This window comes from Odocoileus virginianus, chromosome 5, assembly GCF_023699985.2.
Source record: "Odocoileus virginianus isolate 20LAN1187 ecotype Illinois chromosome 5, Ovbor_1.2, whole genome shotgun sequence".
In the NCBI taxonomy this organism is placed as follows: domain Eukaryota; kingdom Metazoa; phylum Chordata; class Mammalia; order Artiodactyla; family Cervidae; genus Odocoileus; species Odocoileus virginianus.
This window is the reverse complement of record NC_069678.1, coordinates 80113841-80253063: the sequence shown is the minus strand read 5'-3', so window position 1 is coordinate 80253063 and position 139223 is coordinate 80113841. Positions and strand designations below refer to the sequence as shown.

Here is a 139223-nt window from a genome sequence, read left to right as displayed (position 1 = left end):
CCATCTGGGGGAGGCAAGGAGTAAAGGGTCTCCCCTTGGCCCCCTTAAGAGCTCCCCCTTCTCACCCACAGGCAGTGTCCTTCCTCCACTGGACTCCCGAGTCAGCAGAGGAGGTCACACACCCAAAGCCAAGCCCGAGGGACCAGGCCGGAGGCCCCCACAGAGGAGGGGAAGGTTGGGCCTTCCCTGTGTGACAGTGTGACCGTGTCTGTAACACACTAATAAAAGGTGAATGCATGTATATGCACAGCTGTGTGTATGTGAGAGAGAGAGGGAGAGAGAGAAGATGGAAACAAGGCTTGCTGTGTTCTTTTATCAGCAAATCTGAGATAAGTGCTACAGGGCATCCCCCCCCCCCCCCCCCACCCAACATACACACACACACTTCGGGAAGGGGTTGAGTCTGGGTGTGAGGTCAAAGCAAGTGTGTGTGACATTGACTCCAATTAGGTGGCGCAGCGCCGTGGGGCCTGCCACCTCCCTCCTAGCCCTCAGTGCCCAAAAGCTCACCACTCAAGTTTCTACCTTTAGGAAGGAAGGCACTGCCCCAGGCTTGCATAGCACCACAATAGTCTTGGTTCTGGGATGGGACAGCGTGAGGGACCCAGACTTGACTTGGAGACAGACAGTGTCAGGGGACACTTGCTGAAGAAGATTAAACTTGATGGGGGGGAGGGTCTCAGATAGCACTGTGACCTCAGGCAGGCAGGAGGGAGGGCCTGGTACAGTCATTGCAAGCCCACAAACACCTTTCTGGGCCTCCCGTTTTGCTGGGAACTGGGACTGAGATTCTCAGTGTAACAACTGCCCCCCCCCGCCCAAGCTTGGCCCCAAGCAGGCCATGGGAGGTTGGTAAATATCGTAATCAGATTAGTGAGTGGAGACGGCAGAGGCTATGGTGGGAAAATGCTCTGGGCTAGCCTGGCCCCCACCCCTCTCCTGGGAACCCAACCTTCGTTCCCTGCCCGAGCCCTCCCCTGTGGGCCCCAAAGCCATCTTGGCTCTGCAGCGGCCTCTGCTGGCCTGAGTGATCCCACCTTTCACCTGGCTTTCTGCGGTCTGGTGGAGATTTCTGCATCCTGGGTCTCCTCACCCTGGGGGGCGGAGACGGGACAGCAGAAAGCCCAGCCCTGCTGACACCCCTTCCCCTCCTCTGGGCTTCTTTTCTCAGCCAAGTGAGCCCAGCAGGACTCCGGCCCATTCCTCTGGACATGATGATGTGCTTACCTGTGAGGCTGGGATGAAGCATCAGATTCCAGGGTGATCACAGCTGGTGGGAGGCGTGGGTTTAACAGGGTTGTCAGAATCACTCCCCTCCTCAGTCTTATTCATGAGGAGCTGAGTACAGGTTTGGGCACAAGGGGTGCAGGAAGCCTGGTCAGGTGGGATGGAAAGGGGCAGTGATAGCCAGGTGTACCCCAGGAACAGTAGGAATGTCAGGTCAGACGGGGAGGAGAGGGGCTGGGAGAACAGGGGTTGGTGTGCTATGGAGGTTGGAGGCAGGACAGGATATGAGAGCTGGAGGGCTAGAAGATTGGAGAATTAAGGATTGGAGGCTGAGAATCTAGAAGAGAGGAGACTGAGAAGCTGAGAGGCTAGGTGTCAGGTGTTGGAACTGGGGTTGAGAAATGAGGAGACAGAAGCCTGGGAGCGAAAGGATTGGGGTCTGAGATATTGAGGATCAGGGTATTGGGGGGCTGAGGACTTGAGTTATTGGAGAATTTAGGGACTAAATGTTAAGAGCTGGGGTGTTGGGGAGACTAGAGGATCAGAGTCTCAAAGACATTGAGACGGTCAGGGTTGAGGCACCAGGGGGCCGTGGAGAGGAAGGCAATAAACATCCTCTCTGAGGCAGGGAGAGGACTCCGTGGCTGGGTGGGAGGACATGCTGCAGGTCCCAGGCCAGGCCCCCTCAGCCTCTAAGTCCAAGCTGGGGCCACTGGGGTGGGCAGTGGGCCTCTCCTTTTCGGGCTGTCAGAGCGGGTTAGGCTCCAGGAATTGGTTCTCTGGATCATCTCCTGGGAGCCAGCCCCTCCTGGCAGCTTTGTTTGGCGAAAGCGCGCAGGGATTAGCGGGGCTGCCCCCACACCACCTCCCGGCCGCCAGCTCCTGGCTCTTTCATCCCTGAAGGTCGCTAAAGCCGCAGTGCTTTGAGATTAGGCCCCACAAAGGGGCCCCTTGTGCTCCAGCCAAGCCTTGGGGGCAGGGACAGGAGGGGTTCCCGAGAACTCAGCGCAAACCGAGCCCCTGAGACAAATCCTTCTCTCCCTCCCTGGTGCATCACGAAAGTCTCCCTGGCCAAAGGCCGAAGACCCCTCCCGTCTCCCTGCCCCCAGCTCAGAGAATGAGTCCAGTGGACCAGTCACTGTGAAGGGCATTTCAGGGCAGTTAGAGGTGACTTCCAGGCCTTGCTTGCGTCCCCCAGTACATCAGCATCCATCTGTGGTTGTCTCAGGGTGAGAGGGCTGGGGGCGTGCAGGGTAGAGGCCAGAGCTGGTCTAGACCACCTGTCCAACCGGCTCATTGAATAGATGAGGAGACCAACCAGGGCTGGAGAGAGGAAGGGGCGTGTCCTGGGTCACACCACTTTGCTGGTCCAGCTGGGTCAGGAATGTGGAGAGTGCCCCTTTTCACCCAAGCTAGCGGTCAGCAGGCCTTCTTGATGAGGTGGGGGACAGTTTTGTGCTTCCTGCAGGGAAGAGAGAAACATGTTAAAAACTGTAGGTTCAAAAAAAAAAAAAATGTAGGTTCTAGCATAAAGTTGCCAGCTACTAATTTGTCCATGTAAGGACACAGAAAAACTACCAACTGCTGTCAGAATCATTTCATAAAAGAAAGGATACTTTAGTGTCAAAAGTTGAAAAGATATAATCCCAAATAGAGAGGATAGAGCCTCATATTGAAAAGATGTAGCTTTAGGAACAATGTCCTACAAAATCCTTATTTTCTCTCTTCTTGATGTTTGGGTGAAATGTCTTGGGATTCTTAGACCAGGTGACCCTGCAGGGAGTGCCTGCCACAAGGGGGTGAGATCTTATGCATCCAGGTCCCCAAGATCTGGGTCTTCCCACCCCCCATGCCAGGGGTTGGAGGGCATAGTTGTTTCAGGTCTGGCCCTGGGGTGACTGGGGGAAGAAGCCCTGAGATTGGGCTGCTCCTCAGGGACTCTGCTGAAAGGGCCATCTTGGCCTTGTCCCCCTCATGGCCAAGGAGACACATTAAGAGGAGGGGGAGGGAGCAGGCCTGACTCTGGGTCGATAGAGGAAAATTTCTTCCTGTCCTCTTGCTCATAAAATGTTTGTGGCCAACATATTGCACAACATTCCCAGAGAGGCCACAAAAGGCAGTGCTGGGCTGGCGGGGTCAAATGGCGCTCACGGAGCCCAGCCCCCTGCCCAGCCTCCCTCTGGGCCAGCCTGTGGGGCTGGGGCTACGGAGGGGCCCAGGGTAATTGGGGTCATGGTGGACAGGTGGACGGGCTCAGTCTGAGGAACACTCAAGGTGCTCAATAAATCCCTTGTGAGAAAGGCTGCCAGGGAGGCAGGAACTGACAGTATTAGCCAATGCTTGTGTGCTATTTACCACTTGTCAGGTACTACACCAAATGTTAACTCATTTAATACTCACAACAGCCCAAGGGGTAAGTGTTAGTATTTTCCTCATTTTATAATTACGAAGAGAGGCATGGAGTTAAGTGACTTGCTGAAGGTCACAGAGCTTGTCAGTGGCTGAGGCTGGATTTGAACCCAGATGGCCTGGCTTCAGGGTCCATGCATTTCATTACTGCTCTACTGTGGTCCTGAGCAAGGGTTACCTCTGAGTCCCCACCACCACCTGGCCATGCCCTCCCCATGTCAGGACGCCCCACAGTTTTTCTAGGGTTTGGAGCCGTCAAGAGGTGCTTGTCATTTTGCAGATGCTGGGTAGAATGCAAGTGTCCCCTGGCCTAGTCGTGGTAGTTTAAAAAATATGTCCACAAATTCTTTGATAACTTCCTCCTTTGAGTGCATGTTGCCTGCTTAGTCTTTCAGTTGTGTCTGACTCTCTGTGACCCTAAGGACTGTAACCTGCCAGGCTCTTCAGTTCATGGAATTTTTCAGGAAAGAGTACTGGAGTGGGTTGCTATTTCCTACTCCAGGGGCATCTTTCCAACCCGGGATCGAATCATGTCTCTTGCGGCTCCTGTATTGGCAGGCAGATTCTTTACTACTGCACCACCTGGGAAGTGGTGGAGCTTAATTCTATTCTCTTTGAGTATGGGTTGGACATAGTGATGTGTTTATAATGACTAGAATTTAGCAGAAGTGATGAGATGTCACTTATAAGGTTAGGTTACAAAAGACTACAGCTTCTACAAATACTTCGACCCTTCTCTCTCCCTCTCTTTTGGATACCAGCCACTATATAAAGAAGTCTAGGCTCTCCTGCTGAAGAGACCACAGGGGGGAGAACTGAGACACCCTATCAGACAGCCAGAACCAACTGCCAGCCCTATGAATGAGCCATTTTGGAAGGGGACCCTCCAGCCCTAATAAGACCTCAGATGATGTAGCCCTAACCAGTGTAACTGCAACCCATGAGAGATCCCAGGCCAGATCCCACTCAGCTAAGTTGCTCCTGGATTCCTGATGCTTAGAAACTATGATATAATCAACATTTGTTTTAAGCCACTTAAGTTTAGGGTAATTTGTTTCTCTTCCATTTGTTTTTTTTTTTTTTTGCCATGCCATTTGGTTCGTGGGATCTTAAATCCCTGATCAAGGATTGAATCTGGGCCCTGGCACTGAAAGTGCTGAGTCCTAACCTTGGACTGCCAGGGAATTTCCAAGGGGTAATTAGTTATGCAGCCAAAAATAATTGATACACTTGGGCATCCTCATGGTCTCGAATCTCACCATCAGAGCTTCACCTATGAATGGCTAAGTCACTATCTCCTCCATGTATCTCCCCAACCCTGAGATGAAAAATAACTGGCTGATGATGATTTGCTGATGCAGGTAACAAGCTAAAGGACACCTCCAGTCTGGTTAGGGGATACCATTCTGGGAATGGTATGTGGCCACTTCACCATTCTGAACCCACCCAGGCCAGGGGTGGTTACCAATGAGCAGTTTTGACACAATTGATTGACTTCACAGCTTTCCTATACAGTGACTTCCAGAAAAACCACCCCCTGCTTTGTATGTGAGTGTGTGTGTGTGTGTGTGTGTGTGTGTGTGTGTGTTTGTGTGAGTTGCTTAGTCATGTTCAGCTCTTTGTGACCCCAAGGACTGTAGCCTGCCAGTCTCCACTGTTCATGGGATTCTCCAGGCAAGAATACTGGAGTGGGTTGCCATTTTCTTCTCCAGGGATCATCCTGACAGAGGGATCAAACTCAGGTCCTCTGTATTGGCAGGCAGATTCTTTACTACCAGGGAAGCCCACCCCAGGCTTTAATTGACAACACAGGTGCAGGGCTGTCAGGGGATGAGGACTTGAGGAGAGCTGGGCTCTGACAGGAACAAGGCCCTGGTTCCACAGATCCCTGACATTCCTGGGCTGTCTCCATCCCTTGCCCAGGAGTTCCCAGAGGTGCATTCATGAGGCTCCCCCTGAGCATCTTCCAACTCCTGTTTCAGAATCTCCATCCTTGGCTGGCCGCTGGTCAGAAGTTAGCACAACGTGACTGCACATCTTAGTGTCATGGTGTGTATGTGTGAGTGTGTGAGGGCATGAGGTGGGAGATTTGTGTGTGTGTGTGTAGAAGCATTTGTTGGTGACTTTCTTGTAGCATACATTTGTGCATGTGTGCATGTGTGCATTTGATTTGTGGGTTTCTGGGTGGGAAGGTGTGTGTATGCTGCTATATTTTTGTGTGTACCTGGGACACACATGTATGAGAATCAGTGTATCTGCAAGACAGCTTTACGGGAGTGGGGGCCTATGCCCTTCAGTCTGTGTGCCTGTGTTTGCTACAATTGGGGTGTGTATTTGTGTCTGGCTTTCCACAGGCAGGTACCAGTGCTAGAAGTGCCTGGGCTGCGGTCCTTCAAGGGTTAAGAGAAACAGGCGCCGCCATAACTCTTAATCATAGCTTTGCAAGCTTAGCCAGTGCCCCTGTTGAAAAATGTTTCAAAAAGCAAAATAAATGATCTTTTAGTTACAGAAGTATTGATTTTGCCCACATCTAGTAATAAAGAGCAAGTCACCTGTAGCTAAAACTCTTGTAAAATATATTTTATACTCTAATAGTCTGCAGATAGAGTTACCCGCTGAGCACAGATGACAAATCTCCCCAGTGCGGCCTGCGCCCCCCATATTTCACATCAGGGACGCAGTGGTGGTGCAGGCAGCGACAGAGCTGGGCCTCCCCTTGGGTGAAGGCTTGGTAGCCTGGTTGGCCAAAGAGAAAGAAAAAAGCCAGGTTCCGGACACAGGGTCCATTCCCCTGCCCCCACTTACATGCTAAGCACCAACCTGGCTCATGGTGGAGGTTCCCAACTACCTGACCTAAAGAAAGAGCACCCCTCCTAGATCCAGAACCTGCAGAAGCAGCTCCTCCAGGCTCATAAAACAGGGCTCTGTCTCTCCTCATTGCCCAGCTGCAGAGGCTGACAGTTTGGGAGCACTGAGGCTGTATCTAAGAGAAGAGGGAGCAAGGGGCTGGTTTGAAGCCCAGTTACCCTAAGTGTGCACAGACACATTCGCACATTCACACAGCTGCCACACACTGGCACACCATGTACATACAAAGGGATATACTTAGCCCCCCGTGTACACATACATAGAGATACCCTCCATACATTCAGAGAGACACACTTAACAGATCCGCACCCGTGCAAGCACACACGTGGATACTTGGTTTTACCCATGTACCCAGACACACACCCAGGAGCTCATCCAGTGTACGTTCAGTCTCCCCACGCAAATCCACCACGTATCTAAAGAACCAGGCTACCTAGTTCTCTCTACCTAGAGAATTCTTTTAAGAAATAGACTTGTCTGAAATGACCACATAGTTACTTCACTTTGGCGATCTGAATGTGTGATTCGGTCCTCTCCCATGTTATCTATGTTATCCACTGATAATTCTGGTCCAACACACACACCCACTCACACATATAGCTCTCCTCACCCCTCTCTGCAGGTGGGAGGAGAGTTGCTTAGTGAGGGGACCCTGGTCTCTTGGCCTCTATTACTTCCCAGAGCTGTGCAGCCAGGAATGCAGCCCAGGCCTGGGAGGCCACACACTCTGGTTCCAGTCCCTCTTCTGCTCTGACCTGCTGTGTGACTCTCAGCAAGTTTCTGCATCGCTGAGCCTCTGTTTGGATGGGGCCCAAACTGTTCCCCCCAGCATTCATGGCCTCCCCTCAGAGCACTTCCACCAGACTTGTCCCTGGTCAGGGGACCCTAGGAGAAGCCCCAGTGTCCTCCCCCCTCCATAGCCACCCAACTGGTCTCGGGCCACCTCACCCCCACAGCAAGGTTACCTGGGGCAAAGTGGTCAGAGGAGACTCAAAGGCACAGTAGGAGAATCCCTCCTTGCAAAGCTGGGAATAAATAGGGTTTTCCAATCCTTGAAGGCAATGGATGGGCAGAGGAGGTGAGGAGGGTGGAGAGAAGAGGGAGCCTCGGGGAGTGAGAAGGTGAGGAGGTTTTAAGTCAGTACTGGAGGAAAGGCTGAGAGATGGTGGGAAGAGGCCAGGAGCTTGTAGGGGATTTGGGGAGCGGTTGGAGGCAGGAACTGGTGAGAGGAAGGGGGCCCCCCAGCAGGTAACTCCAGCTAGGGGGAAGGACCCGGGCGCAGGGCAAATAACTGGGTGTGTGGGGGGGGGGGGCACTTTGGGGTGGTCAGGGATGGCCAGGAATACACAAGGGTATCTTTAGGCCGTGAGGGGGCAGTAGCCGGTCGTAGGGACGGAACAGAGCAGGTAGCTGCCCCGCGCTGGGGTAGGGGCGGGGGGCAGGGCTCTTTAAGCGGCGGCCGCGCTAATAACCTGTCCAGGAGATGGCTCGTGGCAAATTGCTTTGTTAGTCTTGTCAGCGCGGCCGGGGCCGCCGTCAGCGCGCGCCATGGATCAAGATGATGAATCGCCGCGGACCGCGCAGATGCGGGCGGCCCGCGGCCCTGCCCGGGGCTGGGGGTGGAAGTGGGAGGGCGACGGAGGGGGCCGCGGGGGGCCGGGCCGCAGCCATTAGCTCTCGAATTAGCTCTAAGCCGCCCACCACCTAGCCACTGCCCCCGGGGAGAGCCAGCCGTGGGGGCGGTAGCGGGCCAGGATGGGGAGTGGCACCGGCGCCCCCACCCTTCCTCCCCCCTCCACCCCCCTCCAACCCCAAGCCGGGATCCGGCCTCCGACTTCCGACTCCCGGCAGGTCCGGAACATAGACAGTGAATCTCGGGAACCAGCGCGAGGCGGCGGGGTCTCCAGTCTCCCGGCCGAGCCTCCGACATCCCGGCCGGGTGTTAGCGAAACTCGAGGGTCTCCTCTGCCCGTCTGGGGCGCCCAGAGGGTGACCGCACCCGGCATCTGCCCCCTCCCCTCTGGTGCTGTGAGTGGGGGTTCTCTTTCAGAATGTGTACACTTGCGGGGGCGAGGGAGTGGGGGGCGGTTGGTTAGGTTTGGCATCGCTACTCTAAAGCGAGCCCAGAAAACGCAGGGCTGGAGTCTGACCTGGAACTTCAGGGAAACCTCGGTTCCAGATCTTTGTCCACAGACGTCTGGCACCCCGGGTGTGTCTGAGTTTCCAGGCCTCCCAGAAGCCCTGTGAGCACCCGCTTTTCCAAAGTTCTCAAGTTAACCCATCCCTGGCCTACACATCACCATAGTCCAATTTAGGAACAACTCCTGGAACACCCATGCTCAAGGCTCACAAAGGCGCAGTCTGCATCCATGTATTACATATTAATATTTAAACGTGTACACACATATGTTACACACACACATATAGGATTATGTAATGTAACCACAACACACAACTCACAGGATAATGAACACACAGAAACATACAAACCTAACCCAAAATGCCCCTGCTGCCTCCCCTCCCAAGTCCCTGCACCCCAGGAAAGTCTACTGGGGGCGGGTCCCCAGCCAGTCTGGGACGCATTCCTTTTAAGCCCTTTGAAGGTGTCAACTGCAGCCCTGGGGCGGGTGGGTGGGGAGGCTCCAGGAACAGGCTAGAAAGGGAGGCCTTGAATCATTTCCACTTCTTAGCTCCTGTCTAGACGGTGGCACCTTAGGAATCATTTTGGTAAATCAGTAAAACCCACCCACATTGTGGCATGCCGAACTCTCCATCGCCCCAGGCCTCCTCAAGGACACCTAGCCTTTAGTCCCTCTACCCTGTTTTCCTCTCTGATTTTCTGTCCCGGCACAGGCCAGCTATTTTTGTGCCCCCTCCCCCCATAAGAATCCACCATCAACCCAGAGCTCAGCACTGTGTCACAGTGTCTCTGGAAGTGCACAGGGGTGACTGAGCAGCCCAGGGTGTCCCCGTGTGGGGAGGCCCAGAGTGTATCATGAGACTCTAGGCATACTGGCCACTCCGCCACCACCTCCAGACCTCCAGGACTGGGAGAGCTGATACTGGTGAGGGTCTGGGATACGAGGCAAGCAAGGGATCCCCCCAGTAGGCTCAGAGTCAGTGTGGCAGGCAAGTCCCTTCAAAGAGCAGACACCTAGGTGAGCCCTGTGACCCACCGGCTGGAGCCTTCCACAGCCCTCAGCTCACTAGCAGAACCTGTGCTATCCTCAACAGTCTGCTCCATGAGTCTGGGCCCAGCCCTACTTCAGATCCAGGCAGGGGTGGGGTTCTCAGCCCAAAGAAAGATGATGCTCCCTCCTGCTGGAAGGGGAGCCCCAACTGAAACCAGGATTGCTTGGGGGGAGTGAGCTCAGCAACTCCCACCCGCCCTGGGACTACCAAGTCGGAATGACTAGGGGCAGGGAGGGACTCCACATCTGGGTTACCATGGGAGAGACTTTGGTGACCCCCTCCCCTTCATTTGTGTGTTTTTAAATGTGACTGTCTATGCGGGCACCTGTATCGAGGTCTGTGAGTGTAACTGAATGACTGGTGTGCATTGAGGGCGATCTGTGTGTGTGTCTGTGTGTGGAGGGCAGCCAGGTGGGGGCGCGGTGTCCTTCCCACCACTTCTCCAGCCTGAGAAGCACGCCCCTGGCCACCATCCCATTCCCGATTCCCTAAGCCAAAAAGTCAGCCTGTGGTACCCTTCCTTTCCCTTCCCTTCCCTCTTCTCTCCTCTCCCTCACAGGGCCAGATCCCAGAAGGGAAATTAAAAGGTTATTTAAAGCCCCCGCCTCCACCTTTCTTGTCCCTTTAAATGGAGCCTAAACGGTTTTGCTTTGGCAGAAGAAATCTTTTCTGGAGCTTGGGGGTGGGGGTGGGGGATCCTGGTGGGAGAGAAGGGTCTAAGCGGCCTAATCCTCTTACCGCCCCCCTCCTCTCCCCTCCGTTCAGAGGCCCACCGCTCCCCGCCCCCCTCTGAGGCGCTCAGTCCCTAACTCTGCCTGGGGATCGACCCTCAAATCAGTCTGTGGCCCCTTCTGGCCCGCCCAGGCCAAAATTCCTGACCTCTTCCACCCAGGCCAGAACTCTAAAATCTACTGGCAGCATCTACTGCCAGTCAATACCTCCTGCATCTCCATGCCTTTGCCCCTAAGGAAGCAACCAGCGCCCAGGAGCTAGACCCAGAAGTGTCACTCACAGAACAGAGGGAATACCAGAGTCAGGGTCCAGCTGCCCTGCCCTGAGCGTCAGACCCTGGGCCTGCCCTGTGTCCATCCGGCACTCAGCCACCTGGATTCACAGCCATGCTTGAACTCACGCCGCACCAGGATTGCTAGTACACACAAAAGAGCTGACAGCTGTACGAGGCTCCTCGGTTACTCCACGGTGGCCTTGTGGTCACAGGGGCAGAGGTCACAAGGACACACTCCACGTGTGACTCAGTCGCTGCCACTGTGCCCAAAGACAGGCCACACAGAATCCACTGTATGGGGGCACACACAGCATACACCACCCCCCACCCTTGGCCAAGCACCCCGACAGTCACCTCCACACACACAGTCTTAGCGCAGGTCCTTGCCACTGCAACAGCACCAGCAGTGTAGGCGTTAACCTGCCCCTCTGGCACACCTTTCAGGAGGCCGGCCTTCCTCACTGCCAGCTCCAGAACATGTCTTCCTGTGAACTGGTCCTGCCTGGAGGAAGTGAGGCACGAGTAGGCACGGGAGGATCCCAGGCCCAAGGCGTTCCCCATATAGGCCAGGCACGGGGTGTCCCTTGCCCTTGAGACAGGTAGGTGAGCTTCCTGTGAAGCTGAGTCCCAGGCCAGCAGCCTCTCTAAAAGGCCTCCAACTGACAGATAGGTGACCAGTTGCTAGGAACACAGTCCTGAGTATGGGCTGAAAGTGTGGGTGGTGAGCTCTGACCGCTGGTGGTGGGGTGGTGGCATGGCGGTGACAGGGCTGCGGGTAGTGTGGGGCTGATAGGGGGAGAGAGAAGTGTGTGTGGTGTATGCGCATGCATAGCTCGGACCGATCCTGGAGAGATGGTGGGCGTGTGAGTCAGTCAGGGCAGCCCCCAGGCCATCACTTGCTGACCCTGTCTGGTGCCAAGCGTCCAGACGCGGGTGAGGCTTTTAAAAGGGGAAGGTTTCTTAAGACCCCTTCCTCGCCCTAGGGATTGGCCTACGGCTTCTGAAGACGCGAGAGAGGCAGAGATCCGGGGACCGGGAGACGGAGATTCGGAGATTCGGAGGAGGTGACCGACGCGGCTGGAGCCCACCGACCCACGGACGGTCGGACCCCGGCAGCCTAGGCCGAGAGCCGCTCTGCCGCACCAGCCGGGCGGGGCGGGGGCGGGGGCGGGAGCGGCGCGTGATTGGCAGCTACCCGGGCCATTGGGGAGCGCGTGGGCCCGCGCGGGGCGCCCGGGAAACGCCGTTTAAAACTCCAGCCCCGACAGAGGCGCGCGTAGATGGCAGCGGCGACGGCGGCGCGGGCCGGGGAGACCAGGTGCGAGCGGGTACGGCCGGCGGGGCCGAGCTGGGAGGGGCGCCGAGACGGGGAGGACGCGGGCGGAGAACTCTGGGGACCGCCACCCCTCTAGTGGTCCTGCAGTCCCCGATCCGCCGGGAGGACCGGAAAGTTTGCTTGGGAACGGGGACTTGGAGACGGACAAACAGACTGCGAAGGGCAGAGAGGAAGGAGGGACAGGCCCGGGAGACAGAGATCGGGAGACGCGTAGGGTGAGACGGAGAGAGTGATACCTAGGGCTGACGACGGAGGCAGAGAGAGGGAACAGCCCAAGGAGCCAGACCGAAAGCAGAATTCGAAATTCCGAGGCAGAAAGAGGGAAAAGAGAGAGCCGTGGGCAGAAACGCGCGGAGGCCCAGACGGAAACCCCGGCCCGCGGAGACGCAGGCACCCGCAGAGAACGCTTCGGATCCGTCACGGTTTTGCCTCATTTGGAAGATATTACTTCGCCCCTGAAAAAAAATAAATACAAAAAAGGTTTGGATATTAAGCGGAGACAAATCCTTCTCAGTTTGGAGGGGGGCGGGGAGGAGGTGGCCGGGGGTAATGCGGAGCAGATGCGGCCTCGGGGCGTCGCAGAGCCCGGGGCCGGGACTGGGGAGGAGGCACGGCCCGCAGCCCAGGTCCCTGCCGGGGAAGCGCAGGGGTCGCCCCCACGCCTCCCCAGATTCCGCATCCACGCCGCCCAGCGAACCGCCCGATGCCCCGGGCATTACTCGGGATCCTGCATCGGTTCGGGCTGCGCGGCCCCGGTTCACACGTCACCCGCGGCGAGTGAGCCTTTTCTCTCCGGACTTCGGTTCTGCAAGAATTCTCCGGTTGGGGGTGGTTCAGCGCTCCTCCAGCTTCTGTCCTCGTAAATGCAGCCTAGGGCTGGAGTCCCCCAGGTGGGTGTTTGGGGCGCAGCGGGCCTAGTCCGCCGGAATTCGTTTTGCCTCCCGCGGCCTCGACTGGCGTGCGTCGGGTGAGCTACGTGTGGAACGGCAGGCTGGGGCCAGCACCCGCAGCCTCTTCGTGGTGCTTCGGGTGAAGCGGTCAAGGGGCCGGGGGCATTGCCAGGGACTCTCCTCCCTGGGCCTCCCATGGCGGGTGGCTGTGACCCAGTTCTGGACGGGGACAGGCGGTGTCCCGGACTCTGCCAGCTGAACTTTCTCTTCCCTCAGGAGTTTCCGGGCTCTGCGCAGGGGCCGCTGCGGCCCTGGTGGCGCGCTTAGGGGGCCGAGCGGAACCTCTCCTCCTCTAAATTCTCCCCAGATCTGGGGCCCGAACTTGCCCTGATTCTGGTGGTGTTAGTGGTGGTTGTATGTGTGTGTTCCTCAGGTTCGTTGTTCGTCCGATGAGGGAGTCCCGCATTGGGGAGTGGGAGGAGGCCAAAATCTGCGCCCTACCCACCCTTTGCTTGGGTTTCGAATCCCCCAAAGTAGGGAGCCAGTGGAGCCTCGAGCGCCGGTCCGCCCAGGGCATGGGACTATCTTTTTCGTTTTAGACAAATTCTGCAGAGGCACGGGGTCTATCGGGCTAGTAGTGCTGGTTTTCTGAGGAGGCCCTGGGTTAAGGACGTCGGGGAGAGCAGAGGGCTTTACTGCCTCTATCCGCCTTTCGAGCTGGCCGTAGAGTGGCCCGGTTGGCATGTTTGCCCTGCAGCCGCGAAATTGCATAGGTTCCCAGTTTGCAGCCCTGACGGCCGGGTCACCCGGTGTCTTTCTTACTGGAGCTCTGGAGCCTATGCGCTGCAGCCGGGTTGGCTGGACCCAGCATCTTCCTAGGTTTTGTCGCCTATTAGTTTTAGGTGGAGTGGGCTGAAGAGTTGTTTTCAATTTTGCAGGGATTTGCGTTTTACTTCTCTTCATCCTCAGTCTTCCCCAAAAGGAGAAGGCAGTCTGATCAAAGGGTCGGTGAATTTGGTTCCTACCTCCTCTCTCTGCAAACCAGCTGTGCTCATGTGCATGTAGGAGGTCAGAAAAAAAAAAATCGAATTTGCTGCCCAGTGAGAGCAAATTTTCCAAATAATTGGCTCAAATCTCTGTGGCTGGGGCAGATACAGTCTCTAGACAAGAGGCAGGGATTCACTACTCCGGATGGGGGTAAACACCTTCCGCCACCCCCTCAGACATTATGGGCACCGAATCCTGGTGGAAAGCGGGAACTGTGCAGCCGCACAGACGCTGCGGAGAAAGTGGAACAGAGGGCAGAAGTGCATAGGAGAGGAAACCCGCCCTGGGCGAAGGCGGCTTCAAAGGTGAGCACCCGGGCCTCCACATGGGCCCCACCGGACCTCGGGCTGGCCAGTCAGCTTCAAGGGTAAAGGGTGAGTTTTGGGAGAATCCCTGCACTGATGCCCACCACTTTCATACGCAGAATCCTGTGTAGTCTTGAAACTGGAGCCGTTTCTCTGATCCGATGCGAACATAACTGGCTTCAGAGACGCTTAGTCAATCTTTCAGAAACAAAAGCTTCCAGAGGAGCCTGAACTTACAGTTCTCTGGTCCTGTCAGGTCTGGAATGGAGGATCAGCCTACCACCCTTAAACAAATTGAGTTTGGTGGTTAGAGCGCTTGGACTTGCCTATAGGTTGCAGAACCTGAAGGAAGGGAAGAAACTCCGCCTCAATCTCTGAGCTAGTCCTGTACACACACTCACACATTTTGTAGCCATCCAGATGGACAGACACACAGGGACACACACACATGTATAACTGACCACCACCCAGAGTCAAAGGCATGGGTTAGTGTTACCTGAACTAGGGGTGGCTAACAAGGACACACCCAGGTGAGAAGTCACGTAGGTAGAGAAACATACACATAGGACACACAGGTAAATCTGCTGGACACACACTCACAAAACTCCTTAGACAGACAGTGCTGTGTGTATACAGGTTGACCTCACACGATCACTCAGGCATATCACACTAGACACTCCCAGGGCACCTATCTGAGGCCCAACAGCCCCCCTTCTCCCTTCAACCGTTTCAGCCCATGGGCTTCAGTCCATAACTCCCATCCTCGTTTCGGCTCCCCCCACCCCCATTCCCACCACTAGCTTGGGGCTCACCACTCACTCCGCCTCTCACCCCTTCCAGGAAGTCTCTGGTCTTGGTGGAGCCAACCCCCACTTCCCCCAAGTTCCCAGTCCTCTCCCCCTCCTTTCCCCTCCCCTTCTCACAGTCCCGCTCGGCCGCCCTGCGGTGCCCATGTAAATGACAGCAATAAATATCTAATCAAGGCCCCGGGCGACGCCGCCCGCCGCCCGCCAAAGCCCATTACTGAGTAGGCGGGCGGGTTAGGGAGGGGTACTGGAGGGACGGTGAGTGGCGAGCTGAGCGTGTGGTCCGGTCTGGACCTTTGTCCTGCAGTGAGTACCCTAATCTCTGACCTTGGGCAGGTCATTGCTCCTCCCTCCGCCTCAGTTTCCCCTTGGGTAAGACGGGTGAGTTGGGTTCTCCGTTATCCTATTCTGCACCCCCTCCATCCAGCGAGCTGTCTTTCTACTTAGTCACCCCTCTGCTCTTCCAACAACTTATTTGACTCGGCCCAGTGCTGCCGGATGGGTGGACATCACAGCTCACACAGACCCAGGATCACAGCTCTGGCCCACCTGTTCTGGCAGCGGCAGGGAAGAGTCCCCTGGATCTGCCGTCACTTGGCCAGAGTGCATTTTTCCCAGACAGAGTCACTACTTGCAACTAGTTTACTGCTGCCGCAGGCACTGCTTTGGTGTGTTGCTAGGTCATTGGAGCCCACCGGGTCTGGAGGCCCCTTCCAGCTCCCACAGCTCTATGCATCAGGGTTGTCTGAGTCCCTGTGGCTGTGTGGCCCCTTACCTACCTATCCATAGGTCTGTCTGTGCACAGAGTGGGATCCAGGGTCTCCAAGTCAGCAAGACACCCCACCAGTTGCCGGAGGCCCAGACCTGAGCTCGGAGCTGTGGCTCTGCGGAGACTCTGCAGTCTCTGTTTCCGGGCTGACCAAGCCTGGGTCTCCATGATCCTGGAGCGACCCAACTCGTCCGTGCGGGACTCCAGACCCGGGGCAAACCAGGCGAGTAGGGCCAGCTCCTCCGTGCAGGTGAGACACGGGAACGTGCTGGCGGCTGACTGGTGCGCCGCTCCACTCCGGGCCCGTCCTGGTCTCCTGGGTCTTCTCTGGCTTTCTAGCTGCATCTCTGCTGGAAAGGAAGTGGAGATTCAAGCAATTATCCTGCTAGTTCGGTTCCCAGGGCCTGTAGTCAGACCTCCCCTGAGCCAGCCTGTCCTCCAGAGCACACACTGGATGGGATTCGAGGAGAAACAAAAATTGGCCTTTTTCATCTTCCCGTCCTACCCCTGACGCATTTTGCTGCCTTAAAAAAAAAAAAAAAAAATCCAGCCGCCTGATTTCTTTGCATGGTACCCCACCCCCAACATTAAGCACCTCAGAAAATCCGAGAATAGTAGGTGGAGGGGCCTCCCTCAGTCTCGGCCCATTAGCCTGCAGGGGGCTAATTACCCCAATTAGCGGCTGATTTATAATTAATGGCTCGGACCAAGGGATAATTGGATGTTAATGGATAACAGTTTGTGTAGGGAGCTAAGCGCCTGGGCTCTTCCAGAGGGCCCCGGGGGTGGGGTCTGCCCTGAGACCCACCCAGAACTCTGGAGCTCTCCCTGACGGCGGTCTTTCCCTCCCCTCTCTGTCAACATCCCAAACCGAGAGGTTAGGTGAGCATCTCCTTTGAGAAACTGAAGAGCTCTAAGGCTTGGAGATCTGACCCTGGCAAAGCCACACAGTCTGAAGCTCACCGTCTGAGGTCCTTGGCTCTAACTTTGGGGCCACTTTGGGGTCCCTCAGCTGAACTGGAAGGAGGATGCTGGAGATTTTGGACCCCAACAGCCCGTTCCCTCAGCACATGGATCAAGCAGTGTGGGGTTAACGGTAGCAATGTGCGAGTCATGGTGCTGGTATCAAATGCCACTTGGGGAGCGGGGACATAGTCAGGATGGGAGCAATGGCCAGGGCTTGGTGTGGGACAGGATCAGGGCTCAGTCTGTGGCAAAATCAGGGCTGAAGCTATGGCCAGGAGGTGGCTTGGCTTCTGGTGGGGTCATGGGGTCGTCCATAGGAGTAGGGCAGTGTACGCAGGTGAGGAGGAGACTGGAGACCTTAGCTCACTCAGTTCTGGGTTCTGCTGGCCTTCTCACATCTCCCAGAACTGGTCTCCCCTCACCCAGGACTTTAGACCATCTGACCATTCTGCTAGAATTGGAGCCTCTGGAGCTGGTACTCCTTATATTACCCTAGAGTTTATACCTGACAAAGAGCGGCTCTATCTTTACTTGTGGGATGAATGCCTAATATTTTCCTTGCTGGGTGCTGAGTCCTGGCTCTGGAGTCAGACCCTACCTTGCAGGAGCCCCAGACTGGTGAGGTTAAGGGCTCTTGGTGAGCACGGAGTTCATGCTTTGGAGTTAGACTCCCTGGATTCCATCTTGGCTAAGCTGATTAGCTGTGTGGCTTTGGGCAAGTGACTTTATCTCTCTGGGTTCCCTGTCAGTCAAATGGGATGAGATTGTTGTGAGGAGTAAATGAGATGCTGCCTGTCAGGTCTCTCTCAGGATGACTGGTGAATAATAGTCATTATTAGATCTTGGGTGAAGGACAGGCAAATGGGCAACTACAGTTTGGTGAGATAATGCTACCATGGGAGTTCCAAGAAGTCACCTGACCCAGCCTGGCCCATCAAGGAGGGGTGTCCTGGAGAAGAGGGTACCCAAGCCTAGTATGAGGGATCAGGAATTCTCCAGATAATGCTGGTGGAGGGACAGTGTTCCCAGAGGGGAAGGCAGTCACATGGTGACTTTGGGGAGCTGTGTCTCAGCAGGTGAGAGGGTGCTGGTACAGTGGGTTAGGAGGAAGCAAGAGTCGGGGAGTGGAAATGATGAATATGTGTGTCTCTAGACTGTGTCCTTGACTGTTTTCTGTGGTCTTGCTGGCAGTATGGAATCACTGAATTGTTCGTGCCCAGGCTCACCCTCCTGGGAAGGGTGGGGCATAGCTGGGGAGTATCTGGTGCCTGGCAAGGGGAGAGAAGTTGGTTCCTGGACTTTCTGCACCTTTGTATGCCTGATACTGACAGTGGAGATTTGGGAGGTTGGGGGTTTTGACAGTGACCTGAGAAAGGATCCAAAAAATAAATAGCATCTAAGAGGGAGCAGCTGGGGGTATCCTCATCTCAGGTCTGCCCTTAGCCCTGGCACCTGCAGAGTCCCTGGTCAGAGTAAGGCCAGGGTCTCAATGCTCCCTTAGAGCATATGCTCCGATTGCTGATTCCTGGCAACTCAGAAGAGGTGTGGGAATAGGGGTGCTTTCTGGTATGGCAGCTCATCCTTTCCAGTTCCCAAATAGATAAACCAAGGGTGACTTGGCTTCTTAGAGCCTCAATTCCTCATCTGTAAAGTGGGAATAATAATAGTGCTTCCCTCACAGAATTGGGATAAGAAATTCATGAGATTATCACTATTGAGTGTCTGGCATGTTCTGGGGAGAGAGTTTCTCTTAAAATCCTGTAAACTAACATAGTATTATAAAGCAACTGTAATTAATTAGTTTTTTTTTGGCTGTGGGGTGGCTTGCAGGAACAGCTTAGTTCTCCAACCAAGGATTGAACCGGATCCTGGCAGCGAAAGCATTGAGTCCTAACCAGTAGATCACCAGGGAATTCCAAACTATACTCTAAGAAAACTTTAAAAATTATTTATTTATTTGACTGCATGGGTCTTAGTTGTGGCACACAGGATCTTCATCACAGAGCATGGACTCTCTAGTTGAGGCATGCAGGCTTAGTTGCTCCTTGGCATGTGGGATCTTAGTTTCCTGACCAGGGATCGAACCCACGTCCCCTGCATTGCCAGGCAGATTCTTAACCTCTGGACCATTAAGGAAGTCCTTAAAAAAATGTTTTGAATAAAAAAATAATCCTAGACTCACCAGCTCAGAGCTGGACAGCTTCTAGGTCATCTTCAGCTACCCCCACCCCAACACATACACATTCATGTGTGTGTGCACGTGCGCACACACACACACACACACACACACACACACGAAGGACTCTCTTCTCCTCAGTATCCTCAGATGGCTGGATGGTCTTGGATTACACACTTCCCCTGACCAAGATTTCGGTCAATGTTGTGTCAGAAGATGTCAGGGATGGCAGGTTCCTAGCCAAGGTTGCATAGCAGCCTGGGGTTGGGGTAGGAGCCCTGGTCTGGACCTCCTAAGTTTATGTATTTATGTTCTTCTACCTGCCAAGCCAAAGTCCTTTTGGTTTCTCAGCTACTGAGTAGGGGGGACGGCTGCAGGGGCCTTTTCCCCGGAGGGTCTTGGGCGAGCCTCTGGGGCTGAAGGGGAGGCAGCATTTCTCAGGGTAGAAAGTCTAGGGCAGCAGGCCCCCTGCAGCCCCTCCCACTGCCCTTGGCACCAGGGCTAGTCCTCACCAGGGCCTAGGTCTTGGCTACACTCTGGAAATCGGTACAGGTAGATCCTCTGCCACCTACCTACAGAGCCTCGGGCAGTGTCAGTTTTCTCATTCATATAGTGGTGATAAGTCCTATCTGGTAGGGTTGTGCTGAAGCTTGTTAATGTGAGCAGAAGAGGATTTAGCTCAAGGTGAATGTTCAGTAAAAGGTAGCTGTCATGAGTAGTGAGGTAATGTGTCTGACCACACTTGGAACAGAGGAGACAAGTCACTCAGAGAGTGCTGGTTCCTTCCCTCCTGCTTTCCTTCTTTTCCTTTAAACACAGTTGTTCTGCTTGGTTCTTCACTGTGTGTGGGAATGAGAAGAAATGGAGAGGGAATGAAAAGTTCAGAACAAGAGAGGAAAGGTGAAGAGAGAAGGGACAGGCCTGTGGAGTGGCTGAGCTGGGTGCTGCTGAAGGGAGGGTCCACTTTGCTTTTAATCAAAGACGCCTTACGTGTGGTTTTTTAGCAATGCTGCTGTTAATTTATAAAAAATGCCCCCTAATAAAATTCTGCTTGATTCTTCGATTGGCTGGGCATTAGGCCGCAGCCAGCAGCGACGTGGGGACATAACGGATGCATTTGCAGATTTGGAAAATTAAAGCCATCTATATGGCGCCTGTGGCGGGAGATCCGCCGATCTGCTTGCTTAATGAAATATAAAGATTCTTTTAACCAATGTAAGCACAATTCGACAGCTTGTGAAACACGGCCGCACCATGATGGATGGCTCTCCTGGCTCGCCAGGAATTGCGGGGCGGCACCTTTTAAATATATAATTGATTCTGTTTGGAGTGTGCAGTGGGCTGAGCCCACGCAGGGCCTGGCCTGGGGCCAGAGGTGCTGGGCCCCCTTTCGAGGCTCCAACTAGCCCTGCCGGACTCCAGCCTGGGCGGCTCTTGGCTTCCCCTTAGGACCCACAGCTCTCAGAACTGGGGGTGGATGGAGCTCCAGTTGCTGGGTCTGGCTGAGGGCCCCAGGGGGGCAAGTCTGGGCTGCCCTATTGCTGGAAAAGTGCCTGCTGCACAGGGCTCCTCCAGTCCCAGACTCAGAGTCCTGAGGAGAGAGGAGGTGCTGGTACCAGGACCCTGAGGACCATACTGGGTTGTGCGGGCCCTGTGTCTTGGGCTGTGTGTCTTTCTCCTCCGTGCAAGATTTATTCTTTACTAAGCATTGACTGTTTACCAGGCTCTGTGCTAGGTGCTGCAGAAACCCAAAATGGGTAAGGGAGATCTGTTTATTTTCTCTGTGTTGATCTGTCTTGCCGTCTGTCTGCATCAACTCCATCTCTGCTTTTATTTCTTTCTCTTTGTTTTTCTCTCTCGTTCAGACCCTGTCCAGGGCCACATGACTTCTGAGGGTACATTTAGAGTATGTTCCTTTGGTCACACACACACGTTCACACACACCGGCCCACAGATATGCACACCCATACGAACATGTACATAACCACAGATGCCCACCTAAACACAGATGCCTGCGGTCACATGCCCGGTCACAGTCAGGCTGTGTACAAGCATGACCAGTGAGATGAGCTGTAAGCATGTGGCCGGGTGGTCCCATGTGTGTGCAGCTCAGATGGTAAGCAGCATCGTCAGCCAAGGGCCCCTCTGTGGCCTCAGAGGAGATCTGGGGCCCTGATGTCCACCTGGAGAAGGAAGAGAGCATGAAGGTGGGGAGAGAGGAGCTCAGCTGGGAGGGTTCAGGCTGGCACGGCCTATCTTACAACATATACGCACGCTCACATGTGCACACGTGTGTGTATGAGAAACACCGGGGAGAGGTGCTTTTTCTCTGCTGTTGTCCTATTGCCTTAGACCAAACCAGAGATGCTAGAAGTCAGGGAATGGAATATGCTGGAGTAAGAGCCTGTGACTGGGGTTAGGAAATACTAGCTGGTGGGAAGAGCCTCACCTCACCTGTGGAAACCTGTTCTACCACCTCCTAGCTGCATGGCCCTTAACAAATTATCCAATCATTCTCACCTTTCGTTTCCACATCTGTGAGATGGGGGTAATAACAGCCCTTACTTCTGAGGGCATTGGGAGGGTTGATGGGGATGTCTGATGTATCTGAGGCACTTAATAAATAGTTGTTATTATTAATTCATTCATCGGATCGTCGTCTCCTGAGCTCTGCCTCTGTGCCAGACCCTGTGAGTGGGCTGAGGTGGGGAATCCAGAAAGGCATGAGTTACACTTTCTGCGCTCAAGGAGCTCAGCCTTGTGGGGGAGATAGAAGTGTCACACTACTCTGGTCCAGGGCTAGAACTGAGAAAATCCACATAAAGGCTTTGTGTGGTGCCTGTTCGGTGTGTCCAGTAAATGGCAGCTGCTGCTGCTGCTGTTACCATCCTTCCTGGGACCCGAGAGTAGTTATGTGGAGCGTGGAGAGGAGAGAGATGCCTTCTTAGGGGCAGGTGGGGAAGGCCCGGCTTCTGAAGAGTAGGTGTCACTGGGGCTTTACCAGGTCCCAGGGGAGAAAGGGCAGTGACATCTCAGTCTGGAGGCCCAGTGGGGGCAAAGGCATGGAGCTGACAAGCCGGGGAAGGGGAGGGCGTCAGGCTGGAGGGGAGAGAGAGGGGAGATGTCAGACTGGGAAGGTCCTGAAGGCCTCCAGAGGGCCCGCAGTTGAGGTCGGAGAGAGGCACTGCTCCTGGGTTCCGTTAATAAAGACTTGTCGTGCATCAAAAACTGTGGGATCAGCAATAATTAAGTCAATTAAAATGTCACTTACCACATTAACAGCAGCCAGTTTTAAGGCAACACAGCTCTTGAGTTTGGTGGGGGAGGGGCATTCCAGCCCGGCAGGGGGATGAGGGATGAATAAAATTACTTCTAAACCCTTGTTCCTCTTTCCCAGGTGGCCCTTGTGACACATTTTGGAGACCAGCTCCGTTTCCACATCCCTGGAAACACAAAGATAACCCTCCCCCATCCCCACTCTCAAAAAAAAAAAGAAAGGGGACTTCCCTAGTGGTCCAGTGGTTAGGAATCCACCTTGCAATGCAGGGGACTTGGCTTCTATCCCTGGTTGGGGAACTAACATCCCACAGGCTATGGGGCAGCTAAGTCTGAGAGCCACACCCAACGCAGTCAAATAAATAAATAATTATTTTTTTAAAAAAAGGAAAGAAGGAAAGAATATGAGTGTGAAGGTCACCTGTAATCCCATCTGCTGACTCCCAGAGATAACCTCTGTTAGCTCTGTTGCTTCCATATTTCTTTCCTCTGCATATTTATATATACATACATTACAGAAATGGGATCACCGCATGCATACTGTTACCTATTTCTTTCACTCAACAATATACTGTGAGCATCAGCACATACAGATACACATCATTGTTTTAAACCGTGGCTCCGTCTTCTGTGGCGCTCGTGACTGTTTCCTCATTTACTGAACTAATCCTCTGTATATGGACAGTGAGGATTCCAGTTGTTTGCCATCATAAGCAGAACCATCATAAATATTCTTATATCCATATCTCTGCATACTTGAAGGATAAATTTCTGGAAATGGAATTGTTGAGTCCAGAGATGCTCTCTCTAAAAGCTTTTGATGCAGGGACGAAAGAGCTCTTTTGCCAGTGAGGTAGGAGAAGGACCATTTCCCACTCCCCTCAATAACCCTGCGTAATCGTTTTTCTTTGTATTTGCTAAACTGGTAAAAATTCTTATTTTATTGTTTCTATTTTTATTTCTTTGGTCACAAGGAAGGCTGAGCTCTTTTGTCACCTATCAGACAGCTATTTTTCTTCCTTAATTAGTTGTCTCCTCATTTACTTAGCCTGTGTTTTATTTTTTATTTCGGTTGTGCTGGGTCTTTGTTGTGGTGTGTGGGCTTCTCTTATTTCAGAGAATGGGTTCCAGAGTGTATAGTCTCTGTAATTGCAGTCTAGTTGCGGTATGTGAGCTTAGTTTCCCCAAAGCATGTGGGATCTTAGTTCCCCAACCAGGGATGGAACCTGAGTCCCCTACATCGGCAGGTGTATTCTTAACCGCTGGACCGCCAGGGAAGTTCTTAGCTCGTCTTTTATTAAGGTGACCATCTTTTTGTTTCTATATAAGAGCTCTTTATATGTTATGGGTATTCTCTTTTGTTTTTAGTTGTGCTATTTATTTTTTGGTCAGATTTGCTATGTCATGTATGGCAAGTTCTCTCCCAGGTTTGTTGTTTGCCTTTTAGCTTTGCTTATGGTATATTCTGTTACACAAATGGTTAAACATTGTATTCTGTACCATAATTCTCTTCTCCCTGATCTCTGCCTTTGGGGTCATGTCTATGGTGCATGGAGTAGGATTCTGTGAGTAACTGTCATTAGTAGGTGTCTTGTGTGAGTGTCCACTCAGAAACCTATAAACCCAAACCTCAGCTCCCAACTTGTATATCCAGTTACCAATTTAACATTCTTTTTTTTTTTTTCTTTTCTAGTGGTGCTGTGCGGTTTGTGAGATCTTAGTTTCCCAACTAGAGATTGAACCATGCCCCCTGCAATGGAAGTACACAGTCTTAACCACTGGACCACCAGGGAACTGCCCCCATTCTAACACTCTTACTTGGAAGTCAGTCATATTTTATACCTATCATGTCCCCAAAAGGTTTCCCAGGTGGCTCAGTGGTAAAGAATCCACCTGCCAATGCAGGAGACATGCATTCTATCCCTGGTTCAGGAAGATTCCTCTGGAGAAGGAAACATCAACTCACTAAAGTATTCTTGCTTGGGAAATCCCATGGACAGAGGGGCCTGGCTTGCTACAGTCTATGGGGTCACAAAAGAGTTGGACATGACTTGGCGACTAAACAGCAGCAACAACGATGTCCCCCCAAGGCCTGGTTTCATTCTCCTCCACCCCTTCCCAGACCTGCTTCTCCCTGAGAGCTTGCAATTCAGGAAAAGATCCATCTTCACTCAGTTGTTGTTCAGTGGCTCAGTCGTGTCCGACTCTTTGCCACCCCATGGAGTGCAGCATACCAGGCTTCCCTGTCCTTCACCAACTCCCGGAGCTTGCTCAAACTGATGTCCATTGAGTTGGTGATGACATTCAACTGTCTCATCCTCTAGTCTCCTTGTTCTCCTGCCTTCAATCTTTCCCAGTATCAGGATCTTTTCTAGTGAGTTGGCTCTTTGCATCAGGTGGCCAAAGTATTGGAGTTTCAGCTTCAGCATCAGTCCTTCCAATGAATATTCAGGGCTTATTTCCTTTAGGATGGACTGGCTTGATCTTCTTGCAGTCCAAGGGACTCTCAGGTGTCTTCTCCAACACCACAGTTCAAAAGCATCAATTCTTTGGCACTCAGCCTTATGGTCCAACTCTCGTATCCATACATGACTACTGGAAAAACCATAGCTTTGACTTTTCAGACCTTTGTTGGCAAATTAATGCCTCTGCTTTTTAATATGCTGTCTGGGTTTGTCATAGCTTTTCCCAGGAGCAAGTATCTTAATTTCATCTTCACTCAATAGCCCAGTCCACTTGAGTCATCTTTTTGCCCTCTTTTCCTCACATCTTAAAACTAACCTTTTAGCAGTCATGTCAATTCTGCCTTCATACCATATCCTGACTCTGACCACTTCTCCCCATCTCCACCCATCCTGCCCGAGTGGAAGGCCCTTTGGTTGCTGGGCTGGATTCTGTAGTGGCCTGGACTTTCCACTTCTCTTCTTGACCCCTCTGCAGTTTGATCTCCATACAGCAGCAAAGTGAGCTTTTAACAACAAATCATGTTATTCAAGACTGTCCAGGAGCTTCCCATCATACTCAGGATAAAACTCAAACTCCTTATTTGGGCCATGAAGCCCCCTGGGATCTGGCCCCTTCTCTCCTTCACACCTCGTCTCATCCACTTGACCCCCTCACCCTCTGAGCTCCAGCTACCCTGGTTTCCTTGCTGTTCCACATACACACCAAGTTGTTCATTCCTCAGGGACTTTGTCCTTGCTGTTCCTTTTACCTGAAAAGTCTCCCCCCCACCCCAATAAGATTCATGTGGCTTATTTTGAATATCAGAGATCCCTTTCCTGACCATACGTTCTAAAATAGCCTCACCTTTCCTCTTGATATGCTCCTCCTCTGCCCTGTTTTTCTTCAGAGTACTTATTCCTGTCTGACTTTATTATATAGGTTTATTGGTTTTATAACCTTCCCTGCTTGGGAGGTAAATTCCATGAAGGCAGGACTTCCCTGGTGATCCAGTGTTAAGACTCTGCAGTTCCACTGCAGAAGACATGGATTCGATCCGTGGTCGGGGAACTAAGATCCTATATGCTTCTCAGTGTGGCCAAAAAAATTCCATGAAGGCAAGGACTTTGGTGCTTAGTAGGTGGGTGCTTAATGAGTCTCTGCTGAATGATTATGTGTAATATATGAATGTGTATGAGTGTCAGGTTTGTGTGTAGATACATCTGCTATGTGGATAGGCATCTGTGAGAATGTCTATGTGTGGAACTGTGCGAATAATGACATTGCGTTTGTGATTGTTGATGAATTTGTGTGTGAGTATGACTACTTATGTGAAGAGTGTCTGCATATGTGTATCTGTGCATGAAGTATGTGTGTGCATGTGTACATGTGTGTGTGCTATGGATGTTTGGTGATATGTCCACTTCAGTGAGTGTAGGGAGCCGAAATACCTGGACATGGTCTTTCTTTTGTCAAATGGTCCATGTTCCAAAACTGACACTTCAGGCCAATATTTGGTGGGCATAAGGACTGGGAGGGTCTGGAGGAGCCCTGGGGCTGGTGGGGCCCTGGCAGCCTCGTGCCGATCTGAGCCACCTCAGCAGAAGGGATGTACTCTCTGATGTGCATTTTTTGGCAGCCAAAGAATGAGGCTGGAAGGAGCAGCCTCATCTGTGGGGTGGAGGAGGCCCTGCATGGTCTGTGTGACCTCAACATATCACTGCTCTTTCTCCAAGCCTCAGTAGACTCATCTGTAAATGGAGTTCATTTGCTCTAGGTCTGCTTGCTTCTTGGGCATATGGTGAGAATACAGGGAGGCAATGGCTGTGTGCACATGACAGTCATAGTAACCGTGTTCTTACAGCTGTGTGGCACATGAGGGTTGTAGTCCATTATCTCACCAGAGCAAATGCCTCACTGAGTCCAGTGACTGGAGTCACTCCAGTCCAGCTCTGGACATGGCTCCCTGTGAGCCTCCTTGGCTTTTTGTTGAACAAATAATATGTGTGTGAGGTGCAAATTAGTAGGTGCCTGGGTGATTAATGAAGAGATGAAGAACGAAGATGGTGAATGAAGAATGAAGTAGCAAACAGATTGTTGAATCCCAATGATTAACGTGTTCAAGCATACCCTATATACCAAACCCTGTTTATTGTAAAGGCTTCTCTTAATCCTTGCAACAACCCCACGAAATAAGTACTATTACTCACCCCATTTTGCAGATGGAGAAACTGAAGGTCAGGGAAGTTAAGTGACTTACTCAAAGCCAGAAAGCCTGCAGGTGGCAGGGTGGAGAGTCCAGCTCAGGCAATCTGACTCCAGAGCCCAGAGCATTAAGCCCTACACAAGTCCTGCTGCATGAATCAATGAATGAGTGGCTGAATGAATAAATAAATAGAGGCAGGAGCCCTCTCGCTCTTAGCTGTGGGCAAGGTGGGCCTCTTTCCCACGAGGTGGCAGAAGCTCAGGGGTGAGGTGGGCATCCAAGGTCTGGGCGAGGGGTGGTGTCTCCCCCAGGGTAGAGTGTGACCACATGGCCTCATGTCCCCTCTCTCTCGCCCGTCTGCAGGCACATGCCGTGATGCAGCACTACGGGGTGAATGGCTACTCGCTGCATGCCATGAACTCGCTCAGCGCCATGTACAACCTGCACCAGCAGGCGGCCCAGCAGGCCCAGCACGCCCCCGACTACCGGCCTTCGGTGCATGCGCTCACACTGGCCGAGCGCCTGGCTGGTAAGGGCCGTTTGTGGGGATGGGGGCTGCAGGGTGGAGGAGAAATCTGGGGGACAAGGCTCTGTTTGGAAGGTGAAGGCAGGAGGGAGCACTGGGAATGAAATTCAGGAGGACCCAGGTCACGTATGGCACAGGGAGATGTCAATTCAAAATCTGTGTGCGTATCCAGAGCACCCATGTTTGCCAGGGCCCTGGGCCTGGCCTGTGCTTTCCTTCAGATTTCCTTAACAGTGCTCTGAGGGAGGGGCCCAATAGCCTCTCACAGGTGGAGAGACGGAGGTAGGAGGTAAGGGACTAGCCCAGAGCCTTCCAGCTGGGAAGTGGCCAGAGTGCCCCGGGAGCCACTTCTGTAACAGCGCCCACATTTTGATCACTGATTGTGTGGCCAGGCACCGCATGAGTTGCTCTTTCTCTCTGTGCATTAAACCATCCAACTCCAGTAAAGGGAGGTTATTATCTCCATTGTATGGACAAGGAAACGGAGGCTCAGTGAGGCTAAATCTAGGTAGGGCTGGGGTGGGAGATTAGAATGGGACCTTATGGCTAAAGATCTGAGCTTTGAAGTCTCAGACTTGCCATCATTGTAGGGTGTGCCTGCTCTCCTCTCTTCTCTGAGCCTCAGCTTCCCGTTCATAAACAGGGAACCTGGTGGGGCCCATTCCATAGGACGGTGTGCCTGTTACTTGAGGTAACACATGTAGGGCATTCAGCAGGGACTGGTAGGTGCTCAGAGGAAATTATTATCCAGGTCCTATGGGAAGCGCCCGTGAGGGAGCTACAGCCTTGTCCCCCCAACTCCCATTCTCCCATGGTTGCTCTGCTGTGAGAGTGCCTCAGTGAATGTGGCAAGGATTTGATGGCTTGGGTGGGGAATGTGAGTTCCTGAGAGGTGAGGCCACCCACCCCATCCTCTCCCAGGCCAAACCTCAAGCAGCAGATGAACTGCTCTGGGCCTGTGCCAGATGGTCCTGGGAGGGCTTTAGGGTACTTCCAGGGATACCAGGTGCCCATATAGCTATGAGAGGGCACAGCAGAAAGAATGTGGCCAGGATCAAGTGGTGCAGCAGACCAGATAAGCGTGATTAGCTGGTGCGGTCAGGGAGGGCTTCCTGGAGAGCATGGGGCAGGAGAACAGCCTTAAAAGGGCAAGGAAGAGGGACTAGCATGAGAAAGGCACAGAAATGCAATGAGCTGTGAGGTCTGGGTACGGGAGGGGCAGCCACTTCTACTACTTTAGACCCTGCAAGGCTCTGGGAAGGGCTCAGAGGATGAAACTGAGCCCCTGGTCACCTTCTGTGGATGAGCATCAGTCTCCAGTGTGGCAATGTGTGTGCGGGCCTGCCCGGCTATGGCTGCTTCTCTGGTTTGGAGTGAGTTCCCTGTGCCCGGCCTGGTGGTGACATTGTAGATCCTGACCATGTTCCAGGGCTCAGAGAGGAAAGGTCAGGGACAGAGGAAGTGGAGTATTCAGTGCTCCCACCAACCCTCTAATCTTAAAGAAGGAGGCACACGAGCTCCAGGCGGGCCCTCGTATGAAGGCCTTGACTTCCAGGAGGTTTTGCTGATGGTGCAGACAGCCTGGTCTCCTAGGCAGCAACCCCCTGCCCTCACCTGCAGCCCCTGGAACCAGCAGCAGGATGCTGAGCTGTTACTCCCGCACCCAGGGTTCCACTGAGAGGGGTTCTCTCCTTCCCCTTCTCCAGTGTAACCAGCATCAGCTTGGGGCTCAGCCCAGGTTGGGATTAGTGCTGGTTTGTGAGGGGTTCAGAGCTCCCTCTTTACATTGAAGAAGGAGCAGCCCAAAGCCTGAGGCTTCCTGGAGACCCAGTTGCTCCTTCTTCCTTGTTTAGAGTGTTGAGTTGACTTTCCAGTCCCTGAAGTGAAGGTGGCCCTGTGCAAAGGCTGACGCAGCTTGGGTTCCCTTCAGCATAGATAGTCCAGGGCTCGCTTATGGGTGGTGGGAGGCCGGGAAAGAGAAGTTAACTGTCCATCCTCCTGGGACTAGTCAAGCAGAAGAGCAGGAGTGTGAAAGTGAAAGTTGCTCAGTCATGTCAGACTCTTTGTGACCCCATGGACAGTAGCCCACCAGGCTCCTCTGTCCATGGGATTCTCCAGGCAAGAATACTGGAGTGGGTTGCCATTTCCTTCTCCAGGGGATCTTCCCTACCGAGGGATCGAACCCAGGTCTCCTGCGCTGCAGGCAGATACTTTACCAACTGAGCTATCAGGGAAGAGCAGGAGGGTAGACAGCAACTCCAGGCAGATATATATGCTGGGAGGTTCCGTTCTCAGCACTTGGGCAGGACCGTGGAATCTGTGGTCTATCAGGCCTGTCTCCTCTCCTAGCCTCTGGTGGTGGTTAGTACCTGCTCTCTTTGTCCTTACCTCCTGGAGAAAGCAGCTAGAAGGGCCAAGACTGCATGCAACCAGCCTTTCTAAGGCTGCCAGCCCTGCCAGAGCCAGCCTTTCTGTTGAGAAGATATAAAACCAAGGTCTCAGGTCCTACCATCAGAGACTCATAGGCCAACTGGGATGATGAAATTCATAGCCAGAGGACATAGGATCAAGAGCCAGTGAATTCCATCTACTCAATCAGACTCCTGCTAACAAGACCTTGCAGATAGGTCCCAAGCTTACAGCCTGGCTTCTCATGGTCAGGGCGGTATTCTGTTGGTATCCAGAATCTAAGGGTCATTGGCTCTAGAACCTTTGTGACATGGACTTCCAAATTGACAGCATCATGTACTCTCAGAATATTATGTCTTATTATTCTAGGACTTTATGAATTTTGGCTTCCCTGGTGGCTCATAGGTTAAAGCGTCTGCCTCCAATGCTGGAGACCTGGATTAGATCCATGGGTTCGATCCCTGGGTAGGGAAGATCCCCTGGAGAAGGAAATGGCAACCCACTCCAGTATTCATGCCTGGAGAATCCCATGGATGGAGGAGCCTGGTAGGCTACAGTTCATAGGGTCACAAAGAGTCGGACTCGACTGAGTGACTTCACTTTCACTTTCACTTATGGATTTTAGGGTAAAGCCCGCCCACCCCCCACCTCAAATAAGGAAGATCCCCCTCAGGCATATTCCTAACAGCCATTCTTAGAGATGAATTAGAGTTCAGTGGGCCTGATAGTGAAAGATAGTGTGGAGTGATCTTGAAAATCCAGCTACATGGAGAGGACATGGGTGATTTCCATGGGGAAGAGACCAGGTTCTAACTCTGGCAGGACCACAGTGGGTCAGAGCAGGGTAAGATTTAAAACCTATTTCCCATAATTAAATGGGCCCCCTCTCCTTGCCCTCCAACGGCTGTACATTTCAAGACATCATCTTGGAGGCCCGCTATGGCTCCCAGCACCGCAAACAGCGTCGCAGCCGCACAGCATTCACGGCTCAGCAGCTTGAGGCCCTGGAAAAGACCTTCCAGAAGACTCACTACCCGGACGTGGTGATGCGTGAGAGGCTGGCCATGTGCACCAACCTGCCTGAGGCCCGGGTGCAGGTAGGGCCCAGCTAGACCTTGCAGACAAGCACCAACTCATCAGTCTGGCTTCCCACTGTCCAGGAGCCAACATTTCACACTGCACCTGGTGTCTCCATGAATGACTACAGTGACAGGAGGGGAGCTGGGGAAGGGATTGTGGGTGCGTGTTTCCCAGAGGGCGGGGCGACCTTATCCTGCACATCCCCTTGGGGAGCACCCTGCTCCACAACTGTACTGCATCCCCTCCCATTCCTGCTGCTCCTCTCCCTGTCCCTAGGTGTGGTTCAAGAACCGCAGGGCCAAGTTCCGGAAGAAGCAGCGCAGCCTGCAGAAAGAGCAGCTCCAGAAGCAGAAGGAGGCTGAGGGATCCCATGGGGAAGGCAAGACTGAGGCCCCAACCCCAGACACCCAGCTGGAGACTGACCAGCCCCCCAACTTGCCCAGCAGTGACCCCCCTGCTGAGCTTCACCTGAGCCTGTCTGAGCAGTCGGCCAGTGAGTCGGCCCCTGAAGACCAGCTGGACCGGGAGGAAGACCCCCGGGCAGGGACTGAGGATCCCAAGACCGAGAAGAGCCCTGGGGCTGAGAGCAAGGGGCTGGGCTGCAAGAGGGGCAGCCCCAAGGCAGGTGAGGTTTGGCAGGGGCTATGGCTGGTCTGGGGCCCCGCCTAGGGAGAATGGCCAGGTCTAGCCGCCCAGGGGCCTGGCTCTGCCAGGGGTGTCAGAGCAGAGATAGAGTTAACCCTGGACACATGGCACTGGCCCTGACCCAGAGAAAAGACACGGCCATAGCAGGTCCGTGCCAGGTGATCCCCCGTTAGTCTCTGAATCCTGGCAAGGTCAAGGGAATTTGGTGGCGGCGGGGGTGGGGTGGGGGTGGGGGGCTGTGTGGCAGGGGAGGGATACTTGAAGAGCTTAGGGTAGAAGCTATTTATCAGTCCAGTATTTTAACAACAGTACAGATGTACCAGTACATATTGGGTGAGTGCTATACGAGTACCAGAGATCCCCAAATGTAGCAGACTCCGGGCTGTGTTTTTTGAAGGAGCAGAGCTCTGGCAGGAAGCATTATCTCAGTCACAAACCCTGCATCCAGGCAGGGAGGGGAAGGGGCTGTGAGCTGAGAGCTGGAGGCGAAGGGGAACCACAGACAGGAAAGGGAAAGGGGAGGCAAACCCTTGGAAAGAACAGGAGTCTTGGAGTGGGACACTTCTGTATTACTGCTTATGGCTCAGCCATTCCCCATGTTAATCTGATTCTGTTGTAAAGATTTTGAGAGTCAATAGAACTCTTTTGTTCTACCAAACCCAACAAACAACAAAAACCAAAACAAGAAAAGGAGACTCCCTAAGACGTCAGTTATGAGGGCCCTGGCAGAGCCCATGCTGTCAGGAAGCTTGGGTCCCTCCCTCCCAGGATTCTGGGGACACCGTGGCTTCAGGGGAAGCCCTGGCTGAGATGGGTGGGTATGATTTCAGCCACAGCTCGTCTTGTCTACAGCGCCACGGGGGAGGCGAGGCCGAGGGGGAGCCCCTCCTGGCAGACCAGTGCTCTTGTCCTGAGTCCTCGGTTCTTGATTCTCTGCTTGCAGATTCCCCGGGCACCCTGGCCCTGACGCCTGCAGCCCCGGGGGCTGGCCTCCTGGGCCCCTCCCACTCCTACTCCTCCTCCCCGCTGAGCCTCTTCCGTCTGCAGGAGCAGTTCCGCCAGCACATGGCTGCCACCAACAACCTGGTGCACTACTCCTCCTTTGAAGTGGGGGGCCCGGCCCCCGCTGCCGCTGCAGCCGCCGCCGCTGCTGCTGTGCCCTACCTGGGCGTTAACGTGGCCCCGCTGGGATCACTGCACTGCCAGTCCTACTACCAGTCGCTGTCAGCGGCCGCCGCTGCCCACCAGGGCGTGTGGGGGTCCCCACTGCTGCCTGCGCCCCCTGCAGGCCTGGCACCTGCCTCGGCCGCCCTGAACAGTAAAACCACAAGCATCGAGAACCTGCGGCTTCGGGCCAAGCAGCATGCAGCATCCCTGGGACTTGATACGCTGCCTAACTGACTGCTGGCTCCCGCTGCAGCCAGGGCTCTCGGGCGCCCCCAGCCCAGCCCCAGGTTCATCCCAACATGGCTCTCAGGGAGCTACCTCATGAGCCCAGGGATCCTGGGGCCTTGGAGTCCTGCTTCCTGTCCCCCCACCTCCCCAGCTCCAGCCCTCAGTGAAGCCCACACCTGCACCCTCTGCATGGCCCTGCTTGGATCTCACGGAGGCCGAATGGGGAGAAGGTGAGAGGCCAGTGCCCCCAGCTTTCCTCGGGGAGTGAGAGGTTCTCGCTGGCCAGACCCCTGCCTCAGTGTCGCCTCCTCCCATCCCCTGCTTCCTCCCCTAGTAAGTTGCTGTGTGGAATGTGAGATATAAATATAAATATATAAAGCTATATTTTCAGGCACCTGCCTGCCCCAGGCCCCCTGCCCTGCTCCATCGCTTCTCCACTGCCACCCCCCAGCTCTGCCTACAGCTTCTGCGTCTCACTCTGGCCTTCCCTCCTCTCTCTCTGTCTCCCCTTTCCTCCTCCTCCTCTCCCCAGCCTCTGTCTTCCCCTCTCTGGATCTCCCCACCGTGTCTCTTCTTCCTGCCCCTGCTTTGTTTCTTGGGTGCTGGCTGTGTTGATGTAGACTGTTCCCAAATTATGTTTCGTTTGGGGTTATGGCTTTTCAGTTTTAGTCATTTTGGCTTCTTCCTGTTCCTCTCCTTTCACTTCTTCCCAATCTCCTGGCTCCTCCCCGCCCGCACCCTCTTGAGGCAGCTTCTCCTTCCAGTAGAAGTGATACTACCAGTCCGCAGCCACTGCAGTGGCAGGCAGGAGGGGGCCCTATTTCCCACCCCCGACCCTGGCCTGTATCTAGAAAGGCATGTTCTCTGTCTTTTCTAGCTTTGAGACGCCCCCTCCCCATCCCCAGCCCAGATTGAGACGGAGGGAAGTGGAGTCAGGAGTCAGGCTGAAGCAGACGGTAGAAGGACAGCATCTCTGGCTATAAAACCTCCAGGACTGGAGCCCGGGGCCAGCATTCATCCAGGGCTGACCACAGGGCTCTAGACCTCTCTCTGGTAAAACTTCCCTGGTTGGCAGGAGGCAGTAGGGCACAGGTGCTTTCAGAGAAGTGTCTTCGAGAAATAAGGTCTTCTGTCCCCAAGCCTGAGGTTCCACAGTTAGTGTCCGTGGCAGGGTGTGGCCGAGCCAGGAGGGAGGGTCCTCCACCTCCTGATCACACCATTGGCAATGCAGAGTCTCAGGGCTTCAGCTGGCATCCTGCCTCAGAGCCCACTGTCGAAGTAAGGGCTTCCAGCGAATCGCTGGCACAGAAAGGTGTATTCCTATTTGTGGCCAGCAGCCCAGCTCAGCAAACTCCCTTTCAAAGCGGTATGACCTTGAGTCAGCCCATAGCCCCTGTGCCCACTCCCTACCTGGATTAGAGGGCCTGTAACATCCTATCCAGCTCTAACGTTCCACACATCTGTGCTTTCAACCTTGCAGGGCAGAGGTTTTTAATTAATCTAACAACCACCACAAAAAGGCTCTCACAAAGCACAGTGTTTGAATTAGAGAATGATTGTTGCATGGCTGTGGAGCAAAGGGTATTGCAGGCACAAGCCTCTCCCTGGGCACAGCCACAGTCTCTGGGTCTCAGTTTTCCCAGTAAGTGTAATGGGTCCCTTTGAGTTGAGACAATCTGGATTTGATCCTGCTTTTCCTGAGTGTTAGTCCAGCCTCTGTGGGCACCCATCTCCAAGCCTTCATGTAGGCTCAGGGCTCAGGGCAAGAGGAGAATAATGGCTTGCACAGATTCTGGGTCATGATCCCCAGACCCAGCACTTTGTGGCTCACCACTAAGCTTCCACCCCCTGCTTAGAGAAGCTGCATCTGAAAACCAGGGTAAAGATACCTAAGGCTTGTCTCTCTCCCAGTGGGAGAAGAGGAGGGTCTACAGTTAGGACTGGTTTGCAGAGTAGTCGATGCCCATGATCTGTGATGAGTTCTGGGCCAGGGCAAATGGAGAAGACTTTGAATGGGGAAAAAGTGAGGGGGATGGTAGCTTGGGCCAGGAAAGCTATTTGAACAAAGCAATGGAGTGAGGCTATGTGGATGATGGGGAAATGGTGGCTGGCTTCATGAGAGGTGGGGCCAAGGTTCTTGAATCCAGGTTAAAGTCCTCACTTCTATGTGGCAGGGACAAAGGCAGGGAGGTGAGGGTTTCTGAACAGGGGGATTAATTGAACCAGGATTGGGTATCTGGGATTTGGAAGGTGAATCTAACAGCCACCGGAGATCAGAGGAGAGACAGGCAGGGAGACAGGAAGGCAGAGAGAGCAACTCTAGTGGATAGAAGAGGTTTCTGTTTTATCCTCTGGGATCAGAAAGTTCTGTTTCTGAAATGAAAGAGATCTCATCTAGCCCAGGCCTGAGGACTGAAGCTCTTTGCCTGTCCCTGGAGGCATATGACTATCACTGCACGTAGGAATCCAGTAGCTCTAGACATGCCCACCAACCCCAAGAAGCCTCCCCAGATTTCCCAAGGAGCAAGTCCACCCTGGAGTCATGTTCTGGCTCAGCCTAGCTTCCCTCAGAGCTTTTTCAAGGCTTCTTCATTCAGTTCCGCCAGCCCAGAGAAGGCAAGGAAAGTGTATGTGGTCCCCTTCCCTGGGCAGATCTCAACCTAGTTTAGGGGACCAGCCTTGGTGAACGAAAGCAGTTAGAGAGCAAGAGGGGAGCTTATGTGTAAGCAGCACCTGCACCTCTTATGAGCTGGGGACTGTCCCACCTCACCAGAGACTGAGGCCGAAGCCTCTCCCGGAGCGGGCTGGTCACCTGCAGGCTGAGAGTCAGGCTCTGACTGTCCTTCCCAGGAAGGTCTCGTTCCTCTCCTCTCCATCCCACTCGAGGCCTCTGTGTCCCGCCTCCTCACCTCCCCAGAGCATGGTCCACAGGCCTGGGTCCCCCACCCCGACTCCGCAGCAGCGGGTTGTACAGACTGCTTTCCAAACCAGCTGTTTTGTGACCTTTTGTGCTTAGAGGTCGTGCCAGCCCGTGGCAAAACCACTGTGTACTGTATTTATTTATTCTGTTAGTTGAGAAAACAAGACTCAAGTGCCCCCTCCCCTGCTCCACCCCCTGCGGAGTGCGGCATGACACTCTGTCCCGTGTACCCCTCTGTCTGTCTGTCTGACTGCCTGTGACGTTGTGACCTGTTCTTTGTCCTACTTGGCTAATAAACGAGAATCTGGCAGCACAGCCTGCAGTCCAGGTTCATTTCCAGAGGGGCCCGCAGTGGACTGAGCAGGTGGTTCAGCACTGTGGCCCGTAGGGGAGGGAGGCAGACCTGCCTCATGATTGGCTACTTCCTCCAGGGCCCTCACCTGTCTGGGGCTGGAGTGCCCTCTGGGGAGTCGCAGGGAGCAGAGGGACCTGGGCGGGGAAGGATTCCATCTCCTCTGGGTTGTTGGTCCTCGTTCAAGCACCTGTGGTAGGGCAGCGGGGGGTCCAGGGCCACTAGGAGGGTTTCGGGGTGGGCTGGGGAATGGGTCTGTAGGATGGAGCAGACAGAGTTTCTGTGGGAACGACAGGAAGGCACACTAGATCTAAAGCCAGGGCTGTTCTCCAATGAGATGGGCAGCCTGTGCAGGTAGGGAGCTCTTTAGTCCTCGGAGGTGAGCGAGCAGAGGAGGAAGAAGGATCTGCTGTGGTGGCTGGATGGACGGGGGATTTGTGAAGGTCCTTCTTTTCAAGAAGAAAAAACGACCAGCAATTTCCCCTACTTAGCCTTCACGTCTGTTCCCCAGGGTGTCGGCACGGGGCCAGAAGCAGGGTTGCAAGCTCAGGGTTGGGTTTGGGGGTGAGAATCCCCTCTGGAAGTTTTCTGGGAGGAGACCCTCAGGAGGGATGAATGGTGTGCAGGAAGCTGCTTGCTGGGTTCTTTGGGGGTTGGGCGGGTGTAGGTGCTTCAGGCCACAGGGACCCACGGGGCCCTGGCCAGCCCCACCCCCCATTTCCCAGGTCACTGCTGGACCCTAGGAGGCACATTCCTCTCTCTCCAGTGGGGCTGAGGATTAGGGCGGGGATCACCTCCTTCACCTTGTCTTCCTACCTCCCTGGGAGGGGCTGGTGGATCAAATGTCTGCCCCAAATCTCCCACCGCCCCTCCCAAACCTGAGCCTTGCCTGCCCCTACATATCTCCACCCCAGGTACACACCTTCCCTGGTGGAGAGGGTGCCCTTGGACCTCTGCAGTTCAAAGCATTCAAGCACTCAGCGTTTACTGAGCACCTGCTGTATGCCTGGCCCTGTGCCGGGTATATAGAAACAAGTAAGGCAAAGTCCTCTCAAGACAGTACAAAACAGGGTGATTTGGGGTTCAAAAAATAGAAAACTATGGGAGCACAGAGTTCCAGGAAGTAGGGTTCCTGGCTTACTTAGCGCAGGGAGATCAGGAAGGCCCCTTGGGAGGGAGACTTTGGGGCTGAGTCCCGTAGGTCCAGTGTTCGCCAGGAGAGCAAGAGAGAAGAGAGTCCTGGGAGGCGTAGCACCCACAGAGCTGCAGGACCTGTGGCTGGTGAGTCCCAAGTGATGGGGATCAAGGGCAAGGATGGGGTGGGTAGTGTCAGGGGCTGAGGAGGGAAAGGGAAGCTGGGAGCTGAAACTCAAGCTCCAGGGAGATTAGGAGCTGGGGGAGTGGGGGGATCAGACTTGCATTTTAGGAAATTCTGCCCTCCCATACCTTTGCTGAATGGTGGTTTTGGAAGAGGCAGGGAGACCAGAGAGGAGGCCATTGTCACATCCTGATGAGAGGAGGGTGGCATCGGTGTGGACTAGGGGAGGAGGAGTGGGAGAAGGGGTCAGACTGATGAGAGATTAAGGAAGTAGAATTTCCATGGGGACTACAGGCTTGGGAGGGGTCAAGGGTGCTCTGAGTCTCTGGTTTGGTGCAGGGGAACCTTGGGCTGGGTTGGGAATGATCCTGAGCTCAGGCTGATCTTTGGGGTGTCTTTAATTTGTTCAAGGGAAGATATTGGGATGTACTGGATCAAGGTGGAAGACAGGGGCCTGTCTACACTGTTTTAGATTTTAATCTATTTAATAAGTACTTATATGGCACTTTCTCTGTGACTGGCACCTCACAGATATTAAGTCACTTAATCCTCACATAATGCTATGTGGTAGGTATTACTGTTATCCCCATTTAATAGATAAAGAAACTGAAGCACAGAGAGGTTAAATAACTTGCCTATGACCACACAGCTAGTAATGGGCCAACCACGGTGTGAAAGCCCGGCTAACCTCAGAATCCACATGCTTCACCTTGGCGGTTGTCAACAGAGATGGAGAACGAAGCCATGTCACTAAGCGAGCTCACACAGGGGACGGCGAGGATGGGACCTCAGGGAAACTGACTACATAGCCAAAAAGATTCTGTTACAGAGCTGGGACAAGCTGCTCCCAGCTGTTGTTGCCTTTGATCCTCAGTTTCCTCTTCTATTGACTGGGAATCATTAACCGCATCCAGTCTGCTTCCAGGGAGGCTTGGGTGAGATGAAGGGAAGGGTCTGGAGCAGGTTGAGGGGCTGAGTGGTCTGTGCCCAGCATGCAGTAGGTGCTCAGACAGCCCACAGCGGGCAAGATGAGAAAGGCAGGGTGCTCCCTGGAGTTTCCCCCTGAATCCTTATTTCCTTGGACCTTGGCCCATCTCCCTTCAGTCAAGGGTTCCCCCAGGGGCCTGTGGAAGGGGCACCATCTGAGAGGGTCCCGGAGGACAGACCTCTTTAGGGTTGGGCCTGCCCCTCCCCCCTTTCCCACAGAGCTGCTGGACCTGGAGCCTACCCCCACCCATCCCTCATTCCCCTCTCCCTTCTGGGAAAGCCGATTAGGAGGCGGCCTCCTGCCTGCCCCCCTGACAAGTTTGTCTGAACTTCCAACAAAGGCCCTCAGAGGGCTGTGGAGGGAGGGCCCGCCACCAGGAACCTGACACCACTGGCCCAGCATCACCCCGGCAGCCTGGGAGGTGGCTGTGTGATTCTGCACACCTCGCCTCGCCGCATCACACACACACACACACACACACACACACACACCCCGCTCATGCAGGCAGGAATGTCTCCAGAGGGGACCTGACTTCTCCAAGACCTGGGGGCTGGGGGACATCACCACCTGAGACCCCCTCATGACAGGGACAGGGCCAACCCCAGGAGGGCAAGTGGGGCTCTTGCACACATTCTCATCCACAGTCATCCCCACACACTCCCACACTCCCCATGACACATGTACCCCCATCCCAACTCCTGTCATAACCACACACAGGACATGCTGACTTCTGCATTGCATCAATCTCAGGGTGTCTGTCTCTCCACCCCATACAAGTCCTCAGCCTCGCCAGGAGGCTGTACACCTGCCCCTCCCTGAAACGTGCATTCTTCCTGTCTCACTCACACTCCAGACAGCATCCCCCCAACACTGGGACAGCGGCTCCAACTCCCTCCACCAACACACAGGCCTCCCAGCTATGCTGCCAGCTTGGTGCCCGAGATTCTTCATGAGCTCTGCCCGAGGCCTGCTGAAGATGCTGCCCAGATGCCCACACAAGAGTCAGATCAGGGCCCGAGCTGCCATTCAACACCCATGTTCCCTGACCCCATACACCCATCCTCACACAACATCTCCTCTCTGGGGGACACTTAGGGAGACACACAGGCCCCTGAGTTTAAGCCCTGTGTTGTTCTGATGTCTCCATTTAAAAATCTTCAACTTTTAAACAAAGGACCCTGAATTTTCATTTTGCCCTGGACTCGGTCCACGGGGTCGCAAAGGGCCGGACACGACTGAGCACGCACACACACCACCAGTCATGTAGCTGCTCTCACTCCCTCACCTCAACCTCCCTGAGTTCTGACTCACCCAGCCCTTCTGTGGCTTTGGAAACTCAAGAGTCTCTGGAAAGATCTCAACTTCTCCCACCTGCCTGAATGCCTCCCCTTGATCTTACAGCCGAGTCTTCCCTGTCCACCCCCATCAGGCAGCTGGGTGTGATGGGTGAAGGGAGCTGCTGAGAGCATACTACGCTTCCATGCACCTCCTCCTAGTGCCATTGCAGGGCTCAATGTCCTAGTCTGTAAAATGGTCTAATGAGAACAGTGACTTCAAAAGACTTAAAAGAAATACCATCTGTGAAACACTGAGCACAAAGCCTGGCATTTATATTCGATAAATACTTATTACTGCTAAGGTTACACTACTACAAGTGTTGGTGAACAAAACTAGATCCAGCCTCCCTGGACCTATGAGGGTCTAGTGGTTAAAATAGAGATTACTTGAATAATCACACATACACAAAGATGAAGTGGATGAGGAGCACAGGTCTCTAGTCTCATGGGGCTTATAGCTAAAAGGAGAGGCAATCCGAGGCAAGAATCAGGACTTGGTCTGGAACAAGGCCAGAAGTCTGAGGCTAGAATCAGGGATCAGCCTGGGGCACATCAGTTAGGAGCCAGAGCTAGGGCTCAGAAGGGGGCCAGGGTCAAAGCTTTGTGTTTGGCTGGGATCAGGGATCATTCAGGGCAAAGGGTAGGGCTCAGTCCAGGGCAAGACACAGTTCAATTAGAGGTCAGTGTTCGGGCTCAGATTGGGGCCAGGGCAGAGCTTAATTGGGGGCAGGGCTGAGTTGAGTCTGGGACTGGTACCAAGTCAGACAGACACTTCTAGCAGTCAGTCACTGTGGGGCTGTTTAATGAGCTGCAAGGAAATGGCAACCCACTCCAGTATTCTTGCCTGGAGAATCCCATGGACAGAGGAGCCTGGTGGGCTATAGTCCACGGGGTCACATAGAGTCGGACACGACTTGGCGACTTAACTAACTAGGCTTCTGTGAACCTTTGTTTTATCATCTGTAAAATGGGGAGATCTCCATCTGCCCCCCTGGCTCGTGGGAATCGAGTGAGCTAATAATGGAAGCAAAGGATTAAACCGCTGCCACGGCTGCTGATGACACTAAGCCTGGTCCCCTGGGGTGCTCCTCCCCTTACCAGGCTGGGGAGGCTGTGCCACCCTCAGCCACATCCCCAGCTGTGGGGAAACCACCACCCCAGCCTAGGATCCATTCCAAGAGGAGTCTGGATATTTCGCAAAGCCCTTTGAACAACAAAGGCCACAGGAGCGATATTTCCTCCTGGGGGCTGACCGCCCAGTGGCTCCTTTATCTTGGCAATCAGGCTTGAAGAGCCGTTCTTGGAAAGAGCTCATGTGGGGCGTGTGCGAGTGCGTGTGAGTGTAAGCCTGTGCTCACAAAGCTACTCTTTGTTGCCGTCCCCACCTGAGCGGCTGCAGACCTGGAAGCCTGGGTCCTTCAGAGGTCAACCTGTCCATCCCTCGCCTCTACACAGATGTGCTGGACAGCCAGGTGGGCGGGAACACTTTCTTTTTCACCTTAAGATTCTCCCGGAGGTGAGAACTCCAGGAAACAGGAGCCCTAGTGCCTCAGGAAGAAGGCAGGTTAGGGTGAGACGGATACTTGACAACATGGGAGAGATGAACAGAAGTTTCGGTTCTTTTAGCAGGTGCAGCACTTCCTTCGCCCTGGGGTCCGCCCCCAGCATACACAGCCCCTCTGGAGGCAGGGCCAGTAAGACGCCTGAGAGGCTTGCCTAATTCAGACTTACCTTCAGTAGGCTCTTGGTGAGCCACCTAGAGAAAGGCTGTCAGCCAGCAAGCCCCGACTTGCCTCTCAGACTGTGGGATATGACAGAAGTCCCTCTCTGGGCCTCAGTCCCTATGATAGCTTGGACTGTAGCCCCTGGCGGGACTGGGTGGAAGCTCCAGGTACACAGGCAGGACCTGGAGTAGCTGGATGTGCAAAAGGAGTCTTTCTGTCTATTATCTCCTCTCCCTCTCTGCCCTTCCAGCTGCTAGGATCCTGCCAAGCCCAAGCGAATGGACAAGGGTAGGGTGGGGGTTGCCTACTTCAGGATCTGGTGTGTGACTGGTCTGGGGACTCCTGCTACAGGTTCTCAGAAGAGACATCCTCAGGGGCCCTCCAGTCTAGTCACCATTCAGGGCAGTCGCTAACACCCAGCCCCTGCCCACAAACCAGCAGGGACAAGGAGCTCATTACCTTGCAGGGCAGCCGGCCCCAGGCCTGACTGGGAAGTTTGTCCTCATTTGAGCTGAAGCCTGCCTCCTCCTCCTCAGGCCTGGCCTGGGGGAGGGTGGGAGTGGGGCACACAGAATATGTCTGTTCACAGTGTTCTGGGATGTCTGACCAAACTGGACTGTGTAGTACCTCCCACACTCATGGGGCCCTTTCCCACCTGTCTGCTCTTGCTGTGAAAGTCTATTCACTCTTCAGAACCCACCACATGCATCCTCTCTGGGAAGCCTTGTGGAATCACTCCTTGCCCCCTCCCTCTCTTGACCTCTCTGGAGCACCAGGTAAATCCAGATGGAGCTCCCTGAGCAGGACCTGGGGGCATGGTCAGAACCAGATGCAGAGTCATTATGGAACCAGTACTGCACCAGTCTAACAGAACTGGAAGGGCAGCAAGAGGGGTGGGCTCTGCCTGGGATTCTGGGGCCCAGGTCCTGTCTGGACTTGCTCTGGGGCCTTGGGAAAGCCCTGGCCTTTTCTGGGCCTCTCTTTCCTGTGCAGAGGTTGGAGGGTACTCTCTTCAGGCCACCTGCCTGCTTTGGATGGACTTGCTTTCTGAATGTCCTGCTGAGTGATTTTCATGCCCCAGTTTCCTCAGCTGTTCCATCCAGGGCCTCTTCCCAGCCTGGACCACATACCCAGCTGTGGGTGCAGATGGTGCTTTGAGGCACTCATTTGGCAAAGGCCCAGTAGCTGCCCAAGGAAGTGGGATGTGTCCAGGGATGGCACCCAAGGAGGAGTAAGCACCCTTGGGCAATGCAGGACCTCAACTTTCTTCTCCATTAAAAAAAATACATCTTTCTTTTCTTTCTTTATTTTTGACTGCACTGGGCCTTTGTCGCCGCATGCTGGCTTTCTCTAGTTGTGGAGAGCAGGGGTTACTCTTCGTTGCGGTGTTGTGGTGGCTTCCCACTGTGGTGGCTTCTCTTGTTGCTGAGCACAGGCTCTCCGCACATGGACTTCAGTATTTGCAGCTCGCAGGTTCTAGAGTGTGGGCTCAGTAGTGGTGCACGGGCTTAGAGGCTCTGTGGCATGTGGGATCTTCCTGGACCAGGACTGAACCCGTGTCCTCTGCATTGGCAGGCAGATTTTTAACCACTGGACCACCAGGGAAGTTCCTTTCCTTCTTTAGAGATGAGACTGGCCCTGAGGCTGAGGCCATAGCCCAGCCTGTCTCTTCCAGAGGATGTGGCTCTTGTCTTGGCACAGGCTTTAGCTCTCTCCTCTCAGTCTTGAGCCCCAGTGTCCAGACTTTAGGGGCTATCTGCCCCTAGTCTTTGTGAGGAGGACGGCAGGATCCTCAGTCAACTAATGTTTATTGAGCACCATCTATGTGCCAGACATAGCTTTGGGAACTGGAAATGCAGTGTTGAACAAGACAGGCCCTGATCCCAAGGCACTCAGTGTTGGTGGGAGACAGACAACAAACAGATGAAGCACTGCAACAAATACGTCTGGGGTACTGCTGAAAAGTCAAGAAGGACTCAAATAGGGAGTGGGATCAGGGTGCAACGGAGGAGAGAGATGGAAGCATCAGACCACGAGTGAGGCCAGAGAGGACCAGACATGTCAGATCAACATCCAGGTGGACAGCCGGTGAGGAAAGAGGCTGGCGCAGGCCTGGAGGCTCCAGTGAAGGCTCTGGGGGAGAAGGGGTGGGAGGGGGGTGGGATCTATTAAATAGCTGATGACTCCAGGCCCTAATCCTGTGCCAGGCCTAGACGGGTAGTGTGTGTTGGGGGAGGGGAGCACCCCCGCTGGGGTGTAATTTCACGCTGAAGGGCCTGATGGGGCGTCCCAGGGACTGATCCTTTCTGGATCAGAAAACTCACTTCCCTTTGTCGCACGCAGGGCGATTAATGCCTTAACTCTTTGTGGGCTGGCCCAGGGCCAGCCCCGCCCCATGGCACCTCCAGCCCCTGGGGACCTACTTAGCCCAGAGCCCCTCCCTCCCTCCCTGCCAGCGGGACCTGGTCCTGTCTGCGGGGATGGAGATGCTGTGACTGAGGAAAGCCAGGCGACAGATTCCCAAGCAGCTCGTCCACATCCCTGTTCCATTCAGTGCAGCTCACCAGGCCCTGCGCCCTCAGAGAAGTGAGCTCTCCACCTCTATCTGCAGGTTCTCTTACAGCTCAGTTCAAGTCCAGTCTCCCTCAGGAACCCAGGGTCTAGTCCACCCACTACCACAACCATCGCACGTGACATGAACAGGGATGCTCACTGTCTCCAAGGAGGCTCCCCACTGGCAATAGGCAATACAGCCATAACTGCCTAGTATCACAGATCTCTGAGTGAGGAATGAAGACCCCCACCCCCGCTCCCCACCCCCTGACCCTGAGGTTCCCTGACCCTCACAGTCCATGACTCCAGTAGCACCTCAGACATAACCTTGGCCAGGACACCACCGTCAGCCCCTGCCTTGCTGCCCTCTCTAGGCCCTCTTTTAACCTCATCTAGGTTCAGAGACCCGCCAAGGAAGTTGTTGCACCTTCTCAGGCCCCTCCCTCCGCTCCTCCCAGCCTAACTGCCCCGCTTCCCATCTCGGGGCAGCTCTGGCAGGTGGCCCCTCCCAAGCTCCCCTGGAGTCGGGGAGAGGGGCAGAGACCCGGGCTAGGCGTCCCCTAAGCTCCTGGGGTCTCTAAAACCCCGGCCCCATTAAAAGAAAGCCCCTAAATGTTATTTACACTTCGGAGTCTTAAAAACCATTAACAAAAGCCACTTAATTCAATTATCTTCCTGGCTGGCTCGGTTCTCAGCGCTGAGCCCGGGCCTCCCCTGGCCGCCCCCTCCCTCGCCCTCCCCCTCACTGTCATTGTGTCGGGCTAATGAGGTAAACTGAAGCGAGCCCTGTCCCCCCTGACAGGTTTATGAGAATTTAATAAAGCGTGGCCGGGACCAAATGAGTTGCCTCAGCCTCGGAGAGCTCATTGTCTTCGGCGTCAGCGTTTTTTGACTCGAGCCGCCCCCGCCCCCGCCCCCGCTCCTGCTTGGCTCGGCCCCTAGCGCCCCCTACCCCTCCCCGCCCCAGTGCCTCCCCAGGTGAGGCTGGGGAGGGCCTGGCTGATGCCAGCCCGGCCTGCAGGGGCAAGGCCCCAGGGCCCAGCCCTGACCTGGGCAGTGTGCCCAGGGGAAGACCTGCCTCCCCTCACACACACTGGGCCCCCAGAGTGCACAGGGATCGCTGGGACTCCTACTTCCTGCCTCTCTGCTCTTGTCTGACTGCCACTGCCCACCTGAGGCTGAGGCCTGGTGAGTGCCACCATGAGCATGATTCACTTTTTCTTGCTTGTCTGCAGGGATCGACCAGAGTAAGGGGGCTTCTCTTCCTGTCAGGGTTCATGGTAGGGACATGGGACCCTCAGTCATGACCTGGTCACGTTCTCCCCTTTGTCCCTGAAAGGTAACAAGGGGTGGAGCACAGCCCAGTGATTGGAAGGGACTTGCTCAGTTTTCTGCAGGAATCAGAAGTACAGATGGAAGGGGCACCCAGGCTGGAGGCTCCCAGACACACAGGAAGGCAGGCAGGCTCCACCTGGAGCTCCAAGCGTACCTGGAGAAGGCCCAGCTGTCCTTCCCCCCTCACGTCCCTGACAGCCTAGAGCCAGCCTTTCTCTGTCTGGCCTCTCAGGGATGCAATGTCTAGGAAATTCTGGACCATTCAAAAACCCAGAATTTCTTCTCTCCCCCCCCTCAAAAGTGTTTCCAGAAGTTACTTCCTTCTGGGCCTAAAGCCTGACCTGAGAGCCTCATCTGGAAAGTCCTGAAGTCCATTGGGTATTTGGGAGCAAGTCCTAGAGATCAAGGCTCAGTCTGTGACCATGATGAAAGCTCAGTCTTAGTTCAGGGTCAGCGTTCAGTTTGGGAACAGATTCAGGACTCTGTGACTAGCATCAGGTTCAGCCTGATACTAGGATCAGGGCTTAGTGTGTGGATCAAGGTCAGGGCTCAGTCTATGACTGAATAAGAACTTACTGTTTGTCCACAATTAAGGTTTAGTCTGTACCCAGGTCAGGGTGCAATCTTTGATACATACAGGTCAGCATTGATCAGGATCCATGTTCACTGTATGGATCAGGCAGGGTCAAGGCTCACAATGTGATCAGGATCAAGTTCAGGTCAGGACCTCCCATGGACTGGGGCAGAGGGCTCAGTTGAAGGTCAGAGTGAGGACTGGGTCTAGGACCAGACCCAGGACTCACCCGTGTCCTTGATAAAGCGTGAGTCTGTGTCCAGTATCAGGCCTCCCTCTGTGATAAGGTCAGAATCCAGAGTTGGAGATGTCACTTAGTAAATTTGGGTGACTTTAACACCCATTCCTTCATGCACACCCAACTCCCTGCTCTCCATCTCCTCAGGCCTGGCCTCACAGAAAAGGAAGTGGGGGAAGTTGTGTGGTCTGGCGGGACTGTCACCTCAGAAGAGGCAATGGGGAATGCTGTGCGGTCTGGCGGGACTGTCACCTCAGAAGAGGAAGTGGGGGACTCTGGCAGGACTGTCGCAGCAGAAGAGGAAATGGGGATGCTGTGCGGTCCGGCGGGACTGTCGCCTCAGAAGAGGAAATAGGGACGCTGTGCGTCTGGCGGGACTGTCGCCTCAGAAGAGGAAATAGGGACGCTGTGCGTCTGGCGGGACTGTCGCCTCAGAAGAGGAAATGGAGGACGCTGTGCGGTCTGGCGGGACTGTCGCCTCAGAAGAGGAAATGGGGACGCTGTGCGGTCTGGCGGGACTGTCGCCTCAGAAGAGGAAATGGGGACGCTGTGCGGTCTGGCGGGACTGTCGCCTCAGAAGAGGAAATGGGGACGCTGTGCGGTCTGGCGGGACTGTCGCGGCAGAAGAGGAAATGGGGATGCTGTGCGGTCTGGCAGGACTGTTGCCTCAGAAGAGGAAATGGGGACTCTGTGCGGTCTGGCGGGACTGTCGCCTCAGAAGAGGAAATGGGGACGCTGTGCGGTCTGGCGGGACTGTCATCTCTGTCCCCTGTCATGTGCCCCGGGTGCCCTCTGGTGGCGCTCCCTGGCAGTGCTGGTTTTCTCAGTCAGCCACCTATCTGGCCACCTCCTCCTTAAGGGAGCCTGGCCCTCAGATGCATCCATCAGTGTCTATCTGGCCAGCTCTATATTCCAGCCTCACTCCACCTCCCCACAATGCAGAAAACAGGAATTGGCCAGGGGACTCCCCCCCACACATAAGAACTTTTCTCCCTTCCTGTTCAGAATTGGGTATCTTCATAATTCGCTATTGCAGGAGGCCCAGAATCTTAGCTGTGTGATAACATTCACACCTTTTTACTCATTCAGTTGTTTGACAAATATTTATCAGGCACCTGCCTCATGCCAGGTAGGCACTGAGTGCATAGCTGTGAGCAAGCCAGAAGTCCCAACTTCTTGGAGCTCACCTTCTACTCACTTCTCCCTAATTCCCAACTCCTAGTGCACAGACCTCACTGGAAAGGCACTGGCAGAAGGTGAGATTCAGAACTAGGCAACTTCAAGTCCCTACTCTGCCCTAGAGTCAGAGGTTGGACTACTCTAGGTTCTGGTGCCGTCTTCATCTTCCCTCACCCACCTCGTCGGGATGCATGGCTTCACCACCGCCCACAGGTTAACAGCTTCATCTGCATCACCAGGGCTCTCCATCTGGACCTCGGGGTTGTTGCTCCAGCTCTTAGGGGACAGCTCCACTGGGTTAGCTGAACTTTCATCCGACCATAGCCCTTGCTTTATCCTCCACCACAGGCCCAGCTGCACAAACCAAAATTCTAGAACTTCCTCCCAGATTCCTCTCTCTTACTCCCTTAAATACTGATAGGGAGACCTCAAAAATATGTGTAGAATCTGCCCAGCTCATAGCCACCACTCTGGTCCCCATCCCCAGCATTTACCACTGAAGTGAGCTCCTAACCCGGCCTCTCTTTTCCCTCATGTCCCTCAACACTCTATTTTCCACACAGCAGGCAGAGCGAGCTGTGCAGTCATAAATCAGATCACGTCATGTCCCTGCTTAAAACCCACCAGTGGTTCCCATCTCACGAGATTAAAACCCCAGCTCCTTGCCTTGGCTTCCTAGCTTTACAGGAGCAGAGCAATAACCCCCTCCCCTTCTCCAGCTTCATCTCCCACCCTTGTCTCCACATCCCTTCTCTCTTGGTCTGACACACAGAGGCCAAGTTTATTCTCACTTTAGGGTTGCACCGACCATTTCCTGAGCTTGAAATGTTCTTGTTCAAGACTTCCGTGTGGCTTTCAGAGTTCAACTGAAATGTTACCTCTCAGAGACCTCTCCAGCCATCCAAGTCCCTCTGTCACTTCTTCCTATTGTGATTTGCTGCACAGCACTATCCACTAGCTAATGTTTTTGGTCTTGTGTGCTTATGTATTTAGTTCTTTAATTCTCCCCTAAGTAGAATGTGAGCTCCCCCAGAACTTGTTCACCAAGCTATAGGTCCATAGTGTGTACATGCTAAGTCACTTCAGTCACGTCCAACTCTATGACCCTGTGGACTGTTGCCCACCAGGCTCCTCTGTCTATGGGATTCTCCAGGCAAGAATGCTGGAGTGGGTTGCCATACACTTCTCTAGGGGATCTTCCCGACCCAGGGGAGATGTAAGATGTAAGATGTCTCTTACATCTGCATTGGCAGGCAGATTCCTTACCACTAGTGCCACCTGGGAAGCCCATGGGTCCATAGCAGGACTCAGGAATTATTTGCTGAATTAACTAGTGAAAAAAAAAAAGGTCCTAAGTGGCTGCCTTCATTTCTTCTAACAGGAGGAAAGGGAGAGGATCTGAGTTTTCGGCCCTTAGTGGGCTCCTCCGACTTGGCCAGCAGTAGTTCTCTCTGTGGGTGGGAGAGGGGCAGTGTCTTCATCCCAGGACCCCTGGGCAGTGTCCCTTTGAGAGATGCCAGTCCCTGCTCAGATTCCTCAAGGTCAGGGAGCTTGCTGTCTCTGTACTGTCAGAATCGCCTTCTCTCCTTCTGCAGAAACACGCCCCCTATTGCCCTTCCCCAGGAGCCCCTCGCTGCCCTTGGGGCCTGGAACCTAACCCTTCTGAGGGCCCTGCAAGGGTGTGGGGACAGGGCAATCTTTCAGCTTCCTAGTGGGTGAAGACTGGGGCTGCCCTTGGGCCTTGCTGGCTCCTTGGTGGACATACTGCCCCAGAGGGCCCTGAAGAGATATCAGGGGAGGAGTCCTGGGGTGCAGCAGGCCTGGAGAGACACTGGGGGGGGGGGGTTCAGTATAGGGCTGACGGATTGGAGAGTGGGCCTTGGGGTGTGCAGATATCTCCTGGTGTGCCTGGGGAAGGGGAGGAGGCACAGATGGGACAAAGCATGACCTTCAGTTGGTCGTGGCAATGGAAGGGAGACTCTTGAGGAGCCAGAGCCCTCCTCTGATGCCACCCTCCTCCTGCTCTGTTCACCATAGATCTGGGGCCCGCTGCTCTGAAACTTAGCACGTGAACCTGAGCTACTCTGAACCTTAACCTCACCCGCCTCCCCAGCAGCCAGGCTCCCAGACAGGATCAAGAAGTCTTCCTGTAGAAGAGGAAGAAGCCCTGATGGTGTAACCCCAGGCCTCCACCGGCAGGAGGGAGAGGGATTTGGGCAGGGCCTGGCATTCCAGGGCTAGAATCTTGGGTGCCTCTTCCTAAGAAGGTGGCAGGAGAAGGGTGGTCCAAACCACACCTGAAGGTGGCATCAGTAGTGGCCCCACTCACCTCCCACTCTACCAAGGCAGCAGGTGGAGTCTGAGGCTTTCAGTGGACCAGAAGAGACAGGCCTGGAGCTGGGGAGGTGGGACACATACACACACAGGTGGGAGGAAGTGCTCTGAGAAGGGGTTATCAGTTTCAGGGGTAGATGCTTCAAAGGTTAGGGCCATCAGCCCATGCTAATGAGCAGAGATGATCTGCTCAGCACCCACTGAGAGGGAGTTGCTCTTCTCCAGGCTCATGAGAGGGGAGCAAGGCAGCAAGGAGGTCAGAGGAAGAGAGCAAAGCACCAGGGCTGGTGGGAAGTGCCTGGGTGGGGGCAGAAGAGCATCAGAGCCCAGTCTGGAAAAAGAAAGTGAGGCTGATGAAGCCGAGGGTGGCTGGACAGGGAGTCAGGGCCAGCCAGAGATGGTGGGCCACTGTGTGCCACCATCACTGGGCACTGCTTGCCTGGGTCCCTGCAGTGAGAGAGGGGCTAGCCCAGAGCTGCAGGGTCTTCCTCCCTGCCCCCAGCCCCCTTGTTTCTCTTGCAAGGCAGCCTGATTTCCTCCTCCAGATGCTCTCACCCACCTAGACAATTCAGAGTCTGCAAGCCCAGCAGAGGCCATGAGAAAGGTATAGGCTTTGCAAGACCTGGGAAGCCCTTCTTCCCTCATCATCCCTGCTGGGTGACCTAGCCCTCAACAACACCCCCCTCCACACACACAGACACACACACACACACGCGCGCGTGCACGTGCGCATGCTCCCATACAGGTGTGATGTCAGCCAGTGCCACCCAAAATACTCCCATGCTACCCATCTCATCCACATAGCCAGGCCATATCACCCACAGTCACACTCATATACTCATCTCGCACCCCCGCCCCCAATGTGACACTGTGTTTTCACAGTTGTTCACAGGCACACACAGTCTCAGACAGTCTTTTGTTCACAGTCATACGCTCCTGGGGCTGTCTTCTATGTCTCCAAGAGGAGCTAGTGCTGAGATGATGAAGCACCAGGCACTGGCTGGGAGGACTGCAGACTCCAGGGTTCAAGATCAGAGGACTCGACTCCAAAGGTGCTTTATTAAGGAGCAGAACGAGGCACAGCGGGAATGCACAGTGAGGTTCAGGTGGAGACCTTCAGGGTGGAAGGAGGTCCTATCTCCTTCCTATCTCCCTCAGCCCACCCTGTTCTGTATTAGTAGCTCAGCTCACTCAGGCTCCTCTTTCCATGGAATTCTCCAGGCAAGAATACTGGAGTGGGTAGCCATTCCCTTCTGCAGGGAATCTTACCTACCCAAGGATGGAACCTGGGTCTCCTGCATTGCAGGGTTCTTTACCATCTGTGCCACCAGCAGAAAGGATGGGAGTGTGCTCAACCCAGCTCTACATTATGGATGATCTGGCTCAGATCAGATCCTCCCCTCCATTAATCCCAAACGGTCAGGTTGGGGTAGAGACAAGGAGGAAAGGGAGGCGGGAGGGGAGCTCAAAGCCTTTCACAGCAGGCGGGCACAGGAGACAGCCCAGGCCGACCAGCTCGTCTCCCCGCTTCCTCCCACCCCTCCAGGGCCTTGCTGAGTTAACCCCCTCAGAGTGGCTCTGTTCACAGTACCCAAATGCCGTGGGTGGAGGGTTGGGGAGGGGGAAGGTCCAGCAGCCCAGTTCCACGACGTCTGGGGAGTGAGGTAAACTAGAACCCAGCAGACCGCACCCAAAGGGCCAAAGCATTGCCCCCTCCTTTGAGGACTGTCAGTGCCCGGCAACGTCATCACATTCCCCTCCCCACCTCGCCCCCGGAAGTTCCAGAGATGGGACCGAAGAGGCCACCTGTGCCCAGCCCCCAACCCGCAGGAAAAATTCTTTTTTCTTGTCTTTTTCCCCTTCCTGTTTTTTCTTCAGTGGCACTGATGGGAGGGAACCGGGACAGGGGAAGTCGGGGCCGGCAACCTGGTTCACTAGGGGGCGACGCCCTCCCGGGGCAGGTCGAGCCGGACCCAGTCGGCGCGCGGCGCGTAGACGGTAGCGGGCGCCGGGGCGTCCAGGGCGAAGGGGCCGGGGCCCGGGCTGGAGCGGCCGGACGACGCGTCCGAGGCGGCGGGGCTAAGCTGTACGGCCGTGGTGTCCTGCGCCGTGCGCTCGCTGCTCTCCATCTCCAGCGCCACGCGCCCGCCGCCGCCCTGTCCGGGACCCCCAGCCGCTGCCGAGCGCGAACGGGGCGCGGGGCCGCGGCGGCGGCTACACACGCAGCAGGCCGCGAAGAAGCCGAGCGCCAGCACGAGCAGCGCCGGCCCCACGACGAGGGGCGCATTGTGTCCGGGGACGAAGGAGGCGAAGGCTCCCACCAGCGTCACGTTCACGCCCGCCAGCAGCAAGCACAGGCCGCAGGCACAGAACAGCGCCGTGGACGCTGGGCCGGGCAGCCGGTCCTGAGCGCGGCTCGCGGGCGCCCGGGCCGGGGGCCCCTGGCTCTTCTCTGGGGGCTGCATCGACCTGGGGACTCCGGGCACTCATTCAGCTTCCTCCTGCCGCTGGCCGAGGCCAGCCCACATGTCAGGGGCTCAGCTCACAGTCGTCCTATGGGCAGAGGGCGACGGAGAGGTCAGCTGAGCATCTGGGCTTTCCACCCCACCCTCGGTTCTGCGGCTCCGTTCAGTGCCTGGGAGCGCAGAGGTAATGCCATCTTGGCTAGCCCTTGCCTCTGCCTCTGTGAGACTTTTTTTTTTTGCCGCACCTCGAGGGCATGGGGAACTTCCCTGACCAGGGCTCAGGCCCCTTGCAGTGGAAGCCAGGAGTCTTAATCTCCGGATTGCCAGGGAAGTTCCCGCCTCTGCCTCTGGGAAGCAACAGCTCACCCCACATGGGAAGAGTGGCTTTTCCACCGTCCCTGGATTTCCTCGTGGCAGATCTTGCTATCTGCTCTCCCTTCCCACTCCCTCTTGTCCTCCAGACAGACGCAGACCCTCCACCTGCTCTCCTCCAAGAAGCCTTCTGGGGCTAATTAAGTGAGTGCTGTGCTTAGTCCCTCAGTCGTGTCCGACTCTTTGCGACCCCATGGACTGCTGCCCACCAGGCTCCCCTGTCCATGGGGATTCTCCAGGCAAGAATACTGGAGTGGGTTGTCATGCCCTCCACCAGGGGAATCTTCCCAACCCAGGGATCGAACCCAGACCTCCTGCATTGTGGGTGGATTCTTTACTCTCTGATCCATCAGGGAAACAATTAAATGAGTAAATAGCTATAACGTGCTTAGCTCAGTGCCTAGGTGCTCATTACCTGGTGATCATGACCAGTAGTCCTAGTCAAAGGGCAGGGGCAGCTCTTGGGATTTAGACAACTTCCTCCCCTGAGCAGTAGAGGCCCTAGAAACCATCTGGTCTAGCCCCAGCTTGTCCAGAGGAAGAAACTGAAGCTCAGAGAGATCTACGGATTTACCCAATATCCAAGGCCAGGACCTTGTGACCTGCTGCCTGACCAGTGAGTGACCTTGTGACAGTGAGGAGCTCCTGAGGTTTTAGATGGCAAGTGAGAAGGGACAGTCTCTACATGGGTTGGGCTGGAGCAGACCCAAGGCCCCAGGTCCTTCCTAGACTGGACATTCTATTAGATTCCAATCCTACCCCCATCAGTCCTCCAAGATTATACTGTTGACTCTAGACTTAAAAGCCCAATCACTGACTAGGATCCCCTTCTAGGATTTTCTTGTAACTGGCTGTGGGATCTATCATTGGATTCTAGAATTCTGGGAATGCATACAGAAGCATCAGAGTCTGGGGAATTTAAGACATCTGTTTGAGAATTCTGTTCTATAACATGGAATCACAGGTATTAAGGCCCTGGAGGATGAGATCATTGCCATGGAGCTGTGCTAGAATTGTGAAAAAGTGTCAGAAGAGGGCTCTGAGTTGGAGTGGGAGGGGTGTAATCAGAGCCATGCTCCGCTGGGATGAGCATGCTGGATGTGTAACAGAGCATGACCTGGACACAGGGCCTCTCTGCTTTAGTGTTAACACCTATTGTTGCTTAGTCGCTAAATCATGTCTGAATCTTTTGTGATGCCGTGGACTATACCCTGCCAGGCTTCTCTGTCCATGGGATTTTCCAGGCAAGAATACTAGAGTGGGTTGCCATTTCCTTCTCCAAAGGATCTTCCCAACCCAGGAATCAAACCTGTGTGTCCTGCATTGGCAGGTGGGTTCTTTACTACTGAGCCACCAGGGAAGCCCTGTGAGTGAAGTTGCTCAGTCGTGTCCGACTCTTTGCGACTCCGTGGACTGTAGCCTGCCAGGCTCCTCCATCCATGGAATTTTCCAGGCAAGGATACTGGAGTGGGTTGCCATTTCCTTCTCCAATTCACACCTGTAATTTGGGGCTATTATGAGAACCTACCTGATGGGATGTGGTGATGACTAAATGCTTTAAGCTAAATCAAGTGCTTAGAACAATGAAGAACATAGTGAGAATTCCATATCAGTCACGTTGTTGTAGTGGTGGCTGATAGAGAAGAGGCTCTCAGGCCTCAGATCTGGGGGGTTATGTCGTTTGGAATCCGAACAGTTTCCACCCTTCAGGTGGAAGGGCCTCAGGGACAGGCCCTAATTGTCCTTCCTGAGTCCAAAGCCTGTACACAGTGGAGTTGGAGAGAATTTGATGACAGGGTGTGCAAAGGTGAGGACTAGTATACTAGTGAGGGACAGTTTGGGTTGTCACTCTGGGCCCAGGTGGGAATCAGCTTGGCCCAAGCAGGTCAGAGGGCCTGGAGGCCATTTCCAGGTCTGCCCAACCTGGTGACTCCAGGGCACCCTCCCCTGGCACCATGCTGGGAAGTGGCACCAGGGAAAGTAGCAGCTTTCCTGGGACTCCAGCCAGAAGCTCCTGGCTGACACACTACACTGGCAGGAATTCAGAACCCCCAAAATCCTGGCAAAGAAAGCATATGTTGACCCTTGAAGGGCATCTAACGACCACAGATTCCTCGGGAAGCTCCCTGTTTGCACGAACCATCTGCTGTCTTTAATCTGCAGCTGTTGGTTCTGCCAGGTGGCAGTAGAAACTGCTGAAGGGGTACAACAATGTACAGTTTGCAAAGCATCTTCACATCCATGACATCACTGAAGTACCCTTGCTTGATACTTATTAACAGCCACGTCTTACAACTGAGGAATTGGAGGCTCAGAGAGGGAAGTCGATTTGGGTCTAGTGGCTAGACTAAAAGGACAATCAGAATCAGAGAACATATGGTCGGGTTCACACAGTAGGCAATCTTGTTTCATCCTTCTTTTTTTTTTTAACCTTGGGGTTGATGTGGAGGTAAATCCCAACAGTTTCTTCCTGTTGCCCTCAGGGGGTGCTATGAGATTCCCAAATTTCACCCCTTCCGCACCTCATCATTTTCTGACATTGTCCTTCCTATGGGAAAGGCTCTATCTGAGGCTGATGCAGGAAGCCCTTGAGGGAGGGATGGAGTCTAGCCCTTCAGCTCGCCTCACAACAGACTCTTGAAAGCTGACATTGGACAAGGATAGGGAAGCCTGGGTGGCTAGAGGGTCCAAAGCTCTTGTTTCTTTTCTTTTACAGAGAAGACTCTTTATCTTTGGGTTTTGGCAGTTTTACTATGATGTGCCAAGGTGAGATTTTCTTTGTCTTTGTCTTCTGTGGTCTTCCTGATGCTTCTACAGTCTGGCTTGATTTCTGCCTGTTTTGGAAAAATTTCAGCCATTATCTTTTCCTCTATTCTTTCTCTTCTCTCCTTCTGGAACCCTAATTGTGTACGTGTTCAACCATTTGGCATTGTCCCACACATCTCTTACACACTATTCTATATTTTCCAGTATTCTGCCCCCTCCCCATTCTCTCTGGCTATTAATTCTACTGATCTGTCATCCAGTTCACTAATCCTGCCTTCACTTGTGTCTTTTCTGCTGTAAAATCAATCTATTCAGTTCTTAATTTCAATTGTTACAACTTTCTAGTTCTAGAATTGCCACTTGATTCTATTTCATAAATTCCAGTTTTCTACTAAAAAACTTCCTCTTATGTATTTTCTTGAACATATTAAACTCTTTGAAGTCCATGTCTGAAAACTCCAACATCCGGCTCTCTTGTTTCTATTGTCTGTTTTATCGCTCTTGGTTTTGGGTCATTAAGTCTTATCTCCTGTAATGCTAGATAATTTTTTAATTAAACGCCCAACATTGTAGAGATAGCTTGAGTCCTGGGTAACACTATCTCCTTTTAGAGAAGATTTACTTTTGCTTCTGACAGACAGCTAAAGAAGGGACAGGCCACCTTAACCCAATCTGTTATTGCATTGACTTGGAGCTATATTTCAGTCTTCCTGAATCTGGTCTATATCTGTTTAACCAGTATTCCTAGAAGATAGTCTTTTGGGCTCCCAATTAAAAACTGGAGGTGTTTAACAGGGACTTTCACCTTTTTCAGCCCTAAATCCCAATTCTGACTTCCCAACTCCATGGTCGCCACTGCCCCCTACAAACTGGAAAATGCCTTAAGGAAAAAAGTGAAATAACATATTACTTCTCTTTTCTTCAAGATCTAGGCCCCTCAAGTCCTTACTACCTTTACCAATTGCCTTGGTAGCTCTCCCATGCCTTTGAACAGATTTCTTAAATGTTTAATCCAGCCTTTTTAGTTATCCTCAGTAAGTGAGTTGGTCTGATATAGGCTAGTCTTTCTTAGCCATAAAAAATCTAGATGATAATCTGAAATTAGCATTTTCAAATCGCTAAGTTAGTTGTGTTATGTTGAGCACTTTGTAAAAACATCTACTTTAATTTTCACAGAATGAGATTAAGCATTACTGTCATATCCCCATGTTATATATGAGGATTTTAAGGTACAGAAAGATTCAAGTTTCCCAAGGCCATGAGTATCAGTGGAGGTGTCAGGATTTGAAAACTGGTGTCCTGATCCCAAAGCACAAGTTCTCAACCCAGTACAGTGCTAGGTTTGCTAAGTGCTTATTGAATGATTGAAGCATTGTAAATAAGCTCCTGTAATTAGCAAGACAGCAGAGGACAGGGTGTGTTCTGTGTAATCTCTTAAGGAAGGTAAACTCACTTTGCTCTTTCCTTGGCTTAGTACACTCAGTTCAGTTCAGTCGCTCAGTTGTGTCTGACTCTTTGCGACCCCATGAACTGCAGCACGCCAGGTCTCCCTGTCCATCACCAACTCCCGGAGTTTACTCAAACTCATGTCCATTAAGTCGGTGATGCCATCCAACCATCTTCTCCTCTGTCATCCCCTTCTCCTCCCTCCCTCAATCTTTCCCAGCATCAGGGTCTTTTCCAATGAGTCAGCTCTTCGCATCAGGTGGCCAAAGTATTGGAGTTTCAGCTTCAGCATCAGTCCTTCCAATGAACACCCAGGACTGATCTCCTTTAGGATGGACTGGTTGGATCTCCTTGCAGTCCAAGGGACTCTCAAGAGTCTTCTCCAACACCACAGTTCAAAAGCATCAATTCTTCGGTGCTCAGCTTTCTTTATAGTCCAACTCTCACATCCATACATGACCACTGGAAAAACCATAGCCTTGACTAGACGGACCTTTGTTGACAAAGTAATGTCTCTGCTTTTTAATATGCTGTCTAGGTTGGTCATACCTTTCCTTCCAAGGAGTAAGCATCTTTTAATTTCATGGCTCAGTTCAACTAAAACACATACCTGCCCAAGAGCTGAGCTTTCAGGGGCTAATTGCCAAGGAGTGATTCTTATCTGCTCTTAGGAGGCAGCACTAACTCTGGAAGACAGACTACTCCCAGAGTCTCCACTGTAGGCAGAGAACAGGCTACAGGCAGACGGGTGCTGGGCTGATTTCTGAAGTTGCCTGTGCTGTGCTGTGCTTAGTTGCTCAGTCCTGTCCAACTCTTTGTGACCCTGCGGACTGTAGCCTGCCAGGCTCCTCTGACCATGGGATTCTCCAGGCAAGAATACTGGAGTGGGTTGCCATGCCCTCCTCTAGGGGATCTTCTTCTCAACCAAGGATTGAACCCAGGCCTCCTGTATTGCAGGTGAATTCTTTACCATCTGAGCCACCAGGGAGCCCCCTGAAGTTGCCTCCATCCTGGCTAACTGGGATCTGGGGCACACAGGGGAGGTGTTGCAGTTGTTCAACTGTTGCAATTCCATCTGCACTACCCTTTCTGTCTGGTGGACTGTAGCCCTCCAGGTGGGGCTGTTGGATGCTGTTTTGCAGTGGGTGCTCTGGCTTGCTCTGCTGTGGGTGTCACTGGTGCTATTCACTAAATCGTCTTGATACTCTCCCCTCTGAACACATGTTATGATTGCATTTCCTGGCCAATTTGTGATTTCCTGGCCAATGTGTGATTGTCACATTCATCGCTTCTAGGATTGTGCTTAGTTGCTCAGTTGTGTCTGACTCTGTGGCCCCATGGATTATAGCCCGCCAGGTTCCTGTGTCCATGGTATTTTTTAGGCAAGAATACTGGAGTGGGTTGCCATTCCCTTCTCTATGGAGTCTTTAAATTCAGAAGCAGGATCCTCCGAGTTTGCACAATTGCTATCTCTTCAAATATCCCTTCAAACTCTGTCTCATCCTGAGTCCAGTCCTCAACCCTGAGGACTGCCTGAGCAGGAGGGAAGGTCATCGCTCTGAATCTTGGATTTTAGTGAGCACCCAAGCTGCTGAACCTATAGAAATCATCTTGTTCAATTCCATCATCTACAGAGTGGGGACATGGAAGTTTTGAGTGAGGAAGATCATGGAGGGAGTCTGTGGCCAAGCCAGACCAGACCCTGGCCTTTTCCCACAAAGTCAGGGCTCTGACCCCTGCTGTTCGCTGTGCCTGACCCTGGTTAGGCAACCATACTGCCCCCTGTCCTACCTCGGCCTGGGAGACCATGTGGACTCTATTTGGGAGTCCAGGCCATAAACTCTATTTGGGACAGAGGCAGATGCTAGGGACTGGGTCTCAGATGACCAGGGTTCTTGACTTTGGTCTGGTGGGGCAACGTGGGAGGGCCAGGGCCCCTCTCTGGGCCTCAGCTGTCTGAATGTAAAGGGAAAAGTTGAACCAGGTGATTGTCTCTGAATCCATCCTCCTGCTGCTAGTGGTTTGTGAGGATGGGTATGAAACCTATTCAGAAATGACTGCCAATATGTTAAAAAAAAATCTCAAAAAATGGTATATCCTTCTGAAATATGGCTATTCTTTGCTTTGGGATGTGATTAAGTCATTCCCCCTACCCTGCCCTGCAGAAGTAACCTGCTGCTTGACTGCCTGATGCGGGGGTCGGGAGGGTTCTGATTTTGGGGGAGGGGCACTCACATTGAATAGCAACTCAGTGCTAAGCCCTTTCCCACACTAACATATTTAATTGTTACTATGACCCTGTGGGGCTTCCCTGGTGGCTCAGATGGTAAAGAATCAGCCTGGAATACAGGAGACCAGGGTTCAAGCCCTGAGTTGGTAAGAACGAACTCCTGGAGAAGAGAATGGCAGCCCACTCCAGTATTTTATGCTGGAGAATTCCATGGACAGAGGAGCCTGGTGGGCTACAGTCCATGGGGTCACTAAGAGTTGGACACGACGGAGTGACTAAGCGACTAACACTACCATGACCCTACGAGCTGTTGCAGTCCTGAACCCAGTTCACCCAGTGAGAAATTGAGGCTGGGAGAGGAGAAGAACATGGTTTACTCAGTTGTAATAGGTAAAACTGGGATTTGAACCCAGATCTGTCAGATTGAAAGTCATGTTGTTTTGCTACAGCAGACTTTCTGCTTACTGGAAGGTATAGAGGTGTTTGATTATTTAAAAAATTAGTAATTGATTATTACTATCCAGCCAACAAGCTTGGGGCCCAAGGAGGGTGGTCCTCTTTTTGGTGGATGCAGAGCTCCTAGGGTGGGGGGCTCTGTCTGAAACCCTTCAGGTCAGCCTGCCCCACCCAGTCCCTGAATCTGCGATGTCTGTGTTGCTCTAGAGCAGTTGCTTAACTGGGGGCAGCTGCCAGGTCTCTTGGTTCTAGGTTCCTGCTGCAAGGGCCCCAGAGCTTCCAGGTGAGGGTGAGGGGGCTGGGGCTTTGGTCAAAGCATCAGGCGCTGGACCATGCCCGCTGTCCTCCATGTGAAACCAAGTGCCTCATTTGCTCAGTCTGAACCCCTCACTGTGAACCCTTCTGTTTCCCTGAGCTTTGGCCCTGCTGTTCCCCTTCAATCCCAGAAAGTCTGGGCCAGCTCCCTCCCTTGCCCTCCCCAGTGTCCCCCTCCATCCCACCTCCATCCTCAGGGAACCTCCCACATCACCATTACTCATTGCCGGCTTATTCACTACCCTGGAAACTCTCAGCTTCTGCCAACTGAATTCTGCCTCCTGGGAGCCCCCAAAGCTGTCACCACCCCCACCCTAGCCAGTCCCAGAGCTCCCCGACACCCTGTCCAGGCAATAGACTCATGTTTGCATGGACACACACACACACACACACACACACACGCAAGCACAGAGGCTCACACGGATTCTCTGGAAACAAGAGAATGGAGAGAATGAAGCCTGGAGGTGTGGCTTCCCAGTTCCTGTGTCGTCAGACAGCTGCAGCCCTTGATCCTCATCCCTGAGTGCTTGTGCACATACATACACACATGCATCACATGTGTACACTCAGTGGCTGGATATACCCAGAAACACACACAGGTGCATTACACACTGAGAGCTGAAGACACAGGCCGACACATAGCCAGCCAGCCAGCCACTCTCCGTTGCCTGCCTATCTGGTGAGAGGAAGCCGCTGCCCAGCAGAGGCACCTCTGGAGACCTGTCTGCCCAGAAGCACGGAGATGGACAGCAGACAGTCTGCAGAGGACTGCCCTTCCTGCCCACCTTCTTCCAAGGCTTTGGGATGTATGCTTGCTTTGCCAGTGCAACTCCCCTGAGGGGCCTCAGCATCCTTTGCACAACTGCCTCACCCTGCACCCTCCTAGAGCCTTGGCTCCTCCCCTCCAATTCCCAATTCCTCCCTTCCACCCCATCTACCCTTCCCCTCATCACCCTTGGCATCTCTCTGAACCCTTTCACCTCTGAGAAACCCAGCCATCCCACTCTTGATTAAACTCTGTTGCTACCACCATAGAAACACCTGTACAGCACCTGCTATGTGCCAAACACTGGTTTAAGTCCTTTATATTGTTGTTGTTGTTCAGTTGCCCAGTCGTGTCCAGCTCTTTGCAGCCCCGTGGACTGCAGCATGCCAGGCCTTTTATGTTATTAACTCATTTAAGCCCTGTGACAATCCTATAGATAGATGCTATTGCCATCTTCAGCTTTGGATGGGACGAAGAGGCTCAGAGAGGTGGAATCACTTGCCCAAGGTCACAGACATGGTGATGATAAGTGGCAGTGCTGGGACTCAAACCTAGGCTGTGTGGGGCTTCCCTGGTGGCTCAGTGGTAAAGAATCTGCTTGCCACTGCAGGAGACACAGGTTTGAGCCCTGATCCAGGAAGATCCCACATGCCACAGAGCAACCAAGCCCATGCACCACAGCTATTGAGCTCCAGAGCCCACACCAAAACTACTGAAGCACTGTGCTCTGTGACAGGAGAAGCTGTCATAATGAGAAGCCTGCACACTGCACCTAGAGAAAGCCTGTGCAGCAAGGACGACCCAGCACAGCCAAAAGTAATAAATAAAATTATATTAAAAAAAGTCTTAGGCTGTGTGTTTTCTATACCTGTGTTCCTCACCATGGCTGCATAGCCTCCAGCTGTAACTGTGCTCTGATCTAAGGCCATCCTGGAACTCTGCTTCTTCTCCATAAGCCTCTTGTCTCTGCTTCTCTCTGCATCCACCTGAGGACCCACACTGCCTCACTTCGCTTACCCTCTTGCAGTTTACCATGTCTTGCAACTTGTTCCTTTGTCCTTCTGTCAAAGCTGCCAGAGATGCCTCAACTCTGTATGGGTCCAGCTTTCTGCCTCCTCCACGTTTGTGCCCAAACTGTGAAGCTTCGTAGGTGAAAAGAAAATCGGCTCCTAGGCAGCAGGGCCTTCGCGCATGCCTGTCTTTGGTTTGACTCTGGCAGCCCTCAAGGCTCCCAGGGGACATCCCCCTTCCTCGTCAGAGTGCATCACCCCCTCACCATGCCTGCATCTCCTCCTGGAGGCACTGGAGCCTCTCCCTCTTGAAACCAAACAAAGCCCCCATCTTCCCCACATCTGCCTCCATTTAACCACGCTCCCCCTTCTTGAGAGTGCTGGCTACACCCCCACTTTACCTCCTTCTCAAAGGTCAATCCACTCCCATCTGGCTTCTGCGCCACCACGCTTGACTGCTGGCTCCAAGGCCACCAGCTGCCTCCTCGTTGCTGAATCCAGTGAAGATTGTTCATGACCTCTCCACAGCTCTGGACCCGCTGAACCCTCCTCCCTGGAAACATTCTCCTCCTCTTGGAAACAGGCCTCTTAAACTTCATCTGCTCACACAAAGCCCAGACTGACAGCCAGAGACCCGGCTTCATCCTTGCTCCTCCTCCCCTCTTGTCTGTCCCATACCAGCCCTGCAGGCGCTTCCCTCCAGGGGTCTCTAGAGCCCACCTCTTCCTCTCTAGTCTCACTGCTACCCCAGCAGCTCTCCTCCCCTCCCCTCCTCTTCCCAGGGAACCCCTCCTGGGCTTTCCCAGCCCTGGTTCCCTCTAGACCACCCTCTCAATTTTGCTGGAGTGGAGCTGAACTCACCAGGTGTGGTGGGGTGACCATGCTGCTCCTGCTGCTTTACCTGGCTGACTCCAGTTCAGAGCGCAGCTGGGACGTCACTTCCTCCAGGAAGCCTTCCTCTGCCTCGGTGATGGGGAACTCCTGTGTCCAGGTCTGCACTCCCCCACTGTTCTACCTTGAGGATCAGAGTTATATCCTCCTTCTTCACTGCCACATTCCCCCAGTCTCCCCAGGTGCCCAGGGAATGTTGGTGAAACAAATGGTTAAGTTCAGAGGGACCACTGTCACCTGCTTTTATCTGTCTTTTGATTTGGAGGTTTCTCTGAGCCCACTTCTCTCTGATTCCCTCCTTACTTTCTTGATAGGGTGCGGTGGGCAGCTGGGTGGGGACTGGAGGTGGATTCTAGGGCAGATTCTTACTGAGTTAAAGAGAAGGAGGGATCAGGGCAGAGCAGAGGGACCCAAGGCAGCCCCCCCACGCTGTCTGACTCCCTTCTGTTTGCCCCTCTCTGTGGTTCTCATCTCTTTTCAGAGGACTGTGCTCAAGGTACAGGTCCTTGCCCTCTTGTTTGGTGCTCCTCAGTTCCTCCGGGGTTTAGGGCTGGATAGACTACCCCCTCTAGTTCTAAAGCTACCCTCCTCATCTTCTCCCCTCTCCTGCCCTCTTCTTGCCTTCCCACCAGCCTGCCCCAACACCTGTTGAGCCAGTTCAGTGGACACTTCTTGGTTGGTTCTGCCTGGGGCCCCTCAAGGGAGGAAGGGTCCCTAGAGAGCAGGGCAGCCACGGGGCGCCCACTTGATGGGGCTGGGTAGGGCAGTGGCCGCTGACCCCCTTCACTCACCTGGTTGACTGCTTGCAGATCCCGGGCTTAGCGGGTGGGCGGGGGAAGGGGGCGCGCCAGGGAGCAGGCCCCCAGGGACTGGGAGGGGCCAGTGGCAGGCTGCTGGCTGCGCAGGTTCTGAGCGCGCGTCTTTGCGGCTCCTCGGCTCCGTTTGACGCCCCCCCCCGCGGATCGTCGTTCGCCCCAAGTCTCCTCTCCTCTCTGGCTACAGCTCCGCGCCGCCCTTCTCCCTTCCCGGTTTCTAGGTTTCACGCTTTTCAAGCGCCTGGCAGTGAACTCCCAGCCGCCCACACGCTTTCCAGTCTGGACTTCTGGAGTCCGAGTCCGGGATGGATACCTTGTCATTCACTCTGGAGTGAGGGGTGTGGGTCGCACTGCCTCTGTCTTCAGTCTCCGGGAGATTCCCCACCCTGGGCGGAGGAGGGGGATGGAACTGTGGGAGGAGGAAGGTTTTTCCAGACACGAGTCTTATTTTCAGCACCCTTTCTCCAATCACCCTCCACCAATCCTGCACCCTAGAAAGAGATGTGGTCCTGAGGCCCTTACACATCTCCGGGTGGGATTTGTAAGGGTTTCTTAGAGGATGGAGGAGGGAGTGGGAGGAGGGAGTGCTGGGCACCAGCGCCTCCAGGCTGGACTGTGTTGGAAAGGACTGTGGTGCTGATTTTCCAGGATCTGGTGAGTTCAGCTGGAGGAGCATCTCCAACCCCCTCTTCATTCATTCACTTATCCATTCGTAAATCTGCCCTGTTGCGAATCACATGCCAGGCAACCTTGATAGTGGTCTGGGAGGGACCACTCTCCTTCCATATGCGGATGAAGAAACTGTGGCTCCAGGCTTCAGGCTGGGGTTCACCCCCTCTGCCCCTCACCCGGTGAGGGGGTGCACAGAACTTATCACTAGACTCCAGTCCTCTGGGTTGACCCAGTGGGGATGTGACTTCCAGGGGGCTGCTTGGACCCAGTACCCCCCACCTTTGGTATATTCTCTGCACTCAGTCTGAGATTGGCCAGCACAGCCACTGCTGAGGTCAGAGTGAGGCTACTGGACAAAACTAATTTCATTTATTGAACAGACTGTTGAAAGACCTGGGTCCAAAGACCTGGCTTTGTCCCCTCACTCCCATGCTGAATGGAGGGTTCTGGATCTGCTCAGAGGGAAGGGGGCGCTTTCTCCTCACACTGCCCACCACACCATCCCTGCCTGCTAGGCCTAACCTCACCTCCTTCCAAAGCATGCATGGGGAGAAGGAGTCTGAATTTGAGGCTTGGCTCCACAATCCCTCACCACGGACTCGATTCCTTTTCCTGCAGAGCCTCAGCTTTCCCATCTGTGCAACTGGATGGTCTTTCCTCCTTTTGGTGTAGGTTTCTAACATCCACTGGGAACTTACCATGTGCCTGGCTGTCAGCTCCCTACTTTAATGAAGGGGGAAACAGAGGCCACTCAGAGTGCTGTGGGCTGTGGTGGAGCACAGAGAATCAGGGGAGGCTTCTAAGAGGAGGCGTCATCTGCAGTGATCCTTGGAGAATGAGACTCATCATAGCTTGTCTTCTGCTTAGCAAACAGCACAGGAGCCGCTTGGAGCAGAAGTCTGCACAGAGGTCACCCTGAGAGCGCAGGCATGTGAGGAGCAGTGGGGAGGGAGGAGCAGTGTTTTCTGCACAGTCACACACCGGCCAGGTCTGCCTGGCCCCAAACCCTGTGAATACGTGGAGCCTGAAATGGCTCTCCAGGGAAAGCCTAGGGAATTGTTTCTCCACCAAATTTAAGCTATTTAACATTTATTGAGCACTTACTGTCTACCCTTATGCTAACTGGAAAAAGGGCAATAAACAGTAGGTTTAAACAAAATTAGTAATTGTTTTGTGAAAAAGGAGATTTCAACCTGCCTGGAGGGTGTCAAGAGAGGGAGACAGAAGCTGGTGGAAGAGGACGTGGAGGGCATTGTGGTTGGGGGGCACTTGGAAGGGGGCCTTCAAAGGTGGAGGTTTGATAGGCAGAGAGGCACGAGTTGGAGGCATCCAGAACACAAGCCAGGGCTTGGAAGCTCTGATATGTTTAGGTTGCTCAGGAGCAGTGAGAGGGTGGGGAGGAGAGGAAGGCTGGAGGTCTTGTCTGCAGTCAGATCCTGAAAAGCCTTAAACAGTGGAGTCAAACCCCAGGAGTCTCAGCACAGGGGTCAGCCAGGAGCCGCCTCCTCCTGAAAGCCTCCAGGCCTTGCCTCCTGGGCTCCTGTCAAGGCAGTGACCATTTCATTTTTCCAGGCTCTGCCCCTTGTCTGGTTCACTGCTGCTTGGGGCCTGTCCCTGAGGAGTGGTTCAGAGCTTCTGATATTCAGAAGAGTCTGGTCCAGCCCCTCAATCCAGCCAGTGAATTCTTGAGGCCCAGGGCCAGGTCTTCGGGGCTGAGGGCTCAGAACCCGGCTGTGGTTCCTGAGGGCCTTTAGCTCACTTCCCTGGCCAGGCTGGAGCAAGGGACTGGGGCATCACTGGGCCCCACATTCCAGAGAAGCCAGTCAGTACATCAGAAAGGTAAGAAAGCTGAGCTGCCATCCAGAGAGAAGATCCAGGTCAAGAGCCTGAGACTAGAGACAGCTTGGTCCCAGCCCTGCCCAACACAGGGATCCATTTCCAATGGCTCTGGTGGATGCAGGTCTGGCGTCTCCAGGAGCTGGTTCTTCTCAGGTTTGGATCCAGGCAGGCTCTGAGACTGGGGGAGCAGGGGGAAGAGGGCGCAGGGCAGGGGGCAACCTTTCAGCCCCTGCCTCAGCCCTCCCCAGTGCCCCGGCCCCCAGGCTTCAGCTTCTCCAGGGTTCTGCTCACTGTGGACAGGCTGCTACGGGCTCCTGTGGGAGAGACCAGGACAGGGTGGCTGAGTAGACAGATCCTGGGTCAGAGCCTCCCAGAGGGACCTGGGGTCAGAGGGGATAGAATGGGGAGGGAGGGACTCTCGGGGGGCAGCCTGTTTTAAAGAGACATGGATGGTCAGAGTGGCCCTTCAAGAGGACAGCAACATAATGTGGGAGTTAGAGGCAGGACTGGGGGCTAATGGCCTGGTTTCTAGCCCCACCACTTCCCAGTTGAGTCTCATAACCTCCCTGGGCCTCAGGCAATTCAGTTCAGTTCAGTTACTCAGTCGTGTCCGACTCTTTGTGACCCCATGGACTGCAGCACGCCAGGCCTCTCTGTCCATCACCAACTCCCGGAGCTCGCTCAAACTCTTGTCCATCAAGTAGGTGATGCCATTCAACCATCTCATCCTCTGTTGTCCCCTTCTCCTCCTGCCGTCAATCTTTCCCAGCATCAGGGTCTTTTCCAATGAGTCAGCTCTTCGCATCAGGTGGCCAAAGTATTGGAGTTTCAGCTTCAGCATCAGTCCTTCCAATGAACACCCAGGACTGATCTCCTTTAGGATGGACTGGTTGGATCTCCTTGCAGTCCAAGGGACTCTCAAGAGTCTTCTCCAACACCACAGTTCAAAAGCATCAATTCTTCTGTGCTCAGCTTTCTTTATAGTTCAACTCTCACATCCATACATGACTATGGGAAAAACCATAGCTTTGACTATATGGACCTTTGTCAGCAAAGTAATGTCTCTGGCTTTTTAATATGCTGTCTAGGTTGGTCAAAACTTTTCTTCCAAGGCGCAAATGTCTTTTAATGTCATGGCTGCAGTCACCATCTGCAGTGATTTTGGAGCCCCCCAAAATAGTCTCTCACTATTTCCACTGTTTCCCCATCTATTTGCCATGAAGTGATGGGTCCAGATGCCATGCTCTTATTTTTTTGAATGTTGAGTTTTAAGCCAACTTTTTCATTCTCCTCTTTCACTTTCATCAAGAGGTTCTTTAGTTCTTCATAACGGTAGTGTCATCTGTGAATCTGAGGTTGTTGATATTTCTCCCAGCAATCTTGATTCCAGCTTGTGATGAAGCATGTTGCATGAGTCAGGCATTTTGCATGAGGTACTTCGCATATAAATTAAATAAACAAGGTGACAATATACAGCTTTGATGTACTCTTACAATTTGAAACCAGTCTGCTGTTCCAAGTCTGGTTCTAACTGTTGCTTCTTGACCTGAATACAGATTTCTCAGGAGGCAGGTAAGGTGATCTGATATTCCTGTGATCTGCAGTCAAAGGCTTTGGCATAGTCAATAAAGCAGAAGTAGATGTTTTTCTGGAACTTTCTTGCTTTGTCAATGATCCAACGGATGTTGGCAATTTGGGCCTCAGTTGCCCCATATATAAAGTGGTGCTAATTATAGTACCTGCCCCATGTGGCTGTTCTGAGAATGGAACAAATCAACATATGGAAGGTGCCTGGAACAGTGTCTGGGATGGAACCTTTTGCTTAGTGCTCAGCGTCCTACCATGGGCAGCAGACACCAGAGGTGGGGGTACCTTTGAGATACTTTTGCCCTGGGATTTTCCAGTGTGGTGGGATGGAGGAGGAGGGAGATGCCCAGTTTTGGGTACCAACTCTGAGAGTTGGATTCCACTATGGGAGAGGAGAGTGAGAAAATAACGGCATTGGGCTGGGGCAGTGTGGTGCTATACTGGGCCTGACAGAGAAACCTTGGGGACCAGAGGGGCTGAGCTCCCCTGGGAGCAAGAAGCATTTTGACTAAGCTTGTGGAAGAACTATGCAACACTTCCGCCTCCCTATGCTTGGAGAGGCCCCCTTTGCACTTCCATCATGGTGGCTTCTCTGGGCTGTGTCCCCAGAGGGGAAGATGGAAGATAGATTCTGGAATTTCTGGAACTTACCCTCTTTATTTCCATTGATGCTGGATCTTCCCTCCCCATGGTCTGCCCCTGGCTGGGGGTGGATTCTCAGGCTCCCTGTAGGATGAGAGCACCCCAAGCCTTGTGGTTAGTGAGCCATTCTCAAATCAAGTCCGGCTCTGGGAAGGGAAGTCCTTCCTGTTGTCTACTCTCCATCCTGGCTGCTGTCTTTGCTCCACTACTTTCCTTTACGTCTCCCACATGATCTGCGCAGATTTGGGGAGGGGAACAAAGGTGGAATAAATGGGCCCTTGAAGGAGAAGACAGCAGATATTTAAGGAGGTGGGGGTCCTGGGGAGAACTGGGGATGAATGTGTAGGACTGACGGAGATGGGAGCACCTATGTTGGGAGCTGAGATGAGGTGGGGAGCTATCCAGGGTCCTGAGGTCTCAGGGCAGGTAGGGGGTCCTTATGGAAGCTCAGGGATGAAGTAGGGTTATCTGGAGATCTCCGAGGCTTTGGGGAAGGAGGAGAACTTATCAGGGGAGATGGGGGTTCTAGGTCCTCTGAGCCAGTTCAGGGACTTAGTGGAAGGCTGGAGTCTGTGTGCAATCACAGCAATGACTACACAACACACACACTCATACACAGCATCTCTAACACACGCAGCCAGTACAGTCACACATGTGGGCTTGGCTGCACTGCAGTGGGCTGCAGACTTACACACAGAGGGTCTCACGCAGTTCTTGGCAGAGGTGGGGACAGGGGAGAGGACTCACCTATCGTGGGCAGGATGTGGTCCAGGTTGAACCGAGACTTCAGGAAGGGGTAGGCCAAGATGAGGAGCCCTAACAGGAGAGACACAGAGGGGTTCCGTGGTGAGGAGGGAGCCTGTTTAGGGTGAGATGTGTGAAGCTGTGGGCTGTGAGCCTGGGGCTGGGTTATGGGTGGGCATGGGAGGAGCATGCATGGGTAGGGTTGGGACTGTGGGTGTGTGAATGTAGCCTGTGAGTGTGTGCATCCGTTGGGGGGGCATTCCCCAACACCCAGCCCCAGGAGGGGGTGGGGAGCAGTGCCTTTGGGGAAAGGGGTTACAGGCTGTGACGGCGCAGGTTCCTGGCTCCACCTGCCCAGGTGATGGCAGGCTGGGTTCTTCCTTCCTCTGAAGCTGGAAATGGGCCCATGGGCACCCCCCAACTCTGATTCCCCACCCTCCCCCGGGGACTCCAAGGGCAGGACTGGAGGCTCCTCAGGGAGCTGGGGAGGGGGTAGCGGAAGAAGGGATCCTGCTCTGTCATTCCCAAGGGCTTGGCCCCTGGCCTGAGTTCACAGGTGCAGATGCCAGAGCCCACCGACCTGGTGCTTCTGGTTCTGCCCGGGGCCCAGGGTGGTGGAAGGGGTGAGGGATGGTACCCAGCACTACTGTGGGGATGTCAGTGGGCCTGGTCTGGACAGACAGATGCCTGGACAGACAGATCTGCTGTGGCAACATTCCAGGAAAGAGAAGGAAACCCTTGGTCTGAGCTGGATCCTGTCGGGGCTCAAGCGGGGTGGTGGGTCCCACAGAGAACTCTGCCCTTCTCTACGCACCCCCCACCAACTCATTCAGAACAAGCCTATGAGTCCTAATGCTAACTCAAGAGTCCAGGGCTTGGGACTGGGGAGCCAGAGTGGGAGTGGCCCAAGAGCAGTGGTCTCCAGCTCCTGCTCCACGCCTCCTCACCCCTGCAGTGTGCCGTGGGAATCTCACGCCAGCCTCCTTCTCCCTCCTGGTACCCCTGATGGCTGCCTTGCTCACATCTCCAATTTCCATCCTCCCCAACTGATTCCTGGTGACCCAGCTCTTCCCTCCAATTCTTGTTCACCTGGCCGTGGTCCCCTCACCCCGCCCCCCGCCCCAGCTCCCTCTCTGAGCCCAGCACCTTCTCACCCAGACCAGCAGCGCCAATAAAGATCCCGCCCACGGCAGCTGCAGCTTTGGAGATGGAGACGCCAATGATGATGCTGCCAGCCACCAGGCCGAGGGCCACGCAGGCCAGCTGCAGGCAGCGGAAGTCTCTGCTGCTGACGGGGATGTCCATGCAGGCCTATCCAGGGCACTGCCTCCACCAGCGGAGCCTGTCCCCGGAACAGCTCTGGAGGTCTCGGTCCTCTTGGATGTCTCCTTGCTGGACCTCCACCTTCAGGAAGAAAGTCTCTGGGCAGTAAGATTTTGGGCTGCTAACCTTTGGGTTTATCTGCAACCCTATCCCACCACAGTCTCAGGGGCCCCACCTTGAGCGAAGATCTCTCCCAGGTCACCCCAGCTTACTCTTCCTCCCTTATAGGCCCCTGAAGCTGGAAGCCACTCTCGGGATTCCTGACTGACCACATCCGGCCTTGGCTGCCAGAGCTCTGGAGAGCTGGGTCTGTGCCCTGGGGGTTCGCCCCGCCAGCCTCCTCTTGGGAGAGTTCAGCCTGAGCTCCCCTGCCCAGGACATCCTGCCCCAGGTCCCTGGAGCCTGCGCAGCTGCCACTGAGCCTCAGCCTATTAAAGTTTAAATCGATGGTTGCAAGGGGGAGGGGGTCCAGAGGACCAAGCTTCCTCAGAGATGTAGGCAGCAGGAGGTACTGAGTTATTCATGAGGTTGCAATGTGAGTTGCTGCCCACAGGCCCATGAGGGCAGTCAGCCAAGGTTCCACTGTGGGTCCTGGAAGGGGCCGGATGAGCCGGTGGCTTCATCTGGTGTTCGGCAGCCAGAGATGTGAGGACTCCTGGCCACATGCTCAGGATCCACTCTGCTGCCCCTTGGGTTGGAGGTGAGTCCAAGGTCCCTGCTTGGGGACTTGGAGATGGGAACCTGGAAGGAGACCTGGATGAGGCTCACGAGACAGACAGGAACAGCGACAGGGCCAGGAGGAGGAGAGGGGGAGGGTCCTTCCATGGCCATTCTCTACACCCACCCCGGCCCCCTCTGGGCCCCAGGCAGGTGAGGATGGTCTCTTCTCCTTAAGTAGGCTCCTTTTCAGTTGCAGTGGGATGAGAAGGGAAGCCCCTCCAGCTACCCTGGGGTCCTTGGTCGGGGGGCTAACAGGAAGGAGCAGTGGCGGGGGCAGGGTGGGAGGACACACATGCAGGCTAGGGGCCAGGGTTGGGAGGAGGGATTGGCAGGGGCGGGGTTATCAGCAGCCGGGATCAGAAGATTGGGACAAGGCTGGCGCCTCCTGACCTCCAGGCTGAGCTCTGTCCAGCTTGTCTGACCTACTTGCAGGATCCATCAAGTGAAGATCGGGCAGTGGTAACCCACCCGCCCCCAGCCTGGCCCAGCCCTGTCCCGTACCCTGAGCCAGCCCTCAGCATTAGTTGCATTCTCGCCCTTTGTGAATCACCACAGTCCCCAGGGTCCCATCACCAGCCCCAGTGGCCTCTCTTTGGGTCGCCTGTCTCTCCCCTCCATGTCTGCATCAGACATAGCCAGACCCAAGGTCTCTAGCCTCCTGCTGCCCCCACAGCCCCTGTCCCCCTGCTCCTCTGTGGCCCTTCTGCTGAGTGTGTGCGTGGCTCCCGCCACCTGCGGACCCCTCATCCTGCGGGACCCTGCTTGGGCAGCCCCAGCTCTGAGGAGCCACTCCTGATGGCAGCTGAGTGGTCATGTCACCACACTGAAGTGCTGGCCACCTGCCCCTATTCTCTGTCTCCTCTGTAGACTGTGGGCCCCTTGAGGGCAGGTTCAGGGACTGAGCACCACTGAATGGCTAGAGGGCACCTGGTGTGGGCTTCCGGACGCAAAGACGTTGCCCAGGGAGGGCTCGGGCCTGCCCAACCATCTTGGATTGATCGCGGGCGCCGTGGGAGCTCTGTCTTTAACTGGAGGCTTTCCTGGTGGGGATAGAAACCTGGGAAGACCAAGGTCATCTGACTGAGCTTCAGCTGAGGGAAGGCCCCGCCAGGAAGCTGGAGTGAGACCTCGGCAGGGCAGGTGTGAACTCAAAGGTGTGGGGAAAGGAGGGTTGACCACAGAACACCAAGGGGCCCTGAGCTGTGTTCCTGACCCTCATCGGGGAAGCCCCTGGGGGTGGGCGTCTCCAGCCACAGCTGTAGCTGCCAGCATCCCCTGTCCCTCTCACCAGGATGAGGTCTGATTACTCTTCTAATTAGTCATCAAATGACAGCCGGGTCTCTGTCACACGTAATTGATCCCCCACTGACTAGTTTTAGAAAGAGCCATCAAAATAATCGTCCATGGAAACGTGTTCCTGAGACATCAAGCTTTGGGAACCCGAGCACTCCCTCCAACGCCTTTGGCCCCCATTAAATGTTTTCATAACTCTGGCTGGGCGAGGCCTGTCCGGCTCTTCTCCTGTTGTCAGGCTGAGGGTGATGTGTGCACACCATCAGCAAGACAGCACTCTGGTTCCACATTCTGAGGTGGGAACCTCACACTGTGGGCCTCACCTTGCTCATCTGGTGAATGGGGATGAGGATGGCAGGGGAGTCAGGGGTGCCTGTTCATTGTGAGTTTCCGATTCCAGAACACACTGATCTCTAAAAACTGGAGACAAGTTCTAAATTAGAGATTTTCTTTGACATTGTAAATCCCTCTGGGCAGAGAGGCAGAGCAGAGACTGTGGAGGAGAGACACATCGAGCCATCCTCAGTTAGAAGATCACGGAACCTTCCAGCTCCTTTCCAGAACAGATGGGGACACTGAGACATGGGGAGGTGGAAGGACAGACCGAGTCTGCGATGGATTCTGGCGTCCAGCTTCCCTGCTCAGTTGGGAAGGAGGCCAGCACACTTCTAAACTGTCTTCTCTGAGGTGGGAGGAACTGGCAACCCCACCGTCAGAGGGAGACATTGTGTTCAGAAGAATCAGGCCAAGTCCTGCACGGTTCCCTCATGACAGGAGTGTCACTAAAGGCCACTGCAAATTTGTGACATCTCCTCTTCTGTTTATTCACACTGTTCATGGGGTTCTCAAGGCAAGAATGCTGAAGTGGTTTGCCATTCTCTTCTCCAGGATTGATTACAAATGGAGACAGGGAGACTTGCCAGTTTTTTCCTGTAGCAATTTTAGCTGTACCAGCCCTGAAAAAGCAAATGCATGCTTGCCCTTGGGTGATGCTATCACAGGTAAATGAGATGGAAGCCCAAGGCTCTAGAGCCTGACCACCCCACATTTCCCCACCCCCAAGTTCAGAGCCCCCCACGCCCCCAATGAAGCCTGGGTCCTCCAGGCCCCTGGATCCAGAGTGTGGCTGGGCCTTGGGTCACCACTGAATTCTGTCAGAAAATCTCTTCTTCTCATCGGGAGACTAGGGTTGGAGTGGGCCTGCCTCTGTTCTTTCCTCCCGGAAGCACAAAGTCCAAGAGTGGCATGGGGTAGGGAGGAAGGGTGGCTGAAAAGACCTCAGCTTGGTTTAGTTCTGTTTATTTTCCTTGAGGGCTGGGGACCCTGGAAAGGAGTGTGATTAATTCACCGATTCCCTGGGGGATGGGCAGTTTTCCCGGACTGTTCAGAAGCTGAAGTCAGGGAAGTGGCTTCCAAGGCAACTGCTACCATGGCAACAAGTGCCAGCCATGGGGGGGACCTTGCTTCTCACTGCTCCCCTCGGACCTCAGCAGCTGGAGCGGCTGGCATGGGACCAAGGCACTGCTGATCGCTGAGCTGGATCTCGCGAGGGGCAGTCAGCCAGGAGTGAAGAGGGGCCCTCAGAGCTCAGGCAGGTGGACCCTCGAAGGGAGAAAGACTCCAGCACTGTCCTTGACCCCCCATGGAGCTCAGACAGGAGTGCTCAGTGTCCTTGAGAATCAGGAAGGGCTGGGGCTGAGGCCTGCCAGCCTGGGTCTGGGGCATTCCCACCCTCTCCTAAGGGCAGCTAGCACATGAGCATAGAGCTGGGACACTGGCTGCCACAGTTCCAGGTTCCAGAGCCTCACTTAGCATGTCTGCCTTGGCCCAGCACAGCCAGGCACAGGGCCTGGTCCCCAGAAAGGGCAGGAGACTTCCCAAGGTCACCAGTGAAACAGTGACAAAGGAAAGACTAGAACCCAGGGCCCCTGGCCCCCAACCTGGCTCTTCCCCTGGCAAAACAGCTGCCCTTTGGGGACAGGGACCCTGGCTCAGAGGGACAGAGCAGACTGTCAGCAGGAGAATCCCACAAAGGGCCAGAGGTCAGCCCCATGTGGAAAACCTAGACCCACCTCTACCCACACAAGACGCTTACCTCATCTTCATCACTGGGGCCTAGTTGAGCAATTCTGGCCCAGGAGACAATAATAACTACAACTGTCACAGCTAACAGGCTTCCCTGGTGGCTCAGAGGTAAAGAATCTGCCTGCCAATGCAGGAGACGCGGCTTTAATCCCTGCATTGGGAAAATCCCCTGGAGAAGGAAATGGCAACCCACTCCAGTATCCCTGCCTGGGAAATCCATGGAGGGAGGATCCTGGTGGGCTACAGTCCATGAGGTTGCAAAAGAGTTGAGCACAACTTAGCGACTGAACAACAATCACAGCTAATATTTACTGAGCACTTACTATGTGTGCTTGGAACTGCTTTAAATACATTTATTAATTTGTAACTTCACAACAGCACCATGAGATAAACATTAGCTTCCCGTTTCTGGTTTAAGAAACTGAGACTCTTGGAGAATTAAGTAACGTGCCCAAGGCCAGTTAGTGAAACAGCTGGGATTTGAACCCAGACAGCACAGCTCTGGGCATCAGGCCTGTGGGAAAAATTCCACTTCTACCTTCCTACTTCTACTACTTCCTACTTCTACTACTTCCTACTTCTACTACTTCCTACTTCTACCTACTTCTACCTTTTTTTTTTTCTTTCTCTGCTTGGTTTTTCATGTTAAGTGCCATAAAATAGCACCTTAACTCATATGACTGCTGTGAGAATTAAATGAGATGTCTGTCAGATTCTCAGAAAGTACTTAGTTAAGTGCATGATAATGCCAGCAAAACCAAAGTAGGCACAGTGGTTGAGAGTGCAGAGCCATGGACAAGAGAGACCTTGCCAGGTGCACCCAGTGGGTAGGATGGGGGAATACTTGGTCCAGGAAGCTCCCGTAAGTCACACCCTGCTGGGCCAACCTGGAGGACTGACCAGGGTGGGGTTGGAGTCTAGACACAAGACTCACACCCTGGTTCCAAGTCCCCAGGGACAGGGAGACTTAGGGGCAAAAGACTCAGAGTCTGCAGGCCTATTTATCCAGCCCATCCCACATTGGGCAGACGAAGGGATGCAAGGATGGCAAGGGTTCCTGCAAGGAAATGACCATCATCAGAAAGTACATCCTCATCACCATGGAGGGTTCACAGTGCAGAACAGCTGGCAGCCTGGCCCATGACTCGCCCCCAAAGCGAAGAGCCCTGCACCCCGTCTCGGCTCTCTGCTCTCGCAGGGAGAAAAGCTGGCAGCAGAGCCCAGTCGACTGCCCTGACACTCGGACCTCCCTCTGCCACCTCCTTAGGAATTTCTTTTTTTGAAAATTTGTACCTTTAAATGTTTTTTAAAAAATTTTAAATCATTTATTTGGCTGGGTCAGGTTTTCATTGCATCATGCGGAGCTTTTACTGTGGCACATGGACTCGCTAGCTGTGGCACACGGTCAGGAGCACCTGGGCTCTGTAGTTGCAGCAGATAGGCTTAGTTGCTCTTCGGCATGTGGGATCTCAGTTCTCCGACTAGGGAGCAAATTCACAGCCCCTGCATTGCAAGGCAGATTCTCAACCACTGGACCGCCAGAGAAGTTCCTCCTTGGGAATTTCTAAAGGCCCTTCCCAAACAGCCCTCTGAGTCTGGTTCTGAGGATTACTAGGGCAACGGGCACGGAAGCCCTCTGCTTGACAAACATGTGGATGGAGGTGCTGTTTCTCTTGGTTGCCAACTCTGGGAGGACAAACAGTCCTGGGCACACAATGGAGTCTCGAGGAAGGCTCAGTGCTGCTTCAGACAGAGGGGACTCGGCTCTGCTTGGGTGGGTGGGCTGGGTTGGGGACAGGGTACACCTGTTGAAGTGCTCTTTGAGGTTAGCTTGCGTGAAGGCTGCTGACATGGCCTTTTCCACCTGATGGGAGATCCTAAAAGGCAGAGGCTGCTTCCTACTTCTCTCTGGGTCCTGGCACAGAGTAAGAGATTGACAGATGGTGGGTGAATTTCATTTCCTCACCTAAAAAAGAGAAGCAATGATCTCTCCTTCACCTTGTGTCATGGATCCGATGAAGTGCTGTATTTAGAGGTCTTGACAAGAGGCACCCCACCCCCTCGGCTAGACTCAGCCCTTCTCCAGAAGGCCTGTCTCCTCTTCAGGACAGCAGGTGAAGAAAGGACCACCAGGAAGACACCAGAATTGAAGACACTTTTATTAAAATAAGTGCAATGTGTCCTTGCACCCTATAAACATCTGACATATGCAAATTGATTTTCTTGGGTAACTAAGCAGCTCAGCTATCTGATGCTGGATATGCCTCTGTGCTCACCAGCATCGGAGACCACGTGGCTCCAACCAGGGTGGCTGGGCAGCCTCCAGACTCGCATCACATCAGGCACAGAGCTCCTCACTGCCCCAGACCTGCACTGCCCTCCGTAACAGGCCTGAGGGAGGAAGCAGCAGACACACTGGTCTCTAAGTCACTCATTGTCTGAACAGCTTAAAACCAGTTAAGAGTAACAGAAATAGCTGATTAACATCTTCCAAATGCATGGACATTCAGGAGAGAAGTGTGAACCCTAAGAGCTCTGGAAAGTCCATGGGCTCATAGGGGGAGTTAAAAGTCTCATCTCTGCTGGAAGAGTGTGGTTAAAAAAAAAGAAACAACCCCTCCCACCCCCCCCGCATCTTTAAAAACAAAATAATACTGACTTTAGCAGCAATCTCAAACAAGGAAGAGGATGATAAATGAGGGACACATTTCGGTCACGGCAAAGAAAGATTATGTGCTTCTCTGCGCTATCGACTGGAAGACTGATCTGGCTTCCTGAATTGAGGGGATGGCTCCGCTTAGCCATGGGGGAGGACGTCCGGAGGACACAGGAAGGTGGAAGGACCGCCAGAGGCAGGTGACAGTGTGGGGAGAGGGAAGAGCCTCTGTCAATGGACGCTTCTCAAGGCTGGCTCCCTGAAGGCCGCAGCCCCAGCCCTACAGCTGCCTGGTGGTGAGAGTGGGCTGGATCCTCCATCCACGGGCAGGCGGGTGAGCAGGTGGGCAGGAGCCCAGTAAAGAGACGTCCCTGCCGCAGGCCATTATGCAAAGTGACAAGTGATTGCTTTCCTTTTCAAAGACGACCCTCCCCCGCCCTTTGGAAAAAGCTTTTTCCTTGAGGACTCTGGGGACAGGAGGATGAGAGCCTTCGTGGAGGAAAAGGCCTGGAAGGAGCTGCAGAGCAGGCCCCTCACAGGTTTCCAGGGTGGCAGGGCTTGGAAAAGGCCTGGGGCCCAGAGTGGGTCAGGGCGCTGGCGTTGTGGGTGTTGGGCTGGGCAGCGCATCTCCACTGCGACCTGCCTGGGCCAGCGCCCTCCGTCGGGCCAGGCGGGACTTGGAGGGAGGGGAGAGCTTCACAGAGCAGAGGCCCTCAGCCAGCGCCTCAGACTCCTCAGCCAGCTTGTTCTGCTCATTCTCCTCGTGCTGAGACAGCTGGCGGTTAAGGGCGATGGCCTCGGCTGCGAAGAGCGTCAGGTCCATTGTGCTGCTATTCCTGCAGGGATGAGGGAGGGGAGCACAGAAGAGAGGAAGGCAGGGTTCAGCAGGGTCCGCTGGCCAGCTCCCTGACACCCGCACCAGCTGCTGCGGTTCTGTGCTCCCACCGGACTTTTCCGAGCCGGCACAGGTTGCTCTCCCCATAGAGGTTCTTGCATGGGCTTTAGAATCTGACTCACTGGGGCTAGAAAGGCTTTGAGCCTCAAGGACAGTCTCTGGACTTAAGAGTTGGGACAAATGCTCCCTTCTATCCAGAGCCCCCTCTTCTGAGCTCTCAGGGCGCTGCACACACCTCCACCAGAGGAAGGGCCACGGCACATGAAACTCACCCACATACATCCCTCTCCGTCAGGATGGGGGGCTCTAAGAGCAGGGGCTGTGCCTTTACGTCTGAGTCCCAGAACCCAGCTCTGGGTTTGCTGAATCAGTATTCTAAGGTGGACCTGAGGTTTGGAGCCTCAAAGATTCTGGATGCAGCTCTACAGAGTCAGGGAGGAACCCAAGTTGGACTCAAATGATTTGTGATTATAAAGTGTAAGACTTCCCTGTTTAATTCTGGGAAACTGGCCAGGAGGTTGGCTCCCAGAGTCTTTAGCCCTGGCTCTTGAGGAATAGGGAGTGCTCACTGGGAACACGATCTGATGTTAAAAGGCACTAGAGTCAAACAGATCTGGTTCAAAGTCTCACTCCCTAGGCTACTGGGTATATGCATGTGTGCTCAGTCGTGTCTGACTCTTTGCAGCACTATGGACTGCACCCTTAAGTTACCTTCTATTCCTCAGGTTTCTCATCTATATAATGGAGCAATAGGAACATCCCTCTTTTAAATTTACTGTAAAGCTTATGGGATACTATACATGCAAAGCCCTTAGTACGAAATCTGGTGGGTGGTATTTCTTATACAGTGACTATTATTACTGTCTGTCTAGTAGTGTATATGACTCTTGGTCCCTCCACCTTTCAGGGCCTGGATTTCTGCTCCTTTTAGCAACCCCCTGCAGCAGAAGGGAACCTTGGTGTGCTTTGGGCTGTAAATAGTGATTTCCAGCTACGATTCATGAGGATCCACAAAACAGGTTTTTCTTCTGCAAACAGCCTAGAGAGGGATCTTAAAGATGCTGGGGCAGGGGAAACCAGGTGAAAGAAGAGAAGAGAGGGAGCAGATTTACTGTAGAGAGAGACAAGGAAGAGAAGCTGGGAGAGGGTGGCCAGACATCTGAGCTTAGAGATGGGCTCCACGTCCCCCACCTTGGCCCCAGCATGGCTGAGAGCTTGAAGGGAAAGTTAAAGCCAAATGAGGAAGGGAGGTGAGTGTGACAGGAGCATTTACCTCTGGAGGACTTGCGGCGTGGGGAGTCCCCTTTCTGGAGCTTGCTAGAACAGGAAGGACAGATGTGTGGGTAAGTGCTGCCCCCTCTTTCAAGAGCAGCCCCTACCCAAGCCAGCAGAGGGGGCAGCTTACTAGAGGTTCGGGCCCAGCACACCGACTTGCCAGGCATGCCGGCAGAGTCAGACCTTCCAAGGAGACAGCAAGCAAGGCACAGCACCCAACCCAGCTGCCTCTGCGTGGAGGGCCCACTCTCGCTCCCTGGTGAAGTCCTAATCACCCTCCGAGACCCCAGCTCCAGGGTTACGTCCCCGTGAGACATTCCCCTCGTCCTACTGCTCCCCAAGCCCTATCCCAAGCAGAGGTGGGTGCTCGTCCTGAGGTGCCGAGCACTTTAGATAAGCATTTGCCATCCTATCCTCATGTCCCCTTGGCTCCCTCTCCCCATCAGAACATGAAGACAGGACCCTGGTCCTGCTCCTCCCACTACTGCCAGAGCCTGTCATGCGGCAGATGCTCAGTATAGACAGAAGCTCTTGGGTGGCCGGGAATCAGCCACTTGGAGACCCATGGATTGGGTCCCCACTTGTAACTGGGGCTGGCAACCAGCCCCAGTGTCAAGGGCCTGGCAGATCAACGAAACAGTAAGATCACAGGAGGTGTGGAAGACCCCTTGGAGGGACAGGGTGTGCTATCTTGATTAACTGAGGAGGATGCTTAAAAATGTTTTCGAGTGAAAACTTGGATCCTTCCTTGGGGAAAACAGCAGCATGTGCCTTTCAGGAAAGCTGCAGCCAGACCCCAGCACCAGAAGTTATGAGCCCCCACCGCAGCTGCACAGCAAGCAGGGTGGCTGGGCCTTGCTTCTGCACACTCCCAGGTGGTAGCATTTCTGTGTAAGTGGTGGTGCTCCCATCCAGGCTGCTCCCTGGGCTGTGTGCCTCTGCCAAGAGTGGGAGGCATGCAGCGAATCTCCCAGAGGCCTCTGTCCATTCCAGAGACACATGGGTCACCTAGGGGCTTAGTTTGTGGCCAAGGTTAGATCCAAGTCAGTGATCTCTGTAAGGGGTCAGCATGGGGTGAGGTCAGAGGTCAGTCAGTTCTCTATGCACAGGGGATGAAGCTGCCATCTGACTTCCCTCAGCAGAGGTCAGCCACTTGGATGTGAGAGCTTCCTCATGGTTTTGCTGCAGGCCTGAAGAGGTAGATGCCCTCTCTCCCCCCTGGGTAACTCACCCCCTGCACCCATGGGTGCTGCAGAACTTGGGCAGCGCTCAGTCTCTGCTTCGCATCTCGGACCAGGAGCTTGGAGATGAGGTCTTTGGCCTCGCTGGAGATGTGAGCCCAGTCCTTGTCAGGAAACTCATACTTGCCTTTCTGGATGCTCTCAAACAGCTTGTTCTAGGAAAAGAAGATTCCTCCTGAGGCCACACCAGCCAGGGGATGGGCAGGGTGTGCCTGTCATGGTCTGATCACGTGGATCTAATTGCCCTCAGCTGCAGGTGCAGCTGGTGGACTGGGTATTTCCCAGACCAGGGCTCCTTCCCCAACCCCTACCCTCCCCTGAATTGTTACACTGCACAGAACACCCTGGGTGGGTGGGATGGCTATGCTACTTGGATGGTCAGGTAGGTGACCAGTGAGGAATGAGCAACTAGAGAATAATGCCCAATTCCTTAGCCCTCCATCCAGATGCCTGGGCTCATCTCCCCCCACCATCATCCTTATCCATCCTCCTCCTCCCTCGACATATGCCGCTGTTACAAACCTCCTGTCTTCATTCGTCCTGTTCCTTCTACTTGCATTTCATGCTTCTCCTCCCCTGGGGCCAGACTCCACCTCTAAGACTCACTCAACTCAGGAGAGATCTTCTCTAACAACCTCCCCTGAACTCCTCAATGGCTGAGGGCTTGATTACCTCCATCTTACCTGGTGGCTGCCCTTGGCCAGAGAGGGACAGGGCACGATCCACCCCCTTCCAGATCAGGCACAATCACCGAGCCCTGTCCTGCTCAGCCTCCCACAACACCTGACCCCGCAGCGGGCCCTGGGCTCACCTGGCACACTGTGCAGACCTCTCCCCGGTCCCAGCCACAGTCGGCCCCACAGTGACCCACAAAGGGCGGGTAGCCACTCAGCATGATGTAGAGGACCACGCCCAGGCTCCACAGGTCGCAGCGCTTGTCGTAAAAAGTGGCCTCGTCCGTGAAGACCTCCACCACCTCCGGGGCCATGTATTCTGCAGAGCCGCACTGTGGGGCCAGACATGGGAAAGGGGGAATGACAGAGAAGAGAAAGGCTCAGTCCAGGGAGAGGACTATAATGGGACTTGAGTGGGAGGATGGAGTTGCAGAGGAAGAAGCTGTCAGGAAAGTCAGCCAGAGAGCTTGCTAGGTGCCACCAAGGCACTTAGAAAAGCTGGGTCACTGGATATTTGTAACCTGAGTCCTAGCATTCTCCATGATTCACAGCCCAGTTAGTTCCAGGTCACCCCTCTGATCTTCTCAGGTCTTTCTGCAGTACGCAGAGACCCTTGGTCAAGAAGCTCCAGGCATCTCTCCTTGCCCTGGCTCTCTGCACACAGTCACACAGTGAGCAGGTACTTCCATGTCCCAGGAACACAGCTCTCGGAGGACAGCCAATTCCACAAAGCAAGGATTTCGTAAAGTGAAGTCCTGCCAAGCCTCCCTGCTAGCTTTGAGCATGGAAGTAAAAGAATTTAGAATTAAGATACCATCAAAGCTAAGAGAGCTCTTAGAACAAAGCCAGTCTCCTCAGGTCTCCCATTTATGGAGGTGAAACCAAGGACTAGAATGGGAAGGGGGTTTTGTTTAAGCATATAAGTAGCAAACTAGGACAAGAAACCATGATTCCTTCCTCCCATCCTTGCATAGAAGGCTGCTGATAAAAACAAAATATATTCCTTTTACTCCCCTCTTCATTATTCCAGGCTCACTGGGAGACAACCCTCCTCCCAACTCCCACCCTACAAAACTAATTTGGTGGGAAGATGGCGAGTGCAGAAAGAACATTTTCTTTGTTATTGGCAATTAGAGTTAATGACTTTGAAAACAGGGTACCTCAGTGTGGTAGAAGCTAACACAGAAACATCTCTAATAATGTTGCTTAGTATGAGACACGGGCATATTTAATCGCAAGTCTTAAAAAAAGTTATTAGGAAAACTCACTTACGAAGCATGCAGATCTCAAAAGAATTATATAATAATTAAGAGCATAGCCAGTATGTATAAGAGATGTCTGAGGAAGAAATAGCTTCCAGCAGCCCATCTGGGCAGGAAATGGGAAGTGAGAGAAGCAACAGGATAACTTGGCCAGGCTTACGTGCAGAGTCTGGACCTCTCAGTTCTCATCACACCACAGAGACATTCCCCATCCTCACCACAAAGTGGACGTGCCCCAACTCTGCTGTGGGAATGGGAGCTATCCACACGCCCATGAGCAAAAGGGTGGGCCTGGGAGTAGTGCCTGTCACCTGGGACAGGGGTCAGGACTCAGCCAGTTCTTATAGATACAGCCTGTCTCCTCATTAGCAGTGGACCCACCCCAAACTAAAAGCTCCAGTGTCAGATTCATTGAGTAGGGGAGGGGTGGGGGGTTGGGGGTGGTTATCAAGACAAGAAGTGAGGCTAAACAACTCAGGTAGCAGTAGATACACTTGGTTTCCCTTCCTCAGCCCTCAGTCTCCAGAGCTTTGGTGACAGCAGCGCAGAAGGAGAGGGCACAGGTGCCCGGCCATACATACTGGAGTAGTCAGCTCTGGTGTGGTTATGGGGGTGCAGGAGTTGTTCAATTTCACTCCACTGCCCAAGTCAAAGTCACAGATCTTCACCGGAGACACCTGAAAAGGAAAGCAGGAAGCAAAGTTACAAAGAGGAGCAACTGAAGGGCACTGTGTGGGTACACAGTCATGTGGCCGCCACGCTGAAGCCCAGCTTTACCTGGTGGTCATTTTCCCCTCCTTGAGTGAACCAGAAATCACCTGAGGATCTGTCCTAAGGTGTCCTCTTCTCCGTGCTCTTTCCTTATTTCCTGACTAGGGGAAAATGTGTGTACTACCTGGGCTCAGACTGTTGTGAACTTGGTAGAAGACAAGGAGCAAACCTATGGATTTCCTACCAACAGGGCAGGTTGCAACTCAAAAGTTTAGAGAACTTAGTATGTATTCCCTAAGTATGAACTATCCTTTGTAGCTCATTCACTGCAGGGCAAAGGAGTTTGGCACAAAACCCCTGACCACTTCAGGTGGCTTGGGGTGACTGACCAGGTTTTGCTTGCTTGGGGCTTTGTCGGTTTAAGCACTGAAAGTTCTATGTTCCAGGAAAAATCCCTCAGGCTGGGAGGGCTGGTCATTCTGGGCAGCAGCAATGTAGCAGCCTGGCTCCCCTGGACTAGACACTGCACCTGAGACCGCAAACAGCACAGACCATCTCTGGAGCCACGTGGGAGGCCGCTGTGCACACAGGTGGTGTGAGAATGGTCTGCGAGGTGGAAGTAGCACAGTGAGTGAGTCAGAGTGCCGGTCCTCTCTATTTGCCTGCCGCACCTCCTACCTCTCTTTTCTCCCTCCCTTCCTTTGCTCTCCCTTATAGTCTACCTTTCCTCTTTTCCTTTTCACTTAGTTTCTCTTGTGGTTAAAATAGTGGGTTGGCTACGAAGTTCATTTGGGTTAAATGAATTTTGTGGCCAACCCAATATATATAACATAAATTTTAACTATTTTTAAGTTTACAATTCAGTAGCATTAATTATACTCATACTGTTGTGCAACCATTACCAGTGTCTTTCCACAACCGTCACATCACCTCAAACTGAAACTCTGTACCCATTAAGCAATAACTCATTCCCCTTCTCTCCAGCCCTAGTAACATTTAATCTACTTTCTGTCTCTATGAATTTGCCTATTCCAGATATTTCATTAAATGGAATCACAAAATTTGTCCTTTTGTGTCCAGATGGTTCATCCAAGTGGTAGCACGTGTCAGAATATCATTCTGTTCTATGGGTGAACAATATTCCAATTGTACAGATATACCACATTTTGTTCACCCATTCATCTGTTGGATTGTTTCCAGCTCTGGCTATTGTGATTAGTGCTGCTATGAACAATGGTGTTCAAGCCTCTGTTTTCAACCCTTTTGGGTATATACACAGGTGTGAAATTGCTGAATGTTATGGTAATGCTATGCTTAGCTTTTTGAGGAACTGGTGTTTTTCACAGTGGTTGAACCATTTTACACTCTCACCAGTAATGGGCAAGAGTTCCAATTTCCCTATATCCTCATCAGTATCAGGTAAGGCTTTATGGGGGTCCTTGCTGCAGCAAGGGGAGCAAAAACAAACAACAAATTCCCTTGTTTACTCGCCCCCAATGGCATGGTGAGCTTGTTCCTGAATGGGGTGAAGGTAGGGGTGTGTCCAGGAGTCAGGCAGGAGAGGTGGCTTAAGTGGTTTTGTTCAGCTCTTAGGTGGCATCTCATCAACACTTTTTATTTTCTGTTTTCTGTATTATAACCATTCTAGTAGATGTGAGGTGGTATCTCACTGTGGTTTTGATTTGCATTTCCCTGATGACTAAGGATGCTGACCATCTTTTCTTACTGGCCATTTGTATACCTTCTTGGAGAAATGTTTTTCAAGTTCTTTGCTCATTTTTTAATTACACTGTCTTTTTGATGTTGAGTTTTAGAAGTTCTTTACATATTTTGGATATTAAATCCTTATCAGATATGTGATCTGCAATATTTTCTTCCATTCGTGGGTTGTTTTTTCACTTTCTTGATGATGTCATTTGACCCTTAGTTCTCTTTTAATTTTCATTTGTCAACCATATAAAGGGGCAACAAACCTGTGTCATGAAGATCAAATGAAACAAAGGACACAAAAGTACACTGTAAATCAGAGGTGCTATGACAGAGTAGTTCAGAGCACCAGTCCAGGGTCAGACTACCTTAGTTTTAATCTCTCAAGGTGTTAGTTACTTAGTCATGTCTGACCCTTTGTGACCCCACGGACTGTAGCTCACTAGGCTCCTCTGTCCACTGAATTTTCCAGGCAAGAATATTGGAGTGGGTTGCCATTCCCTTCTCCAAGTTTTAATCTCTGCTACTTATCAACTGAGTGACTTTGGGCAATTTCTTAATCTATCTAAACTTCTGTTTCCTCATCTCCATAAAATGAAAATAATAGCATCCACCTCATGAGATTTTATAAAAATTAGATAAAATAAGTGTAAGTGCCTGGTACAATGTAAGTGCTCAAAAAATGTTAAAACATAATTATTAATATTAACCATAATGATAATCATGATAAATTATAGTTTTATGCCAGAGCCATGGACAGGAAGCCACAAGCTCTTATTTGAGTGAATATATTTCTGTTTCCCACAAAAGCATTGTAGTAGCAGGCTGATTCACACGTTCCCTCACACTCACTCCTTATTTATGAGCTCTCGCCTAATCCAAACCAAGACAGGTGTATCATGCATATGTACATGTATACACACAGAGCTAGGAATGTGGGCCATCAGAATAACCTATGCCTAAACCCTCCTAACAAATAATCTGTCAAATTCACATATGCTTATGGAAATGCAAACAGATTTATTTCCATTTACTAATGGATTAAGATAAAGATTAAAATAGGCTGCATTTGGGGACTTCCTTGCTGGTCCAGTGGTTAAGAATCTGCCTGCAAATGAACATGGTATCAATCCCTGGTCCACAAACTAAGATCCCATGTGCAATGGGGCAACTAAGCCCACGCTCAGCACTACCAAGCCCAGGAGCCACAACGAAGACCCAGCGCAGCCAGAAACAGATAAATCAATCCAACGGCTTAAAACATAGGCTGCATTTGTTCAACACCAAGTATAAATGCCTTCTTTTTAATGTGTACCTTTGGAAATAAAAATGGAAGCACAAACCCTTTTTAAGAACTTGCTTCCTAACTATAGCTTGTAGTGGTAGACAATATTAGGCACACATACTGTAACATAAACATCATTCACAAGCAGAGATTTGCTTGATGTAAGATCGAACTGTTGTTTGACTCACATCTACTGCTCTAAAAGTAGGTGCACTGGACTAGAAAACAATCACTGTGTGCAGGTCTCATATATTTTACAAACTCTCAGGTTTACGACAATCTGCTCATAAAGAACACAGAAGGGCCCAGGACTAGCCCTGTCTGGGATGTAGAAACACTACACATTAGGATAACACTCTTACGTGTCTGTAACAGTCAGTTCAATTGGGGCTGAGAGAGCCGCTGATGATTTACACTGAAAGTAAGGACGGCTTCCCTGCGTCTGTGTCAACTGTGACACCCCAAATCAGGCCCCAGGTACCTTTTCTGGAGATTCACACAGTATATTTTCTGGCTTCAGATCGCGATGAGCAATGCCTGAAATGACAAAGAACAAAGAAATGGTTAACATATACACACAATTATCAAACATTCCACACACAATTAATTTTTTCCAAATGCTGTTGTTCGCAGATTAATTCCCAATTATGGTACATTAAAAAATCAACGAGCTACAGGAGGCAGAAGTAACCAGAGACACAAACAGAAAGCACAGTTGATTCCGCAAGTTCTTCTGAAGCAGAAGCTTTAGAAGTCTGGCAGGGATAAGAAGGGCTAAATGAATCCCAGCCAGCCCACCTCTCAGCACTGCACTGCCAACCCAGAGTAAGCAGCCTAATACTAACCAGAGCAAAGAGCCCTCCAAACAGCCCTGCTTGGAACAGAAATGAAGAAATAATTAGTGTCTTGTTTAAGAGCATCTCAGGGGGCTGCAACTGCTTTACCTCATTTCTTCTTGTGTGGCCAACTTAAAAAAAAAAAAAGATTCCTTCAGTAGGACTCCCTGAATGTTCAGAGGATTGAGTTAGTTAACAAATCTCCCAAAGTTTGTCTCCCTTCTCACTTGCTCTGCATGTATAAGACAGTCCTATCAGAAGGTCAGCAAGGACTACTTTGGCCCAAGGGTGCTGTTCTTAAGAACCTCCCCTGTATTTTGGGCTTCCCTGGTGGCTCAGTGGAAAGAATCCGCCTGCCAATGCAGCAGACGTGGGTTCAATCCCTGGATCGGGAAGATTCCCCCTGGAGAAGGAAAAACTCGTTCCAGTATTCCTGCCTGAATAAGACCACGGACAGAGGAGCCTAGTGGGCTAGTCCATGGGGTCAAAAAGGAGTAGGACACAACTTAGAGACTAAACAACAACAATCCCTGCATTTTGGTCAGACCTCCTTGAGGGAGACTGCAGATAGCAGCTTACCCCATGAGACATTAAAAGCTGCTGACTTGGCCAATAAGACATCTGGGGGTAAACCATCTTTTAACCAAAAACACTGACAAAGACTCATGGCCATGGTGTTCTAGTGGTGGACACAGAAACCTCCCATTCCTTTTTCCTCCTGCAGAGTGTGGTGCAGAGATAGAAAGGCTGTAAAATAGAGTAAAAGTCCAACAGCTACTGCTTGGAAGTACTGGGAAGCAGCAGAGGATTCATGGAATAATGGAGAACAGCAGACTCCGCTTCACTATACCTCCCTTGCTGATCAACTTTGCCGGCAGCCCTCTGGCTCACCGGCAGGAGGCAGAGGCCCAGCCCACCAGACGCTCTTCACTAGGGAGGAAGAACCTGAGCTCCAGCACGCTAAGTAACTTCATCAGTCACCTAATTGAATGAGAACCCAGAGCAACTCAGTCCAGGCTGCACAAATTGAGCCAGGCTGCAGCTTGCTGCACTAAAAGTGAAAGATATTTTCCATTACAGCAAGTGCTCCCACAGAAGGATCACAAGCCACACATGGAGCCTTACTCTCCAAATAGATGCCCATGGCCCCGTCGTCCCCTGGCCTGAGAACTAAGAGTCAGCCATAATAACAGGCCTGCCTCGGTGAGCACACCGGCCATCGAGCTGCTTCAGTTCATTTCCCAGAGGTTGAGCTGCACTGTGTCCAGTATTTAAAAGCATGGAACTTGTTTCAGGCTGACCCATTCTAGCCCAATTCATCTTTCAGGTGTGAAGTTATTTAGAAAACAGCCAAGTTCAGCTGCAAATCGTTTTTCATCCCCTCCAACTTCTAGTCACATGGGCAGCTGGCCATCTAGATGTTAACCAGCTCACTTCAGAATTCCTAAGACACCACCAGCCTCTGGTCCCTGTAGTGCATTCTGGTGAAAATAAATAAATAAATAAGAAATAAAACCACCTTTACCCCCCTCCAAAGTATGGATCTTGTAAAAAGCGTGACCCAGTTTTGCAATCTACCGAGGCTGCTTGGGGAGCAGTTGTAAATCTCTGTCAGGCAGGTGTTACGTACATGCATCCCAGCTTTCAGAAACAGAACTACAGCTATTCATCATGCTGTGCAAAGTACAGACGCCCCCTTCTAGGAATTTTCATCCCATGTGCAAGTCAGGCCCCCAGCGTGGGCATAGAGCAGTTTCCTCAGGCTCTGGAGGAAGCGAGGTGGATTGGTGAGCCTCCCCTCCTGCACACGCCTCACCAGCTGCACTGTATTGCTGGCACAAAGCAGGATGCAGGAGCATCATGCCTGCAAGTGGACCTGAGTGCTCCTGACCAGTGAGGCTGGCCAATGTCACAGAAGTGAAAGAAGCGGAACTAAACCTCAAAGTATGTGCTCCACTCCCACCCCAAGAAGGCAGGACATTTTTCTTTAAGGGAATTAGTGTAAGGAGTAAAAATGCTGCCTGCCTGGTTGGGGTGGAGGGTAGAGGAAATATTTTTGAAGAACTACTAAGTGCCAGGCACTGTGCTCCACTATTACATGTGTACAACACACACACAATTATGTAAGCGAATTGATACATATAAAAGACATAGGACAGTGCCTGGCACATAACAAGTGCTACATAAAGTGTTAGCTACTGTCAGTGACGTCATTATGACCTCTCTTAACTCTCACCACAACTCTAGGAGGGAGCCAATGGTACTGGGAAAGCACATAGCTAGCAAAAAAAGGTGAAGACAGAATTCATTTTTGCCATGGTACTGCTGTTAGGCAAATTTTAAAATGTATGTGATAGTAAACATATTTCCAGAAATGTGAAAACATATAATGTGCAAAAATATTTAATTGACTACAGAAGTTCTAGATAAGGAACCATACACTGAAGTGTAATTCAAACAATAGTAGCCTGCTACTTACCATCACAATCAATGTTCAACAGATACCTCCAACTTACCATGTTAATAGAAAAATGCATTTCCCATTTATTGTGAACAAGATATAAACTACACATATACTACCATGCCAATTTTGAAAAGAGAGATACAGGTGATATATTTTAAAACACTAGACTGAATAATACCCAAATATTCATCCTAGAATCTAGTTTATATTATGCATGATTTTTGTATTCTTCATTAGTAAAGGAAAAAATCACTCACATACATACACTCAGACATCCCTTGTTCAACATGAAATCTATTTTTCCCCTCCTTGCTCCTTTTCCTGTATCCCTAGTCTGCTTAATAGTTCCACAACCACCTGCCATCCATATCAGAAGTATAGGAGCCACCCTGGCCTGGCCCCTCACCATCCTGGGTGTGCCTGCTAGCTGCACCAGCTCCCAGCCTTCTACCTGGTCTGTCCCTCTCCCTTGTCCCTCAGAGGCGACCAGCCAAACCCACCCACTAAGGCCAAGGCCTGGCTCACCCTTGGTGTGCAGGAAGTCAAGGGCGGCAGCGACATCCTGTACCACTCGGCTGGCTTCTCGCTCATTGAAGTGCTTCTGCTTCTGGATGTGGGCCAAGATGGAGCCTGAAGAGCAGAAGGGGCAAAGAGGATTGTCTTTTCAGGCTCTAGTAAGAGTAGTAACTTCTCAGAGGCCAAGTTTTCAAAAGTTTCAGGTGGGGACACAGGCTTACTCATCACTGAATGTCCAGCACCAGTGTGGTATCTGGCACAGACCAGGTACCAGCAAAAAACTGGACTGAAAAGAACTGGGCAGCTATCTTCTGCACCTGTCTATGATGAGTGCAGAAGGGCAGATGTGGGGGTAGATCTGGCTTCTGAAATTGAAAGGAACTAAAAGTGACTCCACCTGGGGCTGGGGGCCTCTCTAGAGGAACTTTTCCTCCCTTGCATCTGAGCTCAGGTCCAAACAAGAGCACAGGCCTTCAGGTGGAAATGCTACACCTCTACTGGTTGTGTAAAGGTCTAGAAAAAGGGAAAAAACTGCTTTCTCTCCTGAAATTTCCCATTTATCATTATTATTATTATTGCTGTTATTTTGTTGGCAATGGCTAATATTTATTGAGTAGTTGCTCTGTACCAAGCACTATGTGGTATTTAAAAAATAGATTATCTTATCCTCACTGCAACTGGACGTAATGTACAAAACAGGGTAATCCTCACTAACCTGAAGCCAAGAAAGGTTAAGCAACTTGTTCCAGATCACGTATCAGTAAATGGAGGCGTCATCAGCAATCGAGCCCAGTAAGTCTGGCCCCGGAGCCTGTGCAGACCTCTCCTCAGCAGGACTTGTGATTTGACTGCTTTGGGGGATAGGATTCTCTGAGTCAACCAAACACTCTTTTTTACCCACTGAGTCTGGCCTCAGTAGAGTGACATGGCTACAGATAAACCTGGCTGCATCAGTCATCTCAGAACAGGTAATTCACAGTGCTAGTGTTGCTGGGTGAAGCGGGGCACACACAGGCGTGAGCATATGGCTTGGTTCCATGTGGTCTGTGCTCACCACTGGAAGCCAGAATTTCTGGCCTGAAGGTGCCATCTCTGTGCCCCACAAATGGCACATGTTTACTTATTACCTCTGGCTTTTGACATGGGAAGAGGATGAAAGATCTTTCACTTGCCAGAGTAAACAAAGGATCCCAATACACTGTGGAACATTCTGAGAAAACTGGCTCTAGGTTAATTCTTGGGCTTGCTCAAGTCTTGTTTCCAAATTTGTTAAAAGGGAAGGTGAAGAGTACATGTCTGCAATAGCCCCCAGTACACCCAATTGTTTTAATAATATTAACAGCTGACATTTATTAAACCTTTAGTGCTCACTGGGCACTGAGCTAAGCATATCACATGAATTATCTCATTTAATCTTGACAGTGTTCCAAAGAGGTAGGAGCTGTCATTTCCCCTATTTACAGATTACAGAGAGTACCATTTGGAAAGGTTAGATGACTTGCTCAAGGTCACACAGCTAGTAAGAGATGGAGCTCCCTTAACCACCTAGCCCCTCCCTGTGTAGAACTCCACTTGGCTCCAGACATCCTCCTTAACCTTCACCTTGCAAATGTGATCTAGGGATGGGCGAGTGATAGGGAGGGAAGGGGCTTCTCTATGTCAGAAAGGCAACTTAAATATATATTCCAGCGGTCATGTGTGTGGGTGATGGCAGAAGCAGTGGTGGTCAAGAATGGCATCTTTTCACCTGCAGGACGGCACTTCTCAGGCCTCCTTTCTATTCTGGTCTGTGTCCTAAACAATGCGTCCCTCCTCTTCTCTGGTGAGCCTTTTTGGACTTCTCAGTGTATGTAAGAGCTACTGCCCCACAATTAATTCCATTAAATAGTGAATATGTCAAAACAATGGATTGATAAATCAATGATGAAATATATCTATATATGAGCCCTATTATAATGAGAAGGCATTTATAGAGTGCACATACCAATGACATTCTAAGTCCTGCAAAATGCTAATTATCATCCTTCCCTCCGGCCTTCCTTCTCCCAAATCAAGGGCAGTTTTAAGTCCTTCATCCTTTTTATTAGTTTGACTCATTTTAGAAGTCTCTGGGATTCATGATGGATGATCACTACCCTGGGTCTTAATCAGAAGTCCGAACACACGCTCAACAGTTAAGTACCTCCTTGCAATTTCTCAAAGACCAAGTAAAACCTTGTGTCGTCTTCAAAGAACTCAATCAGCTCCAAAATGTGCCTTAAATAGGGGAAAATAGGAGGAAAAGAAAAAAGGGAAAATGGTGTTATATATTGAAGCTCACTTATAAATAGACAAAAAAAACCCCAGATACTCTGTAACGGGCAGAAATCAACTTGAAATCAGAATGCTTATTAAAGACCCAGGTTTAAGAAGTAGCCAACGGTGTTAGCAAGATTCAGGTCACCTTATCTTTCCATAATGTTCAGTCTCTGGTGTTTTCACCAAGTCTGTGCTGTCAAACCCCAACCCTAAAACCCACTAGGTAGAGTTATAAAAAAAGTCCCGGTCACATTAAACTGAATAAAATCTGCAGCCGACTGGAAGCAATTGCGGCTAATAACACTGAATAGTAGGTATGTGTCCTGGAGGCAAGCAGCAAATAATTACTTGCCCTCCCTCTTGCCCATAAATCACGGGGCAGTATTTACATTGCCTGGAGAAAATGGAAACATCTGTCAAATAGACTTGGGGCCTAACGTGGGCACCGCTAGACCCTAACTGCTAAGCGCTACTTAATGAAACGGCCGCATTCCCTGCTACCATAGCACTTGTGGCCTTCCCCGGTGAGCACTCTCTGTCTGCCTGAGCATTACTGCGTTCTGCCAACAAGGTCGTCTTGTAACTCAGTAGGGAAGCCACCAGCCTGGATATCAGAGGTGTTGGGGGCTTTTTTTCTTTTAAAGAATGAAATAAACCAAGTAGAGTCTGTAATGCTGAACTCAGAAGCTGCAGGGCTGAAAATAAAAATCTGTCTCTCATAAAAAAATGCTGACCACTTTGGGACAGACACTGGGCTTTTACTAGCAAAAAGGCGTCTGAATAAGATGGCCAAAATGGCCTAATTTGAAAGAAGATTGTAGAAGCAGTGCCTGGAGTTAAATCAACAGCAGCCCCCTTCTTCCAAGCTTAATGACAAAGCCATCAATACTGGCCACTGGCTCCCTGCTGACCCTGCCATGACAGGAGAGAGCGGGAAGCGGAGTCTTAGAGGTAACCCTGATTTAAAGCCACAGTGGGAGAGCCACTCATTCGGAGTTGGTGGTAAGCAGAATAAGATGGGGCTAGAGACCACCTTGGCCCAGTTATCAAGCAAAGAGTGTTAAACAAGGTTTCAGGACCCTTAGTGGTGGCTGAAAGTCAAAGTTGCTCAGTTGTGTCCAACTCTTTGCAACCCCATGGACTCTATAGTCCATGGAATTCTCTAGGCCAGAATACTGGAGTGGGTAACCTTTTCCTTCTCTAGGGGACCTTCCCAACCCAGGGATTGAACCCACATCTCCTGCATTGCAGGTGGATTCTTTGCCAGCTGAACAACAAGGAAAGCCCAAGAATACTGGAGTGGGTAGCCTACCCCTTCTCCAGAGGATCTTCCCGACCCAGGAACTGAACCAGGGTCTCCTGCATTGTAGGTGGATTCTTTACCAACTGAGCTATGAGGGAAGCCCAAGTAGTAGCTGCACATATGTAAATATGACAGAAACAGAAAACAGCACAAATAGTCTCCATAGTATCATCATCCTCATCTATTTACTAAAGCAGGTCCCTATAGATTTCTACTAGGCAACACTCAACCTACTTTCTACAGGTGCTTGCAAGAGATAAAGCCTATTTTTTTCCAAGCAGCCACTGATTCAGATTGCTTGCTCTTCTAACTTGTCTAAATTCCTGGTATGTACAGTATTTCAGCCTACACAGAAGACAGCTTCTTTGCTGCTGCTGCTTCTCTCTATCTCTCTCTTTTAAAAATTGTAAGATGGAAGGAGTTATATACAGTTGTGGGGAAGGAGCAAGAGCTAACTGCTGGGGTCGTGAGATAGTGAGAAATAACTTCCTTTTCTGTAGCCAACCATCCCCCACTCCCAGAGAATCAGCAAGTCACCCAACACTATACTCACTTGTTTCCTTGACACTGATATAGTGTCTCCACCTCCCGAAATACCCTACTCCGACTGTGTCCTGCGTGTTTTTCGATGATCTGTGTGAAAAATAAAACCTGTCATATACACCCACCTGGTCAAAACACTCCCAACAGGTGCCCTCTGGCAGACTGCAAGGCCAATTCAGCCGAAATCCAGTGTCAAGCACAAGTCTGGAGTAGGCCATGGCGACGCAGGTGCTGTGCTTCTGTCAGCAAAGCAACAGACTGGCCCCAGGACCTTCTAGCCCACCTGTTTGACTCTGGCCAAGTACATCGCCACTGAAGCCTGTGAGGGTGCTACTCCAGCAGCCCAGGGGAGACTGAGGCAGCCAGCAAGACAAAGAACCAGCTCTACCAAGCTCCTACTGAAGGCATCTCTCTCTGCCTTAAGGCTAAGAACTTACACACTCTACTGAAGGATCTTCTAGTGCTGGAGGAAGAGCAAGGGGATAAGGGATACAGTGAGGAGGCAATCAAGCTCCAAGGCCCAGCTCAGATGCCGCTTCTGCAATTCTTCTGAGAACTTACCCTTTGGCAGGGACTATATGAAGTCATTTAGGTACATAATCTCAGTTAATCCTTACAACACAATCCTGAAAGAACAGGCAGAGGTAAAGCATTTTGCTCACAGCTCTGCTAAGTGGCAGGGCTGCTATTCAAGCCCAGAGCTGCTTCTAAAGCCCTCACTGTCCAATATCCACTTATATCTTACACAACTTTGCTCAGAGAACCTGGAGGCTCTGTCTCTCCAATGATGCTGTGAGCTGCTCCCCCTCCCCACCTATACCTGGAGATGCTTGGAAAGTATTGACTGAAGGAATGGGCCAGCCAACAGATGAGCAGGTGGGTTATGTGGGGACTGGGTGACTCTGCACATCTCTACAGACCCATCCAGAGCCCCAAACCACTGCAGGTAGAGCCTGCCAGGAAGTCCTCTGCAGAGCTGGCACTGCCTGACAGTCCCATGTGTGGGGTGGGCAGACACCTGGGTCCTTCATCCCAAGACTGTCACCAAAGACACTTCAAACGTCTCCAACATGTAGCAGCACACACATCTACAACCAAGTGTAATTTTCTAAACAAGTCCAAGTTGGTTAGTAGACCACTGGATTCCCTTTCTGAGCTGGCAGAGAGGCGTGGTTCTGGGGCACAGAAGCTATTCAGCTTGTTCGTTCATCAAGCAGATCAAAGTTAGGAAGAAATTCCCAGCAGGCAACTATCCTGCATAGTTGGATGGCATGATTTTCTCTGAGGAGGCAAAGAGCTCTTGCTACCAGAGATCATAGGGGTGTGCAAAACATGGAAAACTATGAGGAGTTACAAGGGAGGCTCAGGTCCAGATTACCTTGAAATTCCATTCTAAGAGTAAGACTCTAGGATTCATCAGTTGGATGGCTGTTGTGCAAAGCCCTAATAAAATCAAGTATAGTGGAGCCAGGCTGGAGAAGTAGCCCACATCTGGGGCACTTTCAAAGAACAGGAGAGACGTGAGACATGGGCAGCATTGGTCCTTTATTGGACTGGAATCTGGTGGTCCAGAGTCGACGATGAGAGAGTGAAAGAAGGAAAGAGTCTAATATTCCCTGGGTTACGCAGCCAGATTTCGCAGTCCAGGGAATCAGCCAGAAATATATATACATACATATATATGTATGTATACATATATATATAGAGAGAGAGAGAAAGAAAGAAAGAACGAAAGACATGGGGACCCAAGCTCTGATGGAGCAAAGGTGTTTTAATCAACATGGTGTGGACATACATACTGTCTTACAAGGTAGTTATTCTCAGCAAAGATAAAGATTAAAATTCCAGACTTACGAAACATAAGGCGATCCCTATTAAAGAGAGAGAGTTGTAAACAATCACTTTTTACCGTATGGTTCATAAGAAGGAAGAGGGTACTTATCACCAAATTGAAAAACTAACAAAGGAAATGCCTGGATTCCTCAGCCCTGGGAAAGGCTTGCCTCTCCTCTTATTCCGGAATATTCAGGAATTAATAAGGACCAGAGGATTCCTGACAGATCCAAAACAGCACACAGGAAGCCTCCTGCTAAATGCTTCCTGACAGGGCAGCATTGCTGAAACCGAAGCATTGCCACGCCCAGGTCTGGTATTTGCCCAAAGATGCCAGGGAGCATGGAGGAAGGGCAGTCTTGAAGAAGTAGTTCTGTCATCCACAAATGTATTAAATATTTGACAATCCATTTACATTTACCCACTTAGGCATATTTTTTTTTAATTACTTGGAATTTATACTGATCTGTTTAGAACAAGGAATCAAGATAATGCTTTTGCTATCACATGAAGCAACACTCCAGCAAAAAGGGCTGTGGCTTAGCAAAAGTGTTCTCCTTTATAAATCCATCTGGGACTATGACCATTTGGTTAAAAGGAGAAACATCTTTCAGAAGCCAGTTTGGCTGGGTTTACCCATTTGAAGCAGCAATGAGACCTGCTGGCTCAGGTAGATGTCTTGAAAACTTTGGTGGGTACCAGAATAACCTGGAGGGTTCAAATAAACATTGCTGGGGCCTGCCCCGAGTTTCTGATTCAGCAGGTCTAGGATAGAGTCAGATGATTTGTGTCTCTAACAAGTTCCCAGATCATCAAGTTGTGCTGATGCTAATAATGTGGGGACCACACTTTGAGAACCACTGCTTTAGATCCAACCCTTCTTTCATGTAGTGTCAGCAAACAGAAGAGCAGAGGGGCAAGGTAAGCCACTCTGAGGTCATGTAGATGGAAAATACTTCTGCCTCAAAGCTGAGCACTTAGTCCTTGTCAACACACTGCTGTACATCACTTGTGCAGGTAGGTATTATCTTCCTTCTAGAAATGTGAGAACTGACACTCAAAAAGGTTCAGTGACTTGTCCCAAGTCAAACAGTAGTAATTTGTCAAAAAAGAGATTCAGATAGGCCTTCTAATTCCAAATCTGACTGTTTTCTGAAGCTGACTTCATTCACCAGAGGCACTGCCCTAAGCACTTTACACATATTAACTTATTTAAACCTCACAACAATACCACATAGGTTCTATTATTACACTCATTATACAGATGAAGAAACTGAAGGACAGAAAGGTTAAGTAACTTGTCCAATGTTACACAGAAAGTAAGCAGAGAAATCACCGAATTTAGTGAATACAGCTTTGGAGTTCCCATTCTTATTAAGCCACTATGCTGTGAAATGTAAAATGTATCTGGTTTAGGACAAGCTGGGATTCACTATCTGCAAAGTAAAGCCTGGCATCTAGATGAGACACTCACTTTGACAGCATACTCGTTGCCATTCTGCAGGCTCACGGCAACTTGAACTTTGGCATTGGCTCCCTCTCCCAGCAGTTCAGAGGTCAGCTTGTATACATCTAGAGGTGAAATGGAGGAGAAGCATAACAAGATGAGTCACCCCTTTGCAGAGAAGGAATGAAGAGCCGTGTCACTTGGCTTCCCCAGTCTGACAGCACAGGTGCTCAAGGACCTGGCAGTGCTCATTGATGAGAAAGGCCACTAATGCTCCTGACTGCCTTGGAACTCAGCTTCATGACAAGCAGGTCTCATCGCAGGATCTTTCTCCTGAGATGAGGTCAGTGAAAGGGGTTCAATTCAGCACATGCTTCCCAAGCACCTACTGTGTGCCAGACAACTTGTCAGACTCACAACAGGGACACAGTGAGGAATAAAATGTAGTCCCTGGCCTTTGAGTCACAGTCTGCTGGGGAACACAGACAGGTTTGTACACAAGTGACCCCAGAATAAACCAGAGAGGGACAAAACACAGTAAAAAAAAAAAAAAAAGAGCAGGGGAAGGGAAAGGTTAAATCTGCTCAGTGGATCTGGGGGATCCTCACAGAAGGGATGTGATCTGAATGGACATCATTAATTCACTCACTCATTTGTTGAGCACCTACTACATGACCAGTTCTGTACTAGGAACTGGTGATACAAAGGGGAATAAAGCACTGTTTTATTTTATGCCACACATAGTGGAAGTCACTGGAGATTTCTGAGAAGTTTCCAGCAGTTGCCCACAGGAAACAGGAGAGAGAAGTAAGATGCAAACGGATGCCTCAAGGTTTTTAGAGTGCTGAGTCAGAGCGATTCTAACACAGCAATAGCCCTGGGTCGAAAGTATATTTAGGTGATCTCCCAGGCTCACAAAGAGCATAAGCTCTCTGAACACCTTCCAAAGGAAGCCACAGCTCCATCAAGGCCTCTGCTGAGCTGACCTCTTCCTCCCTTGGCTACTAGTCTTCAGCTTTTTCCTTTAAAGGTAGCCTAGTGTTAAAACCCGCAGAATACTGTTAACCATGAAATTAGATTTTATCACTTAGTTATGAGAAACTCCATAATTGCACAAGTCATCTGTGAATAACAGGAAATACTCTCTTGTTCATTGAAAGAGAAAGACCTGTTGATTTGGAAACTATTCTAAAACCCTTGGGACTTTTCTTCATTCCCCACCCTCACCCCCTCTGCTATACACACACATCTGTTGTTAAACACAAACAGACAGAACCTTACACTAGGAACCTTCTTGGTTCCATCACTGTTTGGTCTTACAGCTGTTCATATTTTAAACGACGTGCTTCTCTCACAATGGATACTTGGATAGTAGCCTCTGCACATGTCAGGACAGATTGGTGGCTGGAAGTCCAATATTCCTGACTTATAAAGGGTTTGTTTTAGGACCACTCTACAAAACAATCAATTCACTAGTATGTCTGCAGTGCTGGAAAGAGGGACCCTTCAGGGAAGCTATTTCAAGTCTCACAATGAAAGAAACAAAAGTAGATGCTGGGGGTCACTTCGTCCCCTGAACACAACATGCACTCTTCGAATGGAGTCAGAATCATCCAGCACAAAGAGCTGCAATCTCTAGGAGCTGAATTCTCTACTGATAGAAGGTTTAAGTTTCTTTCTTTTTTTTGTCTGGCCATGCCACATGGCTTGCAAAATCTTAGTTCCCCAACTAGGGACGGAACCCAGGCCATAGTAGTGAAAGCGTGGAGTCCTAACCACTGGACTACCAGGGAACTACCTAGAAGATTTACATTTCATTTGTAGCCACGGCCTTTGGTGTTTCATCTTCCTCTGCCATGGTTGTTCTACCTCTCAGCAGCTCCTCCAAGACTAGCTGAGGGAAAGATCACAGCTGAAAAATACCAGGCAATCTTGCTCCATATGCGACTATGACAGGCTGCCTTTCTGTTCCCTGATGAAGCGCTCAGACCATTCAGAGGAGGCCTGTGCATCATCTTGGAGCTTTTCCCATCCTGGTGCTCTCTCTCTGTCACCCCCTTTCTATAAACCATCTCATCTTCGCCTTTTTTTTAAAAATTTTCTCAGCTTAAAACTGTCTTAGTCAGCTAGAGCTGCCATATCAAGATACCACCGACTGGGAGGCTTAAACCATAGAAATGTATTTTCGCACAGTTCTGGAGGCCACAAGTCCAAGACTCAAGGGGCTGTCAGATTCAGTGTCTATGATGCTTACAGATGCCGCCTTCTTGCTGTGTCCTCATGTGGCTTTTTCTCTATGCTCATGTCTCTCACTCCTATCTTTCATGCCTATCACATGGAAAAACATGAAGCTGGCTCTAAGATCTATACTCAGGGCTACCAGGATGCTGGCATGCTTGGGAAGTCACCGATCCAGTTCTAAGAGATCAAAGAGAGTGACCAACCTTCAAACTTTCCCGGCAAGGAATCAGTGGCCCGGGCCTTCCGCTTCTTCTTCTTCCTCTTGTCACTCTCTGCAATGGGAACTGGTTCACTGCTACCCATCTCTGGGAGAAGAGAGGAGATGGAAGGGAAGTATCACTGGACTGATCAAGCTATAAGTTCACCCAGAAGAAAGAGGAGGGGGGAGACCCAGGAGCTTTACACTCGTGGCTTTTAAATATCTATGAGGACTATTGATCTGTTTTGACCCAGGAGGCAAAATTAAAGGTGAACCATTATAGGAGATCATTAACTGTGGAAAGGAACTCAGACTGATGGGCTAGATTAAAAGAGGATAGCAGAAGCCTGCTGTAACCAAGCTCATTAGCACATGGATTTAGATGTGCCCCCAAACTGAGCAATGAATCCATAGCAGAATCCTACCCGTGACATCTTCCAGCCTCAGCACCAGAAAGGTAGGAGCCAGGGAGCTAAGCAGAAAGGGAGATGGGTTTGGGAGGGCAGTCCATACAAATGAAGTGACATGCTCAGTAACGTCCCTGTGGGTGTGCAAAGGATTCAAAAGGCCCTCAGTGGAGACTGCTTCCGTGAAGGTACAACAGGGCAGGAGTTCGGTTTGAGGGTGGCCCTAAATTCCTTCATGTCCAAGAGCATAGACTTGAGAGTCTGTGAGGCCCGGGGCACACTCTCCCTCCTCAGCTCCTTATTTGAGAGAATGCAGGTAGGGTCCATTTAGAAGTCTGCTGTTGACAGGTCTATGCTAAGTTGCTGGATTCAGTCATTTTACAAAAACATTATTATCTCTCCCTAGAAGGCACCTGGCTCTCCATCTTAAAGGGAGGATTTGTGAGGCAGACATTTAGACATTGGACAGGAAAGGGTAGGGTCAGAGAAAATAAAGCAGGAGACTGAGAGGGGGAAAGAGAAAAGGAGGAATAATGAACCAGTGGCCAATCATAGTCCTGTTTCTAAGACACTTTAGTAAGGGCCTTCCCCTGTTAAAGATAAATTACTTATAGAACATGTCATGCCCTTGATCCAGAGTGGAGCCTTAATACTCTTTGCCTGCAGTTAAAAATAATAAGATTTCTCTGAAGTCTCTGGGTCTAAATCCCCACCAGGGTGATTAAACCTTTACATCCTTCTAAAATAGAGGTGCTTGAGTGCTGATGGGGTATACAATGTGAAAGACTTTTAGACCAGCCTTCAGTAAACACAGGCTTGGGTTGCTGGATTTCTTTTTTTTTCCCCTGAGATTTTGAAATGGAAGCTGGCTCTTTGCCCACTGAGGGGAAAGGCCCACTCTCTTCTCAGAGGACCCCAGCTGAACATGATCAGAAAAACGGCAAGTCTGCTCAGGAAGATTGATTAGAGCCTAAGCATAGCTACTGTACACTGTTCTCAGAAGCAAGTATGCGACAGCCATTAGGAGAAAGCACATAGAACAATGGCACATTTCAATAGCACAATCCAGAAAAACCTGGTTAAGCAGCCAAGTGTCTAACAGCTCAATGGAAGTGCATTCTTCCTTCCATTTTTAGGATCTGATGACAGCAGACTTTCATTTACATTTTAGAGTACAGATAAACACGTGAAGAAAAGGAATCCACAGAGAATCTCAAACTACTACTCTAGCTGACAGCTTCAAGCACAGATGTATCTGGGGATTGCAACATGCTATGAATCCAAAGAAATGAACTTAAATATTAGCACCCCAAGATCCACCCTCCCAAAGGGAAACTAAAAGTAAAAGAGCTGCCCAACAGAGTGAAAATTCTACAGAAATAAGACACAGGGTCACTTATCTTCAGGCCCCCAGGAAGGGGGCACTGGCCAATGGGACAGCCAGGCTGAGGAGGGACCACTGCCCCTCTTGCCCTGCCCTTGTGTGCAGTCTGGTGGCAAGCTCCCTCCCACCCCGCCCCACACCTATTTTCTCACTAGCACTGTGAGCCAAGTGCAGAGTGGACAGATCTGGGATTCACTTCTCTTTTTCCTTACCCTGTCCACACTCTGAAGGAGGGCTGAAGGACAAGCAAAACAGCCCAAAGGCAGCAATGGAGAGGTGCAGCAAGAAAGCTGGCAGTGTTATGGTTCACGGGGGATGCTCAGACATACTTATGACTCTAGCTAGAAAACCCCGTTAGCCGCGATTTATACTTGGTTTTCACCACAGCAGGGCTGAGGGAGCCTCTCGTGGAAGAAGCATACCTCTGAGCACTGCCACACATGTGATATTAGATTTTATGGCTTCGCACACAAAAAGATAGAGTACCTGGTCTATTCTGCATGGATTCCAATGGAAGAGGGTATGCCAGAAGGGACAGATGGTTAAGACTTTCCTTGGAAACAGAACTTGTTGAAGGAGAGTTGTTTTTGAAACTAGGAAGAAAAAAATGTAGGAAGGCAGTGAAGTGAAAAAACATTTTTAACTTCCCTGTTTACAGTGGGGAGTGGGTGGGGCAGGAAGTGGGATGGAGATGTATCATCATCTTACCAAAGGGCTAAAAGCTCTTTACCTGGAGCCTGTCCATACACTCTCTTGGGACCTTAGTTTATTATGTGTGTAATCATTTGATAAAGGCTTCCGCAGGGTGAGAGACTCCACAATCAAGCTGGTCCTTGGCTCACCTCCTTCCCTTGGCCTAAGAACTCCTCTCAGCCATCAAAGCCCAGTTCAAAAGTCTCCCCTCTCTTATAATAAGTTAAGGTTTTCACAAATACTTTGGAAATATTTGCAAATAGATGGTGCTACTGTATAGAACTCAAATAGGGTCCCCCATCTACTGCTTCCAAACACCCTGCTAGCAGCTAATACTAGAGCACTGGTTCTATTTGGCCTTGAGCTCTCTCCAACGTCCTAAAGCCCAGGGCTGTCTTTACCTGCTCACCCCTGTGTCTTCTAAGTAAATCATGGTGCAGTGTCAGATGTATACCTGGCATCAGAAAATGTATACTGAAATAAAAATGATATGAGAGGACACGCATCCTTGGGCTTAGGTGCAGGCCTGTCACCAGGCCCTCTAAGTACCAAGTGCACACACTGAAAGAAATATAGGGACACCTTTACCCTGCAGGTAGCACAGAGTAAGGCTTCACTCACTGAATCCCTGAAACACTCCCTCTCAATAAAGCCCCCAACTGAAAGGTCCTTAACTTTCTAGCAAGAAGCCTTGTCTCTGCTATAGGATCAGATGATGTGCCTGCTGTTTCAGAGAGAGTGAGCACTTCCTTCACGTCCGAAGACAGACCTCAGCTAGCACTTCACTGCCTCCAGCCCTTGCTTTTCTCCTGGGCAAGGCTTAGGGGTCCACTACTCGTGAATCAGTGGAGGTGGAGCTGGTGAGGATGCACACCGCTGACAGGAGAGGCGTGTGGGCTTGGCGTCGGGAGACCCAGTGACGGTTCAGTTCAGGTATTACCAGATGTACCACCAAGACCAAGTTACTTTGCCTCTTAAAAGTATCAGTTTCCTCATCTACAGATTAGGTTTAAAAATAATACCTGCCCTTTCCATCAATGCTGTGAAGACCCAGTGTTTAACATAGTATAAAAGTGTTTCAAAAAATGTGTATGCTTAACTCTGTATGCACAAACACAGAGGAGAAAGACTAGACAGAAATACATAAAAATGTATTACAATCTGAAAGAGTGTTGATTATGCACCAAACACAGGTATTTTACAAACATTATCTCTAATTCTCACAAAATCACCAAAGGTAAGTACTTCGCCATATTTCAAGTGAGGAAACTGAGGTTAAATTATCAGAGGTTAAACTATCTGTGTGTGTTAGTTGCTCAGTTGTGTCTGACTCTTTGCGACTCTATAAGCCTGCCAGGGTTCTCGGTCCATGGGATTCTCCAGGCAAGAATACTGGAGTGGGTTGCCATTCCCTTCTCCAGGGGGTCTTCTCAACCCAGGGTTTGAACCCAGGTCTCCTGCCTTGTGGGCAGATTCTTTACCATCTGAGCCATGAGGGAAGCTAAATTATCTACTGAATGCCAAACATCTAGTTAGTTGTTTAACTGGAATTCAAACTCAATGCTGCCCTTTCAAGTCCAGGTTATGTCTGGTCTACAGTAGTTTTCTCTGTGTGATGGGGAGATTTTCTTTATATTTTTCAGTATCCTCCAAATGGTATACAATGATGTTTACTACTTTATTTAGTGCTATTATTGTTTCAGTCAAGTTTTTATTTTTCAACAAAATATACAATCATATTTCTCTAATGTACATTTGAATTTAGTCTTTACAGCTTTACAAATTATATCTAGATTTCTTTATATCAAAATTCAACATTCAGTTCAGTTCAGTTCAGTTGCTCAGTCGTGTCCGACTCTTTGAGACCCCATGAATCGCAGCACGCCAGGCCTCCCTGTCCATCACGAACTCCCGGAGTTTACTCAAACTCATGCCCATCAAGTCGGTGATGCCATCCAGGCATCTCATCCTCTGTGGTCCCCTTCTCCTCCTGCCCCCAATCTCTCCCAGCATCAGGGTCAACTCTTTGCATGAGGTGGCCAAAGTACTGGAGTTTCAGCTTCAGTATCAGTCCTTCCAATGAACACCCAGGACTGATCTCCTTCAGGATGGATGGGTTGGATCTCCTTGTAGTCCAAGGGACTCTCAAGAGTCTTCTCCAACACCACAGTTCAAAAGCATCAATTTTTCAGTGCTCAGCTTTCTTCACAGTCCAACTCTCACATCCATACATGACCACTGGAAAAACCATAGCCTTGACCAGACGAACCTTTGTTGGCAAAGTAATGTCTCTGCTTTTTAATATGCTATCTAGGTTGGTCATAACTTTCCTTTCAAGGAGTAAGCGTCTTTTAATTTCATGGCTGCAGTCACCATCTGCAGTGATTTTGGAGCCCAAAAAAATAAAGTCTGACAGTTTCCACTGTCTCCCCATCTATTTCCCATGAGGTGATGGGACCAGACGCCATGATCTTAGTTTTCTGAATGTTAAGCTTTACGCCAACTTTTTCACTCTCCTCTTTCACTTTCATCAAGAGGCTTTTTAGTTCCTCTTCACTTTCTGCCATAAGGGTGGTGTCATCTGCACATCTGAGGTTATTGATATTTCTCCCAGCAATCTTAATTCCAGCTTGTGCTTCTTCCAGCCCAGTGTTTCTCATGATATATATGTACTCTGCATATAAGTTAAATAAGCAGGGTGACAATATACAGCCTTGACGTAGTCCTTTTCCTATTTGGAACCAGTCTGTTGTTCCATGTCCAGTTCTAACTGTTGCTTCCTGACCTGCATACAGGTTTCTCAAGAGGCAGGTCAGGTGGTCTGGTATTTCCATCTCTTTCAGAATTTTCCACAGTTTATTGTGATCCACACAGTCAAAGGCTTTGGCATAGTCATTAAGCAGAAATAGATGTTTTTCTGGAACTCTCTTACTTTTTCAATGTTCCAGCGGATATTGGCAATTTGATCTCTGGTTCCTCTGCCTTTTCTAAAACCAGCTTGAATATCTAGACGTTCTCGGTTCACGTATTGCTGAAGCCTGGCTTGGAGAATTTTGAGCATTACTTTACTAGCGTGTGAGATGAGTGTAATTGTGTGGTAGTTTGAGCATTCTTTGGCATTGCCTTTCTTAGGGATTGGAATGAAAACGGACCTTTTCCAGTCCTGTGGCCACTGCTGAGTTTTCCAGATTTGCTGGCATATTGAGTGCAGCACTTTAACAGCATCATCTTTCAGGATTTGAGATAGCTTAACTGGAATTCCATCATATCCACTAGCTTTGTTCGTAGTGATGCTTTCTAAGGCCCAGTTGACTTCACATTCCAGGATGTCTGGCTCTAGGTCAGTGATCACACCATTGTGATTATCTGGGTCGTGAAGATCTTTTTTGTACAGTTCTTCTGTGTATTCTTGCCACCTCTTCTAAATATCTTCGGCTTCTGTTAGGTCCATACCATTTCTGTCCTTTATTGAGCCCTTTATTGTTCCCTTGGTATCTCTAATTTTCTTGAAGAGATCTCTAGTCTTTCCCATTCTGTTGTTTTCCTCTATTTCTTTGCATTGGTCACTGAGGAAGGCTTTCTTATCTCTCCTGGCTATTCTTTGGAACTCTGCATTCAAATGGATATATCTTTCCTTTTCTCCTTTGCTTTTTGCTTCTCTTCTTTTCACAGCTATTTGTAAGGCCTCCTCAGACAACCATTTTGCCTTTTTGCATTTCTTTTCAGTGGAGAAAAAAACATTTCAGGAATTCTGGTGCCTTGAATATATCATTTTTCTAATTATGAAAAACAACAAATACCATTTTAATTTTTATCTTTATAAATATTATTTTTTAAAAGGAAAAAGTTTTGTGAAACAAAGCTCCAAAATAATGCACTGAACACTTGTGTCTGAGATACATCCTTTTAAGTCCTGGCTCTTAACACTGTGTGAGCTTTAGTAAATTGCTTAGCTTCTCGGAGGATCAGTTTCTTCATATACAAAACAAGGCCAGAGTAAGGCCCCCAGCTCCCTACATCAACAAGGCTTTTGTGAGGATCAAATGAAAAAACGAGAAGTGAAAGCACTGCTGACTTATTCATTCAACAAATACTATATTTATTGGGCACCTACTCGCTGTCCAGTGCTAGACAGCGAAAACACAAGAGAAGACAGTCTCTACCCTGATGGAATTGAAATCCACTGGAATTTAAAACCATTTCAATTCAGTGAGATAAGTACTATGACAGGGGAGTACCAGGTGCTGTGGAGCAAAAGACAGGCATTTAACTCAGTTTGGTCACTAGAGGAAGGGACAGCTAAGCTGACACCTGAAGGATGAACAGGAACCAGCCAGGTGGGGGCTGGGGAGAGAGATAGAGCAGGCACATGTGCTAAGGCCTGCAGAAGAGGTGCCGTGGCCGGCTAGTGCCACTGCAAGTTGTTCAGGCTGGATGGAGTGTAGAGGACGTGGGGAAGTGGTGATAAGTTAGTTGAAGGGGTGAGCAGATGCAGATCATATGCAGTCTCACCATCATAGTATCATCACCATCACCAGCTTATGTGTTTCTATTCCTTGGCATAAGCTTATCTTGCTTTCTCCATTAAAATAAGAGGAGGGATGCATAGTCTCCTTTCTTTGTAAAACACATTATCAAGTGAAAGTGTAGTAGGTGTTGAAGATATGATCCAACCACCAACCTGGTTCCTGCATGTGGAGAGGGCCCAGAGAACTCACGGAGCACAAATGGGTTGAGGGGTCTTACCTGGTTGGACTACAAGAGCTACAGATATTCCTGACATGCAAGTACCCATCCACTGTTCAGCCCACAAGCTGACCTCAAGGCCCAGCTTCTGAAAGAACTGTGTCATTTCTCCACGAAGTCTTAGGAGTCACACTGCCCCTAAAGGCACCAGATCTGTTCTCTACGTCTTGGTAGAACTTAGAGAGAACTAACCAGCACGAACATCTGGTACGTGACACCAAAGATGATCATTCTTCCGGCTAAGTAGGCCTGGCAAACAGTTCATGCTCCTCTCCCAGCTACCCTAGTCTTCCGGCTAAGTAGGCTTGGCAAACAGTTCATGCTCCTCTCCCAGCTACCCTAGAATTCTCGTTAAGGTCTATAATTCACTTTCCAACCTGTGAGAGTTGCTCCCTTAGTCACTGGAGCTTTCTAGAGAACGAATAGTGGTGACAGTAAGCTGCTGAGGATAATTATCGATTCAACTGTCTTCTCAGTCATCAGCTGGCTAAGGGCCCCCAAACAAATGCAGAACTAAGAAAATGAAAGGAAACTGAGGAAATGAAAGGAAGGGCGATGGACACTCCTAAGGAAGAGGCTGAGACTAAGGAACCTGGGCAGAAGATGAGGCAGGGAGGAGGAGCTGGGGGAGACTGGCCTGGAACATTTACTTCTCTGAAGTAGTAATAGTAGCAGTAGTAGTACACATACCACACTGACTTGATGCTTACCACACTCCAGGAAAAGTTCTAAGCATTTTACAAAAACCACAGTTATATAAACTGACTTACTCAGGCATTAGAACTCTATACGGTTAGTATAATTATTATACACATTTTATAGATGAAGAAACTGGGTACAAACAGATTAAGTAATCTGCCACAATCATACTGCTAGTAAGTGGCAGAGCTGGGATTTAAATCTAGAGAGTCTGGCTCAGAATTCAAGGTTTTAACTACCACAGTATATTTAAACATGAATGCTGAAAGGCAGAAGGGGACAGGCAGCCAGAGTCAGCCAGGTACCAGACAAGAATGCTGTTATCTAGAAACCTTAGCATGAATCTATAGATTCAATGCAATCCCTATCAAACTACCAATGGTATTTTTCACAGAACTAGAACAAATAATTTCACAATTTGTATGGAAATACAAAAAACCTCAAGTAGCAGAACTAGAACAAATAATTTCACAATTTGTATGGAAATACAAAAAACCTCAAGTAGCCAAAGTAACCTTGAGAAAGAAGAATGGAACTGGAGGAATCAACCTGCCTGACTTCAGACTATACTACAAAGCCACAGTCATCAAGACAGTTTGGTACTGGCACAAAGACAGAAATATAGATCAATGAAACAGAATAGAAAGCCCAGAGATAAATCCACGAACCTATGGTCACCTTATTTTCGACAAAGGAGGCAAGGATATACAATGGAAAAAAGACAACCTCTTTAACAAGTGGTGCTGGGAAAACTGGTCAACTACCTGTAAAAGAATGAAACTAGAACACTTTGTAACACCATACACAAAAATAAACTTAAAATGGATTAAAGATCTAAATGTAAGACCAGAAACTATAAAACTCCTAGAGGAGAACACAGCCAAAACACTCTCTGACATAAATCACAGCAGGATCCTCTATGACCCACCTCCCAGAATTTTAAAAACAAAAGCAAAAATAAACAAATGGGACCTAATGAAACTTAAAAGCTTTTGCACAAGGAAGGAACCTATAAGCAAGGTGAAAAGACAGCCCTCAGATTGGGAGAAAATAATAGCAAACGAAGCAACAGACAAAGGATTAATCTCAAAAATATACAAGTAACTCCTCCAGCTCAACTCCAGAAAAATAAACTACCCAATCAAAAAATGGGCCAAAGAACTAAACAGACATTTCTCCAAGGAAGACATACAGATGGCACAAAAACACATGAAAAGATGCTCAACATCACTCATTATCAGAGAAATGCAAATCAAAACCACAATGAGGTACCATTACATGCCAGTCAGGATGGCTGCTATCCAAAAGTCTACAAGCAATAAATGCTGGAGAGGGTGTGGAGAAAAGGGAACCCTCTTACACTGTTGGTGGGAATGCAAATTAGTACAGCCACTATGGAAAACAGTATGGAGATTTCTTAAAAAGCTGGAAATAGAACTGCCATATGACCCAGCAATCCCACTTCTGGGCATACACACCGAGGAAACCAGATCTGAAAGAGACACATGCACCCCAATGTTCATCGCAGCACTGTTTATAATAGCCAGGACATGGAAGCAACCTAGATGCCCATCAGCAGACGAATGGATGAGGAAGCTGTGGTACATATACACCATGGAATATTACTCAGCCATTAAAAAGAATTCATTTGAATCAGTTCTAATGAGATGGATGAAACTGGAGCCCATTATACAGAGCGAAGTAAGCCAGAAAGATAAAGACCATTACAGTATACTAACACACATATATGGAATTTAGAAAGATGGTAACGATAACCCTATATGCAAAACAGAAAAAGAGACTCAGATGTATAGAACAGACTTGTGGACTCTGTGGGAGGAGGCGAGGGTGGGATGTTTCAAGAGAACAGCATCGAAACATGTATATTACCTAGGGTGAAACAGATCACCAGCCCAGGTTGGGTGCATGAGACAAGTGCTCGGACTTGGTGCACTGGGAAGACCCAGAGGGATAGGGCGGAGAGGGAGGTGGGAGGGGGGACCGGGATGGGGAATACATGTAAATCCATGGCTAATTCATTTCAATGTATGACAAAAACCACTGCAATGATGTAAAGTAATTAGCCTCCAACTAATAAAAATAAATTGAAAAAAAAAAAATAGAAACCTTAGCATGGAGCCTCCCCTCCGACGTGCTGTGAGCTACTGATCCTCTCACCAGCTGAACAACATCACTTTCTTTGTGTACTATGATGTCAAAAATATTGGGCGGCTCGAGCTTACATAAACAGAGAAGGCAATGGCACCCCACTCCATGGGGTTGCTAAGAGTTGGACATGACTGAGTAACTTTACTTTCACTCTTCACTTTCATGCATTGGAGAAGGAAATGGCAATCCACTCCAGTGTTCTTGCCTGGAGAATCCCAGGGACGGGGGAGCCTGGTGGGCTGATGTCTATGGGGTCATACAGAGTCGGACATGACTAAAGTGACTTAGCAGCAGCAGCAGCAGCTTACATAAAACAAGGTCATGACTTACCACATTTTCACTATTAATCTAAAATCTAATTATGCAGAAATTTCCTCTCCCTTGCTCTGAGGCAGTTTTGTATTTTGTGTTTTGGCCTGTTACCAGATGAGTTACCAGCCAGCCCAACTACATTATTCCATGGCAGTTCTGGTATCAGGACAAGGCTACTGTATTCTTCTGTCTGACCGATTAGTTGGTTGATTTGGTTTCTGGTGGTATTATTACTATGGAGGGGACAAGATCAAGCAAAGGGCACACTCAAATGGAAGCTAGTCAAATTTAACACACACCTTGAGAAATTAGTTTGTCCTGAATAAAGGACGGCCTGTGAATGTGATTCCAAGGGTCTACAGTATTTCACAGGTTTGCTCCAGAGTCCAGGGTGCAGCGAGGTTGGGTAGCATTAAGCAGACTGCAGCCTACCACTCAACTACAGTGAGGACCACTAAGCCGCCAGTGGGGTGATGATTCACAGCAGGCCTCAAACAGGGCGGGGATGGTAAGATTCCCAGGGGCAAAAGGTCTAGTTTCAGGGCCATCTTCTTCCTCTGTTCTGATTCTGGGCTCATGTGTAGCCTTCAGAGCTGTCACTGCATCACCTGGTAAAAGGAATGAGAAGAGGAAAGGTGCAGGGGGCAAAGGGAATGTGTACTTAAGAAATGGTAAACAGGAAAACAGAACTACCATATGATCATACCTGGGTATTTTTCTGAAGAAAATGAAAACATTAACCTGAAAAGATACCTGCTCCCTCATGCCCACGGCAGCATTATTTACAATAGCCAAGATATGGAAACAATCTAAGTATCCACTGATGGATAGGCAGATAAAAGAGCATGAGATACACACACACATACATATATACATACAATGGAATAGTATTCAGCCATAAAAAAGAATGACATCTTGCAATCTGCAATGATACGGATGGTCCTTGAGGGTATTAGGCTAAGTGAAATAAGTCACACAGAGAAAGACAAATACTATATGATCAGTGAATGTAACTTATATGTGAAATCTTAAAAAAGAGAACAGACTGGTCATTGCTGGAGGTGGCAAGTAAAGGGTGGGTGAAATTGGGAGTAAAAGGAATCAAAAGGTACAAAATTCTAGTTATAAAACAATTAAAGCAGCATGGCAATTATAAGGGCTTCCCTGGTGGCTCAGTCGGTAAACAGTCTGCCTGCAATGCTGAAGAGCTGAGTTCTATCCCTGAGTTGGGAAGATCCCCTGTGGAAGGAAACGGCAACCCATTCCAGTATTCTTGCCCAGAGAATTCCATGGACAGAGGAGCCTGGTAGGCTACGGTACATGAGGTCACAAAGAGTCGGATACAACTGAGTGACTAACAGACAACACAGGACAACTATACTTAACAATACTGTATGGTATATTTGAAAGTTGCTAAGAGTAGACCTTTAAAATTCTCATCACACACAAAAACTCTGTAACTGTGTACAGTGATAGATATTAATGAGACCTACTGTGGCGATCATTTCATAAATATCAAATCATTATGTTGTACACCTGAAACTAATAAAATGTTGTATGTTGATTATGCCTCAATTAAAAAAAAAAGAAACAGCAAGCGGGAGTAAAGGCCTGGATTTGTGTGAGCAGGACAGTATAAAAAGCCGAAGTCAGCTCACCCAAGCTTATTAATACAGCCCACAAGGCGCTTCAACATCTGGTGCCCATCTACTTTCCAGCCTCACCAACCTTTAGTCATTTATTCTTTCAAGAAAAAATGAAGAGGGGCTAGTTCAGCTTGCAATTCACAAACAATCTCACAAGTGCTTTTCCTCAATACAAGTGCTGTGCTTTGATATACACCAGGAAGGCTTTGAACATTTTCACTGTGTCATATGGAATATTAAAAAGTTGTGTACTCAAGGAAATTCAGTAAAATTAATGATTTCTACTGTTTCATCAAGGACAGATTTAAGTGAAAACGGCATTTAAAAAAAAACTCTAAGTGTGTAGTGGTAAAGAAAACAATGACTGCGAGTACAGTTCAGTGCCACTGCCAGGATTTGGGCTAAGGCACCAGCAGTTTGCCTGTTGTTGCTCTGCAACAACAAACAGCATCTTGGCACTATTATGAAAACAGCTTTGACCTTGTAGATACCCTGAAAGGATTTCAAGGCTCCCCAGGGTCTGCAGAGCACATCTGTAAACCACTGTTCTAGGCAATGGGGAGGGATTGGCCACCCCTTGAGCTGTGCTTTAGGGCAGAGGTCCCCAACCTCCAGGCCTTCTGTTAGATAAGTGGCAGCACTGGATTAGAAATAAAGTGCACAACAGATGTGCAATGCACCTGAATCATTGCTAAACCACCCCCCAATCCCCAGTCCACAAAAAAATTGTCTTCCGAGAAATTGGTCCCTGGTGCCAAAAAAGGAAAGGTTGGGGACTGCTGCTTTAGGGCCATCAAACTGGCTGTGATAGCAGAACAAACTGTAGGCTGGAGAGGGGACTGGAGGGCAGAGTGAGGCTGTGGCAACCTGGAGGAAAGCAGGGAAAGTGTGAAGCTGACAGGGAAGGTGTGTGGGGACAGAAAGGAAGAAAAAGAGATGAGGGGTGTTATGGGGAGAAGGAATGAAGCCACAGAGGCAAAGCTGGTCCTAATTCTGCCCAGTGACTGGAGATGGAGGTGGAGTCAAAGACCACTACCGTCCTCGAAGGAAGGCATGGGGCCTAATTTCTCTCCATCCCCACTGCCTTGTATGGAACTAGGCACAGAGGGTTACCTCAATATATGTTACCTAATGAAAGTCAGGTAATGTAGGAACAGCAGTACCATCAAAGAGGGGGGGAATCCACCAAGGGAAGCTCGTTGGGGATGGGAAGCAAGGGAAGTCTGTGTCCCTGGCAAGCTTCAGCCAAAGGAGGGTGACATAGCAGCAAGGAGGAAAACTCACACCTGTAAACCTGTATCTGTACACTTACGGAAAGTTTGCTTTATGCCACTTTGCTTTTATGAAAGACCTTTGTTAGTATGTACCCATTTCCAAGAAATACTAAGAGGGTTTTCCTTTTTATGAGAAAGGATGAAAAGTGAAAATGTAGTTCAGCACATCCTGAATGTTATAGTGGCAGCATGCACCGTGAGCAGTGAGAGTGGTACCACTGAACTCCTTCCTAGGCACTACACTCAGCATCTAGCTGATGGAGCTTGGAACTCCATTTGTGAGCATCTGTGCTTGATCTCCATCTATTTTGTGCATCCATTAGCAAGATGTGTCCTAAGATAATTGCTTTACACCATTTTGGCTTAAGGAAGGTTTCACCAGAAGGTTCTACTTTCAGAAAGTGGGGAAATCTGTCATTTCAACCTGATGCAAGTGTTAAGTAAGGGACTTCCCTGGAGGCCCAGTGGTTAAGACTGAGTTTACAATGCAGGGGACACAGGTTTGACCACTGGTTGGGGAACTAAGATCCTAAGAACCATCTGGTGTGGCCAAAAGGTAAAAAATTTTTTTCTAAAGTTAAGTAAAACAGGCATCCAATCTTACCTATAGGTCTGCCCAACTCTGTGAAGAGAATCCTCTGTAAATTTGAAACTTCAAACACAGTAATGCTTCTGTCAGGGGGCTGCTGTTTTCCAGCTACAGGAAAGGTTTCAATGGCCTCTGTGCACAACAGACATTATTCAGTTCTCCATCGGCTTCTGCTTCATCATATCTGGCATGAAAATCTTCAGAAAGCAGAAATGGAAAGGATGTAAAAATATTGACTTAATGTTCAGAGAAGATAAAGATCAACCTGTATTCCCTAAATCTATGTGTTATACCAGTAAGTAGGTAATCACAAGGCAATCATAGATTTCCCCAGTCTTTAAAATCAGGCATTGGAGCATTTAAAATGCTGACACAAAGCTTTGACTTAACAAGTGTCTGGGTTAAAGTTTTCAAATTATGCTTCCACTGTGGCATTCCAGACCCAAAAAGAAGTAACTGGACCCGGATAACAGATATGGACACCTTTGTTCTCTGAAGAGACTCACGCAGAAGGTAAAGGCTGCCACTGCTCTGTTGTCCACTTATTTAGAGATGAATGAATTCTGGGTCCATCTCCCAGTGGTCAGGTCTAAGACTCACAGGGGGGAGGCAAGAGTCGGAAAGGAAAAGTAGATGCTGAGAACAGCAGGTGGCATGAAGAGGAACAAGGTTTTCTGCCAATTGCCTAACTATTGCTGGTTTTCCATCTGATGACTTCATTTTCCAAACGTCCACTGCTATTTTTAATCTCATGGCTCCACTTATCAGCTGCCAATGTTGATTTGTCAATTTCTCTATGCAGTGAGTATGTACTTCCCCTTTTCCCAACAGAAAAGCTCTGAAAATGTAGTTTAAATCCGAATTCTAGGCCCTCATGCTAACATTTCTAAAGTGTTTCCTAACTGGAAGCCGGATGTGTTTCATCATTACCTCAAATCACATGTCCCAAACTGGACTTGTCCCCAACCCCCAGCTACCACCTCCTTCCTCCTTTCTCTTTTTCTCTATCACATTATCACCCTGCCAGTCACTCAGCCACAGAGGCTTTAAATCATTCCTAATGTTGCTTTCTCTTCCAACCTCATAAGCTCCAACTATTACTACAGTCAGGCTCTCCTTCAGCCTGGTATGTAGCTCCTTGAAAAATAACACCCATTCATCCTTCCAGGCCCATTATAAATTACTGAGAGCAGTCCCACAAATTACAGGAATAGTCCCTGACTTTTTTTCTACTTCATCCAACATTGAATTGAAAGCACATCTACCATTGTAATACTTAGAGTCAGCTCCCTTCATGCACACGTGGCTCTCCCATGAGGCCTTAAGCTCCTCAAAGGCAAGGACGTATCTTTTTCATCTTTGTATTTTCAGCATCTAATGTAGTATCCGGCACAAAAAAAGGGCTCCAGTTAATATCTGAATGAATTATTTCATCCATAAAATATTTCTTTATTGTTCAGAAGAGAACATTAACACATAGAATAATCCTTCCTATTGTGCATTTTATTCCCAAACAAATCTCTGTGGCCCACTATTTCCAAGGTCTACGAAAGCTCAGGTTATGTTCCCTCTCCCTATGGCCACAATGCTTCCAGGGACAACCTTGAACATTCTTGACTTTTAACTCTTTGCTTTCAGTCTTGCCATAGGTTTGAATATCTTGGTCCCTTCTTGTTGCCTATAGTAGGGGTTGGCAATTTTTCTCTGTAAAGGGCCAGAGTCAATATTTTATACTTTGTGTGTAACATGGCCTCGTCACAAAAACTACTCAATTTTGCCTTTGCAGAGCCAAAAGCAGCCAGAGATGATATGAAAATGAGTGAGTGTGGCTATATTTCAGTAAGACTTTATTTATAGATGCTGAAGTTTTAATTTTATATGATTTTTTGTGTCACAAAATATTAATTTTCTCTTGAACTTTTCCCCAGCCATTTAAAAATGTAAATGGCTTGCAGTCTAGACAAAAACAAGTGGTGAGCCAGATATGGACTGTAGGCCATAGTTTGCCAATCCAGCTTTTCTTTCCTCACCAACTCCATCTTTCTACACACAAACACACACACACATTTCTGTTCATTTCTACCTCTAGTAGACCTACAGTAAAAACAGTCTTCACAATTTCTTTACGGACTTTTATTTTATTCTGTTTGGAGCCACTCCAGGGCTGGGGGGAGAGAAAGTGAGTGGGCTTTTGAGTCATTAGGGCCTAGATTCAGAATCTAGCCTTATCGTGTAATAATGAGGTAACCCTGGACATAATATTTAACCTCTCTGTGTTTCACTGTCATCGTCTATCAAAAGGGAGCAATAACATCTATGTGACAGGGATTTTGTGAGAATGAGCTAATCTGTATCAAGTTCACGGCACAATGCCTGGTTTATAGTATGCACTCAATAAATCGTAATTATTACTCTAGCTTGGGATACGGCTTCCTCAGATCAGCTGTGACTCTGGAAAGCAACACAGCCACTCTGTAAACCACAACTAGGCAGCAGAAGAGAACAAACGGAGAGCAGAGTAGAAAGGCAGAGACAGAATTTGGAGGTTTTCAGACACGTGACCCAGGATTCTGAGTGCCTGGTTGGCCCTGATTCCTTCTGACACCATTCCAAATTCTAGTGGGCCTCTTTTCCTCCTCAGAAAGAACTTTTGACTCTCACACTACCGGAATCTTCTTAGCATTCCATACGAAATACCCAGAAGAGCCCTGGAACCCTCTCCTCATTCCCGCACCTCTTCCTGGTATACAGCTGGGAAAGGGTGAAATGTGATTGGGCTAAATCTCACAGACTGGTCTGCCATCGGATCTTATACAGGTCAAGCACCAAACTCTCTCAATTATTCATGAATTTTCTGCTGTACAAGGAATGAATTTTTTTCAGAGTTCAAGAACTAGTCTTTCTATAGAAGCTTTAGAGAAAAAAACCAAGTACACAAATAAGACATTTCCCCCCATAAAACATCAGTAGGGGGGCAGATAAGACAGATAAGCTTGTGGTATCTCTGTCCTTGATCCGAAAAGCCAGATTTGAGCCTGGTACTTCCCTATTCCAACACTTCTAATGGGTATCTACTGCCTCTGGAATGACCAAGGTCCCATGCTGTCACTCAGGGCCTCCACAATCTTGCCCTAGCCCATCCGTCCGGCATTATATCTTACCACTCCTCTACAGAAGTCCTCATCTACAGTCCAGGCAAAATGGACAGTTTCTACCTAACTTCACTGAACAATTTCCAGCTTCCTACACTTGTGCATAACTCAATCACAGTACCTGTAGCATTTTATTGCACATCTCCCCCTAGACTGTGAGCTAGCCACAGGGCAGAGACTGTGTCTGATTCACCTCTGGGTCCCCTACCCGTAGCACAGTGCCTGACATGGGGCAAACATTCAATAAATTTTAATGAATGAATGAAAACATCTGAAGTTATTCTGCTCTTAAACTGTTTTAGTTGGACTTCTATTAGCAGACTAAGCACAGTTTGGGTCACTGTCAAGAAGGAGAAAGACCTAAGAGAAAGAAAAGCATGACCAATGTGATCCAAGCAATGGAAAATAAGTTTTAAGAGTGAAGTAAAAGAAAACATGGCTGTTTAACCTCCAGAAGAGAAGATGAGGCCCAATTTGATTCTGGTTTTAGGTCTACAAAAGGTTCTCATGAGAAAATCTTGATCTCATGTTCCCTTATAATCAGAGGGAACTTTTCTATATTCATGGAAAGTGGAAAAAGAAGAAACAGCTTAAGTTCAGGCTAGAGAGGCTTAAGTTGGAGAGAAAGAAGAACCAAATCAGGGAGCATTTTTCAAAATACATTATTACTGTATTTTTTGGCAAGTGAATTGAAGGGGTTTGGCTGAGTACTGTTTTTTTTTGGGCCATGCTACGCAATTTGTGCGATTTTAGTAATCTGACCAGGGATTGAACCCTCGTCCTCGGCAGTAAGAACACAGAGTGTTCTGGACCGCCAGGGGATTCCTGGTAGGCATTTTTGTTGAAGGCTGTGCAAAAGGAAATAAATATGCAGCTCTGTTCCTATTTGCTGTGGAGACCAGGTAAGACTGGTAAAAGTCAGGTAAGACTTTTCTAATGTGTCATCGACTTTTTTTTTTTTGAGCCACTGAGTTTTAATTGACCCTTTTCCTACTGGCAGTTTTTGTCATATCATCCTTTGCAGTCCTGTGATGGAAAAATCTAGTACAGGCATACCTCAGAGATACTGCATGTTTGGTTCCAGATCACCTAAATAATCAAGTCACATAAATTCTTCAGTTTTTTGGTGCATGTAAAAAGTTATATCTATACTATATGGTAGTCTATTAAGTAGGCAATAGCATTATGTCTTAAAAAAAACAATGTACATACCTTAATTAGAATTAATCATTAAATCAATTAATATTAAAATTAATTAAAAATAATAAAATACACTTATTGCTAAAAAATGTTAACCATCATCTGACAATACATAGTTGCCAAAAACCTTTAATATGTAAGAAATGCAATATTTTTGAAGTGCAATAAAATGAGGTATGACTATGTTTCAAATTTTCTTGATGGGACAATGGAAAGAAAGAGAAGGCAATGATATCAGAGTAAGACAGCAGGGAAATGGTCATAAAAATATACCTTTTATAAAACCAATACTTAATGGGATATCAATAATAATTATCAATAGTATTACTATTGGGACTTTCCTGGTGGTTCAGTGGCTAAGACTCCATGCTCCCAATGCACGAGGTCCTGCTTCCATTCCTGGTCAGGGAACTAGATCCTGCACAACTAATGAGCTCGTGTGCTGCAACAAAATGTTCCCATTCTCCAACTTTCTTTACCTCCTTTTGGAAGACAGAATAAACAGAGCCCCAGTCACAGCATTTGGAGTCTTGCAGTATAACGAAAAGAACACAGGTCTCTGAATCCAACACTAATAGGTTTGGACCAAGCTCTGTCACTTATGAGCTACATGACTTTGGGCAAATCACTCTAATCTTTCTGAGGTCCAATTTCTTCATCTTTAAATTGGGGTTAAATATCCCCATGTTACAGGATTCTGAGGATTAAATAAATTATAGTGTGTAATACATCTGATATACTCAGCCACAAAGCAGAGTAGAGACTAGATAAACGTCAGTGTTCTTCTCTTCACACCTCTATACATTATGGCCACAATTCATCATTTCAGTTTATTTCCCTTCCTCACCAAATCCACTCCTCTCCCTCTACTTCATCCCCACCTCTAGACCACTGCCAAAGCTGTTCCTTCTCACTGGAATGAACCTCCTTCAAGGCCTAGCATAAATTTTCCAACCTTCAGGAATCCTTGCTGAACCCCCTTTGGTCATGTTTGGATTGATTTCTCCCACTGTTTACATTCTTTACTACATTTACTAGAGTCAACCTGATTTCAGTTATTTATGTACTTATCTGTCTTGCCAACTACACTGGAGGGAGAAGGCTCTGAGAAGACAATTACTTATAGGAGGGCAGGAAATGTGCTGCTCTCTTCTGTGTGTATTTCTCAATACCAGGGTCCTGTATGTAGAAAGAGCTCAATATGTGTTTTTTGAATTGAATCTTGCCACCATGGTTTTTCCAGTAGTCATGTATGGATGTGAGAGTTGGACTATATAAGGAAAGCTGAGCGCCGAAGAATTGATGCTTTTGAACTGTGGTGTTGGAGAAGACTCTTGAGAGTCCCTTCGACTGCAAGGAGATTCAACCAGTCCATCGTAAAGGAGATCAGTCCTGGGTGTTCATTGGAAGGACTGATGCTGAAGCTGAAACTCCAATACTTTGGCCACCTGATGTGAAGAACTGACTCATTTGAGAAGACCCTGATGCTGGGAAAGACTGAAGGCAGAAGGAGAAGGGGACAACAGAGGATGAGATGACTGGATGGCATCACTGACTCAATGGACATGAGCCTGAGTAAACTCTGGGAGTTGCTGATGCACAGGGAGGCCTGGAGTGCTGCAGACCATGGGGTCGCAAAGAGTCAGACACGACTGAGGGACTGGACTGAACTGAATCACTGACTGAGAAACTTTACGGAAAGCTCCTGGACTGAGTTTCTAAAATTTTGCTCTCACTGCCTGACTTGTTTAACACGCAATTTTTAAAGTATACTAATATTCCTAAACTAAGAGCCACCAATACTCATGCAGTTTGCTTCATTCTATCACCCACTCTTTCAACACACTCTGGACTCGTCTAAAGATATTTCTTCAGGATACAGGAAGACATGGCTGGGAGGACATCACTCCCTCATGGAGGTAGGTGACCCTGAAGAACTATTTCTACCCCACCGGTTAGAACGACAGCCATTGAAACCATATTACAAAGCAAACAGTATTCCAGGCCAGAATACTGGAGTGGGTAGCCTTTCCCTTCTCCAGGCAATCTTCTCAACCCAGGGATCGAACCCAGGTCTTCCACATTATGGGCAGATTCTTTACCAGCTGAGCCACAAGGGAAGCCCAAGAATACTGGAGTGGATAGCCTATGCCTTCTCCAGTGGATCTTTCCGACCCAGGAATCGAACCAGGGTCTCCTACCTTGAAGGCAGATTCTTTACCAACTGATTTTCAGGGAAGTCCATAAAGCAAACATGTAGAACCCAAAAGTAGATCTGAATGATTTCTAGCTGCCTCCGTTTCCAAGTCTGTAGAATACATAGTTTTGACATGTCACATATAAAGCACTTAAAACAGTATATGCCACATAAGAAGTACTCAATAAATGTTAAATATTTTCTTATAAAGTAGCAGACTGGAAGAAAACAGAGTCAGAATCTTTCACTTTTCATATTATTTTTACCACTGACTCATGTCTTGTCCAATCTTGTCCCTTCCCCTCTGTGGGCCTCTTCTAATCTGTAAAATCGAAGAAGAACCAGATGTTGTCCAAGCTTGCTGTGCCTTCAATGAGGTATATTTCTCTACAATCACCAAAGAGCCTTCCTGTTCCAGATGGTGAAGCTGCTGGCAAGGAAAAATTGTAGCTGCCGGTTCCCAGAGGAGAGGGGCCAAGGCAAGGTCAGGACAATTGATTGGTAAACCACCTGTGCACCTTCCCCTGTGTGAACTATAACACATTCAGTGCAGGTTCCTGAACAGAACATCACCTCCTTGCCAACAGAACTCACAGCAAAGGCAAGGCAAGAGGCTGAAAACAATAGTAGCAATGACGGATTCTGCCTTGTGCAGGATTCCTGCACTTTCTTACCTTTGATGCCTATAATTAGGGCACCATCAATCTAAACTACGACTCTCCTTAGGCACAAAAAGAAGGAAGAATACAAAGGCCCACTCTGAACCTGAAAGCTCATAAAACAAAGACCAAAGCAAGTATATAAAAATGTCACTGACTCATCTGACTGCACACACTGCAGAGGCCTACTATGTGCCAGGCAGAGGAGGGATGAAACAGGCATGGTCCCTTTCCACCAACGTACTCAGAGTACATCTTGGGGGACATATTCCAAGGCATACTGTAATCAGAGCTATATTCAAGGTGTAGCTTCTGCTACAGAAGATGGGAAGCGGCAACTAATACAGTAGTGTGGATCAGAGAAGCTTCAATGGCAGGTTACAGGAGACACAGGCCTTGAAAGATGGAGGTGGGGACTCTAAGAAGAGTGAATAAAGGAACATGTAAGGGAGTACTTGAGGGAAATTTTAAAAAAAAAAGTTTATTTTGCCTGGGCCATAGGGTGCAGGTTTGAGAGAACAAAGGGAAACAGGGCAGGAGAGAGATTTGGGAACAGATTATAGAGGGGCCTTTCCATGAGGCCAAGGAGCCCAAACTCCATAAGGGAGGCAACAAGGCCAACCAAGGTTTCTGAGCAGAGATATGTTGAGAACATTTCTCAGGAAGATCACATGGGCATCCATGAAAAGGTAAAAGGAACCAAGTTACTAAATTACTAAGGGATCTTTATAAGTTTGTGCCAGAATCCAACAGCTCCTGTTCACAGAACTCACTGCCCAGGTTCAGCTTCATGCAATCCGAGTTTAAGAGGTGCTCCCATGCTAGGCCCTATAAACATCAAAATCCGCTAGCAAAATAGGCCTCCCAAAGTCAAGAAACCAAGTAGCACTATGGATCACAGAAAGGGAAAAGCTGATGTGGGAGAAGTTGGGGAGAGATCACCAAAAATCTCCAGCTGCCCCAGCTCCACATTAAAAAACAAAACAAAACACCAACCCTCTTTACATTACTTCCAGCCAAGCCTTCTTTAGAGGGGCTGAAGCTAAGGATAGTGGGGCTGAAAGCACTTGGGTCAATGCCTGAGGATCCAGTGAAATAACAGACATGAATTGTCCAGCACAGTGCTGGGCATATGAGGACTGGTCAACAAACACTGACCCAACCTGCAAGGTCAGCTCCACCTGTAAACCCCACTGAGGCTTCAAAACCTAGGTCACTTTAACTCTTCCCCCAAGGCCTTTATAACGTCCAAAATGACCTAATTCCTAGAAATCACACTCATTTCATGAACCAAATATTCAGCACCCAATTCACGACAGGTGTCACACTAAAAGACTGCAACTTACCTTCACAATGACCCTCCTATGCCCTTTTAATACAAGAGAAGCTAAAGCTTTGGGTGGGAAAAACAACTTGCACATCTACTAAGTGGCAGATACAGTCTGTCTCCTTAGGGAGTTAGTTTCCAGGCCACCTGTCAGATGGTCAGTGGCAGATCAGAGGCCGGCGTGGTGAAGGCGCACAGCTACTTAAGTGGCGGAGGTGAGATCTGAACCCAGGTCTGCCTGACCCAAACTCGAGTATTTCCAACATTTCAATCCTGTCACCCACGCTGGCCTCTGATCTGCCACTGACCATCTGACAAGGTAGCCTGGAAACTCCCTAAGGAGACAGATTGTATCCCACACTATTCTCTCTCCTCACAGGACAGCGACCCACACACGTCAGGAACTTTGAAGTGAAAACAGTTCACTTTAAAATAATGGAGTACACAGATATGAAACATTCCTTACATGAAAAACTATTCATGACGTTGGACTGCCTGAGCCTTGAGCCCAGCCATATAGCCTGATACGTATCGAGTCTCAAACCAGCCCCTGGCTAAACTCCGACCTCGGACACCTGTCACAACCCAAGCACCGAACCCAGGCGCCGGCTGAACCCGGACTGGAGACACACGATGCGCCCAGAGCTCGTCCCAGACGGAGCCCCAAGGACGGTCTTAAAGAAGCTGCTCCTTCAGCTGTCCGCCCCCTCCTGCCCGCCCGGCCGGCAATAGAATAGAATCTGGTCATGACCTCGGGCCGTTCCGAAAGCCCCAACAGCTCCTTCCCAGGAACAGGACTCATTCACGGGCCGCACCCCCTCCCCCGTGGGGGCCCCATTTTACTCGCAGAGGTGTCTCGCTGTCTGGGCTTTACCTCAGCTGACTCCTGGAGGGACAGGTCGCTCGCACTCCACCTACAGAACGCTCCCCAGAGAACGCGGAAGAGGCAGTACTAGCCTCGAGGGGCGGGCCCAACCTAAGAGAGGAGTGAGGGGTGGAGCTGCGCCTGCGTCCTGTTCGCTACGCGCTGGAAAACGGTGGGGACGTACTAAGTAAACTGCGCAGGCGTGATGGAAGAGGGGCGGGGAGATTGCTGGGGTAGGGGGCGGGGCTTGGCGCCTTCTGAAGCCACCTTTTCGGACTGGAGGTCAGGAGTCCTGGGAAGTTCCTGGAAGGAGGAGGTCGGGCAAGGAGCAGGTATAATTATATTTACCGAGCGCTTCTGCATGCTTGGGAGGAATATTTTGAATGCTGCCAGTCTTTTTAAAAACGGGAACGAATTCTGTAAAATTTCTTAAAAGGTTTGGGTGCTTGGAAATTTCTTAAAGAGATGGGAATACCAGACCACCCTACCTGCCTCCTGAAAAATCTGTAAGTCAAGTAGCAACAGTTAGAACGAGGACAGACATGGAACAACGGACTGGTTCCACATTGTGAAAGCAGTACGTCGTGGCTATATATTGTCACCCTGCTTATTTAACTTATATGCAGAGTATATCATGTGAAACGCTGGGCTGGATGAAGCACAGGCTGGGAGAAATATCAATAACCTGAGATATGCAGATGACACCACACTTATAGCAGAAAGTCAAGAGGAACTAAAAAGCCTCTTGAATAAAATGAAAGAGGAGAGTGAAAAAGCTGGCTTAAAACTCAACATTCAAAAAACAAAGATCATGGCATCTGGTCCCATCATTTAATGGCAAATGGATGGGGAAATGATGGAAACAGTGACAGACTTTATTATCTTCGGCTCCAAAATCACTGCAGATGGTGACTGCAGCCATGAAATTAAAAGACACTTGCTCCATGGAAGAAAATCTATGACCAACCTAGACAGCCTGTTAAAGAGCAGACACATTACTTTGCTGATGAAGGTTCATCTAGTCAAAGCTATGGTTTTTCCAGTAGTCATGTATGGATGTGAGAGTTGGACCATAAAGAAAGCTGAGAGCTGAAGAATTGATGCTTTTGAACTGTGGTGTTGGAGAAGACTCTTGAGAGTGTCTTGGACTGCAGGGAGATCCAACCAGTCCATCCTGAAGAAAATCAATCCTAAATATTTGTTGGAAAGACTGATGCTGAAGCTGAAGCTCCGGTACTTTGGGCACCTGATGTGAAGAACTGACTCATTGGAAAAGACCCTGATGCTGGAAAAGATTGAAGGCGGGAGGAGAAGGGGATGACACAGGATGAGATTGTTGGATGCCATCACTGACTCAATGGACATGAGTTTGAGCAAGCTCCAGGAGTTGGTGGACAGGGAAGCCTGGCATGCTGCAGTCCATGGGGTTGCAAAGAGTTGGACATGACTGAGCAATTGAACTGAACTGAACTGAATATCTCAACAGCCAGATGATCCTGTCACTCAGGCTTAGGTTCCAACCAAGGTTCTTAAAATTGCTGTGTGCCCCACATGGCAACCAAGTTCAGTTATACAGGGATGAGGGTTCCAGGGGCTCAGAGGAGGAAAGTCTTAAGGAAAGTCTCCCCACATAAGATGGAGTTCCAGCCATGCCTGTGGCTTCCTTCACCATACACTCCACACAACTCCTGGGGGGTGGGGCAGTGGGAGTACCAGCAGGAAACAACCTCCAAAAGGCTGCAGTGTTCATGAGGGTCAAGGATGCTGGGGCATCCTTTACTCAGCAGGTGAACGCTCTGCTCCAGGGTGGGGCAAATGGCTCGCTTCCCTATTCCCTGCTCCAAATATTTTTATGGCTCCTGAGCCAACAGGAAAACAAAGCCTTTTGCAGCCTGACTGCCCTTCTACATTCAATACACTGCCTCTCCCCAGATCCTCTCTTGCCAAAGTTTGCCCTATGGGGGGGCTCTTTTCTTTGTGTAGCTGAGGCCCCAGCTCTCTTTTATCTTCTTTCTCTGTCGTCTTCTCCAAGCATCCCTCTCTGAATTTCTCAAAGTAGTTTTGTGAGGGCTTTCTGATGTATTCAGACATTGTCATGTAAGGTACAGGTCTTGGCCACACAGTTCTGAGATAAATCTACCTTTATATGGTGTATTCCAGAACAACTGTGACCCCAGAGCCTGAAGTTTCTGAGTCTAGTAATTGAGGAAGTGGTGGGTGACCTGTCACAGGAGGTGTGCAAGCAAAGCCACCTTGTAGAATGCTGGACTGGGGCCTCCTCTGGTAAGCCAGAAGGGGCTGCAGAGTGGAGGGCCTTAGACGCCTACAGCAACGAAAGGCGGGACACTGGGCATCAGGAAGGTAGCCAGGCAACAAATGATTCAACAAGCTATTACATGTCAAGCATTTAGAGTTCTACCTAACACAGGTTGCGTGCTCAGTCGTTCAGTCGTGTCTGACTCTTTGCAACCCCATGGACTGTAGCCCACCAAGCTCCTCTGCCCATGGGATTTTCCAGGCAAGAATACTGGAGTGGTTTGCCATTCCCTTCTCCAGGGGAATCTTCCTGACCCAGGGATGGAACCCATGTCTGCTGAGTCTCCTGCATTGGCAGGTGGACTCTTTACCACTGAGCCACCTGGGAAGCCCATACCTAACACGTAGTATTTGTTACTATTGTGAATGACCCAAACTGAGTAACCAGGAGTTTAGAAATCAGTAAATCCCTTACTCCCACACCTGATCATGAAGGAGATGGGGGAAACTGAGGTTCAGAGGAGAAAGGAATATGCCAGAGTATTTTGAGGGCTGGGCTGAGACTCGCACCCAGGTCTCTGCCTCCTAGGAGAGCCACTGCATAAAGCCAGGTTGTCTCCTTCTCAGGGAGAAAGAAGAGCTCTAGGTGGGTCTTTGCTGACTCTTTAAGAACCAAGCTGTTTTTCAACTCTTATCTAGGCAGTTGCGGTAAGGGGCTGTGGAATGATAGCAGGACCTGAGCTAAGAGCATCAGCTGTCCCTGGGGAATAAACTCAGGAGTCAGCCCATGTCTTGCCACCCCCACCTGAAGCTCTAACCAGCACCCAACAAACAGCCTTCTCTTAAGACCTTCTTCTGCTCTGATTAGGGTTAGGGCTGTATTTCTGTCCTGTCCCTTAACCCATTAGCTCCAATAAACCACCCAGATTAATAGGATGGATAAGAGTGACCAGTGACAGGCACCCTGAGCTGAAACAATGACTCTCCAAAGAGACTGAGTTCCCTGAAGGTAAGGCCCAGCCCTCCCCACTCTAAGGTTTCTAGCCTAGCCCAGGAATTCTAGGTCCTGAATTCTCAGAGCCCTGGGAAAAGTTCAGTGTCTCAAGCCTGGAAAGCTGGGCCAGACATGACCACATCAGTCAGCCCTTCACAGCCCAGGATCTCAGGACACAAAGCCCTCCCTGCCCCATTCTGGCCCAGTTCCTTCCACAGCCTGCCCAGGAGCCATGTGGCACCCAGACCACAGTTTCCCACCAGGGCCTTTAGTTTGCCTCCTTTATTTTACCAAAAATAACAAAGATAAATTTCCCCTCTGTTTCACAAAAAATAGATTGTCCCCATTCCGCTCCTCCCCTTTCATAATCAGCACTGGCAGTAGCCTAGACTCCAACTCCCAATACACAGTCCTCTTTGGGAGAATCTTTGACTCCCCCCGCAACCCCGGACCCCCCAGCCCCACGCCAGAATTTCTGGCAAAGCTGCTGAGCCAGTGTTTCCCTTGGGAATTTCTGGAGGCAGCTGTCCTAGGTCCAGCTGGCTCGCCCCAGGAGACCCATCTGCTCCCCCAGAGATCTGGCAGCTGCAGGGCCATGGAGAGGGGCATGATTTTGGAGGCTTGGCTCAGCAGACAACCCCAGCAGACCACAGGGGTGGTGGGGTACTCTGGCATCAGGCTAGCAATCCTTGCTCGAAGCAAAAAACAGCTGTGTTCTGGAGAGAGCTGTCAAACACTCCTTTGGAGTGCCTCTCATCTCCCTGTGTGGCAATCCACAGGCCTGGGGTGAAAGTCAGAACCCCTGGTTTCTACTCCAGCTCCACAAAAGCTTTGCTGGGAGGCCTTGAACAAATTCTCCCACATCTCTTCTGGCTTCAGTTTTCTCCTGTGTCCATGGATATTTCTGTAAGCGAGACTGGATGATCCTCAGATTCCTTCTGGTTCTGCATCCTGGCCCCCCAGCCTACCGTCTCCAGGAGAGGAGGGCCCTGTCCCTGCCTCAGTTTTCTCACTTGTGTGTCTGGGTGCAGGGCTGGACATGGAGGTGCTGAGTAGTAAGAGCTGAATGACCATGCCAGTTTCTCTGTAGATAGCTATGCTCTGAGATCCAACCAGCTGGAATGTCTCAGTGATGGTTGGGAAGGAGGCAGGTACTTGCAGGATGGGGGCTCTCCAAGCCTGGAAGAGTCTGTTCACAGCTGTGTGGTCCTCAATATCCCAGATGGGAGATAAAGCTCTGGAGTTTCCCAGTTCAAGTTCATTAGCTCTGTGAGTTAGAGGATTATCTTCTACTGGGTTTCAGATCCTCACAACCACATCTGGAGATTTGGGGAGCTAGATTGGAGTGTATGATTCCTGATTTAAGGACAGAGGACCTTTGTAGACATGAGGGATCACCCCTAATGCCTAGGAGGCTGTCTATAACCAGGCCTTCCTGGAGGCAGAGGGATGAGGCAAATGATAGCACATGAGCATCTCTGGCTGAGCAAATCCGAACCCGTGTTGATGGTGGGCCAGGATTTTAGGTACTCAAGATAGGGCTCCCCTTCCTAACTCCTACCAGCTCCCCAGAAGTCATGCTGATGGAAAATGGTGGCTTGGAAGGTTCAAATATGGAACTACATCTACAACCACAGTTTGTGCACTTAACACACAAGGTCAGGCACACCAAATGGGGTGACTGACTCGTCATCATTCCTAAGTGGTCATGGTCTGAAGGCCCTAGTCCTTACTTCCTTCCATCTATCCATCCATTTACCTAACATTTATGGAGGGTCCATGTGCCAGGAAGAGTCTAAGGCAGCTTGCTCTCACAGACACACCCCATAGTCAATATCACACATATACACACACATCTCATCTGTGTCCACTCACAGACCAGCTGCTCACGCTCTTGCACCTTTCTTGCTATCACTTCAGCCATATCCACACTCCCCAAACAGGCTTGGGAAGCGCCATGGAAGGGTCAAGTGTCAGAGCAGAAACCCTCTAGACTTCATGCTGGGGGGTTAGCTCCTCCTTTCCTCCTGTCTTCCTGCCTTTAAGCTCTTCCTTTCTCTACTCCCAAGCAGTCAGGAGGACATGTGGCCAGATTCCTGAGAACCAGAAGTTCAGGGACTTTGGGTGTGTGGAGGGGCTCCAGGGCCTTCAGGTCCCTCTGCCACCAGACTTCTGAGGGTCCCCTCCTCTGGACACTCTGTGTATAGATGGTCCATCTGACAGTCAACAAGGTCCAGGTCTGGGCTCAGTGACAAATCCGCTCTGTCATCTCCCTCTGCAGAGACACAAGGTAGGGAGGAGTCAGTCAGAGCTCAGTGTACCAGGCAGCCCCTTCCCAAACTTCAGGGCCTGGCAACTCTTCTGCCTGAGCCTGGCCCCTGCCTGCCACCACCACCCCCCAACTCCAGGCTGCAGACCTGTGTCTGTAAACTGATACTTGAATGAATTTGCTATTAAAGTACAAAATCCCCTATTAAATGAGTTGTGGTCCCCTAATATATCCACTTGGGTATTGGATTTTCTTAAAGCATGGAGCCTTTGGATCTGAAAACTCACAGAGGCTAGCCCTGATAGGGGAGGGCAGTGGGGGCTTAGCCTCACCAGTGGCTCCAGCTCCCGCTGGTCCACCAGGCTGAACTCGCGGATGAAGTAATAGAAATGCTTGTAGCAAGTATTGACATGCGCCTCGGCCCCCATGCTGAGGATGCTGTCGAAGTGGTGGATGTAGACGTGTACAAAGACGCGGAAGAGGCGGGTCAGGATCTTGGTGCAGACCTGCTGGAAGTTCTTGGGGAAGGGAACTCCTAGGGGGTGGGATGGGCAGATAGATACAAGACATCAGCAACCTTTTGACGAAACTCTGCCCAACCCTGCCCTTCCCCCACACCACCCAGGATGGCCTCTTTCCCTAGCATACTTCCCTGTGGGAAACAGAGATCAAGGTTTGCTTTCTCCCATACTTCCCTTTTTAATGAAGCACAAAGCTCACTGTGCCTCTCCGCTGCTGAAATACAAATCATCTTCCAATTTCCCCATCACCCTGAACAGGACTCTACAGCCTTGCTGGATCACTGACCAACCCTGCTGAGACTATGATGGAAGTTATGCCACAATTCTCTCCAGAAACATATGCATCTGTAGGTGCTTACACACAGCTCTGTTGGATGCAATTCCAAGGGGAGTTTATCAGTATCTGGGGCCCACTTTTTTTTTGGGGGGGGCCCATTTTTAAAAATATGGGCCTTCAGGATTGAATCCTGTCTTCCCAGCATGGTAGCTGCTCGAAGCCTTTCATAATCTGATCCTGACTTGCCCCTCCAACCCACCTGACTTCTTCCCCTTTGCAACATTCACACAGCGGGCCCCAGACCCCAATCCTGAGAATTCCTAAATCTTCAAGAATGAATTCAGATATTTCTCAGTCCTTCAAACATTCAATAACACTTGCAAGAACCTTCCATCTGTGAGCTAGGCTATGTGCTGGGTCCTCTGCATCTTTAGCCTGGTATGCTAATGGATATGGCAGCCACTCTAGATTTGATAAAACAGAGGTGCATAAACATGGAACCACTTGCCCAAGGCCACATAAGTATTAATTAGTATAGACTGGAGGCGGGATTCAAGCCCTTTCTGCACTGCATCGCAGCACCCCTCAAATAAATGCTATAGACGCTGCCAGTGAGAAAGCCCAGGACCTTCTCTGTGAAAAAGGCACAATTTCTGTACCATCTCCCATGCTCACAGTTGAATTTGAGGCTACACCCTCTTCTCTGCTGTGGCAGAGTCATCCCAGTGTTAAGGCACAGGCATCTGGGATCTCACAGGCCTGGGGGTGAAAACTAAAAGGGAACAAGAGCTCAGACACAGGCCCACACTGACTCACCCCACTCCATGAGGCCCTTCCCCTTCCTCAGTGCTCTCGGGTGGGGCTGAGCCCTGTCTCCCTGTGAGCTCTTCCAGGCCCAGCCCAGGTCCCTCAGACTTGTCCTGCCCATCTAGACTCGGGGTCCTGGGTCCCACAAGACCTGAGCAAGTTCTGAGTACCTCCTGATTCAGTGCATTGTCCGTCTCTCCACCTGTTTGCTCTCGTGTGAAATGAAGATACCTGGGTTGCACATAATAGTGCAGGAAAGGGCAGGCCACCAAATGGGGAGGGGTGTGGGTGGTGATTTGTGACTCAAGGCCCTCAGCATTCAGACTTCTCCCCTCCGGGCCTGACCACCCTGGCCCGCCCATCTCTGATTCCCATAACCTTAACAAAGATGCACAGGAGGCCAGGTAGGGCGGGCTGCAGTGATGAACACAAGGTCTTGCCAGCTTAGCTTCTAAGCCAACGCCCCCTCTGGCTGCCCTTGAGTGAGGAAGCAGGGCCAGGATGACGTCACTCATCTCCCCTTTCCACCCTCACCCTTCCAGGCTGCCCAGCTGAGCTAAGACAAGGCTCCTTGACTGGCTTGAAATGGAAAAATTCTTCTCTGAGGGCCCACTGCAGTGGAGAGGCTCTCTGGCCCCCAGTCCTGATCCCCTTTCCTTTCCTGGGGCCAGGAGTCAGAAAAGACTCCCAAGTGGCAGCAAGTCAGATTAGCCCAAACAGGGTGACTTGCTAGGAGCACCTTGAGGGACTTGTTCTGGAAGATTCTGAGAATCATCATGGTCTTGCCTGGTTGGTCCCTGGAGGGACATTCAAGCTTCAGACAAAAAGAGGCCCCAGAGAAAACAAAACAAAACAAAACAAAAGAAGCCTGACCTGCCTGCCAGGCGAGACTCACCTACGCGCGTGGGAAAGACATCCTCATCGTTGATGAGGCCTTCGATCCAGTCCATGAGCAGCGCCATGTAGCGCGGCGCTGAGAGCTTAGCCGGCCGCCGGTACTGGCGCTCGTCCTGCCAGCGGTACTCGTAGCGAGGCCCACCGGCCATGACCGGGCAGCTGGTCTCGCTGCAGCGCTCGGCCATGGTGCCGTAGATGAGGTTTATGCGGTTGAAGAAGTCCACCACGTGCACGGCGATCCAGTCATCTATGTTCTCGCCCGGCGGCAGCCTCACCACGCTGCGCAGGTCCAGGCCGGACTTGAGCGACGCCTGCGCCTTCTTATACAGCTCAAAGCGCTGCGTGCCTGGCTCAAAGCGCTTCCGCGGCCTGAACGTCTTGTCCTTGGAGAACACCTGCTTCAGGCACAGTGCCATGGCCAGGCTGGGCCAAGGGCCAAGGGGCCAAGGGCAGGACCTGTGGATGCCCTGCCAGGGCCAAGGGCAGAGGGGAGCACGGTGGTCAGGTCCTTACCAAATGGACTTGATTTCCGCCACATCATTGCCCTCTCACCTCTTGACTTTTGGCCTGGAGTTCTCAGCCTGGAATCTAAAGCCTCCTCATCCCTTCAATCCAGTATCCTGCCCTATTGCTAGCTCCCCTGGTTCCCCCTGCCAAGCTTTTCACAGCCCTCCCACCTCTTTTCTTCCCTCTCCACTTTCATTGTGTCTTAGAGAGGGCTGGGCCTAGGCTCCAAACAGGTGCTCCTCAGACTTGCTGTGGACTATTAGAGAGTTGGCAGAGGCTCCTGCAGGAGGCAGGGGCCTGGGTGAAATGATCTCTGGGGATCTCACGGGACAGTTGGTACAGCGTGGGACAGCCTGCCGGCATTGTGCTGAGGGTAAAGGGGGGAGCCCCCACCCTCGGCTTCCTCTGGGATATCCCGTAGTCCATCCGGCCACCGGGGATTCCCAGGGAGCAGGAGGGACTTTTCTACCAAAAATGTCCTTTCCTTTTACTACCCTGAAAGGAAAGAGCTCTCAGATGGCCAGCTGGGTGGCCTCTGAATGTGACTGCAGGCACTGGAGAGGGGGAGGGTGGCAGGTCTAGAAGGGCACCACTTCCTCCAACAGTGGCTGGAGATCTTTGCTCCCAAGCCTGCCTCTCCAGCCTGAAGCCCAACCAGAACAAGCCACTGGCCCCTCCCGCTGCACCTGACATTTGGTAGACATTCTTAGAGCTCCTACTATGTGCCTGGCCCTCGCTGGGAGGCAGGAAAATGCAGTCACATCACCCAGTTGGGACCATCCAGAATTCAGAATTTGCTGTGCTTCTTAGAATTGAAGGATCTCAGACTCAGAACAGCCTTTGGGGATGATGATAAGAGCCCTAGGCTTTGAGACAGGAGACCTGGGTTCTAGTGTCATCCACCATTGCTGGGTGACTCCTGCAGCAGGTGGGATTTGGCCCATGCAGTTTCCCGGGTCACTCACAGGCCAAGTTCCTGGGACTTCCAGAGTAATCACCTCATTTTCCCTGAGTGCTTGTGCTCTTGGGAAATGCAGGGACCCAGGTACCCACTGGAATTTAGCCACATGAACCCTGATCCTGACCCCAGACTGAGCACTAAGGCTGAGAGTAGGCTAAGCACTCAGCTGCTCCAGGCTGAACTCTGACCTGGCCTTGACCCTGGTCAATTTGAGGCCTGAACTCTTAACCCTAGACTAAGGCTTGAAAACAGCCACAAAGCCTGGCCTTGACCTCAGAGCTGTATTTTCATTTCTCACACCTCTAGTAATACTGGGTCAGGTTTGGGGAAAGGAGGGTGGGAGCAAGGTGACAACTGGGTGTAACCAAAGGCACATGAGGGTTGTCATGTCAGACAACAAGTCAAGCTAGTGGAGAAGTGTGAAACAAGGATTCCTCCCTGTACACATAACACACAGGCCAGAAGGGGAGAAGTCAAGTAAAATGAAAGGAGTTTGGAGGGTACGGGCAGGTCTCCCCGCAGGATCTTGCCATCTTGAAAAAAATCTCCAAGATATGGCAGGTCATCCATCTGCTACCCCTCAACTTCTCACCCAAAGAAGTCCTCAGTATGGGACCCAAGCTTCCTGACCCTAGAGGAGATTTCCACACTTCACATGCCCCTGCATCTAAATTCTGCTTAGGGAACTTCCCTGGTCATCCAGTGGTTAAGACTCTGCGCTTTCAATGCAAGGGGCATGGGTTCGATCCCTGGTCAGGGAATTAAGATCCTACACATTATGTGGCATGGCCACGAAAATTAAAAAAAAAAAGAAACTCACATTATTCTTAGGGCAGGAGCTTCCAAAATCACACTACAATTAGTTGGGTCCCTGGGCTCTCCACCTTTGCACAGCCACCCTCACTGACAGCTACCAACAAACCTACCCTGGCATTCAACATCTCATCCTAGCTTTCTTGCCCCACTTCCCTAGAGCAACCACTCTGGGCTTCTTCCTGATCCATGGACAGCCCGCCCAACTCCTGCTTCTGTATGTTTTCTTACACTGGTCCCTGGGCTTGACTCCCACTGTCAGGTTGAACACTACCTCCTCCCATAGCCTCCTCTACTGCACCCAGATTTCTTTGTCCTCCAGTGGAGACTACTCTTTGGTCAATTTGTCCTCCACCAACTTCACCTCCCAGCCTAGGTCAGGCCCGGTACATAGTGGATGCTCAGGCTTTGTGGAAAGCTCAAAAGCAAGAATCACCGAGTTGAAACAGTCCTGAGAAATCAACTGGCGTAATTCACTTCTTGAATGGATGAGAAAACTGAGGCCCCGCAAGAGGACTTTAGGAGCCCGGGTTCATGCAGCAAGTCACAAGCAGGGCATCTCCGATGGCACAATGGGACACTGGGATAAGGTGGGGCATGACAACTGGTCAAGGGCCATTTTCCTGCCCTAGCTGCTTGCAACTGGTCTGGTGGAGATAAGGAGAAAGGCGGTGAGTGAAGGAAAAGGGGAAGCATCTTCCCATCCACTAGACCAACTTAATTCCTGTTCCCCCAACACACTGTGCCTCCCCCACACTCCACAGCAACTTGGGTGTCCTAACAGTGAGCTAGGGTCCCACCTTCTTGCTGCAGAATGTCAACGCCTGGGTCTTTCCCTGGGGAAATGAAAGCTTGTGAGGGAGGGAACATGGATAGATGCCCTTGTATCCAGGCCATTGTCTGTTTTCACTTCCCACTCTCATTCCTTTAGTGAGTTTCTTATCTCACAGAATCTCTGTCCCCTCCCTGGAACCATGGCTATTCCCCCTCTTGGCCCCTGTTTCCTAACTCTGGACGTCCTTTCATTCCTAAAGTGGCCAGTGATGGCTCGCTCCCTGGGTGGGCATCTGCGTTTCCCAAATAAAGGCCACAGAGGAGCCCTGCCTGCTTCTGACACTCAGCACCCCGCCAGGGCCACACCTGCCACTCCTCCAGTCCTGACTCAGGAGCCTGGCCCCAGCTGGAAATCAGAATCCAGTCTAGAGTAGACCGATGTGTGTTAGCGGGGTGGGGGTGGGCGGGAGCGCTGAGAGCAGAAATACAAGATAAAAGTCGAGACGAGGACTCCCAGCTTCTCCCCGTCGTGCTCGGCCACCCACGACCACTCCTTGACCTCTCCCAGAACACCTGACGCCCCCGTCTCCCCAGCCCAGCAGCGAGGACGGATGGGCCGTAGGACCCAGAGGAGCAGGCCTGAAATTTCCGCCTGCGAAGACACGCCCCCTTCAAACGACGCGCCCCCACCCCACCCTGACTTTCCAGCTTCGAGTCCCGGACCCCGGAACCAGGGTTGTGGGCAGTCTGCTCCGGGCGGAGGTCGCCTGGGGACGGTGCCAGGCCGGGACAGCCGAAGAAATGAAAGTGGAAGAGAGGCTGGGCTGTGTGCGCGGCGGGGTGTGGGGGGAACTCACTCACGGGGTCCGCCGGGTGGGTTAGCGCGAGTCCTCTCTGTTCGCGGAGTCACATCCCCAGCGCGTGGTTCTCTCCTTCTGCCGGTTCCCTGCGGTGCCGGTCTTCTCGCTTGTCCGCCTGCCTGCCTTGCTGAGCCCGCTGTCGCCCTCCGCCCCCAAGGCGACGCCTGCTCCGCCCAGGCCCTCCCGGCCCCGCCACGCTGCGGCCAAGGGGCGGGGAAGGGGCGGGGAGAGAGGACCCCCCTCCCAATACCTTCGCCTTTCCGGAAAGTCCATTTCGCTCCCCCAGCTTCCCAGGGCCAAAGGACTTGGAGCTGGTTCTCTTAGGAGGGCCAAGGAGGCAGTCTCAGTTTCCTTGACTGTAAAATGGGGACAAACCCATTTTATCCAGCTCTGTCTGGAGATGGATAACGGTGGTTTCCTTGCCCTCCTAGAATCTTCAGTGTTTCCCTTGTCGCTGAGCTCAATAGAGATCAGATCTGCCATCCACTCCCATACCCTCAGCTTCTGGCAGAGTGCCTGGCACACAGCAGGCACTTAATACCCATTTGCTGATTGAATGAACGACCGCCTTGGGAACCATTACCTCAGCACTCAAAGGACTGGCTCCCAAGGGTGCTCAGATCAGACTTTCACCTCACTCATCAGGGCTGGGGTTTTGGCTCAGGCTGGGCAGATTCTCCTCACTCCTGGGCCAAATCATCCCATTTCCACCCTTTCCCCTCACTCACCCACATTTTTGTTCCAGCTATTTCCGCTTTGGAACATCTTCCCTCCTTTCTTCTAATCAGATCCAAACCCTTCAAGACCTGTTTTGCTTTCCTTATTTTTCTACCTGGGTTCTTTCCCCGTGAGGGCAAACACATACCCTGCAGAAGCACAGAATGCGCACTGTGGGTCTCAGGCCCAGGGACCAGTTGGCAGGCTCTGCCCTGGGATGGGAGGGAAGGGTGGCGGCCTTCTATGGTAGGAGGGCCAAAGCAGACAGATGGGCTGCAGAAGTTACTCTGGAGGGGTGCTGGAGGTGAGCAGGTGGGGAGAGTGGCAGGAGGCATTTACATGGCTCAGATACCCCACTGGGCTCCTCTTGTGTCTGGAACGTCTGCTTGCTGGGTGGCATGAGAACACACTGGAGTCTTAAAAATGAACTAAAGATTCATTTTATGTTGAATACCTATTTTTGCCCCAGTCTAAAGCTGCCACTCTCCCCCCCGCCCAATATCTGAGTCTTAACTCTGCCCCAGATCCTCTATAAACAAACATTTGCATGTTCTAGTGTATACAGAAGGAATTCAAACCTAGTCCTTCATTTGTTTGATATAATGATTAATACCCTTTACTGAGTATGACTTTGTGCGAGAATGGGGAGATCAGGTGATGGAGCTGACCCAGTGGTAATCTTAGGTGCTGATGGGTCAGCCCGGGGTGGGGTGGGGGACCAACACACAGAGATAACACAAGATCAGAGCTGAGCCATCCAGGTGTGAGAACTTGGTTATGGACTGACAGTGAACACTTGGTAAGCGTGGCATTACCAGCAGGAAACACATGGAATACCCAAAGTGGGTGCTCCAAGGAGAGTTTAAAGAAAGCAGTATTTAGAGCCACAGTCAGGGTGTAGGAAAGCCACAAGGATTGTGTATCACAAAAGGACTAGCAGCCATTTGCTGTCTGCCCAAGGCTGGAGGGGTGCTGGGAGGGAGAGGTGAAAGTGGGAGCCGTGAGGATGGCACTACTGACCAGATTTGTGGCCTGAGCTCCACCAGCATACCCTGCCTACAGCAAATCATACTGTGAAGGACTGGGGGTAAAAAGGGGCCTCACTTCCCTCCATCTTTCTGGGAAGGTTTCCCCATTGGCCAAATCCTACCAGAAGCCAAGGACAAGGGAACCAGTTGATGTAGCCCATAGAGGTCAGCCTCCTGGGACCCAGAGCTGGGAGGAGGAGGGTGGAGAGTGCAGAAGATTCTTGGCATGTTGGGTTCAGGGACTTTGACTTTAGAGAGGAAATAGAAACTGGTTGTGCTTTCCTTATCATTCAGTTCTAAATATTTCATAATTTCATTCTCATTTCCTCTTTAACCCATGGATGATTTAGAAGTGTGTTTTTTAGCTTCTCAACCTATGGGAGGTTTATATTTTTCTTGTTCTTCTAATTATATTTCACTGTGGTCAGAGATCATGGTCTGTAAGATTCTTTGGAATGTGATGTGACTCTCTCTGTGGCTTTATACATGGTCATTTGCTGTACCTCTGAACTGGGTTTTATGAGATAGGCAGGAGTTTGCTTGGTAAAGAGTGAAAAGCACAGAATCTTACATTGTGGGAAATTTAGATGATCCATTTTGGAGAAACTTCAGAAGCTCCCAGCTTATCCACAGAGCCCCTGGGTGTCTGCTTCAATACAAACCAACAGGCTGGCATGTGGGATGGGAGGCACGTGGAAGGATTGGGAGAAGCTAGAGACAGCCCAGATCCTGCAAACACCTGTACACCCTTCCTGTTGCTCTCAGTCTGGGCTCAAGACACTGTATTCTTCTAGGAGGTCCTGTTAAGGCTGAGAAGACTCAGACCTTGGAGAACAAGGTCCTGGCTTTACCTTGTATTAGCTGTGTGTCCTTGGGGATACTCCAGCCCTCTTTGATGGCATGCTGAAACACCACAGCACTACATATTGACACAGGACAGGCACGGTTTCCTGACACTGTGTCCTGAGTATGACAAGTCCTCCAATAAGGCCATCTCTGAAGCTTGGCAGGAGTCAGCAAGGACCTAGTTGAGGAAATATCCTCTTCCACTGCATGGCCCAGGCTTCTCAATGGGAGAATCAAGTGACATGGTAATCAAGTGGCCTGGAATGATATCCAGACCTGGACTCCTGCCCTGCTGTATGTCTCTGGGAAAGCCTCTGCCCCTCTCTGGGCCTCAGCTTTCCCCCATCTTCCAGCCACAAAAGCATCTTCCAGACATACCTTTCCAAGTGCCTTATCAAGACCAGCTTCCTGTTCCTACCTCTGTGGGCCTGTACCCAGTGACTCCGTTAATACAGAGTGACCTCTTCATGGGAATCCCCAGCCTGTCCTATGCCAGGAAATGATCCCCCCACCAACACTACACTCCTCCAAGAATGAGCAATAGTATCCCCAGTTCACCCCACCAGGCATCTGGCTGTTCCCGTAGCGTGATGGAGCTCACCGTCTCCTCACTAGCCCGAGAAAATGTTTCTATTTCAGTTTCTGTCCCTCTCTGCCCAGAAGGCAGAATCTCCCATCCTGGGTCTTTACTCCTGGCACATTGAGGAAAAAGCAAAGGACATTCTTAGGGTGTGTGTGTGCATGCTAAGTCGCTATAGTTATGTTCGACTCTCTGTGAACCTATGGACCATGGTCTGCCAGGCTCCTGTATCCATGGGTTTCTCCAGCCAAGAATACTGGAATGGATTACCATGCCCTCCTCCAGGGGATCTTCCCGACCCAGGGATCGAACCCACGTCTCTTATGTCTACCTGCACCGGAAGGCAGGTTCTTTACCACTAGTGCCCCTTGGAAAGCCCACCTCTCATGGCAGTAAGAGGAATTATGGTTGGACTTTCTTTCGTTTGAGGAAGACAAGAAGGTTCAAGGGAATATGATAGGGGAAGATAAGGTTGAGAAGCATGTACATCAAAATTCTGTGTGACCTCTCTGAGCCTATTTCTGCTTCTCCGGTGGCTCAGTGGTAAAGAATCTGCCTGCAATCCAGGAGATGTGGGTTCAGTACCTGGGTTGGAGAAGGAAATGGCAACCCAGTCCAGTATTCTTGCCTGGGAAATCCCACGGACAGAGGAGCCTGGTGAGCTACAAGTCCATGGGGTTGCAAAAGAGTTGGACATGACTTAGTGACTAAACAACAACGATACAGAAGCAACAACAACAGTAATAAAAATATACTTCCCACAGAAGAGCTGTGAGGATCAGACATGCTAGACCTTATAAACAGCAGAATGTTTTGGCCAGTCTTTCTGGGAGTGCTGTCTTCAAGCACCCTGCAGGTAATCGGGGATTACTACGATCCCCGAAGCGGGATCGCACTCATTTCTGTGATCCTGGGAGGCGGGGCAGAGGCCAGGACAATACAGAGAGACACTTGGCACATCAGAGCTATCCAACCATGCTGCCTAGATGGTTGCACTGACTTTTCTGGAGGGACATGTGTAAGCAAACGTGGCATAGCTCTCCCACCACCCTCCACCATGTGACACGGGCTTCAGAGGCTCCAGTCCCTTAAAAGAGCAGGAGGGCCCTCTTGACTCTTGAGAAACTTCCTCTGTGCTCCAAGGTC

General features: G+C 50.7%; 5 protein-coding genes across 15 annotated transcripts; 1 reads left to right on the top strand and 4 right to left on the bottom strand.

Annotated features, from left to right (window-relative positions):
- Window positions 1-27287: 27287 nt before the first annotated feature.
- DMBX1 (diencephalon/mesencephalon homeobox 1) lies at window positions 27288-36209 on the top strand. Of its 2 annotated transcripts, none has more exons than XM_020877146.2 (4): window positions 27288-27450; window positions 30775-30953; window positions 31213-31561; window positions 32525-36209. In XM_020877146.2, exons 1-4 carry the CDS (start codon window positions 27297-27299, stop codon window positions 32980-32982), a joined length of 1140 nt encoding a protein of 379 aa, XP_020732805.1. In that variant the 5' UTR covers window positions 27288-27296; the 3' UTR covers window positions 32983-36209. The 2 variants fall into 2 exon arrangements, with proteins under 2 accessions (XP_020732805.1, XP_020732806.1); XM_020877147.2 differs by having other exon boundaries at window positions 27292-27448; window positions 30758-30953.
- Window positions 36210-50875: 14666 nt separating this feature from the next.
- On the bottom strand, window positions 50876-63784 carry TMEM275 (transmembrane protein 275). Of its 3 annotated transcripts, XM_070467166.1 has the most exons (4): window positions 63337-63784; window positions 62516-62669; window positions 62056-62145; window positions 50876-52381 (listed from the first exon to the last, which is right to left on the bottom strand). In XM_070467166.1, exon 4 carries the CDS (start codon window positions 52291-52293, stop codon window positions 51763-51765), a length of 531 nt encoding a protein of 176 aa, XP_070323267.1. In that variant the 5' UTR covers window positions 52294-52381; window positions 62056-62145; window positions 62516-62669; window positions 63337-63784; the 3' UTR covers window positions 50876-51762. The 3 variants fall into 3 exon arrangements, with proteins under 3 accessions (XP_070323267.1, XP_070323266.1, XP_070323268.1); XM_070467165.1 differs by lacking the exon at window positions 62056-62145; XM_070467167.1 differs by lacking the exon at window positions 62056-62145 and having other exon boundaries at window positions 62516-62665.
- Window positions 63785-65754: 1970 nt separating this feature from the next.
- On the bottom strand, window positions 65755-70149 carry KNCN (kinocilin). Of its 2 annotated transcripts, XM_070467164.1 has the most exons (4): window positions 69999-70149; window positions 68848-68916; window positions 68110-68184; window positions 65755-66185 (listed from the first exon to the last, which is right to left on the bottom strand). In XM_070467164.1, exons 1-4 carry the CDS (start codon window positions 70147-70149, stop codon window positions 66106-66108), a joined length of 375 nt encoding a protein of 124 aa, XP_070323265.1. In that variant the 3' UTR covers window positions 65755-66105. The 2 variants fall into 2 exon arrangements, with proteins under 2 accessions (XP_070323265.1, XP_020732763.1); XM_020877104.2 differs by lacking the exon at window positions 68848-68916.
- Window positions 70150-76408: 6259 nt separating this feature from the next.
- MKNK1 (MAPK interacting serine/threonine kinase 1) lies at window positions 76409-123125 on the bottom strand. 6 transcript variants are annotated; one of them, XM_020877142.2, is made up of 14 exons: window positions 122980-123125; window positions 113586-113767; window positions 110361-110669; window positions 99656-99757; window positions 97239-97336; window positions 93942-94021; window positions 91970-92043; window positions 89797-89901; window positions 86453-86508; window positions 82850-82945; window positions 81144-81338; window positions 80323-80487; window positions 79090-79133; window positions 76409-77757 (listed from the first exon to the last, which is right to left on the bottom strand). In XM_020877142.2, exons 4-14 carry the CDS (start codon window positions 99753-99755, stop codon window positions 77508-77510), a joined length of 1263 nt encoding a protein of 420 aa, XP_020732801.1. In that variant the 5' UTR covers window positions 99756-99757; window positions 110361-110669; window positions 113586-113767; window positions 122980-123125; the 3' UTR covers window positions 76409-77507. The 6 variants fall into 6 exon arrangements, with proteins under 6 accessions (XP_020732801.1, XP_070324308.1, XP_020732800.1 ...); XM_070468207.1 differs by lacking the exon at window positions 110361-110669 and adding an exon at window positions 120124-120230 and having other exon boundaries at window positions 122980-123124; XM_020877141.2 differs by lacking the exon at window positions 110361-110669 and having other exon boundaries at window positions 122980-123124.
- Window positions 123126-126487: 3362 nt separating this feature from the next.
- Window positions 126488-135299, bottom strand: MOB3C (MOB kinase activator 3C). 2 transcript variants are annotated; one of them, XM_070468209.1, is made up of 4 exons: window positions 134904-135299; window positions 130990-131458; window positions 128822-129024; window positions 126488-128495 (listed from the first exon to the last, which is right to left on the bottom strand). In XM_070468209.1, the coding sequence occupies exons 2-4, from the start codon at window positions 131405-131407 to the stop codon at window positions 128466-128468; spliced, it is 651 nt and encodes a 216-aa protein (XP_070324310.1). In that variant the 5' UTR covers window positions 131408-131458; window positions 134904-135299; the 3' UTR covers window positions 126488-128465. The 2 variants fall into 2 exon arrangements, with proteins under 2 accessions (XP_070324310.1, XP_070324309.1); XM_070468208.1 differs by having other exon boundaries at window positions 134908-135298.
- Between the last annotated feature and the right edge of the window lie 3924 nt (window positions 135300-139223).

Excerpts from the sequence above, each read along its gene's own strand:
- DMBX1 (XM_020877147.2), top strand. The coding sequence starts at position 27,297 with ATGCAGCACTACGGGGTGAATGGCTACTCGCTGCATGCCATGAACTCG. Across the intron at positions 27,449-30,757 it reads ACACTGGCCGAGCGCCTGGC|CGGCTGTACATTTCAAGACA; the intron begins TGGTAAGGGCCG and ends CTTGCCCTCCAA. Across the intron at positions 31,562-32,524 it reads GAGGGGCAGCCCCAAGGCAG|ATTCCCCGGGCACCCTGGCC; the intron begins GTGAGGTTTGGC and ends CTCTGCTTGCAG.
- TMEM275 (XM_070467166.1), bottom strand. The coding sequence starts at position 52,293 with ATGCAGCCCCCAGAGAAGAGCCAGGGGCCCCCGGCCCGGGCGCCCGCG.
- KNCN (XM_070467164.1), bottom strand. The coding sequence starts at position 70,149 with ATGGACATCCCCGTCAGCAGCAGAGACTTCCGCTGCCTGCAGCTGGCC. Across the intron at positions 68,185-68,847 it reads CCACATCCTGCCCACGATAG|GGAGCCTGAGAATCCACCCC; the intron begins GTGAGTCCTCTC and ends CTCATCCTACAG. Across the intron at positions 66,186-68,109 it reads CATCAATGGAAATAAAGAGG|GAGCCCGTAGCAGCCTGTCC; the intron begins GTAAGTTCCAGA and ends TCTCTCCCACAG.
- MKNK1 (XM_070468206.1), bottom strand. Across the intron at positions 97,337-99,655 it reads CTTGCCGGGAAAGTTTGAAG|ATGTATACAAGCTGACCTCT; the intron begins GTTGGTCACTCT and ends TTTCACCTCTAG. Across the intron at positions 80,488-81,143 it reads AGGTCTGCACAGTGTGCCAG|AACAAGCTGTTTGAGAGCAT; the intron begins GTGAGCCCAGGG and ends TTCTTTTCCTAG.
- MOB3C (XM_070468209.1), bottom strand. The coding sequence starts at position 131,407 with ATGGCACTGTGCCTGAAGCAGGTGTTCTCCAAGGACAAGACGTTCAGG. Across the intron at positions 129,025-130,989 it reads TGTCTTTCCCACGCGCGTAG|GAGTTCCCTTCCCCAAGAAC; the intron begins GTGAGTCTCGCC and ends CCCACCCCCTAG. Across the intron at positions 128,496-128,821 it reads AGCGGGAGCTGGAGCCACTG|AGGGAGATGACAGAGCGGAT; the intron begins GTGAGGCTAAGC and ends GTGTCTCTGCAG.